General features: G+C 43.1%; 1 gene segment (V, D, J or C); it reads right to left on the bottom strand.

Annotated features, from left to right (window-relative positions):
- The window catches only part of LOC148135233 (Ig heavy chain C region, membrane-bound form-like), a 22968-nt gene extending 16861 nt beyond the window's left edge, over positions 1 to 6107 (bottom strand). Inside the window, 3 exon segments of the C gene segment in view lie at positions 4310 to 4400; positions 5496 to 5879; positions 6007 to 6107. Of these exon segments, the coding sequence occupies positions 4310 to 4328 (19 nt within the window).
- Positions 6108 to 144179: the final 138072 nt, after the last annotated feature.

Genomic DNA, 144179 nt, shown 5'->3' with positions numbered 1-144179 from the left:
AAATCTAGGAATTACATTGCCATCAATTCACTGTCACTGGATTCCAACCTAGAACTCCCTTCCTCTTTCCCCTGTGGATGTTGCTGCACCAGACGGTCTACTTAGTTTGGAAAAGATTAAAATGTTTTGAAGTGTAATATGACCGTTTCCAGTGACATTAAAAGCTGATAATAGGTTTTCAAATAATAAGATGCAAAAAAATTCTGATTCTACATTGTGCCTCGAAACATGTCCTGCATAACTGAGGCACAAAGAAAATATACAGCATATTTCCCTCTGCCTCTCTCAATCAAATATCTCTTGTTGCCAACAACCAATTTCAAAACTCTTGCTATCTGCCTGTTGTTCCTGAAACGTTCATTCTGATTGGAACAACTTAGTCAGGGCTCTCAATTCTGAGGCACCTAATCGAATATTGTATTTCTGGCAGATAAAAGTGGTTTTGAAGCTCAAGATAAAATTGAACTGTCTGAGATTCAGGTATCCGAACTGGACAATTTACAAATGGTCAGGACCATTGACAAGTTAGTCAGACATAGCACTGAAATAAACTGCACAACAGACTTAATCCTAGAGGATAGATTGCTCAACTCCTCACGTCAAATATATTCACTGTAATTGAACATTCATCAGAGGAACTAACCAGAGGATTAATGTGAACAAGAATGTGTTCACAATGAACATAAATAACCACTGAGTTAATAAACTTAATAAGTCATTGTATTTAACAAAATTATTGAGGTGGGAAATATCGCCAATTAAAGCACAGATCCGGAGGAAATGGATTATTCTCTAAATTGTTTTTACATATTCTTAAAACGTTCCTTGAACTGTGGAGATTTTGCATGCACTGCATAAAGTCAATACTGCATTCCAGTGTGGAAAGCATTTCTGTTGAAGGAATTAGGGCAAGGTCATTTTTTTGTTAACTCCTTTAATGAACGAAAATGTTTCAAAAGGTATGAATTGAAAACATGCTTCTGTCTGGAGTTGCCCGCTTTATCGGATGTCTAAGTAAATGTGGGCACTGCTGCCTCACAGATCCAGGTACCCAGGCTCGGTTCCAGCCTCGGGTGACTGCGTATGTGGAGTTTACACAATCTCCCCTGTGTCTGTGTGGATTTCCTCCCACAATCCAAAGATGTGCATGTCAGGTGAACTGGTCATGCTGTATCGTCCATAGTGTTAGGTGCATTAGTCAGGGGTAAATATAGGGAAGGGGAATGGGTCTGGGTGGGTTACTTTTCAGAGGGTCGGTGTGGACTTGTTGGGCCAAATGGCCCGATACATACTGCAGGAAATCTAATCTAAATGATTGTCACACTTAACTAATGTGAGCAGATTCCTTCCGATCGCGACATTGCAATAAATCGGTCAAGTATATTAATTAAAATAAATATTACTCTATTTTCAGTGTCTGAATAAACCATGTGCTCTGTTATCCACTAGTTCATGTCTTCTGCAAATTTGTGAACACTGCATCCGTCTGAACACATCGATGTAAAATGAATTCTCTGCGTTTGCAGCAAGCACTCCCATGGTTTTAAGAGTAGGGTTCCTACAGTATAGAAACAGGCCATTTGGCCCAACAATTCCACACTGACCCTCTGAACAATAAGTAGTCCAGCCAGACTCATTCCCCCTAATTTATATTTACCCCTGACTAATGCACCCTAACCTACACATCCCTGAACACTATGTGCAATTTAGCACAGCCAATCACCTGACCTGCACATCTTTTGGACTGTGGTAGGAAACCAGAGTGCCCGAAGGAAACCCACGCAGACACGGGGAGAATGTGCAAACTCCACACAGACAGTCACCCGAGGGTGGGATCGAATTTGGGTCCCTGACACTGTGAGGCAGCAGTGCCAACCACTGAGCCCCATGCTGCCCTGCGAGGTCATGAATGGATTATTTTAATTAATTTGAAATTTGGCCTTGGTCACATAATTCATTATAGCAGTTGCTCCGAAAGAATGACTCTTCAGTTGATATTTTGTTGTAAAATGTAACTATTTATTTAAAATGCACAGATTGGGAACACCTAAAGCACTGTGCAGATTAAATAATTCAATTAATGTTTTATTTTATCCAGTAAATCCAGTTTAATCAGGGACATAATTAATTAACTCAAGTTACATGTGAAACTGATCAAAGCAGTGAAACTGTCCTGTTCTTCATAGAATTGAGCAGAATTTCCAAATGGTCTTTGCCAATGATCTTTTCCAGCCAGAAAAATATGTATGTAGTGTACAGCGGAATTGAAAGGTGTGTGTTGATCAATTATAACACAGTCATGGCATTTTTGCTCAAGAGCAAGAACTATTAGAACATTAGACTTTTGGAATTCTATTTATATTTCTCTATGACTTGTAAACTGTTAAAAAACACACCTTGTGATTGAACTAGATAGTGGAGTTCTGAATTTGGATTGTAAAGCATGGATTAGATTAATCCTTAATTATTACTTTTAAGTAAAAATGGCGCCCGAAGGTATCTGTTTTCCTTTCATTTCTAAAACCTTTGCGATTTGACTTTCACTTAATAATAGGCTTTATGAAATTTCACCTCGCATGCTGATTGCATTGAATGAGGAACCTGGAGCGGTTCACTGTCACCAAACATGTTAACATTGCAAAAACAATGTAGAAACCAGAAACGGTTTCCCAATTATAACATATTTAATGTTACCCAAGCACAGTCCCTCCTCAACTGATCATCGATCACCAGATCACAACACGGTGTGTTTGCAGCAGAACTAGCTCTGCAAACATTTTCAACAGAACCAAGAACATGATGTAACCTCACAAAAAAAAATATAAATTGAAGTCTAACAAAGCTGCTCAGAATCCAGCAAACTAATGATTAAATTGAATAGAAATAGCAAGTCATAACAGCAGCCTTGTTTGTGAGGGGACTTAACACTTAAAGCTGTAACGTTTCTGGCAACAGTTCAATTTATTTCCAACCTGTACACACTTCTTGATCGTGACAATCTTGTGCAGCGCACAGTAGAGCGGTTGAAGGCATATATTGATTAATCACTTAATGATCAAAACAAAATTACTGAATGGACAAATATTACCACATTATAATTTTAAGTTAGTTTCAATTACATAATCTGATCAATTCTGCAGTTTCAGATTTTAGTCCCAAATTTTATTTTGAATGAGGCTACTCAAAACAAAATTCAGTTAGTTTACAATTAGAACTGAGTTTTTTTTAAAGTCAATGCATTAAAAACTCGTTTTTTTTTCATTTCTCACACTTCCGGGTTTCTGCCTTAAGTTGTTTTTCAGACCGTTACAAATGGATGTAATGTTTTCAATCAAGCAGAGAAAAATGTGTCATATAATTTTAACAAATGCAGAAATGATTCATGAAAAACCAAAGAACTTCACAAATATTGGTAATGAAAAGTAATCCAAAGAGTCAATCTCCTCACCAGAAAGAAAACACCGATTACAGAAAGCATGAAAACGCTGATCAATTTCACAAACTGAATAAGATCCAATCAACTCAATTCAACAGAATCAAGGAAAATAAAATCAGAATCCAATCAACTCAGAACAACAGATTTGAATGAAACATAATCAGAATCCAAACAATTCAATTCAACAGAATCAAATAAACAATTTCAAAAGCCAATCAACACAATTCAACAAAACCAAGTAATACCAAAGTCAGAATCCAATCAACACAGTTCAAACCGAATCAACTAAAACAAAGCCAAAATCCAATCAACTCAATTCAACAGAATCAAGTAAAACAAACTCAGAATCTAATCAACAGAATGCAATATAGCACCGCAAGAAAATTTTATGACAGTTTCTAACCTGCTTGTCATCAACAAAATTAACAAAATAAATGCGAAAATAAAAATAGGGTAAGAACATATATTCACGAAGTGAATAATGATATTCTAGCATATTTTAATCATGTTTAGTAATATCTCGAACATCTTTGAATTCTTAGCGTTTGTTGTTGATAATAAAACTCACAGTCAGGGTGTCACTGACATTAAACATTATTTATAGCTGACTGATTAAGAGACATTAGGTGTTTCAAGTAACCCAGCCACACAGAATGCCCATCTGATCAAAAAAAGCGATACAACGAGCAACTGACTCCATTATCCCCACTGTAACTATTTGCTGAGCCTTAACTGAAGTCCGTAATCAGTCTGAACAAAAATCAATCCGAACCAAACCAAACTCAGCACAGAATCTGAGTTTCATTTAATTCAGAAATTAGTAACATGAATAGAAAGTTTTTAAAAAGTCACTAAAAAGTTCAAGGGTCTTACCTGAAGTCACTGTCACCATGGTCCCTTGGCCCCAGTAATCAAGATAGTCACAGTGTTACATTCTCTGGACTGGGTCACACAATAACTAGCTCTGCATAAAACAAATCAAAAATCTGCCATCATTTTAAATTTTCAGAACCACAGGCAAAATAAAGTCACGATAAATCTTCATCACATAATTGCGCTAGTGAATTCTGATCATTCTTGATAAATTTTAATACTGTTTTATACTTCACAGAGTAACACATGAGCTGATTCTCAAAATCCCCAACTGGTGTATCAATAATTACCCAAACACTTTCACAAATTAAATAGTGATACTGGCATTAAACCGCACAGAACTAATACTGACTGCAAGTTAAGACGGTTTGTAGAAGTAATCACTGACTAGTTTCAAACAATGGAGGCTGAATAGGTTTTTGTATTGGTCATAATTGCAGTGTCACTCCAGCTATATCACTGTGAGACACGTTGTCTCAAATACTATGACAGACTGTAAACTGTAAAATGCAGAGAATTTCTTCACTTCCTAGAAAGCAGTGATTCAGACTCCTCTAAAAATGATTCAGTGTGTTATTCCAGCTTTTACGATCCATTGTATTTTGAAAGCTTGGAATACTTTTCCAGGTTTGGTCTGCATTGAACTTGACAATCAACACGAAGAAGGTAGAAAAATTATACATTTGTACAAACTAGCACTACTGGATTGCGATTAAATTGCATCTCACATTATTTCTCGCTCCTGCCATGGTAGAAATCACCAATTTGAGATAAACACTTGTCAGTGGTTTTTGTATGAGGATGTCGCTGTGCACAACACTGTGACCCACTGTAGTATCACAATGATGTAGACCAGTACACTCATTCTCTGTTCTTTACTCCAGGTCTCAATTTTCATTTGAAAGAGCCATTTAGTACTGATCATGTTTAGAATTGATGCCATAGTTGACATAACAATGAGCAGTGATTTCCTGAGCTGTCAGATATATTAAAAGGAACATTTTGTCCGAGCATTTAATTGATGGAAGTGTTAGCAGTACATATGACATGCCCAAAACATTGTCCCATTGTGTCACCAGTTTGCTAGTTTGAATGGTACATTTCCTCTTTGATAGTTTTGTAAGAGGCAGCCTGAGGTCTGCTTCAGATCGCAGTTGGTATAATTGCATTTAAAACTCGTACTGACCGTCAGTTTATGATGGAATTGACAAAATGTTCCCTCGAGCTGTTTTTGAACGGGTCCAGCCCTGGTTCCTCTCGCTGTGGTATCTTGCACAGTAATAGATGGCGGTGTCTTCGATCTTCAGGTTCCCCATGTCCAACGCGAAAATGTTGTTTGAAGTGTCTTTGGACGCAGTAAATCGACCCTTAATCGCTGGCGCATAGCTATTGTCCGATGAACGAGAGTACTACAGCAGCCACTCCAGACCCTGTCCGGGAACCTGTCGGACCCAGTGCATGTAGTAGCTGCCAAGATCGAACCCGCTGGTTTTACAGGTCAGTTTCAGGCTGCCTGCGGGACGGCTAGTCTCTGCCTCTGGCTGGGTCAAAACAACCTCCGACTGGACACCTTTAAAAAGAAAACAAACAAACCATGAGCATTAATGTTGGTGAAATGATGTCTGAGTCTTTTACATTCCTGCCGTAGACTAACATTGAGACAGTCACAAAGAGAGACTTGAACAACAAACACTCACATGATTAGAAAGTCAGTAACAAACTGAGAAAAAGTGTCGACACAATCATTCTGATAACTTGTGGGAAGCGGTTCTGCTAAGATCTTTCTAAACAGAGCCGACCCAGGAGTGTTGAATTACGGTCCAGTGCCCAGGATTTATATGGCCATCGGAAGGGGCAGGCTTACAGCTTCCGCAGGTTGGTTTCCTGCTGGAGGCTCAGACTGGATCCTGGTATCAGCTTGTACAGCCCGAACACATGGGGTCATGTCTTTACATGAGATTCTGCTTAAACATGGACACATACACATCTTGGGATATTGGTTTTGCTGAATAGCTTCTTTGGAAGTAAATTTGAGTAGCTTCAGGTCTGTTTCACATGATAGTTGCATGTATTTTGTTTAAAAAAAAAACAAATTCAACTGGAAGTTAGCTCAATTTATTTCTACATTCATTCACAAGCAGATAAAACTAAAATCAAAGTTCAAACATATAACTAGCTAATAAAACAGTTGAGCTTTTCTTCTCTGGATACTGCAAGTCTCTGTCGCACTCAAAATAACATGTAATTCATACTAAACATTTCAAAATTCAATTTAGGCAACGGAATACAGAGCGTGTCCAAAGTGATTATATTAAGAATATTCAATTAGAAGTTAACTCCCTTTAATCCTACATTCCACCACAAGCAGATAAAGCTAAAAAGAACTTCAATAATATTATTAGCCAACAAAATGAATGACTTTATTTTTGCTGTCACTCAAAGTCTCTCTCACATTACAAAATAACATACCATTTCTAATCTGCGTTTCTAAATTCAGTTTAGGCAACCTAATATGGAGCATGTCGATAGTGATTATGTTCAGAATGTGAGTGTATGTCACTAAACAGTTTGGACCCGGAGATTAGAAGCACCTCCTTACATTGCAGAATGTCTCTCCCTGCATCTATTTTTTCAAATTGCTCCGACACTAAAATGCACAGTAAAGGAAAGCTGTGTGCCTGAGAAACAAAATGTGAGTCCGCAGTGATACATAACACCGAGGTAAACTTTTGAAAGAGCATCTAATGAACTAGAACAAGACAGTCCATAAGTTTTTTTTTTAAAAATCCTCAACGTCTAAATCATTGCATGTAACAGTCTGGGTACATCAGGAATGTTTGGTTAAATTAGAGAGTATTACAGTAATAATTACCACGAATGTAGGTTATAAACAGTACATTTCTCTGCTCACTGATATCTCTGACAGGGCAGTTAACTCATAAAAATAAGCAAAAATTCACTGTTACACTATGGCAGTGTTAACCATGTATAAAGGGCCCACTCAGTTTTAATGAGATGCATGAATCAGGGAATGTAACAAGTGATGTGAGTTTGAACCAATTCAATTTTGTTAATTTACTTTGAGATGATAACAAATGTTACTGCAATGTGGGATTTTGGATCCATTAACTTCATTTTCAGGAGCTTTAAAGATACTCAATAAACAGACTGAACTAACCAGAACGTCACTGCATTCAATGTCCTGTTTTCTGATAGTCATACAGTGAATGCTGTATTCAGTGACTTTCCTTTTAAAGGGAGAAATACCAAGTGAAATGCATCCATTGTGAGTTAATGGGAAAATATAGTTTGTTTGGTAGGATTTTACTTTAGTTGATTCATTTTCCCTTTAATCGGCCGGATACAGTAGTTGGCAGCAATTAAGCTGACTACAGAAAAGGTCCTTGAGTTCCCAGTTTCATTTACTGGAAGCAGGTGGAGTTTCTGCAGTGGATCAAAGATATTTTGTCGCACGGTTGACCAGTTGGTGGAAAGCCAACTGCAAACTATGACCACCGCCTCTGCAGAAACAAAACAACTCAGCAACAATGCTGGAGAAAAGTTTATTTTCAGTTGTGTAACTTGGAGAACTAGTCACTCCTCTCATTGAAGGAAATATTCGCAGAGTCTCAGACACAACCGAAACATCAACAGTTCATTCAAGGATCACTACAGCACTGTTTAGTATTGAGAAAAACTGATCAATAGTCAGAGAGTCATGTAGTGATACAGCATGGAAACAGACCCCTCGGTCCACCCAGTCCATGCCAGCCCTCATCCCAAACTAAACTAATCCCACCTGTGTGTACTTGGCCCATATCCATCCAAACATTTGATATTCATTTACTTATCCAAATATCTTCTAAAGGTTGTAAGTATCCACCACCAAATCATCCCACACACAAACCATTCTCTGTGTCTCTGATATCCTTTTTAAAATTTTTCTCCTCTCATTTGAAAAACGTGTTCCCTATTGTTGAAATCCCCCACCATAGGGAAAATACACCAATGTCTGGGTCAAAAATTGAAAACAATCCCAGCTCCAAACATTTACAAAATATCACTGTTTATATTCCTCGAATCCAAAAAAGATTGTCCCCTTTGATCAATGATTTATAAAATTTACTCGTGTATCTACTGTGATAGACGTTTTCAAATAACGTCTTAGGTGCAATTTTTTTTTCACATCAATCGGATTAAAGTAACATTTCATGCGCTACGCCCACACACAAAAAAACAAGTTTGTTGACATAAATTGCTCTGAGGAAGTCTACGATGGATTCTTTTATCAAACAAAATCATTTCCAATGTTGTGAGAGCTCGTCTATCTTCTGTGCAATGGTCTGAATTTTAAGTTGTGTCTGACTGCAGATGAAATTGGCTGAAGTGGGTAAAAGTACAGTTTGTGCCTTTCACATTGTGAATGTATATTGCTGACTTTAGTTGAGTAAAGTGATGCTGTTCTGGCATCGTCTGGCACCATTAATTATACCATTAATTTCCACATCACTAACCGTAGGGTCAGGTGTAGTTTATTGATATGTGATATTTTTGAAACGAAAGCTTCGTACATTCCCAGTATGAATCATGTCAATTAGAGCCATTCACCTTTCCACTCATGGTTTTATAAACTTATATGAGGTCACCCCCCCCCGCCACCCCGCCGAACTCTCACCCTCCAGTGAAACAAGTTTCAGTCTATCTGGATTTCCAACATGATTCTGTTCCCTCACATTCTGCTGTGAAAGATCCTCCTGCCACCCCAGATCCACAGACAGTGTCCCTTGTTACTAGTTCAAAGAAATGAAAGGAACTTCTCCCACCATATTCTTCAATTTTAGTTGGCTTCAAACACTATCACAAATAAATGTTCATGTCATTGCTGATTTTTGGGAGAATTCCGTGTACACAGTATCTGCTGAAATACCTGTAGTACCATCCTGAATCTGGTTCGCAGATTCATCTGTTGCTCACAAACGCAACCAGACATCAGGGAATAGCGAACATCGCCCACCCCCACCCCTCCACCCTTCCCCTCTGTACTTTGCACTTTGTGAAATTCGTGTTGTCAATAATCAGTTAAAAGAAAGTTTTTTCAAAACTTTCTTAATTCATGTTGCTGATCCTGGCTGAATAAAGGTATGTTGCTGTCAGCATTTCTGGGGAACATGTCTGCATTTTTTTCATGTCAGTTTACAATGATATTAAGTCAAGAATAGTCAAAACATCCTGAGAAACAACGTTTAGAAATGGGCCTATTAGCTCCTCAGGGCTGTACCAACTGTTTGAATATTGATACAGTTCTGCCCCTACTTTTTCCCCATAAGCCAGGATTTACAGCATTGGAGATCATATCGATGTTGATAATGGGTTAGACCCTACACAATGTTCCCGAATGTTTACAGTGCTATCACCTGCAGGGTTATGGACAACATACTATAAAGTGGGTGTTGGCTGGAAGGCTCTATCTTCACGTGATACAGGTGCGATGGGCGAAGTGATCTCTCTCTGTCGTGAAAACATCCTACTACTCGAAATTCACATTTCCTACTTTGTCTCCAGGACGTTGCCTGGAATGGAGAATAGGTCGCACGAGGATAGGTTGAGAGTGCTAGGCCACTTCTCATTGGAAAGGTGAAGGAAGAGGGGTGACTTGATAGAGGTTTATAAGATGATCAGGGGAATAGATAGAGTAGACAGTCAGAGAGTTTTTCCCCGAGTACAACTGAGTGTTACAAGGGGACATAAATTATAAGGTGAAGGGTGGAAGGTATAGGGGGGATGTCAGGGGTATGTTCTTTACCCAGAGAGTGGTGGGGGCATGGAATGTGCTGCCTGTGGGAGTAGCAGAGTCAGAATCATTGGTGACCTTTAAGTGGCAATTGGATAGGTACATGGATAGGTGCTTAAGCTAGGACAAATGTTCAGCACAACATCGTGGGCCAAAGGGCCTGTTCTGTGCTGTATTGTTCTATGTTCTATGTCTCGTTCAGAGGCTCCACTTCACATGATTCATACCGGAAATATTCCAAGCATTCGTTTCAATGAGATCAATACACCCCACCTGATAGTCTGGCTAGTGATGTGGAAATTAATGGTCTAATTAATGGTGCCAGACGATCCCTGGGACAACATCACGTTATTCAACTAAAGTCAGCAATATACATTAACAACGTGAAAGGCACAAACTGTACTTTTACCCAGATCAGCCAGTTTCATCTGCAGTCAGACACAAAATTCAGACCATTGCACAGAAGGTAGACGAGCCCTCACAACATTGGAAATGATTTTGTTTGATAAAACAGTCCATCATAGACTTGCTGAGAGCAACTCGTGAATATTGCTTGATTTCTTTTTGTGTGGGGTAACACATGAAATGTTACTGTAATCCGACTGATGTGAACCATTTGCACTTCAAGTTATTTGAAAACCTCCTTCACAACAGATATGTTAGTAAATTTTAGAAATCATTGATCAAAGGGACAATTTTTTTTGGATTCCAGGAAGATCCATAGTGATATTTTGTAAATGTGTGGAGCTGTGATTGCTTTAAATATTTAACTAAGACATTGGCATACAGTGCACAACTTCACAATTTGCTGTAACATGGAACTCGCAACCACTGTGAACCTGGAAGGCGATGGTTCAGAATTTAACAAGGACCTCGCAAGGTTCGTGGAATGGACCAACAAATGATTCATGAAATGATTTCTGAAATGATTAATTTAGCTAGGAAGAATGTCGAGACACAAATTCACATCTCTGTTTGCATTTCAATATACTATAAATTACCTTTCTATTATATCCTAAAATACTTGTGTCTTTGTTCATATTTAATACACTCTATCTTGTTCCGGAGCTAACACAATTTCTTTATTTATTTCACTCAAGACTGTATGCTGTATTTTTGCCTCAGTATTGACCAAACTCGGTTTGGTGCCAGCTTATACCACTTGAGCTGCTTTTTCAGGAAGTGAATCTCTCCACCTGTTTTGTCAAAATAATCTGTTCATGCTTAGATCAAAATAAATCCTGTTAATATCATCCCAAATTCAGGCTCGGTTATTTTGTATTTATTCATTGGAAATGAACAGAATATGACCGACCTGTTCTTGGTGGAGTGGGAGAGGGAGTTAAAGTGGTCAGCCACGGGGCCGTGGGGTTGGTTGGCACGGGTGTCCCAGAGATGTTCTCTGAAATGATCCGCAAGTTAGTGTCCTGTCTCCCTGATGTAGAGGAGACCACAGCAGGTGGAACAGACACAGTGGATGACATTTGTGGAAGTATAGACAAATTGCTCCGGGATATGGTAGGATCATTTGGGGCCTTGTCGGAGGTGAGGGGGGAGGTGTGGGCTGGTGGAGGGGCATGGACCTGATGAGGGAGTCACGGAGGGAATGGTGTCTCCGGAATGCATATAGGGGTAGGGAGGGAAATATACCCCGAGTGATGGGGTCTGTTTACAGGTGGTGGAAGCAGTGGAGGATGATATGATGCATGCAAGGTTGGTGCGATGGAAGATGAGGGCCAGGAGGGCTCCCTGTTGCGATTGGAGGGTTGGGGTTCAAGGGCATCGTCGACCACATCGGAGGGGAAATTGCAGTCTTTGAAAAAGGAGGTTATCCGGGATGTTTTATGGTGGAACTGGTCCTCCTGGGAGCAGGTGCAGTGGAGGCAGAGGTATTGACAATAAGGGATGGCATTTTTACAGGAGGTTGGGTGGGAGGAGTGTAGCCCAGGTAGCTGTGGGAGTCAGTGGGCTTGCAGTAAATGTTTAGTCGGTCACTGGAGATAGAGGTGGAGAGGTCTAGGAAAGGGAGGGAGGTGTCCAAGATGGTCCCTGTGAAGTTTAGGTCAGGGTGGAAGGCTTTAGTAAAGTTGATGAACTGTTCAATCTCCTTGTGCTAGCATGAGGTGGCGTTGATACAGTCATCAATGTAGCGGTGGTAAAGATGGGCAATGATACCGGTGCAGCTGTGGAAGATTGACTGTTCCACATATCTGACGAAGAGGCAGGCATAGCTGGGGTCCATACAGGTGTCCATGGCTACCCCTTTGGTTTGGAGGAAGTGGGAGGATTGAAAGGAAATGTAGTTGAGGTTGAGCATGTACTGCTTGGTTTGGCGTGACAGGAAGAAAAGGAGGGCTTCGAGGCCGACATCATGGCGTTTGGATGTGTACGGGGCCTGGACATTCTGTTCTCTCTGGGGCTTATCAATAGCTTGCAGTTATTATGGAACTGAAAGTGCAATGGCTGGGAACTCGGAGAAACCAATGCTTAAGACTTCTGCTTGAAGCACATTTTGACCAGAACATTTAAACACCACAAAGTTCACTGTAGGAAATGCCAGGGCTGCAACTTTTAATAATGTTTGAAACTTTGTTAAAAATAGGGATTTTTAGTCATAGTTTCTGAAATAATCAAGAAAAGAATTAACCGTTAGAACAAGCTCTTTCAAAGAGAGAGGATTTGCAAAGATTGAAACCATACAGTGCTGTGCTTTATTTGAATTCAATGTCAGTCAGAGTTCGATACAGCCAAGGTGATCTCTCCGTATATTGGTTCTGTTAATCTGACACACCAACATACCTGTCTGTACAAAACTGTATTATTTGTTTAGTTGATCAAAATTTAGGAAACAGATCAAACAGAATGTATTCGGCTGGGAAGGTGATGGATACAGAAGACAGAATCAAAAACTGGGAACATTAAATCTGAAAAGAGAGTAACAAGTAGTACAAGATCAAATTCATGACAAGGTGCATGTCGATATGTCCCAGACCTTAGTGAATCGAATGAGCTTGTTAGATGGTCGAGAGACTCGTCCAATGATGTCCTGGAATCAGACCGTGAAACAGAGATCAAAAGGTCAATTTGCAAATGTCACTTCAATGTAATCACTTCATACTCTGTGTCCTGATATAGGCCACATTGGCAGATGTTTCCGCTAGATTGCATCCCCCGGGTTTATTTTCTGATCAGAAGTGAGATGTGTAGCTTACTGCTGGCACATAGAAACAGGAAGTTGTGTGCCAGCTGAGAATGATACATCAGGCGCTACTTTCCGTATTATCAGCACAAAGTCTTCCTGCCTCTGAGGGGAAACACACACTGACAGTGTCAAGAACAAACGGATAGATTGCTGTTGGTTTCAACACTGTATTCAATTCCATTCCCATTTCCCAGAATGAAACAGAAGAGACACAAGATTATTTCAGCGAGAGTAAATTATCTGTCAGAGAGATAAGAAGAGTTGTCATCGGGTGAAAGGAGCTAAGTGACAATGTGTAGTTTCACTCATAAACCTATGTTTAAAAGTAGAAATCTTGAGGGAAGTTAATAAGTAAATCTAAGAGACAGCATTCATTAAAAGTTGGAATTGTAAGGTTTAAGCAATGAAATTCAGCATGGCTTTGGTGGAAGTGATATCAAATCGGAAGTGGTTGATTCTGTTTTCCGGAGAGGCAATGAGATGTAACATCGGGTGTAAAAAGTGGATGTAATGCTTCTAGACTTCAATCAGGTTTTTGACCAGATCTTGCATCTTTAATATGGTAAGGGTTCATGGGAGCTGGTGCAGTTTGGCAAATGATTCGAAGGTTTATTTGTTGGCAGAAGGTAATGGTCGAAGGTAGTCATTGTGAAGACATCTTGTGTCCAGTGGCTTACGACATGACTGGTTGCTGGATCCTTTGATGTTTGCAGCGTATATGAATGGTCTAGTCAAGAATGTAGCAATTTTCATCAGTAAGTTCAAAGATGAGGTGAAAAACGTTTGGTTTTGCAATTAGTGAGGAAGAAAGCCAGTGTGACATCGATGACCTTGTCTGTCGGAGAGAAGAATTGAAAACAGAACATTATATCCTAAAGTCTGTGAAGTAAAGCATTTTCGAGACTAACAATTTAAGCGAATATACGATGCATTGTTGGAATCTACACAATACAAAGGATAAGCAATCTTCTGTTGTGAATATCCACATTATGGAGTGGGGGTTGGAATTATAGTCTGGAGATATTGTGCCTAGACCATTCTTTCAGGAAACAGGGGTCTGAGCCCACAGTGCTGCCACATCAAGACATGAATTAAAGTTGATAATTAAACAACTCATTGAAGGAATAAGCTCCACAGATATTTCCTTGCTCTGCTTTGGAGAGCACAACACATCAGCACAAAAGTTAAGGCTGAAGCATTCACAGCAATCTTCAGCTAGAAGTGCCAATTGTGTGATCCATCTCGGCATTTTTCATAGATCACCAATATCACAGCTACCTGTCAGCAGGGAATTCGCCTCTCTCCATGTGAAATCAAGACACTGTTGGCCGGTGAGGGGGGGAGGGGGGGGGGGGGGGGCAGGGATTACTGCAAATGCTATGGAGCCTGACAAAATTCTGGCAATAATACTGATGACTTGTGCTAGCCAAGCAATCCCGGTACAGCTTAAACACTGGCATGGACAATGTGGAAAATAGGCCAGGCACGTCCTGTGCACAGAAAAGAGGTCAAACCACCCTGGCGAATTACTGCCCCATCAGTCCTTGCTCAATCATGAGTTAGATGTAGGGAGGTGCTATCAAGCAGCACTAGCTCAGCAATAACCTGTGTAAATGTGGGTTACGCAAGGCCTACTCAGCTCATGTCTGAATTACAGATTTGATTTAAACATGGACAAAGAACTGAATTCCAGAAATGAGGGGAGAGTGACAGCCCTTCACATTAAGGTCACATTCGACAGAGGGTGATATTATGGAGCCTCGCAAAACTGGATTCAATGGGTATCAGGTGACAACCTCCCTGCTGCCTGCAGTCATACCTCACACATTGAAAGATGGCTTTTCTTGTTAGAGGGCAGTCGTCTCAGCCAAAGCAAATCCCTGTTGGAGTTCCTGAAGAAAGTGTCCTTGGCACAATCATGTTCAGCTGCTTCAGCAATGACCTTCCCTCCATCAGAAGGTCAGAAGTGAAATCTGCATTAATCTCGCACTTTTTAGTGACTCCTCAGTCCACATTCAAACACAACAAAATTTGGACAATTTCCAGACTTGAGCTGACAAGTGGCACATAGCATTCACACCACAAAGCTGCGAGACAATGACCATTGACAATAAGAGACAACCTAACCAAAACCCCTTGACATTCAATAGTGTTACCATCACTGAATCCCTCACCATCGACACCCTGGGTTTTATTGTTCATTAGAAATTGAGCTGGACACTCCATATAAATACAATGGTTGTACGAGCAGGCTGGAGGCTAGGAATACTGCAGCGAGTAACTCACCCTCCTGACTCGCAAAGCCAATTGACTGTCTAAGAGACAGAGGTCAGGAGGCTAATAGCACTGCTCGCCCCTTGACTGGATAGGAGCAGCTTCAACTGCACTCAAGAAGCTTGGCATTGTCCAGGACAAAGCATCCCACGTGATCAGTAGCACATCCACAAGCGTCCATTGCCTCCAAATCTGATTCTTAGTACCTGCCATATGCACTATCTAAAATCCTACACTGCAGTAACTTAGCCACTTCCTTAGACAGTACCTTCCCACTACCACTTGCATCTCGAAGGACAGGAGCAGCAGATACATGGGAACAGCACCACTGTAAGCTCCTCTCTAAAACACTCGGCATCCTGACATGGAAATATGTCACCGATCCTTTACTGTAATTGGGTCAAAATCTGGAATTCCCTTCCTCAGGCCATTTTGGAACATGTTATTTCAGAAAGGCAGCTTACTGCCATCTGCTGAACGACAACTACGGACAACTAAAAGCAACCACCATGTTTCAGGAGTCAATAAAAAAATCATTGAAGCTAACATGACAGTTTGATAAAGTGGTTGAGGAGGCATTATGAGTATGTAATAAGCAATCAAAAGGTTTGAAGTAAAGTTCCAGAATCAGTCCCTACCATGGTAACTTCAATTAATAAAAGTGTATGAAATGAAAATGCTGGAATAATGAACGATAATCACAGACCTACCAAAGGTTTGAAGCATGTTACATGGTTCAGTATTGTCCTTCAGAGGAGGTCGTCTGACTTTCCTACCTGGCCTGCACTACCCGTTCAACAATAAGGTGATGGTCCTTTCCTGTGCCGAACCTGACTAAGAAACCCATCAGGAGAAAGTGATGACTGCAGGTGCTGGAGATCAGAGTTGAGAGTGTAGTGCTGGAAAAGCACAGCAGATCAGGCAGCATCCGAGGAGCAGGAAAATCAACGTTCCAGGCATAACCCCTTCATCAGGTTTCCTAATGAAGGCCTCATGCCCGAAACGTTGATTCTCCTGCTCCTCGAACGCTGCCTGACCTGCTGTACTTTTCCAGCACTACAGTCTCGACTGAGAAGCCATTTGGCTGTAATAAAGCTTCTTAAGAAAGATCAACCATAATTAGCCGAGCAAGATGGCAGGCCTACAAAAAGGTAGCTGATGACCACCTTCTTGGGATATGTGACTAACCTTTTCATAAGTCAGTGAAGAATTCAAAAAATGCAAATTATGGTGAGTCAGGCTCTTCAGACAGAGTCCGGTACACAGTTTAGATTGATGACTGGATGCAAAGTCTCCTGTGATGTTGCTGTGAACAGCAGAAGAGTTCTTGCCAGTATTGCACTCCAATATTTGTTCATGAGGTAAAGTGTCAGATTTATTGCATTTCTGTTTGTGACCGCTTTCTGTGCATTCCCAATATTAGGATCACAGCGGTGACACCACGACACCAGTATTCCCAAACTCCAGTTTGATGCTGAATGGACGGGGTTTGGAATACCATCGTTTGCCCAGGGTGAAATTTGAATTCAAAGAAAGCCTGGAATCGGAAAGAAAGCCAAATGGTGACCATGTAACCCGAGTCAATGGAAAAAATACAAAAACAGCTGGTTCACGAATGACAAGGTATCTGTCACCTTCCATGGTCTGGCCGACATGGGATTCCAGACCCATTGGGAAGTAATTGACTGTGTTCTGAGTGGCTTTACCAAGCTATTCAAAGGGCAATTGGGGATAGGGACTCATTGCTGACCCTAACCAGAAAGTAATACATGTAAAAAAACCTCACAACAACTACATCAACTAAATGTAATTGTTGCGGCAGTTCCTGATGTCATTTCAAGTATTTCACGTAAATATTCTAAAATGCACTTTGATGATGTTGCACCGTCTAAACAGAATACAATGTAACTCAGTGGGACATTCAGAGTAGATCCAGTTCAACATTGAAGTTTAATTGCAGAATTTTCAGCACTGAATATTTAACCTAAATAAAAGTTTCAAATTGTGTTTATCGTCCAGAAATAAATAAACTCTGATGCAATTCGTCTTCATAAATTTGTATTCACTTATGAAAAAAGTCAACATTCTTAAAATAAACTTGTTTCGATTTGAATCTTACCAACAAATCATTTCTTTCATCTGGCTTTGCTGTCACCATCACTTCTTTGAAACCAATTAAGCATTTATGTAAATAAACACAGAAATAGAATTCTCAGAATAAATTACAGAACAACAAAACCCCAATTTATATTTCCCCACAAACACAGCAGACGAATTGTAGAAAAAATGCAAATAACTCAATGGATTCCAATAGTAATTGATGTTAGGACTTTTTAATACATAGGTTGTATGATTGTTGAATGACAGAGGTATCAATTGTCATGTTTAATAAAAAAAAACTATAATTAAGAGGTACATTGGCACAGCTAATATTTCTGTTTCTCTTTTTCTCTCTTCCCCTCCTGCCTTCCCGCCATTTTTCTTTATATCTGATGCCTTGTTTTACCTCTCCACAATCAGACAATGTTTTCCTTAATAACATGAAGCCAACACCTCACCAACATGTGGTCTCAGCCAAATTCATCCATTTCTTTCGAGAGATTTAAGTCAGTACAGCCAGATTTTCTCAAAAATCTGTCTGAGTATTGAGTGATCTGGAAATGCTTGATCGGAATGAGGCTGCAAGACTTTACTGTGATAGTGTTTTCATTGTAACTCAGCAGTATTATTCTTGGCTGAGGAATGTTTAATGGTTCAGTGCAATGCATATTTAGTCTATAATTAACTTTTGCTGCACATCTCATGGAATGTTTAATATTGTAGAGGATGATTTATTCTGTGTCGACTCTGTGTTGTACCTGCTCCGGGAGGGTTTTTTTTAGGGAACCCTGGATGCAGCTCTACACTGTGTCTGAACCAAAATGTATTTGACATGTTTGCATTGGACAGCACAATATAGAGGGATATTTACCTAGCACATTTCATGAGCTGTACAATCACATTTGATATAGCCGTGTAAAGGGGCTTGAACTCCTACCCACTGTCTTTCTGATTTTGAAATGCTTGATACCAGAATAAAAAGGGAACAACACTATGCATCGAAACTTTGTTATACAAGTAGATTATCATTTAAAGGCACAGACATACATACACACATAAGGACTTCATTTATGAACAACCCTTGCAGTGTTTAATGGATGAGTGCTGAGAGAGCTTTAATATGCAATGTGTGTATTCCATGCAATGCATACTGACAATGTGTTTGATATGGTAGTTGAAATGTAGTTTTGATCTGTCTTTAATCTTTTCTGTGACAGCCGTCATTGTGTTTGACAAATATTCAACAGAACTGGAGGACTATAAATTGCAGTCACTGCATTAGAGGCAGAATGCAATGCCATCAAACAGGGAGAAAGGCGATCCCTGTCTTTTTTCATGATGAGGAGGGATTGAAGCAGCTGGGCTTCAAACATGAAGTGGAGGTTAATTTAAATGAGGCCTATATAATTCTGAAAAGACTAACTTAGTGCAAAGGTCAATGATAGGGAACCAGAAGCAGCCTGTTCAGCCAATGGGTTTTGGTCTTCCAAACAATGACATCATGGCTGAACTGATAATCCTCACCTACACTTTCCAGCGTTTTAACTGTAAGCACTGATTCAATTACAAATCAAATTCTGTCCATTTCAGCCTTCAAAGTACTGAATGTCCCATCCTCGACAGTGTTCACAACATTCTGGGAGACAAAATTCTGTTCTGCCTGAAATTTGTGACCTCTAATTCAGAGATTCTACTCCCTGGTCCGAAACTCTCCCACAAGGGGAAACAACATTTCTGCATTTACACCATCACGTTTCCTGAAAATAATAGATGTTTCAGAATGTCACCACTGAATCGTCTATGTTCCATTGAGTATAGGCCCAAACGACTCAATCTCTACTTTCAACACAGTCCCTCCATCCTCAGGATCAGTCGATTAAACCTCATGTGGATTGTTTCACATTCCAGTGTACCTTTTCTTTGATATGAGTCCAAAGAATAATTCACAATATTCCAGCTGTGGTAAGAACAGAGTTTTTTTTTCAGTTTTAACAAACATTATAGTCATACAAATATCCAGCATAGAAACAGACCCTTCGGTCCAACTGCACTGACTACATATCCCAATCTGACTGAGTACCATTTGCCAAACATTTGGCCAATCTTCCTCTAAATGTGACCTGTTCATACACCCATCCAGGTGCCTTTTAAACGCAGTAATTGAACCCGCCTCCACCACTACCGCTGGCAGCTTTCTCCATACATACACGTGAAAAGGTTACCCCTCAGGTTCTTTTCAAACGTTTCTCCTCTCACCTTAATCCGCTATCCTCTAGTTTTGGACTCTCCCACTTGAGGCAAAAGGCCTTGGCTATTCACCATATCAATGCCCCACATGATTTTATAAGTCTTGTTCAGGCCACTCCTCAGCCTCCTTTCCTCTCACTGCAGGGAAAAGAAAAGCCTCAGCCTATTCAGCCTCACCTTATACCTTTTACACTCCAGGTCCAGCATCATTCTTGGAAATCTTTTCTACACCGTCTCAAGTTTCACAAAATCCCTCATAGAAATGGTCAGCCAGATTTGTCTATAATAATTCTAAATGTGGCCTCACAAATGTTCTGTACAGCTGAGACATGACATCTCGACTCCTACACTTAATGTTATGACCGATGAAGGAAAGCATGCCAAAAACCTTCTTCCCCACCCTGTCTCCCTGGAACTCCACTTTCAAGGAATGATGCATCTGCACCCTTTGGTTTCTTTGCTCAGCAACACTCCCCAAAGCCCAGCCATTAATTGTATAAGTCCTGCCCTGGTTTGCCTTACAAAAATGTAACACCTACATTTATTTAATGAAGCATGGGTTCATGAAAGGCAGGTCATGTTTAACTGATTTATTGGAATTCTTTGAGGTTATAACGAGCGTGGTAGACAATGGCGAACTGGTGAACGTGGTGCACCTAGATTTCCAAAAGGCATTCAGCAAGGTGCTGCACTGCTGCATAAGATAAAGATGCACAGTGTTAAGGGCAATACATTAGCATGGACAGAAGAATGGTTAACTAACAGAATGCAAAAAATGGGGATAAATGGGTGTTTTTCTGGTTGACAATCAGTGGCTAGTGATGTGTCCCAGGGATCAGCGTTGAGACAGCATTTATTTACAATTGTTGGGACTGCAATAGTTTACAATTCAGACAGATTGTTTCGAGTTAGACACCAAGTGTAGTGTGTTGTAGTTCACAGAAGCCACTTAAATGAGTGATAGAGCAAAGTGTGCAGAAGGATATAGACAGGCTAAGTGAGTGTGCAAGGCTCTGGCAGATGGAGTACAATGTTAGTAAACGTGAGGTCATCCATTTTGGTAGGAATAATAACGAAGTGGTCTACATTAAAATGGTGAAAAGTTACAGAATGCTGCTGTGCAGGGGGACCTGGGTGTTCTTGTGCATGAAACACAAAAGTGTGGTTTGCGAGTCCAGTAGCTAATTAGGAAGGCAAATGGAATAATGTTCTTCATTGCCAGTGGGTGGAGTTTAAAATTAGGACTTTCTGCTGCAGCTATATGGGGCGCTGGTGTGGCCACGCCTGGAGTACTCTGTACACTTTTCATCGCCTTACATGAGATGGCACTGGGGTGGGGTTTGCTGAGGAGGTTGACTACGTTGATTCTGGAAATGAGGGGGTGGGTTTATGAGGAGAGATTGAGCAGTCTGGGATTATACTCATTGGAATTCAGAAGAATGGGGGAGGAGGTTTGTAAAATTATAAATGGGATAGATAAGACAGAAGCAGGGAGGCTCAAAGTATGTGAGAAGATTTATAGCTCGGGTGCTCGTTGTTGTGGTTCTGTTCGCCGACCTGGGAATTTGTGTTGCAAACGTTCCGTCCCCTGTGTTGGTGACATCCTAAGTGATTGGGAGCCTCCTGTGAAGCGCTTCTGTGATGTTTCGTCCGGCATTTATAGTGATTTGTATTTGCCGCTTCCAGTTGTCAGTTCCAGCTGTCTGCTGCAGTGGCCGGTATATCGGGTCCAGGTCGATGTGCTTATTGATTGAATCTGTGGATGAGTGCCATGCCTCTAGGAATTCCCTGGCTGTTCTCTGTTTGGCTTGTCTTATACGAGTGTTGTCCCAGTCGAACTCATGTTGATTGTCATCTGTGTGTGTAGTTACTAAGGATAGCTGGTCAAGCCAACGTCTTTACCCAAAGGGTTGTGAATCTGTGGAATCCCCTGCCCAGTGAAGCAGCTAAGTCTAACCTGTTGAATGTTTTAAAGGTGAAGATAGATTTGTGAACAGTAAAGGAATGAAGGGTTATAGTGAGGGGTGGGTAAGTGGAGTCTCAGTCCATTGACAGATGATCCACGATATTATTGAAAGCCAGAGCTAACTCATGGAGTCAGATGGCCTACTCCTGATTGTATTTCTTAAGTTCGGATGTTGTTATGTTCCAACAGGCCTCCAATTCAAAAAGTAATACTCGTTAACTACTAAATAAAAACTGAAAGAACTGTGGATGCTGTGTATCAGAAACAAAAGCAGAAACTGCTGGAAATGCTGAGAAGGTCTGGCAGCATCTCTGGCGTGGAAGGCTCAACAGTTTATGGTTCCGTAGCTTTTCCATACAACTTTCGTCAATAATGCTGCCACATTAGTACTCTCCAGTCTTCTGGCATCTCATCTATGATTATCAACAATACAAATATCTCAGCAAGGGGTCCAGGAATCTCTTCCCTAGCTTCCCACAAGGTTCTGGGAAATACCTAATCAGGTCTCCAGGATTTATTTCCATTTTTCTACTTTAACTCCTCCAACACCTCCTTTTCTGTAAAATGAACTCATTTTAAGATCACATTATTTATTTCCCAAGTTTCTTAGCTTCCATGCTCCTGTTTACTGTAAATATTGATACAAAGTATTTGCTTAGTGTCTCTGCCATCTCCTGTGGTTCCATGCATGGAAAGCTATGCTGATCTTTAAGGGCTGTATTCTCTACTTAGTTACTTATTTAACCTTACAATAATTTTAGAATCTTTTCGGATTCTCCTTAATTCTATTTGCCAAAGCAATTTGATGTCCCTTTTTTTCCCTCATGATTTCCTGTTTAAGTATACTCCTACTGCCCTTATACCCTTCTCAGGATTCACTCAATCCCAGCTGTCTATATCTGATGAATGCTCCCTTCTTCTTCTGGACAGGATTTGCAATTTTCCTCATCATTGAGCTTTTCCCATGCCTTGCCCTTCACACAAACAGAAACATACCATCACTGAGCTCTCATTATCTCATTCTTAAAGGCCTCCCACTTATCAGCCGTCCCTTTACCTGTGAATAACCTCCCCCAACCAACTTCTCAAGGTCTAATACCACCGAAACTGGCCACACTCTAATTTGAAACTTTCATTTTTAAATCAATTCTATCCTTTCTCATCATTATTATTAAACCAATAGAATTATGATCACTTTCCCTGAAGCGTGCCCCTATGAACACCTCAGTCACTTGCCCTGCCTTGGTTCCAAACAGAAGGTCAAGTATTGCGAACTGTCTCGTAGGTGCATCCACATATTGAATAGCAACGTTTTCTTGTACACACTTAACCAATTTCTCCACATTCCAAGATCTTAACACTACCCCAAACTCTGTTTGGAAAGTTAAAATTCGCTACCAATATCCGGTTTTCTTACAGATAGCATAATCGCTTGTAAATTTCCTACTGACTATTAGGAGGCCAATTTTACAAGAGGTAAAATCACCTCTTTCTTATTTTTAAGTTTCATCCATATAACTTCACTGGGACTGGGCAATCTCCAAGAAATATCCTCTCTACATCCAGCTGTAATGTTCTTTCTAACCAAAAACACCACTCCATCTCCTCTCTTGCTCCTCTGTCTTTACATTCTATAGCATCTATATCCTGGAACATTAAACTGCCAGTCCTGTTCATCCCTGAGCCACATTTCTGTAATGGTAATGATATCCTTGCCCCACATTCCCATCTCTGCCCCATGTTCATCTGTCTCACATGTCATGCCTCTTACATGAAAGAAAATGCAGTTTAGCAGTCTTACCTCGGTCTTGCCAAACTGTTGTCTGCCTTGACCCCTAGAATTGCTCACTGCATCTCACCTCAAACATTTTTCTTTTCTCAGTATCTTGTTGGTTCCCACCATCCCCCTTACTAGTTTAAAACCTTCAGCATACTGCTAGCAAATTTCCCCACAAGAATATCGGTCCCCTTCCAATTCAGGTCCCTCTTATACAGGTCATTTCTATCCCTGAAGAGATCCCAATGATTGAAAAATGGGAATCCTAACCCCTGCAGCAGCTCCTCAGCCACACATTAGCTGCTCTATCTGACTGTTCCTAATCTCAATATTCCATTAGTTTGTAAACAAACCCCAACATGACATTTGCCATCTTTATTGACAGCTGAAATTAAAAACTAACTTTTTGTGGTTCGGAGATGCGGACTCCCTGTAAATTTCTGAATTCAATCTCTATCTTGCCTGTTAAAATGCATAACTTCACTGTTTCTGTCTGATTTCATTTATTTAATCCACATTAAATTATTATGCAAAGCTCCTTGTTCACTCTCTTGTCCTATCTGTATTCCTCCGCAAACTTCTTTTTGTGTCATACTCACCACTTGTCTCCGCTCCAATTTTTGAGTCATTCGCAAACTTGCCTACAGTATATTCACTTTCCTCATCTTCAGTCATCAAAATACTTTGTAATATTTTTTTGTCCCCAGAACAGATTTATGTGTTACTCCACAGATTGACATCCTGTAAAATAAAACACTTAATCAAACATTTCTGATTGGGATTTCAAAAATCCTCTCTCCATTTTAATACAGTACCTCCAGAGCCAAAGCTCCTTTCTTATTCAGTAATCTTATGCATGGGTGCTATCAAACATCTTCAGAAAATCAAAACATGTTACAATCACGGTTTCCTCCATTTCTCAAAGAATTCCGATATTTTTTCAGGCAAGATTTCCATTTTGAAAAGCCATTCTCAGTTTTCTGCTGTAACATCCTTTTTTAAAGACTCCACCATTTTTTCTATAATTGATGTTCAACTAAATGGCCTCAGTCAATCTTTTCTGTGCCTTGACTTTTTTTGAGTGAAGGTGTTGGTTGAAGGATCTATTATCAGCCGTCACTTCCACCTGCTGGAGAAGCACTGTCTTTGCATCTACTGTGAAAATCTCAACAAAATGTATCTGATGTTCATCTACTGAGAAAGCAACTCCACAAATGTTCTCGCTCATCATCTTCTGCTGGTGGTCCCAGATTTTACGAAGCAAGTCGACAAGGCTAATTAGCATCAAGTAAAGATCAATATTTGAGCAAAAATATCTCAATTTCTGGTCACGTATTTTTGTTAATCTCTTTTTAGGATATTAGCGTTGACAATATGGATTCTGTGTGGGTGGAGCTGTGAAATACCAATAGAGAAAAAACATCAGTGGGTGTCATACAGAGACCCCCAGACTGTAGTGGTCATGTTGGAATAGTATTAAATAGGAAATTAGCCAAGCTAATGATATGGAGACATCTGTGATCATGGGTAATTTTAATCTGCATCCAGATTGGACAAATCAAATTAGCCGCAATGTCTCCGGGGGGGAATTCCTGGCCTACATATGGGATGGTTTTCTTAACCAACATGTGGATGAGCCAACTAGAGAGCTTAGATTGGATACTGAGTAATGAGAAGGGAATCATTGCCAATCTAGCTGCATGAGACTCCTTGGAGATGAGTGACCATGACATAATACAACTTTTTTATCAGGATGGAAAGTGAGCCAGCTATTTTGGAGACTAGAGAGCTGAATGTTATTCAGGAAACTATGAAGATATATAAGGCATGATTTGGCGTTGATAGATTAGTGAAAGTTACTTAAAGGTGTGACAGTACATAGGCATTGGCAAATACCCAAGGAAATCATGGGGGAACTGCAACAACTACTTATTCCTGTCTGGTACAAAAGCAAAATGGGTCACAGGGCCAATCCATGGCTTATAAAGGAAATTAGATAGTATCCAATTGAAGGAAAAATCATAGAGAATGGCCAAGAAAATAATAGGTCTGATGTTTGAGAGCAGTTTCGATTCAGCAAAGAAGGACCAAGGGTTTGATTAAGATGGGAAAAATACAGTACAAAAGGAAGTAAGCTTGCAGGGAACATGAAGACTGACACTACAAGGTTATACAGTATGTGAAGAGAAAGATATTGATGAAGACAAATGTAGGTCTCTACAGATGGAAATGGGGAAATGTATAACAAAGGACAAAGAAACAGCTGAGCAACTGAATACATACTTTAGTTCTGTCTTCACAAAAAAGGACTGTTGTACAGGAGGTTGGTGAGGCTGCAGTTGGAGCATGTGTTCTGTTTTGGACACCTTGCTCGAGGAAGGATGTTATTAAACTGGAAAGTATGCGGGAAAAAATTATCAGGATGTTACTAGGACTCAATGATCTGAGTTATAAGGAGAAGCTGAACAAGCTCGAACTTCTTTTCTCGGCAGTCTAGGCAATCATGAGAGACATGCACACTTTTTTTTAGCCAGGGTCAAGGAATCGAGGATTAAATGTCATTAGTTTAAGGTTTGAGGTGAAAAGCATAAAAGGGAACCTGAGGGGCATTTTTTTTACACAGAGGCTGGTACGTGTATGGAACGAGCTGCCAGCGGAATTGGTTCAGGTGCGTACGTTAACAACATTTAAAGGCATTTTGACAAATACATGGATCGGATGTCGACCAAATGCAGGGAAATGGGGTTAGCATGGTTGGACATTTTGGTCAGTATGGACCAGTTTGGACCAAATGACCTGTCTCTGTGCTGTAGGACTCTCTGACTCGAAGAAACAAATCAAGTACCAGAAATCCTGGGGTGTGCAAAATTTAGTGAGAGGGAAGAACTGAGGGAGGTCAATATTAGTAGAGAAATGGCGCTGGGAAATTGAGGCGATTAAACCCAATAAATCCTCAGGACCTGATAAATCTAGATCCCAGAGTACTTAAAGAAGCGGTTCTAGAAATCATGGATGCTTTAGTTGTCAGGATTCTTTAGATTTTGGTACAGTCCTTGCAGATTGGAGGTCAGCTACTGCCACTCCAAAATTCAGAAAGAGAGGTACAGAGAAACCAGGGAATTATAGACCAGTAAGATTCAGATCGGTTAGTGGGGAACATTCTCAATTTATCAAGTAGTTTATGGCAGAGCATTGAGAAAGCCGCGGTAGGATCAAACAGAGATAGCATGGATTTATGGAGAGGAAATCATGCTTGTCAAATCTATTGGAATTCTGTGAAAATGTAACTATCAGAGTTGACAAAGCGGAACTAGTAAATATGGTATATTTGTACTTGGAGAAAGTGTTTGACAATGCCCCATTTAAGAGATCACTGTACAAGATTAAAGTGCATGGGATTGGCGTAAGTGCACTGAGATAAATAGAAAACTGATTGGCAGAGATAAAACAGAGTAGGTCCTAAGGGGTCCGTTTCAAATTGGTAGACAGTAACTAGTGGGTTGCCACAGGGTCCCCAACTATTAACAATACATATTAATGATTTGGATGAAGGAATAAAATGTAATATCTCAAGGTTTGCAGATGATACCAAGTTGGGTGGGATGGTAAACTGTGACGAGGATGCAGAGATCCTATGGCATGATCTGGACAGATTGGGTGAGCGGGCCAATCAATGACAGATGCAGTTTATTTTGGATAAATGTCAAATTATTCACTTTGGAGACAAAAGCAAGGTGGTGAATTACTACCTGACTGGCTGTAAATTGGGAGTGGGGAGAGTGCTGCAGGGCCTACTTGTCCTTGTGCACCAGTCGCTGAAGGTAAGCACGCAGGTGCAGCAAGCAGTAAAGAAGGCAAATGCTATATTGGATTTCATTGTGAGATGATTCGAGTACAGGAGCAGTGATGTGTTGTTGCAGTTAGACAGGGCTTTGGCGAGGCCACACCTCAAACAATGTGTGCAGTTCTGGTCTCCTTTTCTGAGGAAGGATGCTTTTGCTCTGGAGGGAATACAGCGACGGTTTACCTGAATGATTCCGAGGATAGTGGAAGTAACGTATGAGGACAGGTTGTCTAGGTTAGGATTGTTTTTGCTGGAGTTTAAACGAATGGGAGGGGACCTCAATCTAACAGGACGAGACAGGGTAGATGCAGGGAGGATGCTCCTGATGGTGGAGGTGTCCAGAATCAAGGGACACAGACTGAAGATTCGGGGTGTATCATGTAGGATGGAGATGAAGAGACATTTCTTCACCCAAAGAGTGATGACCCTGCGGAATTCATTACCACAGGAATTAGTTGATGCCAAAGCATTGAGTGTATTGAAGACGCAGCTAGATGTAGCATGTAGGGCAAATGGGAGCAAAAGTAATGGGGAGTAAACAGGACGAGGCTATTGAGCTGGATGATGAGCCATGATCATGATGAATGGCACAGCAGGCTCCAAGGGCGGAATGGCCTCCCCCTGTTCCTACCTTCAATGTTTAAGAGGATATTGCCCTGAGAAAACCATGGACATTCTTCGTGCTTTCCCATTTACCTCAAAATATCACTCATCACCCCACCCGAAAAATAATGTGGAGACATAACATCTCAAATTTCAATGACACAGCTCCTCCCAAAGTCAAGATGTGATGGTTGAAGTGCAGCTTTGTTAATTCTTAACACAAGATGTCATTTTCTTCTGTGATTGCTTGTGTATGTTTGTATTTCTATGTGTGTGCGCGCATGTGTATTTGTGCATGTGTGCATGTGTCTGTGTGTGTGTGCATGTGTCTCTGTGTGCGTGTCTGTGTCTGAGTGTCTGTGTGTGTCTGTGTCTGTGTCTGTGTGTGTCTGTGTCTGTGCATATCCATGGCTATGCGTCTGTCTCTGTGAAGATGTAAGTGTGTGTGAGTGTCTGTGTGTGTGTCTGCATCTGTGTGTGTGTGTGTGTATGTGTGTGTGTGTGTGTGTCTGTGCCTGTGCATAGCCATGGCTATGTGTCTGTCTCTGTGTAGGTGTAAGTGTATGTGAGTGTCTGTGTCTGCGTCTGTATCTGTGTGTGTGCACGCGCGGGTGTACGTTTCTGTGTCTGTGGCATTTTGAAGCACATCATATTTCGTTGAAACCACTTTCTTTGTCAGAGGCCACCAGCATGCTCCAGTTGCTGGAAGGTGCTCGAATGTATTTCAGATTGCGTGCCTCCATGCAATGTAACTTTCCTGCTTGACGAAGAGACTAATTCATAACAGTTAGTGTTTACCACCAATTTCTCACTAACAATTACAGAGTGCAATTATGAGTTATTGCCTTTAATTTTAGCGTCTAAGGTGATGTCTGGTCACCCTAACAGCTCACATCAAACCAATGGAAATCTCCCATTCATTTCTCTCAGCCAATAGGGACTCTCTCCATGGAGAGTCGATGTTCAGGGCTGTCATACCATTCTTCAGCATTTCTGAAGCGGATCCTTTGGTCCATCACTAGCTGCCTGCCTGTAGGAATCTTACCATGCAGGAAGTAAGTTCACAAGTCACATGCTTCCATTCTGTCGACATGCCCAAGACACACTTGTTAGATGATTTAGGGACTCTCCATTTGAAAGTACACAGAATTCAAGAATTTGTCATGTCACTTCCAAATCTCAGCGTTCCAAAGGGGATACCCTCGCCCACCTCTCAATCAACCCAACAACTCCTCCAAGTCTCCATACAACAGCCTTTTCACTCCTCCCTCTTCATGTTTCAGGGCCACAAACTCCTTGCAAGGGCATCTGTACCTCTCAGATTATTCCAGACAAGACCATCGAGGGAAAAGGAGAAAGAGAGGACTGCAGATCAGAGTCAAAAAGTGTGGTGCTGGAAAAGCACAGCGGGTCAGACAGCATATTGAAGTAGAAGAGTCAGCGTTTAAGGCTTTCATGGAGATTCCTGCCCAAAACACAGACTTGTCGGTCAGAAGTGAAGACTATTGTTGTGACAAGGTCTGCTGTTGGAATTTTTGAAGAGAAAATGAGGTCTGCAGATGCTGGAGATCAGAGAAAGAAATGTGTTGCTGGAGAAGCGCAGCAGGTCAGGTAGCATCTAGGGAACAGGAGAATCGACGTTTCGGGCATTAGCCCTGCTGTTGGAATTGCGCAGTGAAAATCAATAACTTCATCATCATTCTAATAGAGGGCAATAATTCAACATACTTGTGGATGGATTATCTCATGTTCGAAATAAATACAATGATAATCATTGTTATATGAATCGTGAAGGGATTGGACAACATTAACAGATTATTAACAGGGTCTCAAAGCACCCCCCCCCCCCCCCCAGTTAACACAGGCGAAGAAAATAAAGAGGACAGGTAAGCAAATTAAAACAAAATTATCAGAGACCACATTTGATTGAACGGCTCAGACAAAACAAGAACAGATTGAGAACTAATGGATATTTTTAGTTCAGAGAAATTAACTCAGTTACAACAGAAAGATGAAAAACTGAAGGAATAGCATTTAGGAGCAAACACAGAAGAAGCATCTGAGTGCATTCCCAACTGTTATTAACTTGAAAAGGATGTCTTGATGAGACATTCAGGAAGATGGGAAAGTGGGAGAAATTCATTACCGGGGGCTTATAGAAAGGAGGTTTGGCAGGTAGCACATGAGTCACCGGTGGATCATTGTGGGAGTGAGAAGAACTCCCACCAAAATACAGAAACATTTTTCCTGGCCTGGGCTGCATAAATTTGGAGTTGAAAATTGCCAGAAATGTCATACTTGTTATGTAACTGGAAAACCTTAGGCAGTAATAAAACCAGCACCTTTTAAACCCATCCCTGCATTTGAGGAATCTTCTACAAGGGTCTTACTTGATTGAGTAGGACTCCTACAAAAACAAAACGTGGGAATTAGTATTTGTTAACTATAATTGATTAGTCCTTTCGATATCCAGAAGCCATTCTATGTGTGCAATACCACTGCTAGAAGGTTTGTGGAAGAATTATACCAATGTTTAACTCGATAAAGAACACGCACAGAGATACAATACAATGGTCAAATTTTACATTAGATTTATGCATGGCAGTTATGGGTAGCTTACCCACTGCTTAACAACAAGGATGGCAAGGGAGTGTAAGAAAGATGGGGTCAAACTTCAAACATCATTAGTGAGCATAGAGAAGACCATGTTGAGAGCTTATCGTCAAGAGAATCCAAACGACTGGATAAAGGTATTCCATTTGTACATCTTACCAGACAGGATGCACCAAATGAACCTACCACATTCAGTCCATTTGAATGAGTGTTGGAGCATGAGCTGAAAGGATCACTGAAATTAAATAAGGAGCAATTAGTGAGTCAGAGATCAGCGACCACATACTTAAACTGTGTGTCAAATTTTAGGGAATGATAAATTGAGTAGGGGAGTTGACTCCAATTAAGCAATATCCTTACAGACTTACGCCAAAGAAAGTTGACGTATGTTCGAAGACAGACTGAACACATGTTCCAAAAACAACAGCATCAAAGTGAGTTGCAGCAACTGGAGCTCAGCCATAGTAATGGTGCCAAAGCCAGATGGTACCCATGGTTGTGTGCAGACAGTTGCAAAGTTAATGCGGTTGCAGAGTCTGATTCATATCCGAGTCCAAATTGGGAAGACTGTATTGAAAAGGTAGGACAAGCAACTTAGATTTATAATTTGGACTTGCTCAGAGGTTACAGGCAGGTACCTTTATCCGAAGGAGTGAAGACTATTTTGGCTTTTGTAACACTGAACGGACTTTACCAATTTGAAGTCATGCCAGTTGGTATGGAAAATATGCCAGCCACATTTCACAGGATAACCAATAAAGTCATTTCTGGGTTATCCAATTGCAAGGTGTACATCATCAACCTTGTGATCTTTTAGTCACACACGGGTAGAACATTTGCAGCATTTGTTGAAACTATTCAATTGACTTTGGGAGGCAGGCTGGTGAGAAACCTGGCTAAGTGTGAATTCGCTAAAGTTTGAGTCATGTCCCTCGGCCAAGTTGTCAGGCATGGAACAGATGGCCCGGACCATAACTTTGATAAAGACAGCAGGACTATGACTCCTGGCAGGGAACAGGTTTCACAAAAGTTTGTACCAAATTGTCGTTGTGTGGTTGCTCCACTGACTGACTAATTGAAGAAGTGCGGATATTTTAGTGGACAGTAGAATGTCAGAAGGCATTTGCCAGCCTGAAAGCTATGTTACCCACTGCCCCAGTCTCCCCTTTAATTGTACGATATTCCCCAAGGGTAATGAACCTGGAGAGCGCATCCATTAGAAATTTGAGGCGGTGTGCTGGGGGCAATATTATACAAGGTCCCATATTCCTCTCCATGTATTAAAGACTTAAGGATCTGAAACCACTCACATTCGCCCTTAATTTGGTCAAACAACTGAAGTGGAAGGTTTGTATGAAAAAGTGAAGCTACTCCTCTACTTTTCCAAATAAAGGATGAAATAAAAAGCGGGCCTAATCTTACCTGCTGTAACTTGAAGTGCTCCTTATCAGTTAGATGTGTTTCTTGCAGCAAGGCTACATCGACCCCTTCCTTTCTGAGGCTTGAAAGTATCTTTTTCTCTTAATTGGTGAGTGACTCTCCTTAACGTTCCACGTGCACCATTTAAACGAGCGGTTAGCCATAGCAATCTGAAGCAGCCCATGACCCACTGGGAGAAGAACCCCACTTTTAGTGCGTCAAGTGAAAGCAGTAAACAGTTCATACAAACTTGAACATATAACTACAATAACAACCAAGTCAAAACTTCTAACAACTATTTCTACAACGAACCAACATCTAACATAAATAAGTGGAGACTTTCCGCCTTCCTGCAGAGGGTGTTCATATTACCCACTAATCCCCATGGCTCCTCCTAGCTGAAGCCGCTCCCCAAACCCAGGCAAAACAAAGTTTTAAAAAGTTGCACGCGTCTTACAATAAGAAAATTAAAAGTGGGCATTCAATCCGTCCCATCCATACTTTGATCCGAGGCAGTCCTGGTGAAACAAAATGTAACCAACCCCACCATCTCCAAACCCCCTTTCGCATTCCGAGCTAAGTGAGAGAAACGAAAAGCAAATGATAGAAAAACAAAGGATAATGGGAGTTTAGGAAGAAAGGAGAAGAAAGAGAAAAGAGAAAAAAAGGACTTTCACATACTAAAAAAAAGCGTGGTAAACCAGGCAAACGCCAGAGAACATAATTGTCCATATTCTTTCAACCAGCCAGTCTATTTTTAGATATACAGGAAGTCCTTTGAGTTTTCTGGTGAGTAAAAATTAAACACAGACCCTCCATGGCTGAAACAGAATATTGCCGGATATCCTACCAGAATATTCACATCCCTCAGCCTCCTTTTTATCTTACCAAAGGAATGCCTCTTGCGGATTACAGCCAGAGAAAGATCTTCGAAAAACATAATTCCTAATCCTTTATAGATCAGAACCTACGGATCCTTCCCAGAAGCTCGAGAAGCTTTCAGCACTTTTTTTCTCTATCGTGCTGGAGTTGCACGAGGACCGAGTGGGGGCGCTGCTCTGATCCCAATGGGCACACTCGACCCGCACCCATTCGGCCCTGACTTCCAGCTTCAAAAATTGTATGAGCCATTTCTCCAAGAAGCTGACGAGCTGGCCTTCTTCTTCCTGTTCCGGAAGCCCGACCAGACTGATGTTCTTCTGATGGTTCCGATTTTTGAGGTCGTCGACCTACTCTACTAAGGCCCTTACCTAACATTCCAGGACTTGGACACGACCCGCCGAGGATTCTGCCATGGTTTCCGAAGCTGCGGTCCGCTGTTCCACCTCGATGATGCGCGGCCCTAGACGCTGGGTCTCCTGCTCCTGCTTCTGCAGCTTTGTTGAAATCAGTTCCAGCCTGGTTCGGGTCTCCTCCAATGCTGAATCAATCTTCTCTTGCACGCTCTGAACTCCGAGACCAGGCACTACTCCACATATAAGTCCACTGGGGCGTTCGCAGAGTCCGTCTTCACAGCCGCGGGCGTATCCATCGCTGCAGTGCCCTGCTGGTTGTGATCCTCATGGTTCTTTTCCCTTAGTCATTTTCCTTTCTCACTTAAAATGGCATAGAGCAACACTGGGGATCAAAAACGACCGATTTTACCTCAAGAGGGAAGAAAGAGAGGGTGAATACATCACTTTGTCTGGGTACTAGTGCAGAGCTCAGTACAGCAGACCAACTTGATCGCCGCCATCGTGGATCTCACCCGTATAATCACTGTTAACAAACTTTTTTTGAAATGGTTTGAAGATGTTTCTTGTAGGGGGAGACAATGGAGAACTATTGGATATGATGTAGTTAGATATTCAGGTGGATGTTTAAGAGTTCAGAAAGTGAATAGTAAATAAAATTGAACCAATGTGGTTCAGGGGCGACTTTTGGAAATTGAAAGGTAAAAGTGAAGTTGGCCTTCAGTTAAGGGAAATTGGAAAATCGAAGTAAAAGCGTTGGCACAGACTGCATGCAGTGTGGACGAGATTACACCTGTGTTTTGTACTGTTTCAAAGAATGAGAGGTGATCTCAGGGAAACTTAAAAACAATCACCCACAGCTGACTGACTAATACAGGGGCATGGAGAAGTGCAGCAGGCAAAGTTAGGGGGAACCCAAGATTTTCTACAAAAACATCAAGCTGAACAGAATAACCAGATAAAAATTAGGACCGATTTCGAAACAAAGGGGGTAATCAGTATGTGAAACTGGGGAACATTGATAGACTGTAACATGAGAGCTTCACATCTGTTTTAGTTGGGAGTTGGAAGATGCATGTACAGAATTCAAGAAGATGGACTGGGAAGATCTCGAACAGATTCATATAAGATGCAAGTTGGGATTGTTGGTTTTGGATGATGTAAAGTCCAGATGAGTTGTATCGCAGGATGCTGTTGGAGACAAGAGAGGAAATATCCTGTCCTAAATGTTTAAGTCGAATTTGACCACATAAGGGAGGTGTTAGAGGACTGGAGAACAGCTATGTGGTCCCAAGTTACTGGAAAGGTGGTAGAGATAGACCAGTGTCTGGTGGTGTACCACAGCGAGCAGTGCAGTTGTATTATTTGTGGTATTCATACATGATGTAAATATGAATGTGGAGGGGGTGGTGGGGGGTGGGGGCTAAGCGTAATAAGTAATTTTGTGTTTGACACAAAGATTGGCCAGGTGGTTGGCAGTGAGGAGGAAGGCCTTATGTTACAGGAAGATACAGGTGGAATGGTCAGATGGTCATATCACTGGCAGATGGAATGGAACCCTGGTAAATATGAGGTGATGCACTTTGGAAGAAGGAGCCAGACAGGGGAGAATTCAATGAATAGCAGAACACTAGTGACGTCAGAAGGTGTTTCTCCACACATCCCTGAATGTGATTGGACAGTGTAATAGCCAGTTCAGAAATCACACGGGACTGTAGGCATCGTGTTCATTCATCGAGGCGATATAATATAAGTTAAACATGCCATTGGTTAGGCCATAGATAGAATACTGTGTGCAGTTCTGGCAGACACATTACAGGAAGTGTTTGGTTTTCTCAATAACATCAGAAGCTATTGGGGTCTCCACAGAGTTGGAAGCTTCAGGGGAAGTCTCCTGGCTGCAACTCACTCTAAGTTTTCACTTGATTTGTTTTTCCTCCTAGATTAGAGAACTGTACCTGAGAATCTGTGTCTGATCTTTCCTTTTTGCCAAGTACATGTATCAGAACACTTAATTATTAATAGATTCTCGGCCAATGCCTTCAAATATTTTTGAGGAGCTCTGCTGTCGTCCATAACACGTGACTCCTTCTCTTCCTGTGTAATTGGTAGGAGGCACTAAATGAGCTATCTCTACACTTCTCCAATAATTTCATTGAGCTGAATGCCTTCCTCATATTCCTGTGAAGCTACCGTGAGGAGCTGAATAATCTCCTCCTTTTAACTGTGGAAATGTGCAGTGTCCAGCAGCACTGTTACATGAATGTTACCAATACTTACAACAGCACAAGCCTGAATGTTGTCCAGGTCTTGATGCACATGGACGCAGACTAGTTCAGGAGCTGAAGGGGGACGTTTTTCCTGAATATTGTATGATCTTCAGTGAATACCCCCACTTCTAATCTTATGGTGTGGGCAAGACATTTATGAAGCAGCTGAAGATGTTTGTGCTGAGGAAGCTACGTTGAGGATGTTTTGCGGACATGTCCAGGACTGAATGGAGTTTTGTACACAAACCACAGTCATTGTGCGTTATGCTTTCTATCACGCTAACCAGGGAAGTTTACAACTCATTCGCATTATGTGCAATCCTGCTCAGGTTCTTTGAGACCGTCCTTAGTTAAAATATGCCTTGATGTCAGGGCCACTCACTCTTCCCTGAGCCCTTGTATTCACGTCTTTTGCTCATATCAATAGGTCAAGTGGTGGGGGGGGGGGGGGGCAGGGAGTGCTTTTTGACCAGTCAGAGTTGAGGGCTGTGAAGAATTGGACATGAAAGAGGATATTAGACCTTATGATCTTGTTGTGGGTGAAGACATGCTTGCGGGGATGGGGGCGGAGCATGTGGATGACTGACATACTCCTGTTTGTGGGATCCTCACATTCTATTATTGGAAAGAAGAGGGTGTTATTTTCCTGGAAGCTATGTTATTGAATGTTGCCAGATTGTCTGGACATCTCTGGTTGAGGTATAGGGGCTGTATTCACAGTGCATTTGGGTCTACAAAATGACCAACAAATGAAGCACAAGTTGCAGACAGGGGAAGCTCTGTAAAGAGAGATGAGTGGCCTCTTTCATACCTAGCCTGGGCTTTCCAATTACAATTTCCAAACAAGCCCAAACTGAGTTTGACAGTTTTGAGGGGCTGAATGGTCTCCTCTATTTCTGTGCACCAGTTTACAGCAGTAGCCTCCAACTGCTCCTATCTAGCAGGTTTGAGGGACTGAATGGAACATAGAAACATGGGACTGAGGAGCAGGAGTGGGCCATTAGACACTTTGAGCCTTCTCCACCAGGCACTAAGATTGTCGCTGTTCAGGTTATGGTCACAGTCGCACTTTCCTGTCTGTATCCCATTATCCATGACTCACTTCTCTGTCAAATATTTAACTAACTCAGCTTTGAATCAATGTAAACAAAGAAGCATCTCAAACTTGTGGGGAAGAGAATTCCCACTTGAAATGTCTGTTTTATAGAGTCATATCGCATGCAGATTTGTACGTGCTGACAAGACATCCCAATCTGATCGAGTCTGATTTGCCAGCATTTGGCTCATATTCCTCTAAACCTCCTTATTCAGACACCCATGAAGATGCCAGACTCTACCACTTCCTCTGGCATATAATCCCATATGCACACCTCCCTCTGTATGAAAACATTGCCTCTAAGTTCCGTCTAAAATATTTCCCCTCGCACCTTAAACCTATACCTTCTATTTTTGAATCCCCTATTCTGGGAAACAGCCCTTGTCTATTTAAACATCCATGCCCCTTATGATTTTATAAACCTCTATAAGGTCAGCCCTAAGCCCGTGATTCTACAGGGAAAACTGCTTTAGCCTATTCAGCCTCTGCTTATAGCTCAAACTCTCCAAACCTGGCAACATCCATATAAACCTTTTCTGAACCCTTTCAAGTTTCACAGCAATCTTCGTACAGCACGGTGCCTGAACTGTACACAGTATTCCAAAATGTGGCCTCACTGACATTCTGTACAGTTGTAAAATGACATCCCAACTCCGAAACTCAATGCTCTGACCAATGAAGGAAAACATGCCAAACACCTTGTTCACTATCCTATTCACTTTGAAAGAGCGTTGCACCTACATTTCTCTCTCTTGTTACTCAGCAACATCCTGCAAGAAATTTCCATTAAGTACCCCGATTTGCTTCCCAAAATGCAGCACTTCACAATTATCTGAATTAAACGCCATCTGCCACTCGTCAGCCCATTGGCTCATCTGATCGGGATCTCATTGCACTCTGAGATAGTTTTCTTTATTACCCACAACACCAACAATTTTGGTGTAATCGACTAACTTGCTACCCTTACCACCTATGGTCACATCCACATCATTTATATAAATGACGAAAAGCAGTGGGCTCAGCACTGATCCTTGTGGCACACGACTGTTCACATGCCTCCAGTCTGAAAATCAATCCTCTACCAACCTCTGTCGCCCCCCTTCAATCTAAGTTTGTATTCAATTGGCTTGGGTGAGCTGGTTCCCATTTGACATAACCTTACTAACTTGCCTAATATGCAGACTCTTGTCAAAGAACTTGCTCCTGTCTATGTGGAAAGCATCGACAACACTGCCTTCATCAATCTGCTTTGTCACCTCTTTGACATACTCAGTCAAATTAGTGTGACACGATTTCTCATGCAAAAAGCCATGGTGACTATCCACAATCAAGCCTTGCCTTTGAACATGCATGCAATGGGCTATCCCTCAGAAACCCGTCCAACAACTCACCCACCACTGATGTCAGGCTCACCGGTCCAGATTTCCTTGGGTTGTTGAGTAACTGTTTTCTTTTCTACCGCCACTCCTCTATTGGTCACAGCAAATTATCGGTGTGACCAGTTTGACGACATGGCTTATAATATAGGTCTCACATTGGGTCAGGGCCGTCCTAGGAAGAAGTCATATAGATTTCCTTCTCTGTTAAAATAGCAAATTCATGACTAAAACAAGGTTCCTCATGATGTAACGATGAACGACAAACAGTGTAGAAATTACAAAAGTGTACATTGATATTTCCATTACTAAAAGTAATGAGGAGCACAAACATATGCAGACACACACAGATACATACACAGGCACACATAGACAAACACAAACACACACACAGACATACACACGCAGACACACTCAACCTCACAAAAACACAGAAACACAAAAACACGGACACACAGACACACATGCACCTGCAAATACACACACTAACACAGATGAATGCACGTACCATAGTGCGTACAAAATTAGAGCAGTAAAAAGGCCATTTGGCCCATCCAGTCTACTGAACGATTGATCATGGCTGACATGTTTTTCAAGTCAGTTCTACTATCCTCTCACAACAAGCCTTGAGCCCATCTTTAATCATAACTTATCGACTTATATCCTAAAGACACTAAGATGTGTGTGTGTGCGCACGCGCATGCACGTGTTTATCTGCGTGTGTGTTTGTGTGTGTGTGTATGTCCCTTTGTGCGTCCGTGTGTGTCTGTGTGCATGTGTTGTCTTTGTGTGTGTGTCTGTGCGTATGCATGTGTCTGTGTGTCTCTGTGTGCGTGTCTTTGTGTGTGTGTATTTGTGTATGTGCGCCTGTGCGTGTGTGTGTCTCTCTGTGTGTGTCTGGGTGCGTGTGTATGTGTGTGTGTGTCGTGTACGTGTCTGTGTATGTGTGTGTGTTTACCTAATAGCAGGAGACAGCATTATCGAGGACGGTTGTTTTTCATACTGGACGCCTGTTGTTATGGACTACTCAAAATATTCTTGAGCAGGCAGCGCAGACTATAACTTTGTAATTTGTTTCAGTAAGTGCACAGTGAAAATTATCAGGTTTTAAAATAGACAAAATATATTCACAAAACTACACAATGAAACACAAAGAACAGAACAAAGAACCCCTACAGAACTCAATCTATTCAAACTAAACTTAATTAGCTGTTCTTGAAGTACACAACCATCCCAATATCAAAACCCCCTTAAAACAGTACAAATGGAACAAATGATTGCACGTTAAAGTTAGAAGGGCAGAAGGAGAGACAGAGAGAGAGACAGAGAGAGAGCCTGTCCACACAGCTAAACTACAAACTGGTTTGGACTGAACTGCTCACCTCGAGAGCTGACCACTCCCCTTTCATTATACCTTTAATCACAAAACCGTTTAATCTCTGTACCAAACCATTCACCTTGGAGCCGGGAACTATGTACGACGCCTCTGAAAAAAAATCAAGGACACAGTATCTTTGAGAAAAGGAAGCTTTTAGAGAAAAGGTTTGTGACACTGTGCACAGTGGTGTTCCACAGGGACTTCTGCTCAATCCATTTTTGTTTTGACATTTAGACAAATGATTCAAATGAGAATTATAGAACGTGTGGTTAGACAGATTGTGGATAAAACCAAGTTTGGCTATATAGTGGACAATGAAGATTACACAGGGACCTAGATCAAATTACTTGAAGAATCTAAAGAGTTGTACAGCACCGAAGCAAACACTTTTGACCAACTCGTCCATGCCAACCTGATTTCTGAAATTATTCGTGCCCTACTTGGGGTGGTGCAGTGGCTCAGTGGTTAGCACTACTCCCTCCCATACCAGGGACCTACGTTTGATTGCTGGCACAGCTGACTGACTGTGTGGAGTTTGCACATTCTCGCTGTGTCTGCGTGGGTTTCTCCCACAGTCCAAAATTGTGCAGGTTATGTGAATTGGCCATGTTAAGTTGCACATAATGTCAGGTGCATTAGTCGGGGTACATTTGGTGAGATGGTTCTGGGTGGGTAACTCTTCAGAGAGTTGGTGTGGACTTGTGCTACACAGTAGGGAATCTAATCTATTTGCCAGCAATTCTAACATATCATTCTAAATCCTTCCTATCAATATATCCATCTGGGTGCCTTTTAACTGTTGTAATTATACCTACCTCCACCACTTCTTCTGGCAGTTCATTATGTACACGCTCCACTTTCGGAGTGAAAACGTTTCCCCGACGTCACTTTAAAATCTTTCCCCTCTCACATTAAATCTATGCTTTCTAATTTTGGACTTCCAAGCATGGGGAAAAGATCTTGACTACTCACCCCCTGTCCATGCACTTCATGAATTTATAAACCTCTAGAAGGTGAAAATGAGCCTCCAACCCAGGGTCTGTACTTTCAGTCATCCGGGACTTCAATTCTGAAATTCAATACTGACACCTCTTCCATCTCGATCAAACCACAATTTTAAAATCATTTTAGTCAACGCGTTCAGATGTGTTATAAAACACCTCGACTTGGATTAGAAACTAAACCTTTGGGGCCAGAGGTAGGGACACTACCACCACTCCACAATCGCCCCAAAAGTTGCAACATTATTCTCCTGTGTGTTTGTTCATCAGCCTTTCCTGTCATGCTGCACCTGAATCCAGACAATCTGGTCTCGAGCTAGGGACACTACCAGATAAGTTCAGGAATTCGAATAGAATCCAGACGTCTGGCTCAGAGGCAGGGATAATACCGACTACACAAGATCTAAACCATGCCCGAATTATTAACTTTAAATGCCAGCTTTCAGATCGGTATGGATTCATTGAAATCTGGGTAACTTTACTGAATTACCCACTTAAAATAGTAACGTTGTTAAAAAATGCAAGGTACTTACCTCAACTGTAGGATGTCGAGTTTATGTGCTCTGCCTTCGAGATAAACTATGAACATCTTTAAACACTTGGCTATTATTTCCGGTTTAAATGGCTATTATCTGTAGTCCTCAATATAAGGGAATGAAATCCTGCAGACACACTTTGCACTGTGAAGGAACTCGAATGGATATCAATACTGAACATCAGAGACAAAGACAGAGCGTAAATTTCTGGCCTGAAACAGCGATCACTGTTTCCCACCTCTCACGTGTGACTGCCCTCTTCCGAAAACAATTAAATGATACAAGGCAACTGATTATTTTCCAGCCTTTCTTCCCCAGTATTATCATTTACTGGGCAAAAGAATTGCAGATGGAGTTTAATGTTGATAAATGCAAGGTATTGTACTTTGGTAAAACAAACTAAAAAACACATATACAATTAAATGTTGAACCATTGGTAGTGTTGTAGAACAGAGCAACCTAGAGTTTCAGGCATAATTCGTTGAAGTTTGCTTCATATGTAGACAGGGTGGTTATGAAGGTGTTTCACTTGCTGACCTTCATTATAGAGACATAGAGTCATAGAGATGTAATGCAGGGAAATAGACCCTCTGGTCCAAATTGTCCATGTCGACCAGATACCCTAACCTAATCTTGTCAATTTTGCCAACACTTGCCCATATCCCTCAGAACCTTTCCTATTTATATACTCATCCAGATGTCTTTTAAATACTTTAATTTGACCAGCCTCTGGCAACTCATTCCATACACATACCACCCTCTATGAATAAAAATTGCCCCTGAGGTCACTTTTAAATCTTTTCCCTCTCATCCTAAACCTATGCCCTCTAATTGTGGACTCGCTCACCCCAGGGAAAAGACATTGTCTATTTACCCGATGCATGCATCTCATGATTTTATAAACCTCTATAAGTCACCTTTCAGTCTCTATGATTCAGCGAAAACAGCCCCAGCCTATTCCGGCTCTCCCTCCAGCTCAAATCCTCCAGCCCTGGCAATACCCTTGTTAATCTTTTCTGAACCCTTCCAAGTTTCGCAACATCTTTCCGATAGGAATGAGACCAGAATTGTACACAATATTCCAAAAGTGGCCTAACCAATGTCCTGTACAGCTGCAACATGACCTTCCAACACTTGTATTCAGTGGTTTGAACAATAAAGGAAAGCATATTAAACACTTACTTCACTATCCTATCTACCTGCAACTCTATTTTCAAGGAAATAGGAACCTGTACTCCAAGGTCTCTTTGTTCAGCAACACTCTCCAGGATTGTATCATTAAGTGTATCAGTCCTGCTCTGATTTGCTTTTCCTAAATGTAGCACTTCGCATTTATCTAAATTTATCTCCATCTGCCACTTCTCAGTCCATTGGCCCATCTGATCTAGATTCCATTTTACTCTGTGGTAACGTTCGTAAGTGTTCACTACAACTCCAATTTTGGTCTCATCTGCAAACCTACTAGCTATATATCCTATGTTCACATGCAAATCATTTATATAGATTACGAATAGCAGTTGACAGTCCTTTGAATACAGGAGTTGGGACGGTATGTTCAGGTTGCACAGGACATTCGTGAGGCATGTCCTGGAGGACTGTGTGCAGTTCTGGTCGCCCTGTTATATAGAAAATATTTTCAAGTTTGAAAGAGTTCAAAGAGATTTGTCAGGATGTTGCTGGGAATGGAGTGTTTGAATTATAAGGACAGGCTCAACAGCCTCGAACATTTCCTACTGTAGCATAAGAGGTTGAGACGTAACCTTGTGGAGGTTTATAATATCATGAGAGGTTTCGATAATGTTAAATGGTAGGTGTCTTTTCCCTCGACTGGGGGATTGTTTTACGATAAGAGGAGGAAGTTTCTTAAAAGAAATAGCGTCATAGAGCTGCATAGCATAGAAACAGACCCATTGGTCCAACGTGTCCATGCCAGCCAGATAGCCAAAATTATTCTCCTTCTATTTGCCGGCATATGGTCAATTTCCATTTAAACCCTTCCCATTCATCTGTCCATCCAGATGCCTGGTGAATGTTGTAATTGTGCCAGCCTCAATACCTTCCTCTGGCAGCTCATTACACACGGACCATCCTCTACATGAAGATGTTGCCCATGAGAGCCCATTTTTGTCTTTCCCATCCAACCTTAAACCTTTGCCATCTAGTTTTTGACTGCACTACCCTAGGGAAAAGACCTTGACTATTCACTTTATCCGTTGCACCCATGATTTTACTAACCTCTAACGTTTACTAACCTCATCCTCTGATTCTCCAGGGAAAATAGGCTCAGCCTATTCAGCCTCTCCCTGTACCTCAAACCCTCCAACCATGGCAAATTCAGTGTAAACCCTTCGTGAACCCTTTCAAATTTGACAACATCCTTCCTGCAGAGCAGGGAGATCAGATTTGCAAACAATATTCCAAAAGTGGTCGAACCAATGTCTTGTACAGTCGCAATTATGTCTCCTAACGCATATACACAATGCACTGACCAATAACATATCAAATACTTTCTTCACTGTCCTATCTACCTGCAAATCCACATTCAAAGAACTATAAACCTGTACTCTGAGGTCACTTTGTTCAGCAACAGTCCCCAGGACTTTATCTGTAAGTGTATAAGTCCTGCCTTGATATGCCTTTCCAATATGCATCATCTCACATTTATCTAAATTAAACTCTGTCTGCCACTCCTCGGTCCATTGGCCCATCTGATTAAGTTCCCGCCGTAATCTGAGGTAACCTTCTTTGCTGGCCACTATACTCCAATTTTGGTGTCATCTGCAAACGTACTAACTGTCCTATGTTCATATCGAAATCATTTATATAAATGACGAAAAGTAGCGGGCCCAGCACCGATCCTTGTAGCACTCCACTAGTCACAGGCGTCCAGTCTGCAAAACAGCCCTCCACCACCACCCTCTGTCCTCTACCTTTGAGCCAGTTCTCTATCCAACTGGGTAATTCTCCCTGTATTCCATGTGATCTAACCTTGCTAACCAGTCTCCATGGGGAACTGTGTCGAATGCCTAACTGAAGTCCATATAGATCACATCCAGCATTCTGCCATCATCAATCCTGTCCGTTACTTCTCAACAAAAACAATCAAATTAGTGAAACATTATTATCCACGCACATTCCCATTTCACTATCCAGATAAAGGGCTATTGCCCAGAACGTCGATTTTCATGCTCATCAGATGCTGCCTGACCTGCTGTGCTTTTCCAGTACCACTCTGATCTAGACTCTGATCTGTTGCATCTGCAGTCCTCACTTTTGCCGATCCCTAATCAGTCCTTGCCTATCCAAATGCATGTAAATCCTGTAGCTCATAATTCCCTCCAACACCGTGCCCACCACCTATATCAGGCTCCCCAGTGTATAGTTCTTGGCTTTTTCTTTCCATTTTGTTTAATAGCAAAACTTTAAACAATCTCATGACTTCCAGCATCTCACCTGTGGCTATTGATGATGACAACATCTCAGCAAGGGACCCAGCAATTACTTCCTTAGCTTCCTACAAATTTCTTGGGTCCACCTCATCAGGACCTGTGAGGTGATTCATGTTTTACACAGCATGTGGTTCTTGTAGGGAGTGAACTTCCTGAGGAAGTGATGGATTGTGGGTAAAGTTATAGCATTTAAAACGCATTCCGTTAAGTACAAGAATAAGAGGACATTTGGACAAATCTGGGCCAAGCGCAGGCAGGTGGGACTAGTTTAGCTTGGGATTATGGTCAACATGGACTGTATAGGCCGATAGGCCTGTTTGCAAATACCCTATACAACTCGATGAGTCTATGCGTGTTCGTGTGTCCAAGTATGTATCTGCATATTTCTGTTCGTGTTTGTCTTTTCCTATTTGTCTATATTTGTCTCTGTTAACCTCTGTTTGCATGTCTATCTCTCTGTGCTTGTTACAGGTGTTCCTGCACTAGTGTGTGGATCTCTGTCTCTGCATCTCTGTGCAATGGGAACTCTTCTCGTTTTTGGTGTGAATCACTGAAACGGGGTCAAAACCATTTTCCCTTCCTCTCCCTTTCCCTCTTTTCTTTAAAGTGATACAAGCCCACACTGGTCTGGTTTAGGTCTTTTCAATGCATTCTCACATATAAGGTTACTTGTAAGAGTAAAACATTAAAAATTCCAAATTACAGGAAGTGCATTAAAATTAATCTCATCGCCATGGAAAGTGGCTCACTCGGAATTGCTTGTATATAATTGCAATGGAAATATGCTTTAACGTGTACACTGTATTGGAAATACTACCCAGTGACAAACCATTTCCACATTGCAGACGGAGCACAGACATTTCTCCACATGAACATGTTCCATTCTGAGGGCCTCAGTACAATGACAATCCTCTCCAAACCAACCTAATGTGTGAGTGTGTGTGTGTGTGTGTGTCTGTGTGTGTGTGTCTGTGTGTGTGTGTCTGTGTGTGTGTGTTTGGTGCAATCAAAATTCAGGTTGTATTGTGCTGCGAGCTGCTGCCCTCCCTCTCTCCCTCCCAGACTGAATCCCTGATCGTTTACACACTTCAGCACCACGATTACAGTGGCGTGGGGATGGGGTATCTGGTTGGGGGTGCAACAGAGATTGAAACAAGAGACATCTCAGCAGCTCTGGAAGCATCTTTGGTCAAAAATAAAAGTTGACGTTTTGGATTGAGTAATCCTTACTCAGAACTCATATCGGGAGATATTATATCACTTTAAACATCACAGAGACTGCCAGACCTGCCCCACACAGATACACACACGAATACAGACACATAGAAGCACTCACTATACATTGACAGTAATACAGACCTGGAGAGTGTGTCAATATTTCACTCGCTCTGTTTGGTGTGTGTCAGTATTTTTGAGTGAAGTGTGACTGTAGGACAATTTCAATATTTGCAGATACCAAACCTGAAAGAATTGTAGAATTTTTGAGGACGGTGTGGAATTCCAACAGGTAAGTTATATGTTGGTGCAGTGTTCAGGTGTATGGCAGATGAGGATCAATGCAGCGCAGTGTGAGGTGATGCTCTTGAGTAGGAAGGACATTGAAAGACAATATAAAACAGTTTGTACCGTTATAAAGGAGGTGCAGGAACAAAGGTCCAGGGTGTATATGAGAACAGGTAATTGAAGATGTCAGGACAAGTGGGGAAAGCAGGAAATCTCACAGATTAGTTTCAGTATCTGAGCTGTTTACAGGGGAGGTATAGCAGGGAGTCTCCGTGCTCCCTTCCTGGGATGTGATGGAAACGATGTGATGTGAGTCCACCCTCCGGCCCACCGAGACCTTGGGGATTCCATTTGTACCAGCTCAACACAAAAGGGAGATGGCATCAGGGTCACGGCTTCTCAATTGTGCCGGGGGGAAACGGAGGTGCCATTAGGTTTAAAGTGAGAATTGCCCTTCACTGAACATTGCTCCTTACTCGGTTTTAAGGACGTGGATGTTTCAGAATCTCCACACGAGGCATCCAAATCCTCTCCGGCTCGTACCAGTCTCTTCCCAACATGGCAGGGGGAGGGGGGATGTGAGTGAAGGGATATCGGGCACCATCACTCGGCTTGACCATTACTGTCCTATTACAAGCTTTATCTCCTGGAATGGGAGAAAGGGAGGGACGGAGGGAGGGAGGGTGAGAGTGGGTACCTCTGCTGTTAGTGCTGGTGTAGATGGGGGGAGATATGGTGAGGTGTCTGGAGGGAGTCAGTCCACAGTGTCGTATCCATGCAATGTTATTAGTATGTGTGTGTGTGTGTGTGTGTGGGGAGGGGGTGGGGGGATAATGGGAAGAGAGAGAGAGAGGGAAGGTGCTGTAAGCAGCAATGAGAGTGGTGGAGCATGAACGTTGTTCTGGGTCGCTGCTGCAACAGATATACAGTGAGTGTGAGGGAGTAAAGAGAATACGGTGACCCTTATCCTGACAGAGCCGGAAGGTTATTGATGCTTCTCCTGTATTGCTAGACATTTCTTCAGATCGCAGATACTGCACTGAGCTGGGTGGGAACCTCAGACAATGCTCGGTGAGTCGGATAGTGTGACCCTTACTGGGAAGAGAATGGTCTCCCTCTGTGCTGCCCCATTCACCAGGACCTCCGTGCCCCTGTCGACAAACTGTGGTGTAATTGCCCCTTATCTGCCATGCTCGGGGTAAACTACACAAACCAGCTCCGACATCAACAAAGCTCAACTGTGCGCCCACCGACCTTTTAAAGATGGCCCCAGTGCCAGGGATCACGGAATACCCAGAGGCATCAGTGCGATGGTGAGTACCTCCAGCCGTGATGGGTGGGGGAATAGGGCTGGCATTGAATGAGAGGGAGACCATGGGGTGGGGTAGGTAGTTTATGAGGTGAGTTCGATAAGGTAGCACTAGGAAAGTAGCACGACCTTGTGCAGATAATCCCTCTGTCACACTCACTGAAAATGGCACTGAGATAAATTATGGTTCGATCCAGCCCAATGAGACGAAGACACCGTTGGGCCCAATCCCAGTTATAACGCTGCATCTGCTTGACCAATGCTCTCCATCACAGAGAAGGAGCTCAACATCACCTTCCCCTTGGGTAATATGGCAGGGCAGGAGACTGAGCTATCAGTGGGGAAGCACTTTGAGACACATAATCATAATTCTATTAGTTTTAAAATAGAGATGGAAAAGGATGAACTGGGTCTAAAAGGTAACGCTCTAAATCGGAGGAAGGCCAATTTTGATGATATTAGCAAGAACTTCCAAACTGGATTGGAACAGATATTCGCAGTTACGGGGCCAGCTGAGAAGAGGGAAGCCTTCAAAAAGGAAATGTCAAAATCACAGAGACAGTCTGTCCCTGTTAGGGTGAAGGGTAAGGCTGATAGGTGTAAGGAATGCTGGAGGACGGGAGAAATTGAGTGTCTGGTCACGAATAAGAGGGAAGCATATGTCAGGTAGAGAGAGCAGGAGTCAAGGATTTTTTCAGTACTCATTCACGGGTTGAGGGTACCACTGGTTGTGCCTGCATTCATTACCCAACACTAATTGCCCAGAGGGCAGTTACGAGTCACATTTCAACTCTCCCTCCCACTCTGCCGAGGACATGGAGGTCCTAGGCCTCCTTCACCGCCGCTCCCTCACCATCAGACGCCTGGAGGAAGAACGCCTCATCTTCCGCCTCGGAACACTTCAACCCCAGGGCATCATTGAGGACTTCAACAGTTTCCTCATTTCGCATTCCCCCACCTCACCCCAGTTCCAAACTTCCAGCTCAGCACTGTCTCCGTGACTTGTCCTGACTTGTCCTACCTGCCTATCTTCTTTTCCACCTATCCACTCCACACTCCCCCCGCCCCTGACCTATCACCTTCATCCCCTCCCCCACTCACCTATTGTTCTCTATGCTACTTTCTTCCCACCTCCACTCTCCTCTCGCTTATCTCTCCACGCTTCAGGCTCTCTGCCTTTATTCCTGATGAAGGGCTTTTGCTGCTCCTCGGATGCTGCCTGAACTGCTGTGCTCTTCCAGCACCACTAATCCAGTTACGAGTCACACACATGGTTGTCGGTCTGGAGTTACATGTAACCCAGGCCTGGTAAGGAGACAGTTTGCTTCCTTCAAGACCATAAGAGAACCTGATGGGTTTTCCAAAAATCATCGTCATTTGGCTCTTACTTCCAGATTTAAAGTGACTGTCAAGAAGGGTCTAAAGCCAGTAGGAGTATACATAAGATGGAAATTCAGAGGCCACAAAGGGGACATGAGATAGTTCTGGCAAATAGGGTTAAGGAGAATCCAAAGGGACTCTACACATACATTAAGGACAAAAGAATAACTCAGGAGGGTTTTGGGCCACTTAAAGATCAGCAAGGTTGCCGATGTGCAAAACCGCAGGAGATGGAGGCGATACTAAACAAGCGTCGTGCGTCAGTATTGACTGTGCAGAAGGATATGCAAGCTAAAGAAGTTTGGAAATAAATCGTGACATGTTGAAAAGTGCCTATAATACAGAGAAGGAGATGCTGGAGTTCGTAAACCCGTAAAAGTGGGAAAATCTTCAGGACCTGATCAGATGTACCCGAGAACTCTGTGGAAGCGAGTGAAGTGATTGCTGGGCCCCTTGCTGAGATATTTGTATCGTCAATTGTCACAGATGAGGTACCGGAAGATAGGAGGCTTGCGAATTTGGTGCGATTATTGACAACATTTAAGAAGGATGGTAAGGAAAAGCTAGTGAGCCAGACTTCAGTGGAGGGCAAGCGTTGATAAGGATTATGAGGCACAAGGTTTGCATGGATTTTGAAAAGCAAGGACTGATAAGTGATAGGCCACATGGATCGAAGCATGGAAAGTTGAGTCTCACTAAATTGACTGGGTATGTTTGAAGAAGTGACTAAGAGGATTCATTGCGGCAGAGGTGTATATTGTTGGTATGGACTTCAGTAAGGCATTTGCCAACTTCCTGCATGGTAGATTGGTTAACAAGTTTAGTTCATCTGGAATACAGGGAGAACTAGCCATATGTATGCAGAATTAGCCCGAAGTCAGGAGACAGAAGGTGGTGGTGAAGGATTGTTTTTCGAAAAGGAGGGTTGTTACCATAGGTGTGTTACAAGGGTTAGTGCTGGCTCCACTGCTTTTCATTATTCACATAAATCATTTGGATGTGATCATTGCAGCAATAGTTGCTACGTTTGCAGATGAAACCCAAAATGATGGTGTAGTGGACAGCAAAGAAGGTTTACCTCAGAGTACAATGGAATCTTGGTCAGATGGGCAGATGGGCTGACAATTGGCAGGGGTTTTTTAATCGAGACAAATGGGAGGTGCTGCATTTTGGAAATGCAAATCAGGGCAGGACATGTACACTTCATGCTAACGTCCTGGGGAGTGTGGCTGAACAAAGAGACCTTGGAATGCAGGTTCATAGTTTCTTTAAAGTAGAATCGCAGTTAGGTAGGATAGTGAAGAAGACATTTGGTATGCTTGCCTTTATTGGCCAGTGCTTTAACTATATGAATTGGGTGGTCATGCTGCTGCTGTACAGCACATTACTTTGGCCATTTTTGGTGTACTGCATTCAATTCTGGTCTCCTTCCTTTTGGAAATATATTGTGAAACTTGAAGGGAGTCAGTAAAGATTTACAAGGATGTTGCCAGGATTGGAGCTATAGGGAGAGTGCGAGTAGATTGGGTTCTCACAAACTTGGATGATTGGGTTACTTTATTCCTGTAGCGTGAGGAGCATATATAGTGTGCATAGCCAAGGTCTTTTTCCCCAAAACTAGAGGGCATGGATTTCCGATGAGAGGGAAAAGATTTAAAAATGAACTAAGGAGCAACTTTTTCCCACAGAGGGTGGTGCATGTGTGGAATGAGGAGGTGGTGGAGGCTTTTACAATTATAACGTCTAAATGATATTGGGATGGGTACATGAAGAGGAAGGGTTTACATCGACATTGGCCAAATGTGACTAGTTTAATTTGGGATATCCCATCAGCATGGACGACTTAGACTGAAGCGTCTTATTCCATGCTGTACATCTCCGAGACTCTGACTCTATCTGACCTTGCACCAATATCGTATTAATTCATCATTCCCGGACAGACTAACCTATGTTGCTAGATATGATCGAAATGTCTTCATTTCAGCATTCTGAAACCTGCAAATGCATCCTTCCATAACACTGACTCAGAGTCTCTCTCCCTCTGTCTATTTCCCAAATCCCTCCCATTTGTTAATGTTTAAACTGCTTCCCCGCCATCTAGTTTTAATTGTCCAGTTTCAATGTGAATAACTGTCCTATATCTTTTCGTGCCTTTGAATGTTGCTCAGTCAAGAGCATCAGCTTCCAACACTAAGAAGCTTAGAAACAGTGTTCAAAAAAGCATTGCTTGCGTTTTCTTTGACTTCCCAGTATCCTGCCCTGTGCTCCATGTTGGATAACGGGGTTTTAACAGTTTCGATGCACACCTTTGTAACTTGCTCTGTGCCTATCCATTAAACGCCTCTGTTAATCTCTCTCTGCTGCTCATGTGCTCAGTACCATGAGGAATCCTCACAACTGTTAGTGATTCAGACCAGGCTTCTCATTTGCCTTTGACTGACATTTGTCTTAACTCTAGTTTTTGTACATTCGTGGAAATGCTGGGGATGGTTTCCTAGAGGCTGTGTTTTAAGCTGCTGTGGAAATTCAGGAAGACCAGAGGCTTTGGTGATCCAACTCTGGATGAAACATGGTGACTGTAGTTACAGTATCTGGACCTGCAACATGACTAACAAATGGAGCAGAGGCTGCAGAGAGGGGAATCTTTGCAAAATGGAATGAGGGAATTACATTCAGATCAGCCATGGTTTTGAAGAATGTTGGAGCAGAATTGAATGGCTCGTTCATGCAACTTATTCAGATGTTTCTGTTGGTATCAAGCCAATTCCTCTCCTCTCCCAGTGTCTCACAGTGGTGGGTAGTGAGTCACCTCCTCCTGTTCCTGGGGAACAGAAATATGGGCCTCACTAGCCTCCAGAGTTCCCTGTATCCCAGTATCGAGCAGTTGAGATACTGCCTCCAGTTCCTGTGTCCCAGTATCGAGCAGTTGAGTGACTCCTCCTGTGCCTGTGTCCCAGTCTCGAACAGTTGAAAGACTGCCTCCTGTTCCTCTGTCCCAGTCTCGACCAGTTGAGTGACTACCTCCTATTTCTCCCTGTTCCTGAGCAGCAGTTTCAATGCTCTGAATGATGTCACAAGGTGAAGAAAGGACTTGATAACAAGGAATTTCAAATTTGGAGCAGCATTACACAAAGGTATCTAGAAACGTCTCCACCAAATATTATATGCAGCTCGTCTTTTATTGTATTCCTGTCTCCTTTTATAAACAGGGTGAATCATATACAACAGTACAGTGTTCCGACAATACTCCCATATATAGGGAAGACAGATTGAAAAGATTGAATGATTTATGATCTATCCCTCAGCAACTCCCATTCAGTCCATCCAAACCGAGTAAATGTGCCCTTTTATTGTGTTCTGTAAAATGATGTAAGGAACTGGTTAACTGAACCTGTTTGTTTGGTGACTGTGATTAATGTCAGTCTCCATGGATTCTAATTATCCCAGTGGGAGTTTCCATCTTTTAATGATGAAAGGGATCGATTCAATATGTTATCCTATGGTGTGGGCGGGAGCATCACCGATAGCACTAACAGGGATCGGCTGCTCCAGAGAGAGAGAGAGATCAGAAACTGAGAATATTAGATTGGATAGTTCCAACAGTGGATCAGAATCTGAGAATAATAGACTGGAAAGTTCCAACAGTGGATCAGAATCTGAGAACAATAGACTGGAATGTTATAACAATGGATCAGAATCTGAGAACAATAGATTGGAATGTTCCAACAATGGACAGGGGATTATCCTATTATGTTTGGATTTTTTCTACATATTCTTGGTGGCCGTTATCATTACGGATCAGATATATACTTTACATTATTTAATGCTTTTATTATCCTATCCTGGCTATTGTTGGTGTCCCTGGTAAGTTTCATTGTCGATATATTATTTGCATTAACTATGTGCGACTTGATTACTGTTCTTTTCATTTACACTACTCTGTAAGTATTCACGCTCCATACCACAACAACAACAGTGAACTTGTTCATTCTTTCTCGCCTTCTTTATTTCTGGCACTGGGCCTTTTTGGTTGGCTTACTCACTTTCAGGTATGAACCAGGATGCATTGTATCACTGCCCTTGCTATTTAAATATTGAGAGCTTGGAGGTCACTGTCTTCTGTTCTGGATGCAAACTCCATTTCCTTCCTCTGACTCCATCTCATCCCTGGCCAATAACTGAGGCTGAAACAGACGAGTCACAACTACGGTGATCCCTTTGGCCACAAACTGATTACTGACACCATATCCTGACCATTCCTAATTTTAACTTTTGACGACTGCAGAATATACTTCACTGGTTCATCCCAACTGCTGTTTGAACCTTCAGCTATGAAAGACAGTCTTAATAAAGCCAATAATCTGCTGCTGCTTAACCAAATCTGAGTCGGTATTCCATGGCTTGTATCTAAATGCAACCAAAATCCCATCATTCCTGTACGGATTGCTTTATATTGTTGTTGCGTCTGGCAATGTCTTTACTTTAATATTCACAAGCACATCGTCACCTCTGTCTATGACACGGTCCTCAGTCTCCCTCTGTTAATGCCACAAAGCCCTCTCAGTTGTTCACATTTAAACTGATTTCCTCTATGTCTATTCTCTCTCAAATAATAATTTTCATATCTACTGCCACTAACACACACAGACACACACACACACACACACACACAATCTCTTATCTCATATTTCGGCAATGGAGGTGCAGAGCCATACATTTGTGGGAGTCTAATTACTGTCACTTACCGCATGGGTTACACATCTTCCCGTGCAAGACATTTCTGTAGTGCAAGTATAGTAGCAATATACTGGCAAATTTTTGCAATGGTCCCCATGTCCAGGTAGTCCAGTTTATAGAGTAATCCACTAGCATGGTCTGCACAGCTCTCCATTCTGGCTGGTCCCTTGTCCCAGTTTATGGTGCCTGGGATGGTTCTGTGAGGCAGATTCACAATTTGATGTAACTAACCATTTCAACTGATCTGGCAATAATTTTATTGAATGCTCCCATTCTTGTGATTGGACCCACCATTGCCTCACTTATCCAGTTACTCCCACTCCCCTGTCTCCTTATCCATATTTTCACAACATGTTATCAGTTAATTACTTGTTTGTTTTTCTGTACCTTTCCCTGGTGTTGTTTTTTCACTCCCGAGTATATCGAGTGCTGGCATTGTGAAGCTCAGAAACAATGCAATGGTATGTGGCGGGCTGTTGCTCCAAGTTGGAAAGGGGTTCCAGCAGCTTTGAGACACGTCTTTGAAACTTGGTCTGTGCCTGACTTCTGAAGGCCTGTGTTTGTCCCTCTCAGTTGATTGTGCAGTCCATAAAATGAGGAAACCCCTCGAGTATTATTGTCAAGGAACAGGAGCTGAGGGGCATCTGACTGCCTCCTGTCATGGAAAGGTTAGTGGAGGTGATGGAGATAGTTTACTGGAGGTTGTGCTGTGAGCTGCCTTAGACATTCAGGGAGACCTGAGGATTTAGTGAAACAACTCTGGATGGAGCATGGAGACTGTAGTTACAGCATCTGGGTACGCAACATGAACAACAAATGGAGCAGAGGCTGCAGAGAGAGGGAGCTCTGAAAACAGAGTGTTTGTGGGGAAAGGGATCTGCCAAACCTGCCTGTGTTTTAACGAGGAGACACATATCCTTTCCCTCCACCCTTTAAATGCACCCATGCAAATTCACCCTCTACTTCTCGCACACAAACACATTCCCCCTCTCTCACATGCACACACACTCTCCCCTCTCTCTCACACACGCATACCATCTCTCCCTCCCAAAGACACACATAATCCCCCTCACTCTCTCACAAACACACACACACTCTCTCCCTCCCACAGACATTCCACCTTGTTTTCAATCACACACATGCAGGTGTGCGCAAACACACACACACAAACACATCTAATCTGTAAGATGAATTTTCATTTGCCGGTTTGTATTTCCAGATGCATTATATTTTCTCAAAAAAAAAAACAAATTGTAGACAGTCAGTCAATACGATATTTTATTAACTCCTACTTTGGAAATAAACCTAGTCTGATTCCAGGTGAAGACATAAACAAGACCACATGCCTAAAATACGATGTCTGACTGGAGGGGTCACCTCCTTTACATCGATAATACCTGAAGGTATCTCCAGGCAGGACTTGAAAGGAACTCTGGATTTGCATATTCATCAATCAAAATCTGCATCTCCATTCTAACCGATTAAAGATTTCGCAGCCATTATAGATGTGATCAATTCATGCGCATGTGTTGTACAAGCCTTTCATCTTTTCCTTATAAATTTCGTGCCTAAGTTCTTTTCTCTCTAACACCTGACGAAGGAGCAGGACAATGAAAGTTTGTGTTTTCAAATTAACCCGTCAGACTATAACCTGGTGCCATATGATTATTGACCTTACTCAACCCAGTCCAAAGCTAACACCTCCATATCATGGTTTTTTATTGGTTAGCCAATTTTCTCTCCAAGCAAATAAATTGTCCTAACCCCGTGTGCTCATGTCTTGCAGATAAATCTTTCGACAAACATTGACTTCTTGAAGTCCAGATATAATACATCTTTCAGATCCCCGTTATTCAACTTGTTTGTCACACGTTTTAATTAAAAAAAGTTAGGAAAATCATTCAAGCATGATTTATCCTTAATACAATCATGTCGACTTTGATGGGTTGTGGTTTGACTTTCAAAGTCTCATGTTGTTAATTCCTTAATAACAGATTCGAACAATTTATCTTCAATCGTTTGCTCATAACTTTTCATTCCCGATTGAAGTTGGTTATTCTAAGTTCTTCCTTTTCCATAACCACGACAGTCCGAATCAATACCTGTGCAATAGGCACGAGGCTGTGAAAGATCAGCTCCAATTGCTGTGTGAGGGGCATGGGTGGCTGATTGGACTCATTCTGTTCCTGTTTTACACACACGATGGGCTGAATGTCCTCCTGGTGTTCCTACACTATAGCTTCGATGTCTTGCATGTCCTGCGCCTGTTCCCGACCAAGCTGCTCAAGATATCATTGTCCTCATCCTGTTGCACAGTGACAAGTTTGGGGACTAATGGAATCTCCCTGCTGTTATGCCACATTTCGAGTGTTGAATTGTGCAGGCAGGTTGCGTTGCCCACAGTGGGTAGCTCAGTGGTTAGCACTGCTGCCTCTTAGCACCAGAGATCTGGGTTCAATTTCAGTCTCGCGTCACTGTTTGTGTGGAGTTTGCACATTCTCCCTGTACATGCAAGGGTGTCTGTCGTGCACTGCAGTTTCCTCCCACAGTCCCCAGATGTGCCAGTTAGGTGCATTCGTCATGGAAAATGCTAGGTTGCAGAGATTGGGTTGGGAAGGGGGTTGGAGAGTGGGGTTTGTATGGGATGGCCTTCGGAGGATCAGCGTGGAGTCGATGGGTCAAATGGTCTGCTTCCACACTGTAGGGATTCTATGATTAACACCTTCATTGCAGAAATCAGTTGAGGGAATAATATCTGAGTTAATACCAACACCCTTTCTTAGTGAGGAGATTAAATCTGTGCACATTTTTCCAGAAGTGATCTCATTAAGACCCTGTACAGCAGCAGCCACACTTTACCAGCCTGCTGTAAGTTTCCTACTCAGGTTAGAGCAGGCTCAGCTGTCACGGGAATACACAATTTTGTTGAAAATGAATGGTGTGCTGACCTTCATTCCAGGATGTTTTGAGTACAGGAGTAAGGGGTGTCTTACTGCAGCTGTACAGGCCCTTGGTGAGACCCCATCTTGAAAATTGTGCAGTATTGTGTGCAGTTTTGGTCTCCATACCTAATAAAGGACAAACGTGACATTGAGGGAGAGCAGACTGATCTCTGGGATGACAGGCTTGTTGTGGGAACAGAGTTTGGGCAACTGTGCCTGTATTCCATGAGGTTTAGGAAAATGGGTGAACTATATAAAACTCTGACATGGCGAGACAGATTGGAAGCAGGGATGATAATTCCCCTGGGTGGGATGTCCAAAACACGGGCTCAGTGTTGGGTACAGACAGGCCAAAGTGCGTCGAGATGAGACTAAATGTCTGCACTCAGAGACTGGTGAACTTGGGGAATTATTTCCCTGATCAGGCTGTGAAAGCTAAGGTACTGAAAATAAATAAGGATTTCAAGACACAGAAGGGATGGGAAGAGTGCAGGAGTTTGGTTGTGGAGGTAAAGAATCAGCAATAATTACAGGGAGTTATCCAATAATGTGGCAGCTGTGTTCCTGTGGAACACCGTAATATAGAAAACGGTGCAATATAAATAATGGGGCCAATGGGAAAAAGAGACTTCGGTGCGAACCCCCAAAATTACCAGTAAAAATCAAAACAAAAATAATAGTCAGTATAACACAAACAATAGCACAGGCTACATAAATCTTTAAACTGTATATTGCAATGAGTTAGTGCAGTAAATGCCACACTTCAACACTACAGTCACTGACTACAGCATTGTAACTTTCACCAAGATCTTCACCAGAAATCGCGCGAGCTGGCTAACCACGTTATGCCGATGCGGCATTCCAGTTCTCTCCAAGATATTCCCCTCCCGGTTTGAAATAAAGTTCCTTCTAAATGTAGACCACAAATCCCACATTCAGGCTCAGTTTCAAGGCTTGCAGAGCAGATTACATTCCTGATTTGTCTGAACACACTGAGGGTGCATTTGGCAAACAGAGGAATCCTGAGGCTGGGATTTGCTGTTCAGCTGGTGCCAGAGACGGACTTCCATAACAGTGAACGGGAGCTCGCTTTATAAAGAAAGGGGCACAATTCACGAATTGTGTTGCAGCGAAATTGCGTTTAATAAACACACCTTATTGGATAACTGCCTGTAAATTAAATGGAGGATCAAAATTGATGGATCAAAGCGAATACAGTAGTTCCTATTTTATGTGTTCCGATGTTTAAAAAATACTAAAGGATATGAACACTGTGTGGGGAAAACTGAATTGAGGAGATTTTCACCATGAACTGGAATGGAGGATGCTCAGTGTTTTGAATGACCTACTCCATTCCCGATGTTTCTGTGCAGTCCGCGGGAAAGCTCTGCAAATGTTGCCACCAGCTCTCAGATGTTAGGAAGGAGGTCTCTGCAGGGTCAATAGGATAGTGTTTCCCATTCCAATACTGAGGCTGGTGCCGGGTGATCTGTGCGGTTTTATTCTTTAAGACCTCGGAGCAGTTTGGTACAATAGAGTGTCTTGCTTGGCTGTTTCCGAGACCATTGAAGAGTTTTTGAATATCTGTGTGTCTGGAGTCACTTTTAGGCCAGACCAGGAAAACACTCGAGATTCAATTCCTGAAAGTACATTGAGGAAGGAAATTGGTATTTACAATCGACATTGGCTTCAAAGTCACTGTTAATGACTCCAGGTTTTACATCTCGATATTTTATTAATTATAACTTCCACCGGCTGCCAGAGCATTCGCCTGCTCTGGATTAGTAATCCAGTGATATTTCTACAACAGCACCATCTCCATATGGGGACCTATCTGAAACCACACTGAGCAGGTTATTTCTGTGCTACTTTACAGATCTGTCAAAAAAAACTCCCACCAATGTGACTATTGCGATGGGACAAAGGGCGTGGTAAATGGTCAGACTGTAGTTATTCCCTTGTTATGGGACTGGACATAGCTGAGTAATTTTCCACATTGTCAGGGAGATGTCAGAGTTGGATCTGGAATGAAACAGCTTCCCCAGGGACACGGCTTGTTGTGCAGCACAAGTCTTCAGTCCTATCGCAGGAATGGGGTCAGGGCTCATTGCCTTTTTCATATCTACTGTGTTCAGCTGTTTCTTCATGTCACGTGCAGTGAATCAGATCGATTAAAGACTGGCATCTCTGATTCTGCAGGCAGCATGGCGAGGGTCAGGTGGATCATCAACTCAACACTTCGAGCTGAGGACGGTGCAGATAATACAACCATGTCTTTTATACTGATGTACAGGGCTGTCCCGTTATTTAGGATGGTGATATTTATGGAGTCCTCTCCTCCAGTGAGTTGTTTAATAGTCCATCGACATTTATGTCTGGATGTGGCAGCACTGCAGAACTTCGATCTGATCTGTTAGTCTTGGGATCATTTCGCTCTCTGTATCAGATGTAAGTTCTGCTGTTTCTAATGTAACCAGTCAATTACGGTAGCTTTAATAGATTATCATCAGGTTTATTTACACATGTTTCCGACCCTATTATGTTCACTCACACTCGTCACTGAACCAAAAATCGGTTTGATGGTAATGGCAGGCTGAGGGATTATCCTGGGGAAAATGTTACAGAGTGTAATTGAATACAATTCTGCTGCTTCTGTGATTGTACCGCACCACATGAATCCCCAGTTTGAGCTCCAATATGTTCAATTCAATTCTACTGACTGTCCCCCAGTTCACACCAAGACCCATTCACCCATCAGCTCTGTACTCATGTGGTAACACTTCAAATTTCCTATTCTCATTGTGCTGTGGGTCTATCCCTGGTGTCACGCGTCCAATTTGTTACTTTATTCAAATCCCTGAACATATGCATCTGAATCTTTTCCATTCCCCCAATGCCATCTTCTGTGTTTGATGTGAATGTGTTTCCTTCTGTTTCTCTCCCTGACCATAATAAAGAGCTCTGCAGTGTCTGTGATGCCAGCATTATGCAATTTTAGATCAATGAATTTGGGCACCTTGCATTATAGGTCAATTCCCAGTGCATGGCGTTCCGTATTAGACAGGGCGTTAGAGCAGCTTTAACACACGTCTATAGAACTTGTTTAAAAACAGAAATTGCTGACGAAACTCGGCAATTCTGGCAGTATTTGTGGAGTGAAAGCAGAGTTAATTTTTCAGGGCCAGTTACCCTTCGACATCGCTCCCATTTTCTCCAGCAATTTTTGCATTTTCATTTCCAGTATCCATAGTTATTTGTATAATTGATAACTTGTTCTGAGCCTATTCATTTCTAGAGAAAGTCAACAGGTCTGGCATCATCTGCAGAGACAGAGAAACAGAGTTAGCGTTTCAAGTCCAGTATGACATTTCTTCAGAACTGAAAAGGATTGGAAAATGAGCTTTATAATCCTTGACAGATGTGGGGAGTGGGTTGAAGGGTAAAAGAGGGTGCGGCAAATGATAAACATGCTTTTAGTAGTGGTGAACGAGAAGATCATGTGAAATAGCTTTTAATTAAGCTGTGAATGGGGAAAAGGGATTCTCTCTATTGAGTGAAAGATAAAGAAGATACAACCACACAAGGTCATCGGGAGACAGGAGGGAGAATGTACGGAAACTAGAGAACAGTTATAATGGGGTGAGTCTGTGAAGTTGTGAAATTGTACATAAACACCTACAGGATGTAACTACGAAAGTGTAAAGTGAGTTGTTACTCGAGCTTGGGTTGTGCTTCCTTGGAACATTGCAGCAGCCCAGGGCCGAAATGTTAGTATGAGAGCAAGGGAGATTATCGAAATGGGAAGCAATGAGAGGGTCAAGATTATTTCCACAGACAGAGTGGGAGTGTTCCTTAAAGCAATCTCTGTTTGGTCTCGCCAATATTGAGAGACTGCATTGTGAGCAGCAATGATAGGAGACCAGATTGAAAGTTTACAAGTGAAATGCGGCTTCACCAGGAAGGTATGTTTGGTTCCTTGGACAGTGAGGAGGGAAGAGGCGAATGAGCAAGTGTTGCAGCTTCTGCAATTGCATGGGAAAGTGCCATGGGGGAGTGGGCAAGTGTTCGGGGTGATGGAGGGGACAGAGAGGGAACGGTCCCTGTGAAATACTGGAAGTGGGTGGGAGGGGAAGATGTGTTTGATAGTGCTGTCCTGTTGGAGATGGTGGAAATTGTGAAAGATGATTGTGTGAATGTGGATTCTAGTGCAGGAGGGAGTGTGGACAGGAGGAATCTATCATTGTTCTGGCATGGAGGGGACGGATTGAGGGCAACACCGTGGGGGTGGAACAGTGACAGCTGAAGGCCCTGTCCACCAGAGTTAGGGGATTTCTGGTTTGAAGAAAAAGGTGGCCACATTAGACGCAGCTTACAGGAATGTGGCATCATCAAAAAAAATAGCAGAGATGGAGAAACTGGGAGAATGGAGTCAGCCTCCGCTAATCATGTGCTCATCCACATGCAGAAATCTCCCCTGAATGATTGAAAAGAACCAGGCATCTCAACTGAGGATTTCTGCCTCACATCCCGTCTGAAGCGGAATGTGAAAATAGACCCAGAGGAAGGTCAGTGAGTATACGTGAGCAGACATTCAAGCAGATATCCCAAACCGCTCAGTAATTGTTAAAGATGAAGAACTCAATAAGAAGGTGAACCACCCATGGTTGACAAAAGGTCTCAAGGATGCTATTGATGAGCAATAGTGGAGGGCCAGATTTATAATGTTTATTTCAGGGACCATAAGCAGATGTTAGGCTTGAATTTCAGCTGTGCTTCCTGATTTACCCCCAAGAAAACCCTACCATTGCTGCTCCATCCTCTTCCCTGCTCGTCTCCCCTTCCTTATTCCAGGTTCTTCCTCTCAAATTACAGAGTACATTCTCTAACATTATGGGCCCTAACCACTTCATCTGAAACTCTTTGATCAAGCCTACCTACTCTGCAGTAGCATCAAGCTGCGTTTTATGCTGCCACTTTGCCTCTGGTCTCAGTGTGGCTCGGCCTCTCCATTCATGCTGTTTTACCCCTCCCATTCACATCTCACGCCGGAAAGTTTCCTTCTTGGAGTAAACCTTATTGAAAACACCTCTCCCCCTTTGCACTGAATTCACAATGTGATCCAAATTTCAAAAAGTATACTCAGCCTTCATCTCACTCTGCTAAAGGCAACTGCACGCTGACCGTGTGGTACAAGAATTCCCCTTCTTGCATGGTTGAGGCCAGTGATGCGCTTTTACTGTAGAGATCATCACCCCAGTTGGACAAAGCTTTTCAGGTGTTTGACCTCTTATTGGTACTCGTAAGAGTTCATGCTGCCTTACTATTGTAACATGGAGAAAAACAAATCACAGTACGAAGCTTGGGCTGAGCATTATTTACCTGTCATTTGAATACTGTTTCAAATTTGCAGTGCTTATCTTTAAATGCTTGTTCGTAAAGTTGGTGTCAGATAGCGTATCGGTGGTTGTGGGATGATATTGTATAAGTTTATAAAATCATGAGAGGTATGAATAGAGTGACCAGCCAAGGACTTTTCCACGGGATGGGGGAGTTCACCCATAGAAGGCGTAGGTTAAGGTGTAAGAGGGAAGATTTGTAATGGACGAAGGGTCAATGTTTTCACACAGAGGGTGATGGGTGTATATGGAATGAGCTGTCAGAGGAAGAGTGGGAGATGCCAGTACAACGACAACATTTAAAACTCATTAGGGCAAATATATGAATGGGAAAAGTTTAGAGGCATTTGGACAGAATGCAATCAGATGGGACTAGTTTAGTTTGGAAAATCTGGTCAGCTTGGACAAGCTGGACCAAAGGGTCTGTTTATGCGCTATATGACTGTATGAGTCTAGAAAGCGAGGAAAAGGGGAGAAAAGACATGATGTAGTAAATTGGCGAGAAATACAAAAAACATGCAGCACAAGCTTTTTCGAGCATATAAAAAAAGTTCAAGATGAGTGTGTGGCTTTAGGTGAAATTAAGTCAATAAAGTATTCTGAGGATAATTGGAGGGTGTGACTGAAGAATTGGCTACAGGGAGCAGACAGATAATTTACACCATAGTTTACATCTTTCAGCACAGGGGAAGGCACAGTAAGTATTTCAATGATGTTAACAAAATGGTAATAGGAGGGAAGTTCTTGAACCGTCTCTAACAAAAGGAACAAGGATTTTTCTATCAGATAAGACTAAGAGTAGACAGGCCAGCAGTAATTCATAGCTGGTTTTAAAAGAAATGGTCACAGCCTTGGGGTCATGGCGCCCTCTCTATCAGATGTTAGTTCTGCTGTTTGTTAATGTAAGCAGTAAGTGCGGTAGCTTGAATGGGTTGTCATCAGGTTTAGGTACACACGGTCCTGACCGTGGCATGTTCACCCACACTCATCACTGAAACAGAGATCGGCTTCATGGTAATGGTAGACTGAGAGATTATATTGTGATTGAATATAATTCTACTGCTGCTACTGCTGATACTACAGCTGTTATGATTTACAGCATCACATTAATGCCCAGTTTGAGCTGCAATATCTGCAATACCCTTCTCCCCTGTCCACAGTGCCGTATCCCGCTTTCTGATGTGGGAACGCTTCCATTTTTAAAAAAATTCTCATCCTGTTAGGATATCTTCATGATGCCATGCCTCCAATTTGCCGCATTCCTCAATAACATTTAACGTTTTCACCTGAATATTTTCCCTTCCAGTAATGCCATCTTCTGTTTAAAGCGAATGTGTTTCCCTCTGTTTATCTCCATGACCATGATTAAGAGCTCTGTAGTGTCGGTGATAACAGCCTTATGTAGTTTCAGAACAAATGAATTTGTATACCTTGCATTACCATTCACTTCCCGGTGTATGGCGCTCCATGTTGTACAGGGCGTGTGAGCAGCTTTGACACACATGTTTGAAACTTGTTCAAAAACAGAAATTGCTGACGACACTGACAGGTCTGACAGCATCTGTGGAGTGAAAGCAGAGTTAATCTTTCGGGTTCTGTGACTGTTCCTCAAAGCACCCAGTTAGTCCAACAATTTTTGTTTTTGTTTCAGATTTCCTGTATCCAATTATCTTTGCTATAATGAAAATGTATTCTGTAACTTTTCATTTTTGAAGGAACTCAGTGGGTCTGACAACATCTGCAGAGACAGAGAAACAATGTTAATGTTTCAAGTACAGTTTAAATCTTCTTTGGACGTGTAAAGGATTGGAAAGTGAGCGCTTTAGTATCTTGGAAGAGGTGGGAAAGTGTGTTTGGAAGCCCAGTGTGAAAGACAAATGGGCTTTAAATTGTGGTGCAAGAGACACAGATATATAATGGGTGTAAATTAATGTGTAAATATTAGAAATTGATTTTCTCTGTTGAATGCAACATAAACAAGACACGAACTTAGGGAACCCAGGCGGGAGCGTGTACGGAAAATGGAGAACAGCCATAATGGGGTCAGGCTGTGAAGTTATGGAATTGAACATTAACTCCTAAAGACTGTAACGTACCAATGTGTAAAGTGAGGTGTTACTCGAGCTTGGGTTGTGCTTCATTGGAACATTGCAGCAGCCTGCATTTTCTTAGAATCCCTACAGTGTGGAAACAGGCCCTTCAGCCCAATAGGTCTATCCTGACCCTCCAAAGAGTATGTGAACTAATCCCATTCTCTACCCTAATACTATACATAAACCCTTGACTGTAGCGCCTAACCTCAACATCCCTGAACATAATCGGCTATTCAGCACGGCCAGTTCAACTAACCTGCACAACTTTGAACTGTGGCAGGAAACTGGAGCACCCAGAGGAAATCGAACCCTTTTCCCTGATGCTGTGAGGCAGCAGTTCAAACCATTGAGCCACCATGCGATCCAGGACCGAAATACCATCAGACCACACGGATGTACGAGCAGAAATGAAGCCATTCGGACCATCAAGTCTGCTCCACCATTCGATCACGACTGATACATTTTCAACCCCATTTCCCTGCTTCCTCTCAGTAACCTTTGATTCCCTTGTCAATCAAGAACTTATTTGCCTCTGTTATAAATATACTAAATAGAACATTGAACATAGAAAAGTACAGCACAGAACAGGCCCTTTGGTCCACGATGTTGTCCCGAGATTTAATCCTAATGTAAAATATAATAACTTAATCTACGCAACCCTCAACTCACTGCTCTCCATGTGCATGTCCAGCAGTCGTATAAATGTCCCCAATGACTCTGCTTCCACCACCAGAGCTGGCAGCGCATTCCATGCATTCACAACTCTCTGCGTAAAGAACCTACCTCTGACGTCTCCCTTATACCTTCCTCCTATACCTTCAAACTATGACTTCTCGTACTAGTCAATCCTGCCCTGGGGAAAAGTCTCTGGGTATTGACTCTATCTATTTCTCTCATTATTTTGTACACCTCGATCAGGTCTCCTCTCTCCTCCTTGTCTCCAGAGAGAAAGGTCCAAGCTTGTTCAACCTTTCCTCATAAAGCAAGCCCTCCATTCCTGGCAGCATCCTGGTAAAACTTCTTTGCAACCTCTCCAAAGCCTCTGTATCTTTCCTATAGTAGGGCGACCACAGCTGCACGCAATATTCCTAGTGTGGTCTCACCAGGGACTTGCAGAACTGCAGCAAAACTTTGCCGCTCTTAAACATGATCACACTGTTAATGAAAGCCAAAACACCATATGCTTTCTTGACACACTATCCACTTGGGTGGCAACTTTGAGAGATCTATGCACTTGCACACCTAGATCCCGCTGTTCCTCCACACTGCCAAGAATCCTGTATTTAATGCTATATTCAGCATTCGGATTTGACCTTAAAAAATGCATCACTTCGCATTTATCCAGGTTGAACTCCATCTGCCATTTCTCAGCCCAGCTGTGCATCCTGTCTATGTCGCACTGCAGGCTACAGTAGCCCTTTATAATATCGACAACACGTCCAACCTTTGTGTCATCAGCAAATTTGCTAATGCACCCCAATACCTCCTCATCCAAGTCATTTTTTAAAAAAAAACTACAAAGAGCAGAGGCCCAAGAAAACAGGCCTGTGGGATCCCACTCAACACTGTCCTCCAAGCAGAATACTTCCCATCTATAATCACTGTTTGCCTTCTGCCAGCCAGTCAATTCTGAATCCAGAGAGCCAAATCTCCCTGTATCCCATAATTCCTGACTTTATGAATGAGCCTTCCATGGGGAACCCTATCAAATGCCTCGCTGAAGTCCACATGCACCACATCCACTGCTCGACCGTCGTAAACCTGTCTTGACACCTTCTCAAAGAAATCAATAAGATTTGTGGGGCATGACCTGCCCCTCACAAAGCCATACTGACTGTCTTTAACCACACAATGTTTTGTCAAATAGCCATAAATTCTATCCCTCAGTAATTTTTCCAAACTTTGCTCACCACAGACGTAAGACTGACTGGTCTCTAATTGCCAAATATTTCCCTATTACCATTCTTGAAATAAGGAACAACATTTGCCTCCTTCCAATCCTCCGGTACGACTCTTGTGGAGAGTGAGGAGGAAAATATCCTCACCAGCGGCTTAGCAACCTCCTTTCTTGATTCCCGGAGCAGTCTAGGGTAAATCTGGTCCGGCCCTGGGGATGTATCCATATTAATGTTTCCCAAAATTGCTAGCACATCAACTTCATTAATCCTGACCTGGTCAAGAGTGATCTGGCCCAGTTCCTCTAAGTTTTCATTTACAACAAGTTCCCTTTGCTTGGTGAAAATCGAAGCAAAAAGCTCATTTAGGGCTTCCCCTATCTGCTCAGACACCACGCATAAGTTCCTACGCTATCCCTGATCGGCCCTTCATTCTCCCTGATTATTCCCTTATTCCTCACGTGTGAGAAAAGTGCCTTTGGTTTCTCTCTAATCCTTCTTGCCAAGCCTTTTTAGTGCCCCATCATGGCTCGCCTCAGTCCATTTCTGAGCTCCTTTCTAGCAATCCCTGTAATCCTCTAAAGTTGTGCTAGATTCTTGCTTCCTCCATCTTACGTAAGCTGCCTGCGTCCTTTTGACGAGACATTCCTCTGTGCTCATCATCCAAGGTTCCTTAATCTTGCCCCTTCTTATCTGTCTCAGAAGAACAAACATGTGTATTAATCGCAACAACTGCTCCTTAAACAGTCTCCACATGTCTGCTGTGCCCTTTCTGTGGAACAATTGCTCCCAGTCTGTACTTCCCAACTCCTGTCTGATAACATCATAATTTCCTTTTCCACAATTAAATATCTTCCCTTGGAAACTGTTCCTTTCACTCTCCCAGACTATGCTACATGTGAGGCAGTTGTGATTACTTTCGCCAAAGTGCTCTCTCACCGTGAGTTCTGACACCTGTCTTAGCTCGTTGCCAGGCACCAAATCCAAAATGGCCTCTCCCCTCTTCGGTCTGTCTACACATTGAGCAAGGAAACCCTCTTCAGCACAGCTGACAAAACCAGCTTCATCCACACCATCTGCACTTAGGAGGTTCCAGTCGATATTGGGAAAGTTGAAATCACCCATAATAATAACCCTGCTAATTTTGCATTTTTCCAGAATCTGCACGCCTATGAGAACTTCAATCTCTCTCCTGTTATTAGGTGGTCTGCAGGAAATCCGCAAATGCGGTGACTGTTCCCTTGCTGTTCCTACCTTCCACCCATACTGACTCAGTAGTCAAACCTTTCTCAATAACCTTCATTTCTGTAGCTGTGACGAACTCACTGATTAGCAATGCTACACCCCTCCTCATTTTCCACCCACACTGTTCTTTTTTAGATTAAATTAGATTATTTACAGTGTGGAAACAGGCCCTTTGGCCCAATATTTCACACCAACCTTCCATAGAGCAACTCACCCAGAACCATTCCCCTACATTTTCGCCCTTCATCTAACACGACGGGCAATTTAGCATGGCCAATTCACCTCATCTGCACATTTTTGGATAATGGGAGAAGGCCAGAGCACCCGGAGGAAACCCACGTGGAAAATTTGCAAATTCCACACAGACAATTCCCTGAGATCGGAATTGAACCCGGATCGCTGGCGCTGTGAGGCAGCAGTGCTAATCACTGTGCCAACGTGCTCCAAACGTGGAAAGCTCAACATTGTGCCCATTGGCTTTTTAAAGATGGCAGCACTGCCAGGGTTCATGGAATATCCAGGGACAGGAATGAAGAAGGGCTTATGCCCGAAACGTCGATTCTCCTGTTCCCTGGATGCTGCCTGACCTGCTGCGCTTTTCCAGCAACACATTTTCAGCTCTGATCTCCAGCATCTGCAGACCTCACTTTCTCCTCATTCAGTAATTACCCAAGTAAAACGAAAATATGTGTCTGTTTGTTGTGGACCAGAGCAAATCCCCTCCAAATACATGGAGAAATTAACCTCGGGTCGAAAGTTTTCTTATCTTAATGGCAAATGTGAGGTGCTGTGTTTTAGATACAATTCGCTTGTTCAAAATATTCGACATTAAGCAAAATACAGTTTATTCAAACATTGCCGACAAAATACAACAAAAGGAAGTGGAACTTCGAATAACTTAATTCTGTTGGAAAACTTAACAGAATAATAGGTTACTTAACTACGATACAGTGACTTCTCAAACATGGCAACATTCAATAAACACAGACGTGTCAAAAAACAAATTCAGTAAACATAAAGTTCTCCAATCCAGAAGGAAAGAACATCAAAAGACAATTCTGAGAGAAATCTCAGACAGAGAGTGTCGCATAGGGGAGAGATTTCCTGCCTTCCAACCCTGCTAAGACCCCAGCAATAACTGGCGAAAGATAAAACTAAGAATTCTGGTTATGGGAGAGTTTGAAATTACTCCACAGGACCAGGCCGCTGCTGCAAGGACCACACGGAATGCACCGTAGAGCCTCTCAAAAATGCCTAAACCCACCGAAGCCATTAAATGATGGTAAGATAAATGTCAAAGTTGAACATAAATAAATAAAACAAAAGGATGTGGCAGGCCTGGTGATCAGACACGGACGGCCTCGTGATTCCAACAATTCCTACCCTGCTAAAACATAATAGGATCATCGAGCTTGTGAATAGAAAGCATCATCTCTGCCCCTCACCTCTAACTTCACAATTGAGATGTGCCATTCACCGAATAGTCAGCGATGTCAACATCCCCCCCACACCAAGTATTATTGCGTTATATCAGGGTTATCGTGGAAGGGCTGAACTGGATCTGTTTGTTCAGCGAGTGTAATTCATATCAGTCTTCCTGGATCACTGGAGGGGTTTCCTCTTCCATAATTAGGTGATTCTTTCAACTTGTTATGCGATGTATCTGGACAGCGTCATCCTCAACACGATTGAGATCAGCAGCTTCAGAGCGAGGGTTGGATCAGAATCTGAAAGCATTAGAATGTTCCAACAATGGATCTGAATCTGAGAACATTAGACTCGAATGTTCCAACAATGCATCAGAATCTGAGAACATTAGACTGGAACGTTCCAACAATGGATCAAAGAACTTTTTTTACTGGAATATTCCAACAATGGATAGGAGTTTATCCTGGGGTCTTTACTATCTTTATTGGGAGTGGGCATGGTTAGAGTTGCCGATACAAGCCATACTGATGATTATTCAAGCTGTGTACTATCCCATCCTCGCTATTGTTGGTGTTTCTGGTAGGCCTATCACTGTCAATTCTATAACCTAGGATGAAGATTATTGCTATTCAAATTAATTATATTTTACAAATATATGAACTTTCAGTCACAAACTCCACTTCCTCTTCATGCATTTCCAAACTGCTTACTCACAAACATCTAAGAAGTAACATGCCCGTTCGGAACTTTGAATGTCCTTTTTACTCTGAACTGTTTTATGTCTCCATATTCTCTCTGTCATCAAATTTGCCGACACCAACATCCATAATATTCCCAGTCTCCAGCTCTGCCTCCGTGCTGGTGCTGAATTAGCCATCATCTACCCCTTTGTCAATGACAGATTTTACGGCTCCAGTTCTCTTCTGACGTATCTTCCAGTTTCAAATATTTTGCTCACAAGCAATTTCTTATCTCTACAGTTACTTCACAACAGGGACTCTGTATCAGAGTAATAATGTCAGTGAGCATGTAATTCAGAGGCATAGGTAATGATTCTAAAAGCATTGTTTGAAATTCTACCATCGCCAATGACTAAACTTAAATTCAAATGACAAAAATTGGAATGAAATCTAATTTCACTCATGGCAACCATAAACCATCAGGATTCTTTTCCTTATTTTACTGGTAACCTTTTGTAAAGAAACTTAGCATTTTTGCCCCATCTGGACTAAGTGCAACTTCAGACACACAACAATGTGGTTGGTTCATATTACCTTGACTAGTAGCCGCGTGGTCAAGAGCCATTAGAGGTGGACAACAAATGCTGATGGTGTTTGCATCCTGTGACACAACAACATTCAAGGTGAAATGACGAAGGAAATATGGATGCTGGAGATCTGAAATAAAATTCTCTGGCGTCTGAAAGAATGTTGGAGAATATCAGCAGGTATGGCAGTCTGTCGGACTGGAGAAACACAAATAACGTTTCGAGTTCAGTGACCCTATCAAAACTGAATGCAACTAGGAAATAATATTATTTGTATCAGGGATGTTTGCCAGGGTGAGTGGGAGGTTTGAATGGATGGAGAAATGTCCAGCAAGAGGGAGAGTCAGAGAGAGAGAGAGAGTTAGAGATAAAAAGAGAAAAAGAGAGAGGAAAAACAAGCAAAAGGATGGTTAATGATAGACCGGAAGTAAAATAGGATGGGAAGTTATTTTAACATTTCCCCTTTTCCCATATTCCTGAATACCACCTCCATTTCGGCATATCCTGTTTAAAGTGAGTCATGTTCCCACTGTCCCTCTTCTCTGAATGTGGTGATCAAAGCCATTGGCAATACTGGTGCTGCCGTTATAGTTGCTGAGATAAAAAGAAACGCAATTTTACACTGTCAACTGCTCCTTTGGAGAGATAAACTGTTACTTTGGGACTGCGTGGAGATGGAAAGGCTTTCTCAGCTATGAAAGGAAACTGAGGAGACGGAGGTATTTTCTACACTGAATGGGTGAACCATGTGTGTGGCGAATTGACTCACTGCTGTCATTAGAAAGTCAGTGGAGATTCTGTGCATAGTGTTTTCAGGTTTGTATTGTCAGCGGCTGCGTTCATTCAGGGAGACCGAGGGCCTGTTGGCCCCACTCTAGACACTGCATTTACAGCTTATCTGGGTTCATGGAAAACAAATGGAGCTGAGACTACACAGAAGGGAAGCTGTGTAAACAGGGTGGGGCTGGGCACTGCTCATTTCTCCCTGGGATTTCCAAAAATATTTGTCTAATCTGGACCCCTTCCAAGTGTAAAGTGTGAAAACAGTTTGTTTCAAAAATGATGTAGTCACTTAGCTGTATCCCTTCCTTCAGTATAACCTGAAGCCTCACATCAGTGACAGGACAGTGCTAACTCTCACCGAGAAGTGAACTGGATTGATTCTGGAACTTTCCAGGCTGGAGTGGGTAATATATCCACCATCTCTGAAGTGCAGTCCTCCGGTGTGTTCACGAGCTAACAGAAGCCATGTGCCTGCTAAGAGAAATACATTGGTTCCATCTCCACAGGAGAAGGTACAGAAACTAACTTCCAGAAATACGAGAAAATAGAGTGACTGGTAAAAATGAGAAACCGCAGGAAATTGGAATTAAGGATGAGTATGAATTTGAATTTCTAATTGATTTGAAGTTTCATAAGTTGCTGCATCTGATGAGCTACATCCCAGAGTATTGAGGAAGTGGCAACAGAGCCAGTGAAAGAATGATTGATTATCCTTCAAAGCTAATTAGATTCAGGAAAGGATCCTGCAGACTGGAAAGCAGCTATTATAAGCCGAAAGATTTAAAACAGGACGGAGAGGGAAAACAGAAAACTAAATAGCTTAATGTCAGCTATGAGAAAAACATTGTAATCTTTTATTAGAATATGACAACTAGTCACTTGGAAAACAGTGATATGATTTGGTAGATTCGGTCGAGATTCAGGAAAGGGAAATGATCATTGATAAACCTGCTGTAATTTGTGGAGATTGTCCATTATAACATCAACAATTGAGAACCAATGGGAGTGGAATATTTGAATTTTCAGCAGACGTTTGACACGGTTGAATATAGGTGAGTGGGTATGTTAAATTCCATGGGTAGGTACGTGTGGAATATATACGACTTGGATTAAAAATTGGATAATGGAGACAATGAAGGGAGTAGTGCTTTTCTCTGGACTGAAGGCTTGTTGTGTATCAGAAGGATCAGTGTTTGGTCAATAGCTGTGCATAAGGTATAAAAACGGAATCAGATGGGAACAACAAATATCAACTTTCACATTTATATTTATTAAATGGTGAGAGGTCGGCGAGTGCTTTTGTCGAAAAGGACCTGGATGTCCTTGGTCATAAGTCACTAACAAAATTCTTACGGGACAGGAAGTAAATGATACGTGGCTCTTTTTACAAAATGATTGGAGTACCAAGGTTAGTATATCTTCCCAATGGTAGTGATTTGTTGAGACAGTATTTGGTGCATTGTGTACAGATTTGGTCTGTTTTATAAATAATGATCTCTTTGTCACCGAGACAGTGCAAAGGAGTTTCACCAGACTAAACCCTGGCATGATGTACCATGACGAGAGAGTTCAGGATCTATGTGTTTAATCTGTAGCGCTGTCAGAGCATAAGAAGTTGAAAGTAGATGGTTATGGACGGACACTCATTATGTCCCAAACAGCTGAATAGTGCGACAATTCCATACTTTTCATGGCATGTTTGATTCCTGATGTGTGCCTCTGCAGAGCCCCCATGTCGTTTGACAGAGAGGTACACGCTCTGAATGAACTCTGAACACTTTAATGCACAGTTACTATGTGACACTGAATTGAATGTTACTTTGTAGACAATCCTGTCAGCAGTCAAAATATCTTCAGTCTGAAAGAGTTAAAAATTATGCACCAGCACCTGACCTCCGTAGGGACCGTGAGTCTGTTTTCTTGAAGATTGAAGACATCTTGGAGAACGGTTAAAAAAGGTTGGCTTCATTCATACTACCGGAAAACCATGTTAAAGTAACACATAGGTAGTATGAGTAATTACGCCATGTGGACCAGATTGGAGCAGTCTATCCATTCAGTCACTGCTCCATTTGTTGTGATGTTGGAGGATCTGTGACAACTTCCTGTTCCTGTATTAATGACATGATAAGCTGAATGACCTCTTCCTGTTTCTTTTTAATCATTCCGAGTGTGAAATGATCTCTTTCTGATCCTGTGTAAGTGAAGTGTGGGAGTGAGCAGATTTCTTCTCTTCCAATATAATCGGCAGGAGGGACTGAGTGAGCTACCACACGTTCTGTCCAATAGTTTGATAGACTGAATGTTTTCCCCATATTTTTGTGAACTCAGCTTGAGGTGCTGAATGAGCTCCTCCATTTATTGTGGAAATTTGCGGTGTCCAGCAGTACTGTTACATGTATGTTACCCAGACTTTAAAAGCATGGTCTTGAATGGTGTCCAGTTCTAGTTGCATACTGACTACTTCAAGAGCTGAGGAGTGGCAACTTGTTTTGAACATTAACTAACCTTCCATGAATATCCCCACTTCTGCTCAGTTTGGAATCAATGGGCTGAATGACCTCCTCCCACATTTTCTATAATAACCAATTGTACATGCCTGGGCTGAGGGAGCTACCCTGAGGATCTCCTACAGATGTGTCCCATGGCTGAAATGATTGATGTCGACTGACGATAAACATCTTCCCTTGTGCTATGAATGACTCCAAACAGTGGAGCGATCACTACCGATTCTCATTAAGTGCGATTTTCCTCAGGATCCTTAATGTCATCTCAGTCTAACACTGCCTTGAGTTCAGGGCCAGTCTTTCTTACCTGAGACCATGTGTTCCCTATTTTGTTCATATAAATAGGTCATGGTGTAGAAGCGGAGAATGTTTTCTTCAAACAGACGGTAGTGACTGTCAGGAGGTATCTTACACAGAGACTTAGGGGAGCTAGCTCACTGAAAGGGACCAGTGGTGTCCCGCAGGGATCAGTTCTGGCACCTCTGCCCATTGCGACTTTTATACATGACTTGGATAAGGAAGTGGAAGGTTGGGGTTAATAAGTTTGCCAATGACACGAAAGTTTGTAGAGTAGTACATCGTGTGGAGGGATGTTGTAGGTTGCAACGGGACATTGACTCTAATGCAGAGCAGGGCTGAGAAGTGTCAGATGGAGTTCAAATTGGAAAAGTGTGAAGTGATTCTCTTTGTAAGCTTGAATTTGAATGCAGAATACAGTGTTATATACAGGATTCTTGGCAGTATGTAGGAACAGAGGGATCTTGGGGCCCACGTCCATAGATCCCTCAAAGTTGCTGCTCAAATTGATCGGATTGTTAAGAAGGCGAATGGTGTGTTAGCTTTCATTAACAGGGGGATTGACTTTAAGAGCCGTAAGGTTATGCTGCAGCACTATAGAGCCTTGGTTAGACCACGCTTGAAATATTGTGTTCAGTTCTGGTCACCCAATTATAGGAATGGAGATGGAAACTTTAGAAAGATTGCAGAGGAAATTTGTCAGAATGCTGTCTGGACGGGAGGGCAGGCTTTAGGAAGAAAGATTGATGGAGCTTGGGCTTTCCTGGTTGGCGTGAAGAAGAATGAGAGGTGACTTGATAGAGATAAACAAGGTGGTGAGAGGGCTACATATACATTGCATAGCCAGAGACATTTTCTCAGGACAGAAATGGCTATCAGGATGAGGCATCATTTGGAGCAAGGTTTCGAGGAGATGTCAGAGGTCGGTTCTTTACACTGAGAGTGGTAGATGTGTGAAATGCACTGCCAGCAGTGGTACATTAGGGACATGTAAGCGACTCTTAGATAGGCACATGAGAAGATAGTACAAAGTAGCGCATGCTCGGTTAGTCTGATCTGAGAGTCGGACAAAAAGTCGGTGCAACGTTGAGGGCCAAAGGAACTATAATGTGGTATAATGTTCTATGTTCTATCTTCTATGTGACTATTTAAAGAGGATTTAGATGGATTTTGACCGATCAGAGAGGTGAGGGCTATTAGCAATCGGGCATGAAAGAGGCTTTGAGACCTAGAGCAGATCAGTCATGATCTTAGTAAGAGCAAGGCAGGATTGGGGTTTGAACAATTTCCTCCTGTTTCCGATGTTCTCCCATTCTGTTACTGGAATGTTAGTGGGTGTTATTTTCCTAGAAGATCTGTTATTGAATGTTGCAGTCAGAGAGACCAGAGGATTCTGTGAGCCATCTCTGGGTGAGGTGTTACAGAGAGGGGAAGCTCCGTATAGAGAGATGAGGGGCCTGTTTCATACCCAGCCTGGATTTTCCAATTCTATTTTCCAAATCTCCTAAACCGTGTGGGACAGACTTGAGAGGCTGTTTCTGTCCACCAGTAAATAACATCCAACTGCTCCTGTCTAGCAGTTTTGAGGGGCTGAAAGGAACACAGAAACATGGGACTGAGGAGCAGGAGTGGTAACTAGACACTTTGACCCTTCTCGACCAGGCACTAAGACTGTGGTTGATCAGGTTGTTGTCTCAGCTCCACTTTACTGTCTGTATCCCATTCTCTGTGACTCACTGCTCTGTCAAATACTTAACTAACGCAGCTTTGAATAAACGTAAACAAAGAGGAATGTCAAACTTCTGGGGAAGAAAATTCTCACTTGAAAGGCCCTTTTCGAATTTTCCCATCTCTCTTATAGAATTAGAGAGTCATACAGCATGGAAACAGATCCTTTATTTCAGCTTGCCCACATCGGCCAGATATCCCTATCTGATCTAGTCCCATTTGCCATCATTTGCCCCATATCCCTCTGAACCATTCCTATTTACGTACCTATCCCAATATATTTTGAATGTGTAATTGTACCCACTTTAAACATTTTCTCGAACAGCACCTTCCGTACACGTATCACCTTTGGCATGAAAATGTAACTCCTAAGGTCCACTCTAAATCATTCCCCAATACCGTCTAGTTCTGGACTCCCCTAACTCTGGGAAAAACACCTTGGTCATTCAGACTATCCATGCCCCTCAGGATTTTATAATCCACTTTCATGTCACCATTGACCCTCCTGCAGTCCAGGTGAAAAGCCTGAATCTGTTCATCCTGTACCTAAATCTCAACCCCCCTGTCGCGAAAAATCCTTGTAAATCATTTCTGCGCCCTCTCAACATCCTCCCATCAGCAGAGCCAACGGAATTGTGCACAGTATTCTTAAAGTGGCTTCACCAGCGTCCTGTATAGGGGTAACATGCCACATCAACTCCTATACTCAAAGTTTTGACCAATTAAGGCAAGCATGTCAAACGTGTTCTTCACCGTCCTGTCTACCTGCGACTCCACTTTCAAGGAACTGTGAACCTGCACCTATAGGTCTCTTTGTTCTGTAACATTCCCGAAGGCACGACCCTGCTTTAATTTACCAAATTGCAAAACTTCAAAAATATCTAAATTAAACTCATCTGATGGTCAACGGTGCCACTGTAGTCTAAGATAATCTTCTTCCTGTCCGCTGCAACACCTTGTTGATGTTATCTGTAAACTTATTAACCATGCCTCTGATATTCACATCCAAGTTATTTATATCCATGATGAAAAGCAGTGAACTCAGCAGTGAATCTTTCAGCACACCCCTGGCCACTGGCCTCCAGTCTGGAAAACAATCCGTTACCTTCAAGACAATTTTGTATCTAAATGGTTAACGTTCCCTGGATTCCATGTGATCTAACCTTAGTAATCTGTTAGGATGAGGAACCTTATTAAACGCCTTGCTGTAGCTTGTGTAAACAATGTACATCAGAGAACCTTCGTCAATCTTCTTTGTCATGTCCTCAAAATACACAATCACATTAATGATACTTGATTTCCATCGCACAAAGCCACGTTGACTACCCCAAACCAGTCCTTGTCTTTCTAAATGCATGTAAATAATATCCCTCAAAACACCCTCAAACAACCTACACTACTGACGTTGGGCTCACTGAGCTGATAGTTAACTGTGTTTTTAGATCACTGTTCCCTTTTCCAGTCCCATTCTTCCACTGGTCACAAAAAAATTAATTATTACTAGGTTAGTGAAATGGCCAATGAAATAGTTCTCAGAGTGTGTCGGGTCAGTCATAGAGTTATAGATATGTACAGTATGGAAACAGATTCTTCGGTCCAACCCGTCCATGCTGACCAGATATCCCAACCCAATCTAGTCCCACCTGCCAGCACCCGGCCCATATCCCTACAAACCCTTTCTATTCATCTACCCATCCATTTGCCTCTTAAATGTTGCAATTGTACCAGCCTCCACCACATCTTCTCTGCGTGAAAAAGTTGCCCCTTAGGTCCCTTTAAAGTATTTCCCCTCTCACTCTAAACCTATGGCCTCTAGTTCTGGGCTCCCCAACTCCAGGGAAATGACTTTGCCTATTTTTCCTATCCATGCCCCTCTTAATTTATTAAACTTCTATAAGGTCACCCTTCAGCCTCCGACGCTCCAGTAAAAACAGCCTCAGACTGTTCAGCCTCTCCCTTTAGCTCAGATCCTCCAACCCTGGCAACATCCTTGTAAATCTTTTCTGAACCCTTTCAAGTTTCACAACAGCTTCTTCTGAATAAGTCAGGCAGATTTCTTTAATCTGCTAAAACAAAACGTTTATGACTAAAACAAAGTTACTCAAACAATGATGTAAAGTAGGATGATTAGTGGGTATTGCAAACATGTACATTAATACTTCCCTTTGAAAAATACTGAGGAACACACACACACACACACACACACACACACACACACACACACACACACACACACACACACACACACACACACACACACACACACACACACACACACACACACACGTTTGATAAAAAAATGGAAATCAAAATCTCTGCGGTTTTAACTTGAAAGAACATTGTCCAAATATTATTGAAACTCATGACAAAAGGAAAAAAAATAGAGTTAGACCCAAATGTTATTCTACTTGTAGAGTCAGAGAGTCCTACTGCGTGAAGACAGGCCCTTTGGTCCAAACTAATCTATGCTGACCTTAATGTCCATCCACTTCTCTATACTCCTGCTGTGTTCTTTGATACTTATGGTCAGAACCAGGAGATTTTTCGACCTTTCTACATTCTAATATCTGTACATCCAACACCTCCTCTACTATGATATAGATTGTCCCCAAAAATATCACCACTAACTTCCATAAGCTCCCACACCAAGTCTTCACGTATTTCTCTACAGTAAATACAGAGGAGAAATATCAATTGAGAACCTTCAGAATTTCCTGTGGTTCCGCATATACATATCCACTTTGGTCCTTGAAGGGTCATATTCTCACTTTAGTTATTCTCTTTTCCTTAATATATGTAAATAAACTCTTTGGATTCATCCTGATCTTCTCAGCCAAGGTTATCTCGTGCCCCCTTCTCACCCTCTTGATTTCCTTCTTCAGTAAACTCCTGTATCCCCAGTATATGTCCAGGGATTCTTTTGATCCTATCAACCTGGACCTTACTCGCACCTCCTCCTCTTTTTTTTGGTTAAAGCCTCAATATCTCTTGTTATCCAGGGTTCCCTCTTCATGACAACCTTGCCCGTCACCCTCACAGAAATATATAGGCATTGAGCTCTTGCTATCTCACTTTTAAATGCCTCCCAGTTGCTGGAGGTCCCTTTGCCTGCAAACAAACTACCCCAAACAGCCCATGCAAATTTCAGACTAATTCCATCAAAATTCACCTTGCCTCAAGTTAGAATTTGCACCTGTGGACCAGTATGTCCCTCTCCATAACTATAATAAAATTAATAGAACAATGGTAACTGGTCACAAAGTGCTCTCCCACGGTCACCTCAGTCATCTGTCCTGCTGTATTTCCCAAAAGTATGTCTAGTTTTGCCCTTTCCCGAGTAGGCCCCTCTACACACTGCTTGAGGAAACTTCCCTAAACACACTTAATACGTTCACCCAATCTACGCCCTTAATTCTGTGTCAGTCCCAGTCTATGTTCGGAAAGTTAAAATCTCGTGCAACGACAATCCTATTGGCCTTGCAAGAATCCCCAATCTCTCCACATATGTTTGTTCCTCGAATTCCCGTTGACTATTTGGGGGCCTATAGTAAAACCCCAATAATGTCACCATTCCCTCCATATTTCTTAGCTCCGCCCACAAAGCTTCACTGGATGATTCTTCAATTGTTTTATATCTGATCACAGCTGTGAGACTCACCTTAATCAAAAATGCAACGACCCCTCCGCTCCTTCCACCACCACTATCCCGCCAAAAGCAGCTATAACCTGGTACCTTAAGCTGCCAATCCTGTCTCTCCCTTCGTCCTGTTTATGTAATGGCTATAATATCTCAGTCCCACGTACTTATCCACGCCCTGAGTTCATCAGCCTTAGCTGTCAGCCATCTTGCATTGAAACAGATGCAATTTAATCCAACAGGCTTTCCTTGCCCTCTGTCGTGTTCCAGCCTGACCTTTCTCTTCACTTTACTGTTTCTGATTACTGTATCTCCTTCCATCCTCGCACTTTTCTCCCTGCTGTTGAGGATCCCACGCTCAATAGCCTCCCCAGCCCCAGCCAATCCAGTTTGAACCCTCCCTTGGAGCACGAGCAAACTTGCCTGGCAACATATTGGACTCCCTCCAGTTCAGGTATAGCCCGTCCCTCTTGAACAGTTTGCTTGCGCCCCACAAAAGATCCCAATGATTTAAAAATCTGAATCTCTACCCCCTGCACCAATTCTTTAGCCACACATTCATCTGCCATAACGTTCTGTTCTTACCGTCACTAGTATGTAGTACTGGAAGTAAACCCGATATTACCACTGTCATGATCCTGGCTTTTATCTTTTTTCCTAGCTCTCTACAATCACTCTGCTGGACTTCATCCCTATTTCTACCTCCGTCATTTGTACCAACGTGCACAATGACTTCTGGCTGCTGCCCCTCTCCCTTGAGAACGATTTGCAGCCGCTCTGAGACACCCAGGACGCTGGCATGTGTGAGGCTACACACCATCCTGAATTCCCATTTGCAGCCACAGAATCCCACAGAATCTCCTGTCTGCACCCCCCGCCCCACCACTATCGAGTCTTAGTAATTACTTCTGAAGTTATTCTGCTCACACAAGCTTCTGAAAATGTGATTCCTTCCCGGAACAGATGAATTTGGCTGAATATCCTTTCCTTCAAGCAGTGGGGAGATTCCAATGAATCCTCATCCGGAATCCTCCATGAGTGATAAAACCGACTGCGCTTTCTTTTTGCTTGCACACATGGCTGTGATGAGGGATAGGGAAAGAGAAAGGGAGGAACAGACTGTTCCTTCTCAGACAGATTACACTTTTCCATCTCTCAGTTGATTCAATGACGTTATTACTCCCCAAACTGGACCATGTGAAATCTCCTTGAACATTGTCTGAACGATATGACTCCATCACATTTCCTGCCTCATGTAGGTGCAATAACCAATAACCAATTTCAATAAACAATAATTTACCCTACTTGATTTGAGGATGTGTTTATATGTGCCTGCGTAATATAAAAACAAAACGTTTAATGTCTTCACCATATCTACGTTAAAATGCATGTGTTTTATTCTGAAAGAAATACAGAAATTGCTGGAAATGCTCAGCAGGTCTGGCAGCATGTCTGAAGAGAAACGTTTCTGGTCTAGTGACCCTGCATCAGAACTTGTCTTATTCTTAAATTACATCCCCAGTTTTATTCTCCCACACAAGAGGAAATATCCGTCAGATATTCAGTAACTGCACTCTCCTCGTGATCTTGTATGGTCAAGAAGAACATCTCTCATTCTCAGGCCTAAACTGGTAATCCGTCATGTGCCTTCATCCGAAGGCCAAGTAAAGATAAGCATCTTTGTAATATTTGAAAGCAATTTAGCTTTTTTTTCAATTGTGGGGATCATAACTTCAAACAATGCATCAGACGTGGTCTCTGCAATGCCTTGTACTGATGCAGGAAAATATCGCTAATTTCAAACCCGATACCCATTGCACAAAACAGCATCATTCCGCTTCCCTTCCAAATCAAGTGCTGCATCTTCAGAATAACTTGATGTGATTCATCTACTAAGACACACAAATCCCTCCATACCACCAAGTTCTGCATTCTCTCTCCATTTAAATTATTTACTGCTCGTTTATTGTTTCCCCAAAACACAAAGTTCCAGTCACGCTCATTGTACTGCTTCTTTTGTCACAGGTTTACTCACTGCCCTCCCCTGTCTGTATGCCATTGCAGATGCTCTGCCTCCACTTGACACCTTATTGAATGTTTGTCCTGGTGTATGAGCAAACTGTGCTCCAGTCCTTTCAACCCCTTCATCCAAGGCATTAGTCTGGATTGTAATCTGTTGATAAAGTCAAACTGATCCCTGAGGAATTCAACTAGTTACAGCTTTCCAAGCTGAAAATTATCTCTACTCTATATTTCCAGCTGGTTATCCAGACCTTCTCTGTTCCTGTGTAGCTGCCCAGAAAGGTTGCATGGCCTCCTCCAGTGAGATGTAATTTAGTCATTGTGTTGAATGATGTATTCTATTCCTGTGTAACTCCACAAAGGGGCAGAATGATCCCCTCCTGTCTCATTATTACGCACCTGACTGGCTGAAAGGCGCTTTCCTCTCTTTCTGTAACAGCCTCGAGGGGCGAATTGGGAGTACCACATGTGGGATAAGAGCATCACTTGGCCATTCGTCCCCTCCAACCTGTTGCTCAGTTTAGAAACATCAGGGCTGGTCTGAATGTAGCTGACCACCCCATTCCTGTCTCTTGTCAATAAACATTGACTCTTCTGCCCATCAAAGATCAGTCAAGATCAGCCTTGAGTATCTTCAATGACCCAGTCTTCACTGTTCCCTGGGGAAGACAGCGCCACAGATTGCACAATCCGAAGGAGAACAGAACAAAGTTATCGCAAATGTCAATGGGAGATCTTTTAATTTTAAAGTGTGTTAACCTCACAGAAGGTCGCCTCCTCTTCTGAGAAATAACAGCACAACAAATGGGAACAGACGTAGACTAATCAGCTCCTCAAACCTATCCCACAATCGCATTGACTGTTCAGTAAAGTATTTATCAAACTCAGCCTCCATTGCACTTTCCAAAAAAATATTCCTGTCATCTGACGGCCACACAGTATAGGAAATTGAAATAAGATCATTAGGCCCATCAACTCTACTTTGCTGTTCGGACCTGCCTGACATGTTTCTCAACACAATGCCCCTACATTCTCAATGTAACTCTGGACCCATGTTTTAATCAAAAATTATCTATCTCTGTATTAAAGATATGACTACCTGGATCTCGATATTGGTGTGTGTGTGTTTATCTGTTTCATCGCAGGACACAGGGTGGTGGTGGAATGTTATGTGTGCGTGTTTTGTATATATCTGTTTAATGGCAGGGCACAGGGTGGTGGTAGATGGTTGTGTGTGTGTGTTTCTGTGGAGATCAGTTTAATTGCAGGAGGCAGTGTAATGGTGATGGGTTTTGTGTGTGTGTGTGTTTCTGTGTATGTCTGTTTAATGGCAGGAGACAGGGTGAAGGTGGTGGGTTGTTTTTCAACTGGAAACCTGGGATCAGATGTGATTCACAAGAAAAAGTGTTGGATCCCCTTTTGTTTGTCATTTATATCAAAAACTTAGATTAGAATTGTAGAAGCCATGATTAGCAAATTTGCAGATGACATCAAGATTGGTTGTATCGTGGACAAAGTTATTTAATGTTTTACAGTCCGTGATTATAACGATATCTTGATCAATTGAATATGTGATTCGTAGAACTGTACAGTAGAGAAACAGACCCTTCGACTTATCCAAGCCGACAAGATATTCTGAATTAATCTTATCCTATTTTCCAGCATTCGTCCCATCTCCCTCTGAAACCTTCCAATTCATATACTCATGCCTTTTAAATGTTGTAATTGCACCATTCTCCACCACTTCCTCTGGCAGCTCATTTCATACACGCACTATGCTTTGCGTGAAAACGTTGCCCTCTAGGTCCCTCTTCAATCTATCTCTTCTCACCTTAAACCTATGCCCTTCAGTTTTGGTCTTCCCTAGCCTGGGAGATAGACCTTGACTATCTACCCTTCCCAAGATTATATAAACCTCTAGAAGTTGCAAATGCGATTCCAATCAACACGAATGGCTATGCTTTCAGTCATCATGGGCCTAAATTCTGAAATTTAATCATGACACTTCTTCTATCTCCATCAAGTCACAATTCTAAAATGATTTTAATCCACGTGTTCAGGCATATAATGAAACATCTCTGTCGGATTAGAAACTTGAACCTTTAGGGTCAGAGGAAGGGGCACTACCACTTAACAGCAATAGCCCCGAAAGCTGCAACATGATTCTCCTGTGTGCTTTCTCATCAGCCTGTTCTGACATGCTGTAACACACCTCCACAACAGGCAGGACATGAATCCAGATCATCTGCTCCAGAGATTGTGACACTCACACAGGCTCATGGAATGAAATCAAATCCAGAACTCTGGCACAGAGGCAGGGGCACTTTCCATTACACAAGACTTACACCATGCCCAGAATTTGGGTCATATTTTAAGTGTCAGCTTTCAGCTCTGCATGCATTTATTACATTCTGATTAACATTACTGATAGACACAGGCAACAGTTCTCATTGTTAAACAAATAAAAGGTATTAGACTCAACTACAGGATGATAATCGCATGTGCTCTGCTATTGAGATACACTATGAACATCTTTAATTGCTTGGCTATGATTTCCAGCTGAAATGGTTATTATCTGTTGTCTGCAATATTAGCAAAAGAAATCCTGCAGGCACACTCTGAAGGATCTCGAAAAGATATCAATGCCGAACAACAGAGATGTGGAAAGAGCCCAGTTTCTGCCCAAAACACACTGGTCACTATTTCCAATCTCAGACATGTGGTTTCCGTCTTCCTAAAACCATTACGTGATGCAAGGCAACTGCTTACTTTCCAGCCTCTCCATAACCACTGCACAATCTGCCTACACAAGGCAAACCAACCTCTGGGGTCTTTCGAAAACTCAAGGTTGGTATCTGTAGACCTTTGGTGAGGGGAGAGTCTTTTAAAGCTGAAGGGAGAGGATGAGGGGGCATTAATAACACTCACTGGGCTGAGGTGTGGCAGATGGTGGTTAACTTGGATAAATGCGAGGTATTGCATTTTGGTAAAACAAACAAGGGAATGACTTATACAATTAATGGTATTGCGTTGGTAGAGTTATAGAATACAGGGATCCAAGGGTGCTCAGATCATTGACTTTAGAAGTTAGGGGTCATGCTGAGATTGTGCCAGACATTGAAAAAGCCTCTTCCGTTGTACTATGTGCAGTGCTGTTATAGGAAGGAGATTACTAAGCTGGAGAGTGTTCAGAAGAGAATTCCCAGAATGTTGCCAGGAACATCTCATCTTCTGCCTCGGGAGCCTACAAACACATGGCATGAGCATTCGATTCATTGATTTACAAATCTCCCCTCACCCATCCTGATCCCAGATCCAACCCTCCGAATCAGATCCACCCTCTCGAGGGGATCTACCTGTCCATCTTCCTTCCCATCTATACACTCCACACTCCAATCCGACCTATTACTATCACTGTCTTCCACGTAGTGCCTACCTTTCCCCCTTCCTCACCCCCACCAGACCCTTTCCCCCTTGCCAGTTCTGAAGAAGGGTCCTATCTGAAATGTTGACTCTCTTGCTTCTCGGATGCTGTCTGACCTGCAATGCCTTTTCCACCACCACATTTTATCAACACTGAATTCTCCAACATCTGCAGTCACCATCGTCTCTTAGGTTAACATACAATGCCGTCTGTCTGCTTTAACGTTGTCTTAGGAACATTTTCTCTCCTGATTATGGAATATAAAAGTTCTCTCAATGTCTTACTGATATTGTAATGTCTGAGCAGTAGTTGCAAGATGTATGTTTCCATTTATAAATAGAGAAGCATGTTAATGTTCCGATAAAACACCAGGATTACTCCCATATCCAAGTCAGATTGAATGATTATACTCAATTGATCTACCAACGCCAACATGTGTTCCCTCAGTCACCCTCACATATCCTATCCAGAATATGTAAAGTTTAATTGTTTTTTTAGTTTTAGTAAAACAGTATTGAACTGTATTCCATGTATTACCCCGTAGTATGAATAGGAGCATCACCGACAGCACTAACAGGGATGAGCAGTTCCAGAGAGAGGGGGAGGAGAGATCAGAATCTGAGACTGGAATGTTCCAACAATGGACAGGAATATATCCTCAGGCCTTTACTGGCTTTCCCAGCCTTGGATATCAAGAGCATCACGGATCCAGGATACCCTTTGAATTATTCAAGGTGGTGTTCAAAGTTTGTGCAAAGATTTGTAGCTCGGGTGCTCGTTGTTGTGGTTCTGTTCGCCGAGCTGGAAGTTTTTGTTGCTTGGGAGCCTCCTGCGAAGCGCTTCTTTGATGTTTCCTCCGGTGTTTATAGTGGTCTGTCCCTGCCGCTTCCGGTTGTCAGTTTCAGCTGTCCGCTGAAGTGGTTGGTATATTCGGTCCAGGTCGATGTGTTTGTTGATGGAGTTTGTGGATGAATGCCATGCCTCTAGGAATTCCCTGGCTGTTCTCTGTCTGGCTTGCCCTATGATAATAGTGTTGTCCGAGTCGAATTCATGTTGCTTGTTGTCTGTGTGTGTGGCTACTAAGGATAGCTGGTCGTGTCGTTTCGTGTCTAGTTGATGTTCATGTAAGCGGATTGTGAGCTGACTTCCTGTTTGTCCTATATAGTGTTTAGTGCAGTCCTTGCATGGTATTCTGTACACTACATTCGTCTTGCTCATGTTGGGTATCGGGTCCTTCGTTCTGGTGAGGACCTTCCAGTATACTACCGTAACAGATCGAGGCGTGGATTGAGGGAACAACACATGGGGTAGGGGCAGCAGTATATCACTGTAACAGCCTCGTGGGGTGGATTGAGGGAACAACACGTGGGGTAGGGGCAGCAGTATATCTCTGTAACAGCCTCGTGGGGTGGATTGAGGGAACAACACATGGGGTAGGGACAGCAGTTGGTCATTCGGCTGCACCATTCAGATTGCTCATGGCTGATCCGATTGTGTCTGACCATCCGTCTCCTGTCCAGCAAAGATCAGTCGAGCTCAGCATTGAATATCTTCAATAACCAAGTCTTTACTGCTCCCTGAGGCTGAGGACACCACAGAGAGCACAATACTATTTCATTGCGGGACCCGTTATTTTAAACTGTTAACCCAACATCAAATCGCCACCACTTTTCAGGTAAAAAGATACAGTAATTAGGAATAGACAGACACCATTCCGCACTCCAAACCTGGCCCACATTCCCACTGTCTCTTTCTGATCAAATACTTATAAAACTCAGCTTCTGCCGCTGTCTCAGGAAGAGAATATCTGACAGCATCACACCACACGAGAATTAGAAAAGAAGCATAATTCGGCCATTCGACCCATCGAGTCCGATATGCCGTTCAATAATTTCTTATATGCTCCTCAAACTCATTCTTCTGCCTTTTGCCTTGAATCCGAGATCCCCTTATAAATTAAAAACTGATCTGTTTGTGTCTTAATGAGACGAGTGTCTGTGTGTGCCCATCTGCTTGTTATATGAGGATTTGTTTGCCTACGTCTGTCTGTGTATCAACCTGTGTATTTCTATCTGTGTTTGTTCCTATTGTGTGTGACTGTACATGTCTTTGTGTGCTTCTATGTGTGTGTATGCTTGTCTCCTTGTACATATTGTACATGTTATTATATTGGGGTATTTACCAATATTTCTTGGTAATTCTATGACTGCATCATTGTGCAGAGAGGTATCTGTTTTTTATTTGAGAGTGAGAGAGCTGACGCTGGAACTGCCAGAGAGCTGACGCTGGAACTGCCAATGGGTTTAAAGTGAGAATTGCGCTTCGCTGTTCATTGCTCCTTACTCGGTTGGTTGGACGTGGATGTTTCAGAATCTCCACACAAGTCGCGCCAGTCCTCTTCAGCTTGTACCAAGGTCCTCCCCACACGGCATGGGGAGGGGAGAGGGAACAGATATCAGGCACCCCACCACCTGGGTTGGCCTTCTTCTGTCCTATTCCAGACTGTTTCTCCTGGAATGGGAGAAAGGGAGGGAGGATGTGAGGGTGGGAGAGGGTGGCCCTGCTGTTAGTGCTTGCCCAGGTGGGGTGACATGGTGAGGTGTCCTGAGTGAGTCAGTCCACAGTGTTGTATCCATGTCGTGTTATTAGTGTGGAGGCTATTGCATAAGTGACAGAGAAAGTGGGTGAAGGAAGTTGCTGAAATCAATAGTGAGAGTGTTCGTGCCTGAGCCTTATTCGGAGATAGAGCTTGAATCTTGTTCGGGGGTAGTGCTATAACAGATATAGAGTGAGTATGAGGGGGCAGACAGAATACAGTGACACTTTTCCGGGCAGAGCGGGGAAGATTATTGATGCTTGTACTGTATTGTTGGACATTTATTCAGATCATCCCAGCGTCGAGGTGAGCCTCCCCGAATGTCTTGTCCATGTGTATCATTAATAATGACACAAACCATATCCCTCAGCTTTCACAGAATCAGTTTATGTAGAGCTTACAGATAGCAAGGAGAAGCAAACATTGCTGTTTTATATATTTAAACCAAAACGGTAGCAGAAAATCTTAACATCATGTGCTCTAGATATTACACATGCAAGTATTGTGAATACTGCAGTCTTATTGGATGGTCTCAAGTTGCATCTAAACTCCGTTAACTAAGTTTCTGCTCATGCTGTGAATAAGTGTATATGAGGTGGGTTGAAGTATGTGTTATGAAACAAAGTAGAGAGCAGGTTATTTCGGAGTTGGTGTTGTGTGGTAAGAAAGCCTTATTTCTAACCTTACTCTGAAACAACTTTTGAGGAATAGTGACGTTAATAAGGTGCATTTTGCATGGCGTCCGCATACAATATCAAATGTGTGAACATTCTGGTCAAACATCATGGAAGCCTGGATGGTAGACGGTCAAGTTCGCTCCAGTAAATTGGGAAAATACAATATAACATTCAGTGGGAGCCAAGCAATGTTTGTTCGAGTTATAGAGTCCTAGAGCACGGACACAGGTCCTTCAGCTCAAAGTGGTCCATTCTGAACAAAATGTCCATTCACACCAACCCGTTTCCCTGCCATTGCCCTGTATCCTTATAATCCTTTCCTATCCGTGTATTTGTCCAAATGCCTTTTAAATGTTGTTAATGTATCCACCTCAACCACTTCCCCTGGCAGCTCATTCCAAATGCATACCAAGATGTGTGTAAAGATCATTGCTCGTCAGTTTCCCTTTTATTCTTACCCCCTTGACCTTAAACTGATACCCTCTAGTCCGTGATTGCTGTCTAACCCTGGGAAGAAAATACTGGGTGCATTCACTCTATCCATGCCGCCTGTGATCATTTAAGCGTCTATAAGATCCCTCTCAGTCTCATATACTCGAAATTAAAAAGTCCTAGCTTGTCCAACCTCTCCCTAAAACTCAGACCATTAAGAGCTTGGCAACATCCTTGTCAATTTCTTCTGCACTCTTACCAGTTTAATAACATCCTTCCTATAGCAAAGTGAACAAAACTGATCATTACGCTTCAAATATTGCCTCACCAGCGTCCTGTATAACTGCGACGTAACTCTTCAACTTCGATACTCAGTGCTCTGACTGATGAAGGCCAGTGTACCAACAGCCTTCTTCACTGCCCTGTCTACCTGTGAATCAACTTTCAGAGTACCGTGCACCTGACCACCAAGGTCCCTCTGCTCCACTACACTCCTTAAGGCCCAACCATTCATCATGAAACTCCAACCTTGACTCGACTTTCTAAAATGCTTACACCGATTTTACACCGATCTGTACTAAACTGCATTTTCCATTTCTCAGTCCACTTCTCCAGCTGATCAAGGTACTGCTGAAATTTCTGAAATTCCTGATAACCTTCCTCATTCTCCATGATGCTACCCCTTTTAGTGTTGTCATCGAACTTACAAATCATGCCAGTGCATTCTCATCTAGATCATAGATGTATGTAATTGGTAAATTATATATATATATATATATATATATATATATATATATATATATATATATATATATATATATATATATATATATATATATATATAAATATGTGTGTGTATATAACATATTACATACATCTATGATGAGGATGAGAGAATATATATCTATCTATCTATCTATCTATCTATCTATCTATCTATCGATCTATCTATCGATCTATCTATCGATCTATCTATCGATCTATCTATCGATCTATCTATCGATCTATCTATCGATCTATCTATCTATCTATCTATCTATCTATCTATCTATCTATCTATCTATCTATCTATCTATCTATCTATCTATCTATCTATCTATCTATCTATCTATCTATCTATCTATCTATCTATCTATCTATCTATCTATCTATCTATCTATCTATCTATCTATCTATCTATCTATCTATCTATCTATCTATCCATCTATCTATCTATCTATCTATATATATATATACATACACACATCTATACATAGAAACAAACAATGTTCCCAACACCGACCCCTGAGGTATTCCACAATTCACAGGTCTCCAGTCTGACAAAAATCCTTCCTATATTACCTTCTGCTTCCAACCACCAAGCCAGTTGTGTATCTAATTTACCAGTTACCCCCCGATTCCAGGTGATCAAACATTCCAGAGTAGCTGATCTTCTGTAACCTTATCAAAGGCCTTACTGAAATCCATACAGACTATGTATACCATTCTCCCTCATCACTGTTCCTCGTCACTTCATCAAAGCACTGTAACAAGGTTGAGAGCCATGATCTCTCATGCACAAAGCCATGCTGACTGCTGCCAATCAAACCCTGTCTTTCAAGTGCATGTACAGAGGAACCACGATTGTCCAAATATCAATTATCCAAAATTTGGATGATCCGAAGGGGACCTCAAGATCCCGATAGAAACATTACGTCTTTCAACCCTGATTGCGTCTATTGTTTATAGGTACAATGATTAAAAAAAAATTGTCTCACTAAAAGGCTGCCAAGAACAGTCCAGGCACCGTCTCCAAAGGTCTGACCTCCCGCCTTCTCTGTCTCTCTCACCCCACACATTCCCTGGAAATTTACACAGGGGTTTACTCTGAACACCCCCTTCCCCAGATAACTGCGCCAACACTGTCCTGTACACAGCAAAGGTGAAATTTGTCAAAACGCATGTGTGTGTGTGTGTGTGTGTGTGTGTGTGTGTGTGTGTGTGTGTGTGTGTGTGTGTGTGTGTGTGTGTGTGTGTGTGTGTGTGTGTGTGTGTGTGTGTGTGTGTGTGTGTGTGTGTGTGCTATTTGATGAGTTTCCCGACAAAGACAGCAGCAGCAGCAGTTCTGTTGGTGTACAGTCCGGCTGCCCAGGGGAGATGGTTGAGGATGCCAGTTTGTGGGTACAGCGTTAGGGGGCGGATGGGGACGCAGACGGGAGTCCAAAGATGGGTGGGGATGATTGGTGATGTTGGGTTTGGGGGTACGGGTTTGGGGGCGCAGGGTTAGAGGCGTGCGGGGGTGTGGATGGGACTTGGACAATGGGTGGGGATGATTGGGCTTGCGGGGTTAGGGGACCGATGTTGGTATTGCAGTGTTAGGAACGGGCATGGAAAGACGGGAGTTGCGTTGGACGGGGTTGTGGGCTGGTGGGGGCAGGGTTGGGGTGGGAGCAGACAAGGTTGGGGAGGGCGGGGGCAGACGGTGACATGGGGTGGAACGGATGAGGATGTGGGCGTGCGGTTGGTATGGGAGCAGGCGTATTTGGTGTGCGTGGGGGCAGACAGGGACGTGGAGTGGGAGTGGACGGGGTTGTGGGCGGGCGGGGGCCGGGGTGGGTGTGGACAGGGTTCGAGGTGGGCAGGGCATAGATGGGGCAGGGTGGGGGTGGACAAGGCGGGGTGGGGTCTCGCACGCAGTGTGCTTTTGCCTTGTCTCCGGAACAGGGAGCGGACTTCACAGAAAACTCCGAGCCCCAGAGTAAATCAATTAACCGAATAATCAATTATCTGAATGAAGTAGTGCTCCGTCCATCTCAATCGGATAATCAAGTTTCCTCTGTATATCTTATCTCAGAATCTTCTCAAGCAACTATCTGATGTTAGTTCTACTGGTCTATAGCTCCCAGGTTTATCTTTGTTGCCCTCCTTGAATAAGGGCACAGCATTCACTATCATCCAGTCCTCCGGGACCTCACCCGTTGGCCAGCAAAGTTGGAAAAGTACCAACCAAGGCTCCCGTAATTTCTTCTCTATCCACCTGCAGAATTCCTGAATAGATCTGGTCAGGATCAGGAGATTTATAGAAGTATTGCAAAGTCTTTCTTGAACTTAAAAACACCACAGAGTGAGCAAGTGACTTATTGATGGTTAACGTAACAAATTAAAGATTACATTAATCATAGGAAGTGACTTCCGAAGAATTCCAGAAATTGTGGAAACCTGAGAATTCTCAGAAATTGATGATTGAGAAAAGGAGGGCCATGAAGCTGTTAAGGAATCAAAATGCGAACCTGCATGCTAACAAACAGGAACACAAAGGCTGCATCAATCTACTATCTATAATTCAAAGGAAACAAAATAAAAGCAATGTCAAATGTGGAAATTTGTAATCGGGAGAGGAGAGTTTATTGTGGAGAACAAGGAAATGGCCAAGAAAATAACCAGAAAATCACCCAGAAAACCAAGTGATCAGATAGAGCTTATGGGACTAAAGACATGAAGCCAATTTATATCAGTAACAGGGCTGTAAATGAAAATGTAACTAGATTGAGCATTGCTAAGTCTGACAAAACAGATTTACTTCGTATCAAAATGTCAGAAATAAGGCACCAATGGAAGTATTAATTGCGTAGTCGATGACTGTGTTTTATTTTCCTGTACATCCTGCAGAGATTGGAAACCATTGTAGACTAATGGAAGGTAGTAACTGTGTTCCAAGCATTTTAGATGAATGGAAGGGATCCAAGCAAATATTTGTGATTCGGAGGAGTTGGTGTTGGATTGGGGTCGACAACATTAAAAATCACGCAACACTAGGTTGTAGTACAACAGGTTTAATTGGAGGCACAAACTTTCAAAGTGCACAACCATCTGATGAAGAAGCAGCTCTTCGAAGGCTAGTACTAGCGAATAAACCTTTTGGACTGTAACCTGGTTTTGTGTGATTTTTAACCTTATCATTTATGGTTATCATAAATGATGGAGATGAGAATGTGGAGGGGAGAGTGGGGGATGGTGTGATAAATCAGTTTGAGTTGGACACAAAGATTGGCCGAGTGGTTGACAGCGAGGAGGAAGGCCTTATGTTGCAGGAAGATACAGACGGAATGGTCAGAACTGCAGATCGACGGCAGATGAAATGTAACGCTGATAAATATGAGTTGATGCACTTTGGGAGAAGGAACCAGGCAGGGGAGGACTCAATGAATGGCAGCATACTAGGAATCTCAGAGGGTGCTTTTCCACACATCCCTGAATGTGAATGAACAGGTTAATAGTCGAGCTAAAAAGGCCTAGGAGTCGTAGACATAAATTATAAGAGATATACAGGAGTTTGCTTAGGGTAAGATGGTATGCAGTGTGCAGTTCTGGATACCACATTATGAAATGATGTCATTACACTGAGCGGGGTGGGGTTTGGTGGGGATTCACCAGGATGTTCCCTGGGATGGAGAGAATCAGCTATGGAGAGAGGCTGGATAAACTCGGTTGTTTACTTTGGAGCAGAGGAGGCTGAGGGGACGTGATTCAGAAGGATAAGATTACGAGGGGCATGGACAGAGTGGATAGACATCACCTGTTCCTTTTAGTCAAGAACAAGGGAACAAGTGAAGTGCTTGAGGTTTAGAGAGAATATAAAGATATTTTGTCACCCAGAAGATGTTGGGGTCCGGAAGAGAGAGAATGGTTGTCACGGGTAACTCCACAACAATGCAAAGTCCTTGGACGAGTTTTTGCAGAGTCATAACATGCATGGTTCTGGGCCTCCTGTCAGAAGGTGGGACGAATGTCGATCGTGCTGTATTTAAAACGATATGGAGTCTGTGTTTCTGTGATTGTATGATTGTGGAATGCTGATCATTAAACTGTTCAAGACAGAAATTGATGCTTTTCCGAAGAGTATATCAATAAGAGTTATACGAGTGAACTATAATAGCTTCTAAAGATATGCCAGTGTGAAAGGTAAGATAAAGTGATTGCAGCTCAGTACAGCCTGAAACCAGAGAATAGAGAATGGAGAACAGGGAAATGGCAGAACTATGAAGCAACTATTTCATTCTGTCTTCACCGAAGATACCAAAGCAAAAAAAAAACCTTCCCAGCAATACCATGAAATTTTAGTCTGGTGAGAAAAAGAGAATAGAATGAAATTAGCAACTAAACAGTTCGAGAGAAAGTATTGTTACAGAACATAATGGGCATAGACAAAGTCAACACAGATTTATGAAATGGGAATCATATTTGAGAAAGTGAATTTTAGCAAAATTATAGAGAAGCTATCAATGCAATACGATTAGATTTTCAGAAAGATTTTTGATAAATTCCCAAGCCTGTTGTGCAAATTTGAATCCTATGGGACTGAGGCTAATATATGGTCATGCGTTTAGAATGGGAGAGCTGGCAGGGAACAGTGAGTAGGAATAAAACTTTTTTTTAGAATGGAAGGCTTGGAGGATATAGCAAAGATCGGGGTTTGGGACCTGCTATTCCCAATACACATCATATCTTTGGTTGAGGGGCTCAAATGCAATATTCCCAAGTCTGCTGATGGCATTAAACGATGTTGGATTGTGAGTGGGTGAGCAGGATGTCAAAAAGCTCCAAGCTGATTGAGACAACTGGAGTGACTGTGCAACTACGTGCCAGATGGAGAGCAATGGGGGGAGATGTGACGTTGTGCACTTTCTTGGGAACAATAGAATGCCAGCCGATCAATTGAAAATGGATTGATTGAAAAATGTTGATCTATAAAGGATAAAAAGCTGCATTTTTGTTTCTTTCTGCGCCGATCTATGAATTCCATGCTGGGCTGTGAGTTCTGAAACCAGAAGTCAATACTGGTAATGGCACTGACACGCTGACCACTGTGCATAGACCCACCAAGTGGGTAGCTCTAACATTGAAAAGGATTTGGATCTCTTTGTACACCAGTCACTGAAAGCAATATTGCAGGAACAGAAAGCAGTTTGGAAGATAAATATTCCATTGACCTTCATTTCAGGAGTATTTGAGTAGAGGAGTAAAGGTGTCTTACTGCAGCTGTACAGGCCCTTGGTGAGACCCCATCTCGAACATTGTGCAGTATTTTGTGCGGTTTTGCTCTCCTTACCAATAAAGGACAAATCTGCATTGAGGGGAAGCAGTGAAGGATGACTAGACTGATCTCTGGGAAAACAGGCTTGTTGTGCGAACAGAGTTTAAGGCGACTGTATTCCATGGGGTTTAGGAAAATGAGTGGTGATCTCAGTGAAATATCTAAAATTCTAAAATTCTGACAGGGTGAGACAGATCGGAAGCAGGGATGATAATTCCCCTTACTGGGACGTCAAAGAACAAGGGGCCACAACATTAGGTACAGACAGGCCACTCTGCATTGAGATGAGAATAAATATGTTCACTCAGAGACTGCTGAACTTGGTCAATTTTCTGACACATAAGGCTGTGGAAGCCAAGGCACTGAATATAAATGAGGATTTCTGGAAATTAAAGGGATAGACAGAGAGCAAGAGTATCGTGTGAAGATAGAGGATCAGATATCATTCCATGTTTTTCTCCAATAACACGGTAGTTGTATTCCTGTGGAACACCGTGTTGTAGAAAATCATGCAATATTAATAATGCGGTCTATGGGAAAAAGTGGGGAACGGGGAACCCCCCCCCCCCCCCCAAATATAAATCAGCAAAAATCAAAAAATTAAGTTAATCTAACACACACGAGCACAGCTTAAGAAAATCTTTAAATCATATATTGTAATGAAACAATGTTGTAAATGTTGCACTTTCACCCTAATGTCACTGACTACAGCACTGTACCTTTCACCAAACTCTTCGCCAGAAAGCGCGTGAGCAGACTGACCACATAATGCTGACATGGAATTCCGGTTTGAAATAAAGGTCCGTCTAATTGTAGACTACAATTCTTAGTTTCAGTCTCAGTTTCAAGGCTTGCAGAGCAGATTAAATTCCTGCTGTAGTGAACACACTGAGGGTGCATTTTGCAGACAGAGGATCCTGAGGCTGGGTTTTGCTGATCAACTGGTGCCGTGGATGGAATTGCGTTACAGTGAATGGGAGATCGCTTTATAAAGAGGATGCACAATTCACGAATTATGATGCAAACAAGTTGTGTTTAATAAACATGCGCTATTGGAGAACTGCCTGTATATTGAAGGGAGGATCAAAATTGATGGACCAAAGCAATTACTGCAGTTTCAATTTTATATAGCCCGACGTTTAAACATGTTAAATGATATGAACACTGTATGTGGCAAATCGTACTGAGGAGATTTTCTCCACTATCTAGAATGGGGGATGCTCAATGTGTTGAATGACCTCCTCCCTTCCCGATGTTTCTGTGCAGTCTGTGGGATAGCTCTGCAAGTCGTGTCACAAGCTCTCAGACGTTCGAAAGGAGGACTCTGCGGGGACATCAGGACTGTGTTTCCCATTCCCATTTCCAACAACAAGGCTGAGACCGGGTGTTCTGACTCGGTTTATCCTTTAAGAACGATGAGCAGTTTGATACAATTGAGTGCCTTGCTTGGACGTTTCAGAGACCATTGAAGAGTTTATCACATGTCTGTGTATCTGGAGTCACTTTTAGGCAGATCAGGAAAGCACGGGAGACTCACTTCCTGAAACTGGGAAGGAAAATGGTAATCACAATTGACATTGGCTTCAAAGTCACTATTCGTGACACCAGATTTTAGATCTCGATATTTTATTAATTGTTTTTAACTTCCATCAGCTGCCAGAGCATTAGCCTGGTCTGGATTAGTAATCCAGTGACATTTCCACAACAGCACCATCGCCACATGGGGTTCTATCAGAAACCACACTGAGCTGGTTATTCCTGTGCTGCTTGACAACTCTGTCAAAAAGTACTCCCACTAATGTGACTATCGTGATCGGACTGAAGGGGTGGTAATTGGACAGATTGTAGTTATTCCCTCTTAGCGGACTGGAGATAGTTGAGTAATTTTTCACATTGCCAGGGCGTTGTCAGACCTGGAGCTGGAATGAAACACCTTCCCCAGGGACACGGCTTGTTGTGCAGCCCAAGTCTTCAGTCCTATTGTAGGAATGGTGTCAGGGCCCATTGCCATTGGATCATCACTCAACACTCCTGGCTGAGGACGGTGTAGACAATATATCCTTATCTTTTACACTGATGTATAGAGCAGTCCATTATTTAGGATTGAGATACTTGTGGAGTACTCTCCTCCAGTGAGTTGTTTAGTAGTCCATTGACATTTATAATTGGATGTGATGGACTGCAAAACTTAGATCTGATCTGTTGGTCTTTAGATAATATTGTCCTCTCTAACAGATGTTAATCCTGCTATTTGGAATGTAACTGATCAAGTACCATAGCTTTAATGGTTTATCATCAGGGTTAGGTGCACATGGTTCTGACTCTGGTATGTTCACCCACGCTCCTTACTGAACCATGGATCAGTTTGATGTTAATGGTAGATTGAGAGATTATCCCAGGGAAAAAAGTTACAGATTGTGATTGAACACAATTCTGTTGCTGCTGCTGTGATCTACATCATCACATGAATGGCCAGTTTGACCTGCAATATCTGTAATTCAATTCTACTGACTGTCCCCCAATTCATACCGAGACCCATTCACCCATCAGCACTGTACTCAGTGATCTAACCTGGTTTCTCATGTAGTGGCATTTCCATTTTCGTATTCTCATTCTGTTAGGATCTCTCCATGGTGTCACGCTTCCAATTTGTCACATTATTTAAATTCTTTAACATATTCATGTGAATCTTTTCCATTCCCGTAATGACATCTTCTATATTTAAAGTGAATGTGTTTCCCTCTGTTTCTTTCCCTGACCATGATTAAGAGATCTGCAGTGCTCATGATGCAGCCGTATGCACGTTCAGAGCCAATGAATCTGTGCACCTGGTGTTACTGTTCACTTCCCTGGTACCCAGTGCTCAGTATTAGACAGAGCTTTTGAGCAACTTTGACAGACATCTGTGGACCCAGTTCAAAAATAGACATAGCTGAAGAAACTAAGCAGGTCTGGTAGCATCTTGTGGCATGAAAGCAGAGTTGATCTTTCAGGTCCAGTTTCTCCAGAAATATTTGTGTTTTTATTTCCAGTATCCATAATTATTTGTTTATTTGAAAATTTGTGCTGTGCCTATTCAACCCTGGAGAAACTCAGCAGGTCTGGCAGAATCTGCAGAGACAGAGAAACCGAGTTAGCGTTTCAAGTCCAGTGTGACACTTCTTCAGAACTGAAACGTATTGGAAAATGGGATTTCTAATCCCTTGACAGAGGTGGGGGAGTGGGTGATGCGTAAAAGAGAGTGTGGTAAAAGATAAATAGGCTTTTAACAGTGGTGAACGAGAGGGTGATGTGAAAGATGCGAATTGGGGGAAAGGGGTTCTCTCTATTGAGTGCAAGATAAAGAAGATACAACCACACAACTTCACAGCCAGACTAGGAGAGAGAATGTATGAAAATGGAGAACAGTCATAATGGGGTCAGGCTGTGAAGTTATCGAATTGAATATTAACTCCTACAGGCTGTAACGTACCAAAGTGTAAAGTGAGGTGTTATTCGAGCTTGGGTTGTGCTTCACTGGAACATTGCAGCAGCTCAGGACGGAAATGTTAGCATGAGAGCAAGGTAGGTTATTGAAATGAAAGCAATGAGAGGGTCAGGGTTATTCCTACAAACAGAGTGGGAGTATTCCTCAAAGCAGTTTCTGTTTTGTCTCCCCGGTGTGAAGGATATTGCATTGTGAGCGGCAATTACAGGATTTTTTCGATTAGATTAGATTCAGCCCAACAAGTCCATACCAATCCTCTGAAGAGTGACCTACCCAGACCCATTTCGCTCTAATGGATCTAACACTATGGGCAATTTAGCGTGGACAATTCACCTGCCATGCACATCTTTGGACTGTGTGAGGAAAACGGAGCACCCGGAGGAAACCCACGCAGACACAGGGAGAACGTGCAAACTCCACACAGTCGCCCGAGGCTCTAAATGAACCCGGGTACCTGGTGCTCTGAGGCAGCAGTGCTAACCACTGAGCCACCGTGCCGGCCTCCAACTGTGTGGAGACTGATTTGAAACAGTACAAGTGAATGAGAGTGCTTTACAGTGTGGGAACAGGCCCTTCGGCCCAACAAGTCCACACCGACCCGCCGAAGCGCAACCCACCCATACCCCTACACATCTACCCCTTACCTAACACTACGGGCAATTTAGCATGGCCAATTCACCTGACCTGCACATCTTTGAACTGTGGGAGGAAACCGGAGCACCCGGAGGAAACCCACGCAGACACGGGGAGAATGTGCAAACTCCACACAGTCAGTCGCCTGAGGCGGGAATTGAACCCGGGTCAGTGGCGCTGCGAGGCAGCAGTGCTAACCACTGTGCCACCGTGCCGCCCACTAATGTGGCTGTCCATAAGGCCCTGTCCACTGTCGTTAGGGGATTCCTTGTTTGAAGGAAAAGCGCTCACGTCGGAGGCAGCTCACTGGAATGTGGCATCATCAATCAGAATCGTCAGAGATGGAGAAACTGGGAGAAAAGAGTCACCCTCCGCTGATCATGTGTTCAGCCACATGCTGAAGTTCCCGCTGATGATTGAAAAGAACCAGACATTAAATGGAGGAGTTCTGACTCACATCTGGTCAGAAGCGTGATGTGGATAGAAACCCAGAGGAAGGTCAGTGGGTATACATGGGCAGACGTTCAAGTAGATATCCCATAATGCTCAGCAATTATTTATTTCTGCTCAAAAATAAGGACTTGATGAGAAGATGAACCACCCATGGTTGACTAAATCTCTCAAGGATACTATTGAATCACAAATTGATGAGCATTGATATCGGGCCAGGTTTAGGATGTTTATTTCAGGGACTACTGGCAGATGCTGGGCATGAATTTCAGCTGTGCTTCCTGAATTATCCCAGAAACCCCTGTCATTGCTGTTCCATCCTCTTCTCTGCTCGTCTCCCCTTCCTGATTCCAGGTTCTCCCTCTCCAATTAAAAAGCATATTCTCTCACATTATTGTCCCTACCCACATCACCTTAAGCTCTTTGATCCAGTCTACCTTCCCTGCACTAGCATCAGGCTGCATTTTGTGATGCCACTTTTCCTCTGGTCTCAGTGTGGCTCGGCCTCTCCATTTACGCTGTTTTACAACTTCCACTCACATCTCATTCTGGAAAGTTTCCTTCTTGGAGTAAACCTTATTGAAAACACCTCTCCCCCTTTGCCCTGAATTCACATAGTGATGGAAATTTCAAAAAGTATACTCAGTCTACATTTCACTCTGCTAAAGGTAACTGCATTCTTACCGTGTGGTATAAGAATTCCCTTCTTTACAGAGATCTGGCCAGAGATATGTTTTCATTGTAGAGATATTCACCCACTTTAGACAAAGGAATTCAGGTGTTTGATGCCTTTTTGGCACTGGAAAGAGTTTCCTGCTGCCTTGGTATTGTAACATGGAGAAAAACAAATCATAGTATGAGGTTTGGGCTGAGTGTTGTTTACCTGTAATTTTTAATCTGTATAGGTCACATGGAGTTTTGAAGTTGGCTCCGTGGGTCGGCACATCATCGAAGGCCGAAGGGCCTATACTGTACTGTCATGTTCGAGGTAATATTGATGAAAAGGAGGTCATCTGGAAAGTAATTGTACAGGAATATGCATAGAATCTAGAAGCTGATGTGGGCTATTTGGCCCCTCGCGTTCTGACATTCAACAAGATCATGACTGACTCCTTTCCGATTTGTATCCAACATTCTCTTCTACCCTCGAAAATGCTTAATCCCCTTCTTAACGGGAATATGAATACATGCACCCCCACCCTTAAATTTATGCAAATAATCCATCTCCATTACATTTTTATGGTTTGACAAACGTAATGAGGAGGTCAGATGAACAAGGTGAAGCAAATGTCTGAGATAAGGAATTGCGAAATCGTCCAATAGAAGAAATAAAATAAGATGAGCGATGACAGAGTTATATAAAGCAATGCAATCTGGGTGCACTTCTGCTTTATTTGCAAAACGTTTTATGCAGGTACAATAAGTAACGAGGCAACGTCACAAAATTGTATCAGTTATTGTGAACAACATTGAATATAAATGTAGATGTTAATGTTTCAGTTGTATCAGGCACTGCGTGTTGGCAAGTTCAGTTGCCGAGATAGCTAGTCTATCAAACAGAACGATACTAATAGCATGGGTTTAATTCCTGTTCTCACTTGATAGTTTAATTGAGTATAACATGTCTGCAGAGCGGATCCGCTGAAAGAGAAGCAGCTAGGAACTATTTTTGGGATAATGAGCTTTAACCAGGGCAGTGCCACAGGGATCAGTGCTGGATTCGGAATTATTAACCGCACAATGAGTTGGCTGATAGAACTGAAAGTACTACCTCCATATTTGTGAGTAACACAAACAGAAGTGGGAAGGCAAATGGTGAGGATGATGCAAGGAGTTTATCATGAGATAGAAAAAAATATGGTGAGTGCACAAAAAGTTGGCATCTGATATATAGCGTTGGAAAGCTTGTACTGATTAACATTTTCAGTTAAAATAAAGAGTGAATCTAATTTAAAAGAGAAAAGACTCAGAAAGTTCAGGCCCTCGGCTTGACAGTTAAAAAGTTGGCATGCAATTCAGCAATTACAGGAAATTCGAAACCACTATTAGCAATTATTTCAAACGTGGTGGTGCATAAATATCATTCTAAACATGTACACGTTTCTATGCAGACTGAACGTGCAAAAATGTGAACGGTTCTGGTCTAATTTTCTAAGGAAATATGTAGTGGAGATAACAGACATATTGGTAGCAGATGGGAGAAGCTCCACAGAATTAATCCTGAGAATTGAGGTATTTTCTTATGGAGTGAGCTTGAGTAGCTTAGAGAAAAACTCATTGGAGTTTGAAAGAATGAGAGGAGATTTCAATGAAAACAAAAACAGATTGTCAGTAGGCTTGACAGGCTCATTGCCAACAAGGTTGTCTCAATTTGTTGGAGAGTCCAGGACCAGAGGGTATAGCCTCAGTCAAAGAGAGCATATCTTTATGAGGGAGGTGAGGAGTGCCTTCTCTCTCAGAGGGTTACTGAATGATAGGCCTGTTGAAACCCTACCGCTAAGTCTAATCAAAGCAGGTGGTGGACAGATTTCTAAGCAGTGAGGGAATCAAGAGCTATGGGGATAAGGCAAGAAGGCGGATTTGATGATCATCAATTAGCCATGATGGTAATGAATTGTGGAGCAGACTTGATTTGTTGAATAGACTATGTTAGCCTAAGGTCTGATAAACATTCTATTGGATCCTGACAGATTAGCTGTGGATAGAATGCTTCGACTTACGTATAGCATCCAAACTTATAGTTCATTTATTTAACATGAGGGATCACCCATTTCAAACAGCAATTAACTTTCCTTTCTGCAGGTGGTTTTATTTTGGATTTCTCGAGTTGAAAATTGAGTGGAAGCAGAGACCATAAACACCTTTTTAAGACAGAAGTAGATCGGTTCTAGGTCAGGAAAGGGTTGAACTGATTTGCAGATTAGTTGGGAATGCAGGTTCAATGCTATAATCAGCTCAGCGTGACCTTATTCAATCAGGGTAAGCACAAGGAGCTGAATGGCATGCTCCCAGTTCGGCTGTCTCCGTTTGTACATTCTTTGACACAGTGTTTAAAAAAATCGTACACAACTCATCTATGATATCAAAAGATAAATAGCAATGTTAAAACTGTAGGTGGAGACACCAATAATTTACATCCTCATTTACATATGCACATTGTGAATATTATACAGTACTTTATAAATTCTTTCCTCTCTCCTGAGCACACTCATGTAAACAAATCCAGCTTATCATCTTTTCACAAAAGATAGCCTGAATATCTGAAGTTTCAATTGAGTAAACTTCCTGTGGCAGCATACAAGGTATTTGCATACTTTCAAAAACGACTGACCAAATCTGCAGATAGGATTCAAGATGTAAACTCACGAATTCCTGCCTAACTGTAATCCAGCATCCTTACTGAAATGTTGAATACCACTCACCCCCACCCCCCATCTCTGCACACAGACAATGAGGGAGCTGTGCTCTGTATCTTACACAGGCCATGCTTTTGTTTTGGTGATCAATCTTTTGGAGGCTGTAACAGTGTTTAATTTGTCAAGTACTTATTCTAAGTATCATATCAATGATAAAATTAGTGACATGCTCTTTTTTGTATAAATTCATTTCTATATCTGCCTTCTGCTCCATAGATCATTCCTGCATTAATCAATACTGACTGTTCTGTTATAACACAGGAGCCCGTATCATCAAACTCTGCTGTGATCCCCCACATGTACTGACTTTATTCCTCTCCCAGATTTTACCTGAGCCTGAACAAGTTTGTGTACAATCTCAGCATTCTATTTTAAACTGAATTGAGTTTTTTCCTAATTTTCCCATCTGTCAACAAAACTTTCCCCATTTCCCAGCTCTATTGCAGCCTCGATATGCATCCCTGCCTTAGACACTTTGAATCTGAAAACTTCATCCATGTCTCGGTCTGCTCCAGTCTCAACTATTCTAATAATCGTCTCATTGGCGTCTCACTTCATACTCTCCATGAACCTCAGTTTATCCTGAATTCTGCTGCTTGTCCATCAACTCACACGAAGTCTAATTCACTTATCACCCCTATAACCGTTGACCTACAGTGGCTTCTGGTATGGTAATATCTCATTTTAAAGTTCTCTTTCTTATCAGTGTCTCTCTCTGGCATCACATCTCCAATTAGTACCATTCCTCAAGTCATTTCTCATAGATCCCTCAAATTTGTTTTCCCTTCCAGAATTGTGCTTAAAATGAATGTTTTTCTCTCTGTTTCCCTCCTTGACCATGATTTGAGCCCCTGTACAGTTGATGGTACTGTGTCATTGCTTGTATTTTCATTCACTTCCCAATGCGTCACACGTGAAGCTCCCTGTTAGACAGGGATATCAGCAACTTTGACTCATTACTTTCCCAATTATTATCTGTCAATCCATTGAAACTCCGTGTTAGTCATCGTCAGCTGATCATACTTGAATGCACATGGGAAAACCCCTTGGAGGTTTGAGAAGAATCAGGCATGAATTACAGACTTTTTGTCTGCAGGTACAAGAAGTGGTTAGGAAGGCAAATGTAATTTTCTCCTTCATTGCTAAAGAGGTTGAGTTTAAAAGCAGAGAGGTAATGTTGCAGCTGTACAAGGTGCTGGTGAGATCACATCTGCAGTACATTTTGCAGATTTTGTCTCCGTACTTGAGAAAGGATGTACAGGCACTGGAGGAGATGCAGAGGAGGTTGTTTCCGACGTTGAGGAGGGTTGATTTATGAGGAGAGACTGAGTAGATTGGGATTATATTAGTTCGAATTCAGAACAATGAGGGGGGAATCTTATAGAAACATATAAAATAATGAAGGGAATGGATCAGATAGAAATAGACTGTATGTTTTCACAGACATGTGAAGCTAGGATAAGAGGGCACAGCTGCAAGACAAGAGGAAGCAGATTTAGGCCTGAATTGAGAAAGAATGTCTTCATCCAGAGGGTTGTTAATCTGTGGAATTCATTGCCCAGTGAAGTAATTGACGCTATTCAGGAAACTGTTTTAAAGTAAGGTATATTTTTTTCTAAAAATGGAAGAAAATAACGGATACAGTGAGAGGTTGAGTAAGTGGAGCTGAGTCCACAAAAAGATCAGCCATAATCTTATTGAATGATGGAGCAGGGTTGAAGGGCTGGACGGCCTACTCCTGCTTCTAGTTCTTATGTTATAATCAACAGCTTAAGCACTTGTTGCTAACAATGAGCTGGAAAATAGATTGAAAAGAATTCCAGTTGATAACGTTGACTGATATTTAAATTAACATTTCACAATGATCAAACATAACGGGGAGACGATGGTCTTGTAGTGTTATCTCTAGATTGTTAATCCATAGACCCCGATAACGTTCTGGGACCCGAGTTCAAATCCTGCCACGGCAGATGCCGAAAGTTTATTTCAGTAAAAACAATCTCGAATTAAGAATCTCACGATGACCATAAATCCATTGTCAATTGTTGGGCAAACCTCTCTGGATCACTGAAGTCCTTTAGGGAAGGAATCTGCCATCCTTACCTAATCTGACCTACTTGTGATTCCAGTCACATAGCAATGTAGTTGTCTCATAACTGCCCTCTGTGCAATTAGGGATCGGCAACTAATGCTGACCTAGCCAATGATTCCCTAATTCCCTGAACAAATTTAAAAAACATCAAAAAGGAATTGATGAGATTGTATACTTTGCATGATTAGCAAAAATAGTCAGGGTGTGTACCCAATGAAAACAAAGGAGCACAATGATGAAAACTGCTGGTAGACCAGAGGTTTGGGACTATATTTTTAGAGCCCACAAGCTGAAAGACGTAAAGCGAATAAAGTTGGAGACAATTGATTTAGGAAGGTCAATTGTTGCAAAGTATGAACAAAAACAGCACGAGGCTGCATATGGAAATAAAAATAATAATAATAAAAAAGCTAAAAACTTTTTTGGAACAATTGGAAGATGACATCAGGAAATTCCACACAGGAAAAACGGAAACTCTCAAATAACTCAAACAACTATTTTATATTAGTTGTGACACGTTTTCGACAGAGAATATCCCAAAGGATCGCAGGCCTTATCTTCAGGACAACCCCTTTGATAAAGGAAATGATTACGGATAAACTATCCACCAAAACCTAAAGGTCTGTTTCCTGGATTTCGAAACAATGTACTCCAGACATATTCCAGGCATTTGTTGAAATATCACTACAGTCCAAGGGGATTTCAGTGGATTCAAAGGTGTTACTGTGATGCCTGTCTTCAAGGAGGTAGGAATGCAGAAAGCAGGAAAATAAAGGCCAGGTTGCCTTATGTCTATTATTAGGAAACTGCTGGTGTCCATTATAGTGTGATTTACAATAATTTAATAGAATCAAGGAGACTCAATAGAGTTACCTGAAAAGGAGAAGCAGTGATAATAAAAGTGAGCCCTTAGATTGTGTAATTAGATTTGTAAGCATTTTGTAAAGTAACATCTAAAGCGTATATTGCACACGGTAGGAACTTGTGGGTTATTGTTCAGAGATTGAACACAAAGGAATGAGTTTTGATGAACATGTCTGTGTGAGTTCAGAGAGACATAATAAGTGGACTGCCACAAATGTCAGCCCTTGGACTCCCAGTTGCTTACTCTCTGTATTAAAGTTGTTTTTGTTGGGGGGGGCGGGAGGTGTAGAATGCAAACAATGCATATTTGATGATGGTAAAGATAGTTTGGAGTGCATGGTGTGATTAGGATGTAAGAAATCTGCACTGTGTAATTGGAAGATAGAGTTCATTTTAATAAAGTGTGTGGTCAAGCACTTCAGAAGGAATAATAAAAAAGCTAATGATTATTTATATGGAGAAAGATTGTGAAAACAAAAGACCAGCGCAGAGAGATTTGGGTGTTGTTGTGTGTGCAAGGTCTGAGAAACCATAAGGATTGATCAATTTCCGGGACCGGATAATGGGTATGCCAGGGCGTTGTGGAAGGAAAGATATGTAGGTTCGAGAGTTGGGCTGAGAAGTTGCAAATGGAGTTCAATCCTGTCAAATGCGAGGTCATGCTTTCTGGAAGATCCAATTCAAGAGCGAATTATACAGTAGGTTGAAATGTCTGGAGGAAAATTAATCTGGGTGTTCAAGTCCTTTTGATCCCGGAAAGTGGCAATGCAGGTTAAAAGATTTGTCAAGAAAACATATGAAATGATTTCCTTCATCGAACGAGGTATTGAGTACAGGATTTGGCAGGTCCTGTTACAGTTCAATAAGACTATGGTTCAGCATTATATCTGGTACATTTCTGGTCGCCCACATTACCAAAACGATGTGGATGAGTTGGAAAGAGTACAGAAGAGGTTCACTAGGATATTATCTGATATGGAGGGTGCAAGCTATGAAGAGAAGTAGATTAGGATTATTTTCATTAGAAAGACAGAGGCCGGGGAGGGGGAATCTGAATGATGTCTACAAAATCATGAGAAGCATAGATAGGGTGGATAGCAAGAAGATTTTGTTCCCCCCGAGTGGCGTACTGAATTTCTAGGGGCCACGAGTTCAACGTGAGATTGGATATGTTGATGGGAGATATATGTGGTAAATTCATTATGCAGAGGGTGGGGGTGACTGGAACGCGTTGCCAGTAGTGGTGTTAGTGGTGGACACAATAACATCATTTAAGATCTATCTAGACAAATATATGAACGGGCAGGGAGCAAAGGAATACAGATCCTTAGAAAATATGCTTTGATAGAAGAACTGGATCGGCACAGGCTTGGAGGGATGAAGGGCCTGTTCCTGTGCTGAAATATTCGTCGTTATTTTTCTTTGCTCTTTGTTCTTTTAAACTTTGGGAACCCAGCAGACATAGTTGAATCATTTATACACACGTGAAGTACTGGAGGACTGGAGGATGGCTCATGCTGCGCCTTCAGAAAGGCCGGAAGGAAAAGCATGGAAACGATAGACTGTGTATCTGACATTGGTGATGAGTAAGTTGTTGGAAGAGATTCTGAAAGATAAGATTTACATGTGCAAGCGGGCATCAGAGCCGCCCTGCTTTTGCCATGGGACTATGCCTACATCAGGCAACTATAAGAATTCATTTTGTGTTTTAAACAGCAGTCGCAGCTTTAAACCCACAGAATTCAGCAGCTGCCGGTCCGCCCACGTGACCGGGAGATAGGAGACAGAGGACAGATAAAATCCACACTCTACCAACACTGCCCATGACTCATAGACTAAAACTCCGGAATTAATTAATATGGAAACCCATCTCCTAATCACATCAAGAGACTGATATCAGACCAATACACACCAACACCCCAAGGGAACAAAGGGGGGTGCTAGCCCCTGCCCTCACAGAGAAAGACAAGCAGATAATACCCGGACCGGTTTTACATAAACCAATTAGCACCCTATTGTGCGTCCCCTGCAACTCTCCTGGGACGGCAGGAAACATTCTATTTGCACCTACGCCAGTGATGATGGGGAACTGTCATCCCATTCATCCTCAAATTCCACACATCCTGACAACTAAAAGTATATAATATGTAGCTGTGCGCGGGAACAGCAGAGCAGCCGAGATTCGGACCTCGGTTGGTCTCCGCCGGCGTTACTGTAGCAATAAACGTTACCGATTGTTGAACCGCACTCTCGGCTCGGACTGATATCATTTCATCCGCGCTAACACATGCATGGAGAGAGAAGGGCTGATTTGTGTTGGTCAGAAAGATTTTGCATGAGAGGAATCATGTCTTATAAACATGATTTTAATTTGTTTTAAATGAAGTAAACAGAAAGATTGATTGTAGCAGAATGGTAGATGTTGTTTAAATGAACATTAGCATGTTAGACCAATTAATAAAGTTAGAGCACATGGGATTGCGGGTAAGCTTGACAACTGGATGTAAATTCGGCTTTACAGAAGGAGACAGAATAGAGGATTTTACTTTCGCCTGGAAGCTTATAACAAGCAGTGTTCCACCGGGATCAGTACTGGATGGACTTTTGTTTGTCATTGATGTAAAAGTTAGGATGATAAGATCGAAAGCATGGTTGGTACATTTACAGATGACACTAAGATTGCTGTTATATTGGGCAGTGAGACAATTGTCTGCGATTGCAAAGATATATTGTGCAATTCGGTCAATGAATTGAGGAGTGACAGATGGAGATTAGATAAACTAAATGTGAGGTACTGCATTTTGGTAAAATAAACAAGTTCATGACGTAAAACAAATAATTATACGGTCCAAGGTAGTACTTCAGGCCATAGAGATCGAGGGATCTTGGTACATAATTCTTTGAACTTTGTATCACACGTGGAAAAAGTATTTTAGAAGGCATTTAACACGTTTGCCTTCGTCACTCAGACGTTTCGCTATAGGTGTCGTTATTTCATATTGAGGTTGTACAAATCATTGATAAGGCCTCTTTTGGAGGACTGGGTCCAGTTCTGATCACTCAGTCAGGGGAAGGGCATTATTAAGCTTGTTAGAGTTAAAATATATTTACCGGAATGTTACTAAGAACGGAGGGATTGGGGTATAAGGAGAGATTGGATTGGATCTTATTTCCTTGGAGGGCTGAAAATCCAAGGGTTACATTATAAAATCATGAGGGATATTGCTAAGGTAAATGGCATGTTTCTGTTCCTTCGGATGGAGGAATTCAAAACCAGCGAGAATATTTTAAAGTGAGAAGAGAAAGATTTCGAAAGTACATGCGGGGCAATTTGTTCTTAAATAGAGATATTAGTGTGTGTAATGCACTTTCAAAGGAAGTGGCAGGTGCAGGTACAGTTACAACATTTAAAAGATGTTTGGGTAGGTACAAAAATAGGAAAGGTTTGGTGGGATATGGGCCAAACTCAGGCTGGTAGTATTAATTGAACAAAAGGTGTGGTTCCATGATGTTCGATTCTGTGACTATGATTCTTTTACCTTTTATAAAAAAAGGTTAATGACTTTTCAATATCTGTGTCAAAGTGAATACTTATTCTTAAAATGAATTCCCTAGTTTTAGTCTCCCAAACAAGAGGAAATGTCCATCAAGTATTCACCTGATGCACGGTTTTCAAGATCTTGTTTAGTACAATAGCAAGAACACTTTCACTGAAACCTAAAATGCATATCTTTCATAATACAAAGCCTTCAACTCAGAAATAATAAAGTGAAGTATCTTTGGAAGTTTCTAAATGTAATGAATCTTTTTTTTCCAGAAACCAAAAGCACGTTGGATAACAGATATAAACCGATTCCTGGAGCATTCTACTGGTTTCAGTTTTTCAACCTGAAAATCAATATAAAATTCGACACACAACTTCCTGTTGTAAATCAGGAACGAAATCAGAATTTCCTGGAAAATCTCAGCAGATATGGCAACTTCTGTGAAGAGAAATCAAAGTTAACATTTTGGGTCTGAATGGTGTCCTTCCTCAGTTTGAATCTTTCTTTTTGTCAGTTTAGGATTCAAAACATTTTACATTGCATCAGGCGTGATCTCAGCGATGCCCTATACTAATGCAGTAAAACATTCCTACGATTAAACCCGATACCCTTAGCAGCATCATTCCATTTACTTTCCTAATCATTTGCTACACATGGTGACTAACTTCACATGATTCATACAACAGTACTCACAAATCCCTTGTGTGTCACTAAGTTCTGAAATCTCTCACCATTTAAACAGTTACTGATTTTATATCCTTCTTCTAAAACACCCACTCTCATAATCCACATTAAACAGTTTCTGCTGAAGATTTTCGCACTAAACCACCCCTGTCTGTATCCCATTGCTGACTCCCTGCGTCCACTTGACAAAGCATTGAATGACTATCTTGATAAATTAGCTCATATAGCTTCAATCCATCGGGTCATCCAAATAACTGTAACTAGTGGTGTACCTCAGAGATTAATATATATCAGTTCTACAACCTGCAAACCAATACTAATCTCGAAGCACTACTTCCTGCTATATTCAAGAGGCTGCTGTGAATGCTCAGCACCGAAGGCAGTTTGAATGGTCTCGTCCTGTGGTGTGAAGTGTGGACTGGAGGGCTGAATACCATCACCTCGTTTCTGTCTAACTCCTTAGACGGTCAGAATGGTCTCCCGCTGTCGTATTGCCTTACTGGCTGAATGTGGTCTTTCTCTCCCTCTGTAACAGCATTGAGGAGTGGATTGAGAGAACAACACAGAAGCTAGGATCATCAGTTGGCCAATCGCCCCCTCAGGCCTGCTGCAACATTGAGAATGCTCTTGGCTGATATGATTGTGTCTGAGCATCCTTTTCCTGTTTGTTCCCAATAAACACTGACTCTGTTGTCTAGCAATGGTCAGTACAGCTCAGCCTTGAATACCTTCAGTAACCCAGTCTTCACTGTTCCCTGGGAATGTGAAAATCGACAAGGAGAAAAAATTATCCTCAACTCAGTCTTAATTAGAAGGCACTTATTTTATAATATATTTGATCAGATTAGATTCAATTAGAGTAAGTTAGATTCCCTACAGTGTGGAAACAGGCCCTTTGGCCCAGCCAGTCCATACTGACCTTCTGAAGAGTAACCCACCCAGACCCATTTCCCGCTGACTAATGCACCTAACACTATGGGCAATTTAACATGGCCAATTCACCTGACCTCCACATCTTTGGACTGTGGGAGAAACCGGAGCACCCCGAGGAAACCCACGCAGAAACGGGGAGAATGTGCAAAATGTGCCAAACATGCCCCACATTACCACTGACTATATTTTGGTTAAATTTCTATCAAAGCCAGCCTGCACAGCACCCTCACAAAGCCATTTCCAGATATCAAAGGATCATAAGAAACACGAACAGAATTAGCTTAATCGAATCTGCTCTGCTGCTTGATCATGGCCGGTTTGTTTCTCAACCTCATACTCCTCACTCCTCCCAATTACCCTTGATTCACTTATTAATCAAAAGTTTACCAAACTCTATTTCAAAGACTGTGTAATGGGATCTCTCTTGTTTTGGGGACAGGCGATTAATTGAAATGGGGAATAACACCTTGTTTCTTCGTATGTTTAAAATGATGTAATATAATCTGATTAGATTAGATTAGATTAGATTATTTACAGTGTGGAAACAAGCCCTTCGGCCCAACACGTCCACACCGCCCCGCCGAAGCGCAACCCACCCATACCCCTACATTTACCCCTTACCTAACACTACGGGCAATTCAGCATGGCCAATTCACCTGACCTGCACATCTTTGTGTTGGGGGAGGAAACCGGAGCACCCGGAGGAAACCCACGCAGACACGGGGAGAAAGTGCAAACTCCACACAGACAGTCACCTGAGGCGGGAGTTGAACCCGGGTCTCTGGCGCTGTGAGGCAGCAGTGCTAACCACTGTGCACAGTGGTTAGCACTGCTGCCTCACAGCGCCAGAGACCCGGGTTCAACTCCCGCCTCAGGTGACTGTCTGTGTGGAGTTTGCACCTTCTCCCCGTGTCTGCGTGGGTTTCCTCCGGGTGCTCCGGTTTCCTCCCACAGTCCAAAAATGTGCAGGTTAGGTGAATTGACCATGCTAAATTGCCCGTAGTGTTAGGTGAAGGGGTAAATGTAGGAGTATGGGTCTGGGTGGTATACGCTTTGGCGGGGCGGTGTGGACTTGTTGGGCCGAAGGGCCTGTTTCCACACTGTAAGTAATCTAATCTAATAATCCTCTGCTGGTTCACCAACTCCACTGTGCAAACAGGAGGCTTCATAGAATCCATTCAGTTTGGAATTCATTCCATCTAGTTCACACTGACCAGCCATAGAGAGTCCCACAATCATTCCCATCCCTTTAACCCTGCGTTTCACATGGCTAATCCATCTAAACTGCACATCCGTAAGCATTATGGACCACTTAGCGTGGCCAATCTATTTAATCTGCACATCTTTGAACTACGGGGGAAGTAGAGAACTCATCGTTTGCTTGAGAATGCATCAATAACTGTGAATCACCCACATTCATGCTTCAAAGAATAGCCTTGGCAACAGAGAGGAGTTTGTCTGATCCCTTGCAATGCTGTCTCTGAGATATTAGAGAAGGAGGTGGACATGTCTAGCATTGACCTGCTGGCACCATTGGGTCATTAAAAATGCTTTCGCACTTATCATTTGTCAGAGTGTAGAGCAAATAAAATGCAAGTAGCAGAACGTGCAGAGCATGCTATCAAATGATCTCATCTTCTTCCACAATGGTTCACTTATAGACGTCTGAAGACAAATGCTGTGGAGCACGACATTTCTCCATATGATCCTCAGTACAATTGAAATCCTCTCCACACCAGTCTAGAGAGAGGGAGAGAGAGAGAGAGAGTCTGTGTGTCTGTGTGTGTGTGTGACTGAGTCTGTCTGTCTGTCTGTGTACTGTTGATGTTGGTGTCAGTTTGTATGATGCTGTGACCTGCTGCCCTCCCTCCTTCCAGATGGTTTTCACCCTCCGCCATTGTCTGTACAATGGAGTGGAAAGGCCAGCAGAGTGTGGAATTCCATCACTTTAACCAACACAGGGACCACCAGACCATTCCCACACAGAGGTACACGCACACACACTAATACACACAGTTACATGCACTATTACATGCACGAAGATGCAGACATATGAATAAATATACACACAGAGATACACTGACATGTGACAAACATGGGAGTCAATCGGTATTTCTCTTTCTCTGTGGCAAATTCTCACTATTTCACCCACTCTGTATAGTGTACAATATTATTTCCATTTCTCTGTTTGCAGCATGTCAGTTTTCTTAAATGGCTCTTTGGGATGTGTGTTGTTATTTCTGACGCTCCTTTAGTATCAGTGTACACCTTGATCACATCAGTGAATCTGTCAGTATTTCAATTGTTCTGTAGGGGAAAGTAAGGACTGCAGATTCTGGAGATCAAAACCGAGATTGTGGTGCTGGAAAAGCACAGCAGGTCAGGCATCATCCGAAGACAAGGAGAATTAGCATTGTAGGCATAGGCCCTTCATCAGCCCTGTCAAAAATCCGGATTCTGGCCTGACTTACTGTGCTTTTCCAGCACCAACTCTCCGCTTTGATCTCCAGCATCTGCTGTCCTTACTTTCTGACTTGCTGTGCTTTTGCAGCACCACATTCTCTTTCAGTTATTTTGACTGGCGTGTGACACCATGACAACTTCGATGCCTTTGGATGTCAGCAAACCTGGAAGAATTGTGAAGTGTGTGGAGGATGGAGTGCAACAGCAACAGGATAACGCCAACTTGGTGTAGAGTTCAGGTATATTTCATACGGCGATCAATGCAAGACAGTGTGAGGTGATGCAGTTTGGAAGGAAAACATGCTGTGCTTTTATAAAGTGAGTGCAGGAGCAGAGGGACCTCGGTGTGTATGAGCACAGATTATTGAAGACGTCAGGACAAGTGGGGAGAGCAGTAACTATCACAGATTAGTTTCAGAACCTGAGCTGTTTACAGGGGGAGGTGTAGGACGGAGTCTCCGTGCTCCCTTCCTGGGAGGTGGTGGTGACGATGTATTGTGAGCCCGCCCTCTTGCCCACCGCGGGGATTCTATTTGTAGCAGCTCGATACAAAAGGGAGATGGCATCAGGGTCACGGCTTCTAAGTTGTGCCGGGGGGAAACGGAACTACCAATGGATTTAACTTGAGAATTTCCCTTCACTGAACATTGCTCCTTACTCGGTCGGTGGGACGTGGATGTTTCAGAATCTCCACACGAGGCGTCCCGGTCTTCTCCGGCTCGTACCAGGGTCCTCCCCACATGGCCAGTGAGGGAACGGCTATCGGGCACTCCACCACCAGGCTTGGCCCTTTCTGTCCTATTCCAGGCTGTTTCTCCTGGAATGGGTGGGAGGGAGGGAGGGAGGGAGGGCGGTTGGGTGTGGGAGGTCCTGCTGTTAGTGTTGGTGTAGGTGTGAGGGGGGAATGAAGAGGTTTTTGGAGGGGCGTCTGTCCACAGTGTTGTATCACTGCAGTGTTGTTAGTGTGGGGGGTATAGTGGAGGTGAGAGAAACAGAGAGAGAGCGGGAAGATGCTACATGCAGCAGTGAGAATGTTGGAGGATGAGCCTTGTTATGGGGTAGGTGCTATAACAGATATACAGTGAAAGTGAGGGAGCAAAGAGAATACGGTGACCCTTATCCTTGTAGCATTGTAGGCATAGGCCCTTCATCTGAACGGGGAAGGTGATTGATGCTTGTCCTGTATTGCTGGACATTTCTTCAGACCGCAGATACTGCAATGAGCTGGGCGGTGAGCTCAGGTCATGCTCGTTGGGTCTGGTGATGTGGCCCCCCCTCTGGGAAGAGAATGTTCCCTCTCTGTACTAGCCCATCCGCCAGGACCTCCGTGCCCCTGCCGACAAACTGTGGTGTAATTGCCCCTTATCTGCCATGCTCGGGGTAAACATTGCAGGGCAGTTCCTAAGAGAGAAAGCTCAAAAATGTGCCCGTTTGGCCTTTTAAAGCTGGCCACAGTGCCAGGGATCACGGAATATCCAAGGGTATCCGAGCGATGGTGAGTACCTCCAGCCATGATGGGTGTTAGAATCAGTCTGGGATTGAATGAGAGGGACACCATGGGGAGGGGATGGTTGTTAATGAGGTGAGTTCGATACCATAGCACCAGGAAACTCGCTCAGCCTCGTGTTGATGATCCCTCTATCACATTCAACGAACATGGCACTGAGACAAATTATTGTTAGATTCAGCCCAATGGGTCGGAGTCTGTGCTGATCCTACTCCCAGTTACAATGCTGCAGAACAAATTTTAATCTAAAATTCTCCAGAACTCACACCAATATCCCATTCACCAATCATTCCTGGAAGCACTGGCTAATGTTACAGGATACTGTACGCTGGTGAGTGATCTCATGCAGTGTTACTGAGAAACGTACTGGGGTGGTGGACACAGTTCCACACCCTGGTCGCATGTCTCATCTAGGCTTATAGATCAATACACTGCTGTGATCTGCATAACTTTCCACTCTGTGTAGATTAGGGATTTTATTGTACAGTACACCAGTCCGGTCTGCACAGTATATCATACTGAACACATATCTCATCTGGGTTTATAGATCAATCACTTCAGAGGTCTGCACAGTGTTCTACTCTGGACCGATTGCCTTGTTGTGTTCAGCAATACACGAGCATGGCCTGCATAGTGCTCCATGCTGAACAGATATTTTCTCTGGGTTTATGGTGTCTGGGCTGGTTCTCTGAGGTGGATTGAGAATGTGATAGAACTGATGACTTCAACTGATATGGCAATGCTTTTAGTTTTGTTCTCATTCTTGTGGTTGGACCCTCCAAATTCTGACTCCACCAGCCAGTCCCATTCTTCAATCTATCTCCATCGTTCAGTAACGTGTTGCCCCATGTGGTATTGTCCATTTCAAATGTGAGTAAAACTTCTATTTCACTGGCCTTTGACGTTGCTTTCCCTGGAGAATTGGGATTCACTGCGATAAACCTCAGTAAGGTCACTCCTCAGACTCAACACTCCAGGGAATATAGCTCAAGCCTATTCGTACTCTCCGTGTAGCTCAACATCACCCACTCCTAACACCAGCAACATACTTGTAAAAGTTTTCTGCACTCTTTCAAATTTAGCAACATATTTTCTAAAGCAGGGAGAACTGAATTCAAGGCAGTATTATGGAAGTCGCTGAACCTAGTGTGTTGGCGAAAGTGAGTATTGCAGGTACTGAAGGTTAGTGTCGATAATGTGGTGCTGGAAAAGCACAGCAGGTCAGGCAGTATCCGAGGAGCAGGAAAATCGATGTTTCAGGCAAAAGTGATCTCGGATGCTGCCAGCCTTGCTGGCCTTTTCCAGTACCACACTCTGAACCCAGTGTATATCCCAAATGGTATCCTACTTCAAAGATCGCAATTTTCCCTCCCACGTGGTCGACGATGCCGTCCAGCGCATCTTATCCACTTCCTGCACCTCCGCCCTTGAATCCCACCCTTACAAACGCAACAGGGAAAGAACACCCTGGTCCTCATCTTCCTCCCTACCAAACCACTAGATGCAATGCACCATCTGGGCCACCTACAAACAGACCCCACCACCAGTGTTATATTTCCCTCCCCACCCTCCCTGTGCTCCATAAAGAACATTCCCGGTTCGACTCCCTTATCAGGTCCACGCCACCCACCAACCCACCCTCCCATCTTGGCACCTTACCCTGCCACTGCAGGAGTTGTAAAAGCTGCATCTTCACCTCCCCCTCACCCCCGTCCAATACCCCAAAGGAAACTTCCACGTCAATTGGGTTTTTACCTGCACTTCCACACGTGACATCCACTGTATCCGTTGCTCCCGATGTTAACTCGTCTACACTGGGGAGACAGGACACCAACTTACGGAACACTCCAGAGAACATCTGTGGGACACCCGCACCAACCAATCAAACTGCACCCTAGCTGAACACTTTAACTCCCCCTCCCACTCCGCCATGGACAAGCACGTCCTGGGCTTTCTCCACCTCCACTCCTTCACCACCCGATGCCTGGAGGAAGAAAGATTCATCTTCCGCCCTGGGACCCTGAAACCACATGGGATCAATGATGATTTCACCAGTTTTCTCATTTCCCGACCCCCACCTTATCTCAAATCTAACTTTCCAACTCAGCACGGCCCTGTTGATGTGTCCTACCCGTCCATTATCCTTCCCACCTATCCCTTCCACCCTCCTCTCCGACATACCACATTCATCTACCTCTCACATTCTCAGCTTCCTTCCCACCAACCCCACCCCATCCCATTTATCTCTTTACACCCTTGGGCCTCAAGCCGCTTTCCTAATGAAGGGTTTACACACAAAATGTTGATTCTCCTGCTCCTCGGATGCTGCCTGACTGGCTGTGCTTTTCCAGCACCACATTCCCGACTCTGATCTTCAGCATCTGCAATCCTCACTTTCTCCCTTGAGTTAGTGTATCCAGAAATTTCCTCACCAGACATCTTCTGCAGCTCGTCTGACATTTAAACCCTGTCTCCTTTTCTCGACAGAGTGGGACATGAACAAACCTGCAGTGCTCTTACAGTACCCGTACAATCAAGGAAAAATATTTTTTAAATGTACGATTCATAGTCCATCCAGTAACCCTCATCCATCCCATCCAGAATGAGTAAATATTATTCCCTTTTATTGTGATATGAGATGTGATGTAAGGAAGAGGTTAACTGAGCCTGTTTGTTCAGTGATTGTGATTAATGTCAGTCTCCATGGGTTCTAAATACCCCAGTGGAGAGTTCCCATCTTTTAATCATAAATGGGTGCCGTTCAATGTGTTATGCCATAGCATGAGCGGGAGAATCACCAACAGCACTAACAGGGATCAGCAGCTCCTGACAGAAGCGAGGAGAGATCAGAATCTGAGAATATTAGATTGGAATGTTCCAACAATGGACAGTAATCTGTTGTGTGTATCATTCCCATATGATAATAAAGTTTTGCAATACTCCCCATGCTGGGCAGATAGTGCAGTTTACTGAGCAATACACTAGCATAGCGTGCACAGCTCTCCATGCTGGGCTGTCATCTTGTCCCAGCGTACGTTATTTGAATTGTTCTGAGAAGCAGTTTCAGAATTTGATTGAACAAACCATTTCAATTCACCTGAAAATACCATTATTCAATGTTCTCATTCTTGTAATTTTGCTTTCGAAGGATTCACTCCTCCAGTTAGTCCCACTGCTCTGTCTTTTTTCCCCATATTTCCACAACAGGTTCTCAGGTAATTAACTATCTGTTTCTGTCTTTAATGTGCATCTCTCTGTCCTTCTGTACCTGTCCGTGACCTTGGTTTCTGGCTCCCTAGTGTATCGACTGCTGGCATTGTGAAGCTCAGAGACGATGAAATGGTGTGTGTCAGGCTGTTGTTCACTTCCCAGCGTGTCCCATATGGTGCTCCATGGACAATTGGGTGTATGTCAGGCTGTTTGTATCCCTATTGGAGGAGGTATCTGGGGAGTATAAGGTGAAGAAAGCATATGAGCTTGTGGCAGAAGCCGACAGACAATGTTTCAGGAATCTAAAAAAGGGTCCCTGATTTAAACGCAAATTGAGTTTGAAAGAATCAAAGTAATTTTGAAAGGTGGGTAAGGGTATAAAAAGCTGAGCAAACCTATAACACTCTTAGAAAGGTTCTTTTTTCGAACGAGTTCAAAAATTCACTTCCTGCAATAGTGAGAAGTCGTGCAGAAGAGTAGAGAGTTACAATGGCAAGATTAGAAGCAGAAATGGCTGATAATTATGAGTTCGTCCATAAATCAAAGTTTGGATACCATGATGGATTGAGAACAATGTATGAGAACTTCTTAAAATATACACCTGTGAGAGTAAGATTGACTGGCATAGGCCAGGAGTAGCAGGAAACGACGTTACAACATTACGAGGTGCAAGAGGCATGTAATTTCTTGATGCTGAGAAATGAGGAGACATGTCATTCAGAAGAACTATTGGAGGGATGCAAATTGTTCCATTATGTAACGTGTGGTTGGTGTGTCCGGTGAAACCATCAACAGAAGTATTTCACAACTGGGAAGGAGACTTTGAGCTTGGTGTTGGTGTCACAACATTTCAGCATTTAACTTGCAAATAATGTGCCCAAGACAAATCTATATAGATTAGATTACTTACAGTGTGGAAACAGGCCCTTCGGCCCAACAAGTCCACACCGACCCGCCGAAGCGTAACCCACCCATACCCCTACATTTACCCCTTTACCTAACACTACGGGCAATTTAGCATGGCCAATTCACCTGACTTGCACATCTTTGGACTGTGGGAGGAAACCGGAGCCCCCGGAGGGGAGGCTCGGGGAGACACGGGGAGAACGTGCAAACTCCACACAGTCAGTCGCCTGAGTCGGGAATTGAACCCGGGTCTCTGGCGCTACGAGGCAGCAGTGCTAACCACTGTGCCACCGTGCCGCCCACCGTATGATATACAATCATAACACCTAAACGTCTTTGGAGAAGTTTAGGGAGAAAACATCTGGTCTGTTCAGATATAGGTTTTTATTGCTGCCATTCGATTTGGAAGTTATACAGGTGACAGGACAAGAAACTGTACTTGCTGACAAGTTGTCGAGACTTGAATGAAGAAAGACAGGCGTTCTGCGGCAGGAGTATACAGACTGAAATAGAATGGAGTTGTGAATGTTTGCATACTTACTGTCAATGTCGTATATATGTATTGTGGTCCACTAATAGAGTAAGAATAATGGGTTTAAAAAGAAGCTGCTGTTGTGTATTAACGGTTCGTTTTGTCAAAGGATCAGATGTGACAATGCTGTCATTTTGAAAATGTTATTTTCTCTTTTTTTTTGAAGAGAAGTCTGAAGGCAGAGATGCCTAACTGCCTACTGAAAACGGCCGAAGTAACTAACTGACGAGGCCTTTAGGTTTTATTAAAACAGTGGTAACAAATGTAGGGCAGTGTCCAGCTCTCCCAGACCAGATCTTCTCATTTTGATTTCAGCTGCAGCTTTCAGAAGCTTCTCGGTGTCCCAGGCGGGTTGGAAGCTTCAATACATGATCTCGAGCTGCCCCTCTCTGTGAAACCTCTCTTGAAGATGCTTCTTCCTGGATTGGAGAACTGCAGTTAAGAATCTGTGTTTGAATGTACCTTTGTGTCAAGGAACATGTTTATGGGACAGTATTAGCACAGTTAATTAGTAGAAGGCACTGTATCTATTGTTTGTGTAAGTGTTCCAATTGAGAAGCTATCTCAAATTGTTCATCTGTTTGATTGTGTTTTAACTGGATTGTTTGAATGGATTACATATTACTTAACGTTGAGTAGGTTGACCAGTTGCAACATTTGTGGAACGCACAGTTCACATCTACAATTAAAATAACGAAAAGTTAGGGTCTCGGCTACCTTTTTAAAATATTTTGAGGGGTCTGGTCAGTCCATAAGTCTTGTAGCTGAGGGGCGTCTGACTGACCCCTGTTATTGAAAAGTTAGTGGAGGTGCTGGGGATGGTTTTCTGGAGGTTGTGCTGTGAGCTGCCTCAGACATTCAGGGAGACCTGAGGATTTGGTGACCCAACTCGGGATGGAGCATGGGGACTGTAGTTACAGTATCTGGGTGTGTAACATGCACAACAAATGAACAGAGGCTGCAGAGAGGGGAAGCTCTGAAACCATGGAGTGAGTGCATGTGGGGAAAGGGATCTGCGGTATCTGTTTGTGTTTTCGCCTGGACAAACACACACTCTCACTGTCCCCGTTACATAGACTCATGCACACTCTCCCTATCCTCTCCACACACACACATATACACACACACACTCACACTCCCCCTGTCTCACATGCGCACATGCACACTCTGCTCTGTCACACGCAGGCACACCCAAACCCACTATATATTCATCCCGCACTCACACACACACTCCCCCTCAGTCTCTCTCACTTACACACATTCTCTCTCTCCCCCTCACACAAGCACACTCCCTCACACACATGTAGACGTACACACACGTATGCACGTACAAATCTGCGGCGTGAATTTGCATTTGTATTTGCAGATACGCTTTATTTTGTTCCAAAAACATACAATTTGGAGACAGTCAGTCAATGTGGCATTTTACAAACTCCTGAACTCGGAACAAACCCAGTCTGACTCCAGATGAAGACACAGACAAACTCCAAACAAGACCTCACTACTGAAATACATTGCCTGATCGGAGGCGTCACCTCCTTTACATCGACAATGTCTGCGATTTGCATATCCATCAATCAAAACCTACACCTCGATTCTAAGTGATTAAGGATTTAAGAGCCATTTTATGTGTGTACCATTCATGCACATGAGTTGTACAATCCTTTGATCTTTTCCTTATAACTTCTGAGTCTAAGGTCTTCATCTCTCTCTAAGACTTAACGAAGAAGCAACGCTATGGAAGCTTGTGTTTTCAAATAAACCCGTTGGACTCTAACCGACTGTCGTGCGAATTTTGACATTGTCCGGCCCAGTCCAAAACTTATTATTGCTTATCCCATTATCTCTCTTAGTAAATAAATCTTTCCTTTCCCCATGTGGCCTTGTCTTGCATATTAATCTATTGTGAGGCACATTACACACTGCTGTCTGGGAATCGAGATATATTACATCCAGATGAGCCCCATTACCCATCTCTTAAACGAGGAATCAGCGGGCTAAAAGTTGACATGACATGGATTTAACGAGCACAATTAAGGAGAATCCCAAAGCATCTTATTCTTATATAAGAAGCAAGCGGGTAACTAGAGAAAGGATTGGTCCACTAAAAGATAATGAAGGAAGGCTGTGTGTCGATCCTGAAAGAATTGGTGAGATTCTGAATGATTACTTTGCATCAGTGCTCACTGAGGAGAGGAACATGACGAATGTTGAGATTAGAGATAGAAATTTGATTAGTCTGCACCATGTTGACATAAGTAAGGAAGGTGTGTTGGGTACGCTAGAGGTTTTAAGGTGGACAAATCCCCAGATTGCTGAAGGAGGTGAGAGAGGCCCTGACAGATATCTTTGTGGCATCCTTAAATACATGTGAGGTATTGGAGGACTGGAGGATTGCACATGTTGTCCCCTGTACAAGAAGTGTACTAGGGATATTCCGGGTAACTACAGACCATTGAACTTGATATCAGTGGTGGGAAAGTTGCTGGAGAAGGTACTGAGGAATAGGATCCATTCATATTTAGAAAAGAATGGGCTTGTCAGTGATAGTCAACATGAATTTGTGCAGGAGAGATCGTGCCTTACCAACTTAATAGAGTTCTTCGAGGAAGTGACCAAGTTGATAGAGGAAGGAAGGGTTGTTGATGTCATACACATGGACTTTATAAGGCGTTTGATAAGGTTCACCGTGGTAGACTAATGGAGAAATTGTAGTCATATGGTGTGCAGGGTGTTCTAGCCAGGTGGATAAAGAACTGGTTGAGAAACAGGAGACAGAGTAGTAGTTGAAGTTAGTTTCTCGAATTGGAGAAAGGTGACCAGTGGTGTACTACAGGGGTCAGTATTGGGGCCACTGTTGTTTGTAATATATGTAAATATTCTGGAAGAGGGCACTGTTGGTATGATCAGCAACTTTGCAGATGATATGAAGGTTGGTGGAGTAGCAGAATGCATAAAGGTGGACAAATCCCCAGATTGCTGAAGGAGGTGAGAGAGGCCCTGACAGATATCTTTGTGGCATCCTTAAATACATGTGAGGTATTGGAGGACTGGAGGATTGCAGTCCTCCAGTCAGAAAATATAGGAGGATATAGATAGACTGGAGAGTTGGGCGGAAAATTGGCAGATGGCGTTCAATCCAGACAAATGTGAGGTGATGCATACAGGCAATACTAATTCGAGAGCAAACTATACAATAAAGAAGAGCCTTGAGAAAAGTTGATGGGCAGAGAGATCTGGGAGTGCAGGTCATTGTACCCTGAAGGTTGCTGCACAGGTGGATAGAGTGGTCAAGAAGGCATATAGTACACTGGCCTTCATTGGACGGGTATTGAGTATAAGAGCTGACAAGTCATGTTAACATTGTACAAGACATTGGTTCGGCCGCATTTTGAATACTGTGTACAGTTCTGGTCGACACATTACCAAAAGAATATGGACGCTTTGGAGAGGGTGTAGAGAAGGTTTTCGAGGATGTTGCCTGGTATGGAAGGTGCTCGCTATGAAGAAAGGTTGAGTAGTTTAGGTTTATTTTCATTAGAAAAAGGGAGATTGAGTGGGGACCTGATTGAGGTTTACAAAATCATGAAGGGTATAGACTGGGTGGATAGAGACAAGCTCTTTTTCCCAGGGCGAAGGATTCAATAACGACAGGTCAAGCTTTCATGGTGAGAGGTGGAACGTTTAAGGGGGAGACACGCAGCAGGTACTTCATACAGCGGGTGGTGGGCGTTGCCAGCAGAGGTGGTAGAGGCAGGCACGGTAGATTCATTTAAGATGCGTCTGGACAGATGCATGAGTAGGTGTGGAGCAGAGGGATACAGAATCTTAGGAATTGACCAATAGGTTTAGACAGTACATTTGGACCGGCTCAGGCTTGGAAGGCCGAAGGGCCTGTTCCTGGGTTGTAAATTTTGTTTGTTATTTGTTTGTCACATTTTTAAGAAAGCTAGTCAAATCATTCAAACATGATTTATTCTTCATAAAACTATGTTGACTGTGCTGGATTCTGGGAGAAAGTGAGGACTGCAGATGCTGGAGATCAGAGCTGAAAATGTGTTGCTGGAAAAGCGCAGCAGGTCAGGCAGCATCCAGGGAACAGGAAAAATCGACGTTTCGGGCATAAGCTGAAGAAGGGCTTATCCCCTAAACGTCGATTCTCCTGTTCCCTGGATGCTGCCTGACCTGCTGCGGTTTTCCAGCAACACATTTTCAGCTGTCCTGGATTCTGGCTTGACTTTGAAAATTTATTGTTATTAATTCCTTCATAATGGACTCTAACAATTTGTCTTCAATACCAATAGATTTCTTACAACTTTTCATTCCCTAATGAATTTGGTTATTATAATTTCTTTGCTTTCTATAACCTTAAAATTTCCATTCACAATACCTGTGTAACAGGCGCAAGGCTGTAAAAGATCTGTGCTAATTGCTGTGAAAGAGACATGAGGAGCTGATTGGGCACATTCTGTTCCTGATTTATACACTCGCTGGGCTGAATGTCCTCTTGGTGTTCCTACACTATAGTCTCGATGGCGTGCATGTCCTGCTCCTGTTCCTGACCAAGCCTTTCAAGATCTCAATGCCCTTCTCTTGTCGCTCATTGACAGGTCTGGGTCTTATGGAACCTCCCTGCTCAAATGTCACTTTTCAAGCGCTGAAATATGCAGGCAAGTTGTGTTGCCCACACTGGGTAGGTCAGTGGTTGACAATGCTGCCTCACAGTGCCAGAGATTCGTGTTCAATTACAGTCTCCAATTTCCTCCCACAGTCCCAAGATGCACAGGTTAGGTGGATTGGCCACGCTAAATTACCCATAATGTCCAGGGATGTGCAGGCTCGGCGCATCAGTCATGGAAATGCCATATTATAAAGATTGGGTGGGGTCATATTGGGGGGAGCGGAACTGAGGAAGCTGGACTTGATCCCAGCGATCATCGAACTCGATCCCCCCAGTCATCATACTAGATCCCCAGTGCTAGATCCACTTGATCACTGCACCGGTCCAACTGGATCCCTTCCCTCGCTGGACTTGATCCCAGTGATCATTGAACTCGATACCTCCAGTCATCCTACTGAATCCCAGCGCTAAATCCACTGGATCACTGCGCTGGTCCGACTGGATCCATTCACTCGCTCTACTTGATCTCAGTGATAATTGAGCTAGATCTCCCCAGTCATTGTACTGGATCCCTGCACGAAATACACTTGATCGCTGCACCGATCCAACTGGATCCCTTCCCTCGCTGGACTTGGTCCCAGCGATCATTTGTATGTATATGCTTAACTTTGAAAAATCGTTTGATGTCTTTATAATAACTGTGCTAAAATAATACACTTTATTCTTAATATGTATTCGATAGTTTTTGTCTCCCTGAGAAGAGAAAATATGCATCCAGCTGATTTTTCTCAAAGTTGTATATGCTTCAAAAGGATTTCTCATCTAAGTCCCAAACTGATAATGTTTCAGAACAAAAGGCCTTCATTCCAGGAAAGTGTGAAAAAAACATCGTCGATAAGCTTCTAAAACTTTGTTTTTAGGTTAAGGGATCAAAACTGCACATAATGTGCCAGATGTGCTCTTCGCAATGCCCTCTACAGACGTAGACTCGTAAAATGTGAAGCTGGAAAACCACAACAGGTCAGGCACACCCAACGAACAGGAGTCTCGATGTTACAGGCATATTCCTGATGAAGGACTTATACCCGTGACGCCAATTTTCCTGCTCCTCGGACGCTGCCTGATTGGCTGTGCTTTTCAAGCCTCACACTGTTCGACTCTGAACTCCAGCATCTGCACTCCTCACTTTTACCGGTACAGATGCAGTAAAACATTCCTGATTAATCCTGGTACCCTTTGCAGAAACACAATCATTCCACTTAGCTTTCAAATCACTTACAGCAAGTGCAGACTAACTACATATGATTCGTGTACCAGGATCATGAATACCGTCTGTATCACAGAGTTCTGCAATCTCTCTCCACTTAAATTGTTAACCATTGTTTTATACTTCCATCCAAAATAGACAACTCACATTTTGCTATATATGGATAAGGTTTGCTCACTAACCTCCCTTTGCCTAAATCACAGTGATGACACACGACCTCCATTTGATGACATACTGGATAACCAGCTTGATGTTAAAACTAATTAGGCTCTAATATATCCAGTCCCTTCCTCCAGATCTTTGATACAGATATTGATCGTTGATGATCCCAAAGTGATTTCTGAGGCAGTCCACCTGTTATAGCTTTGTAATGTGAAAATAAGCATTTATCCCTACTCTATTTCCTGTTAGCAACAACCTCCTGTGTCGCAGCTCACGCAGTTTAAATGGCCTCCTGAGCAGTAAAATGTCCTCAACGAGCTAAAATGATTAGTTCTATTTTCCTCTGTAACTCGTTAAATAGGCAGAATGGTCTCCTCCAGTCTCATGGTAGCGATAATGACTGGCTGAATGAGAAGGCCCCCTATCTCTGTCACAGCGTCGAGGGGTGGATGGAGGGCACAATACATAGGGTAGTGGCAGCAGTATATCCCTGTAACAGCATCGAGGGTGGATTGAGGGAACAACACATTGGGTAGGGCCAGCAGTATATTTCTGTAACTGCATCGAAGGGTGGCTTGAGGGAACGACACATGGCGTAGGGACAACAGCATGTCTCCGTAACAGCCTCGAGGGTGGATTGAGGGAGCAACACATGGGGTAGGGGCAGCCGTTGGTCATTCGGCGCCACTAGTCAGAATGCTCATGACTGATCCGATTGTGTTTGACCATCCGTCTCCTGTCTGTTCTCAATAAATATTGACTGTCCTGTCCAGCAAAGATCAGTGGATCTCAGCCTTGAATATCTTCAAAAACCGAGTCTTCACTGCTCCCTGAGGATGAGGACCCTACAAATAGTACAACACTAAAGTGAAAGGGGCGACCGTATTTCAATGTGGGACCTGTTATTTTAAACTGTGTTAACCTAACATGAAATCGCGACCTCTTTTGAAATAAAAGGACATAATAATTAGGCATAGACATAAACTATTCAGCCCTCTAAACCTGTCCAATATTACCACTGATTCTTTTCAATCAAATATGTATTAAACTCATTCTCTGCTCCTGTCCCAGGAATTGAATAACTGATAGCATGACACCACACGAGCATTAAAAACGCAGAATTAGGCCATTCGGCCCATCGACTCTGAATGCCATTTAATACTGACTTAGAGATTTCTCAACATCATTCTCCTGATTACTCTCTGTTACTCTTGACATGCTTACTCATCAAAAACCTATCTATCTCTGTCTTATAAGCACTAGTGTCTGTGTCTCTATGGGTCCGTGTGTACACTTGTGTGTGTTTGTTCATGTGTCTATGTGTTTGTGCATTTATGTGCTGACATCGGTTCATCTGTGTATTAGACTGTGCGTTTTACTTGTGCTTGTATCTATTTGTGGGCGACTGTCTATGTCTCTGTATGCCACTACTTTTGTGCGGTTCTATCTCCGTGTATGCACTGTTAGTGTCAGTATATTAGCGTGTTTACATATGTCTCTGAATATTGTTGTGTCTGTAACTCTCTGCAATGAGATATTTGTTGTTTTGGGAGGGAGAAAATTGTGAGAACCGACAGAGTGGTAAAAGTGAGAATTGCCCTTCACTGAACATTGTTTTTTACTCAGTTGGAGGGACATGGATGTCACGGAATCTCCAGACGACACGTCCCGGTCCACTCCGGCTCATACCAGGGTCCTCCCCACTTGGCGGGGGAGAGGGGGTGTGATGGAGGAGGGATCAGATATCGGGCACTCCACCATCTGGCTTGGCCCTTTCTTTAAGGTAGAATCACCGAAGAAAGGGCAAGTGACTTAATGAAGGTTAACATAATAAATTAAAGATTATATTAATCAAAGGAAGTGAGTTCAGAAGAATTCTAGACATTGTGGAAACCGGAGAATTCTCAGAAATTTGTTTGTGTGGAGGTTGCATATTCTCCCCGTGTCTGCGTGAGTTTCCTCCGGGTGCTCTGGTTTTCTCCCACAGTCCAAAGATTTACAGGTTAGCTGAATTGGAAATTTTTATTTTCTAAAAGTGTTCAGGGATGTGTAGATTAGGTGCATACGTCGCAAAATGTAGAATCGAACGGGAGTGGGTCTGGGTGGTTCCTCTTCGCAGGGGCAGGGTGGATTTATTGGTCCCAAGGGCCTTTTCCACACTTGTGGGATTTTAATGATTCTGTGAAAGAAGAACATAAAGACTGCATAAATCTACAATCTGTATTGCAAAGAAAACAAAATAAAAGCGAGGTCAAATGTGGAATTTTGTAATCGGGAGAGGAGAGGTTATTGTGGAGAACAGGGAAATGGCCAAGAAAGTAACCAGGTACTTTGCATCTGTCAACACGGAGGAAGATCCAGAAAATCGCTGAGAAATACCAAATGATCACATGGAACTTGTGGAACTGAAGACATAAAGTCAATTCATATCAGTAACAAGGTAACAGTTGAAGGCTAGCATAGTTGTATTGTAGCTGGATTGAGCATTGCTAAGTCTGATGAGCCAGTTGTACTTCGTATCAAAATATTAGAAATAAATCAGCAATAGACGCATTAATTGTGCTGTCGCTGACTGTTTTATTTTCCCGTACATTCTGCAGAGGCTGGAAGTTAGTAAATGTGTTCCAAGCATTGTAGATGAATGGAAGCGATTCAAGCATCTGCAAAGGGAAGAAGAGATAGTGTGGAGAACTGCAGACCAATTAACTTGACATCTATAGGGAAACTGATGGAATCTATTATACAGGATCAGCTATTGGATATTTCTAATTTAACAGCAACATTGTAGAGAATCAGTATACACTGATAGAGTCTGACATACTTGAAAAACTTCAGAATGATTTGAACTTGTTTATTACAACATAGAAATGGCATATTTCGATTTTCAGAAGGCTTTTTATAAGAACTCATGCAGTGAATTCATAAATAAAGTAATGTGAATGGCAATTGGAGGAATATATAGAAGTGGAAAGTTAAAGTCAGGTTCGCCTTCATTTAAGAGAATTAGAACATAGTTGGAAGGTCATGTTGAAGCAGTTTCACAGCTTGCTAATGAGACTGTACATAGAGTATTGACCCAATCTGAGAAAGAATATACTGACCACCGAGGATGTGCAATGGACATTCTCCAGATTAATCCCTCAAATGGCGAGATTGCCTGATCTGGAAACTCGGCCTGTGTTCTTTAGAGTTTCGAAGAATGAGAGGTGATCATAGTGAAATTTAGAAAAGTCACTGAACAAATGACAAGGTGGAAATAAACAGGATTTTTCTCTGGTTGTCTACTCTACATTTACGGCAAATAATGGCAGGTAAATGATAGAACATTTCAGACTGCAATAAGAAGGCAATTCTTCATTTGAAGGGGACTGACGAAGACAGCAACATGGAAACGTGCTGGCAGGACAAGATTAGGGAGAATCCCCAGATATTCTACAGGTACGTCAAGTGTAACAGAATAACCAGGGAACAGGTAGGACTCATTAGTGACTTCCAAGTTGCATCCAAATCCACTTAGTGGTAGGAGAGAGAAGGCCTGCTGGTAGAAGTCTGTTTGTTTGACTGGAGACTGGTATCCAATCGTGTACCACAGGGATCAGTGCTGTGTCCCATATTATTTGTGATTCGGAGATGCCAGTGTTGGACTGGCTTTGGCAAATTGCAGAACACTATATGAAAGTCCAACAGTTTATTTGGAGGCACGAACTTTCAAAGTCATAATCACGTGATGAAGAAGCAGCGCTGCGAAAGCTAGTGCGTCGGAAAAAAAAAACTTTTGGATTATAACCTGGTGTTGTGTTATTTTTAACCTTATTATTTGTAGTATTCATAAATGATGCAGCTGTGAATATGGATGTGTTGGGGTGAGTGATAAATCATTTTGCGTTTGACACAAAGTTTGGCTGGTTGGTTGACAGTGAGGAGGAAGGCCTAATATGATAGGAAGATACAGATGGAATGATCAAATGGGTGGATCATGGCCGATGGAATGTAACCCTGATAAATATGAGGTGATGTACTTTGGAAGAAGGAACCAGACAGGGGAGGACTCAATGAATAGCAGCACACTAGGAGGGTGCTTCTCCACATATCCCTGAATGTGATTAAACAGGTTAATGCACAAGTTGACAAAGCATAGCGACCATAACATAGCCTTTATTCATGGAGACACAAATTATAAGAGCTATGTGGAACTTTGGTTAGGCCAAATGGAATCCTATGTACAGTTCTGGGAGCCACATTACAAGAAGTATGTGATTGCTTTGGAGAGGGTGCAGTGGAGATTCACCAGGATGTTCCCTTGGATAGAGTAGATCAGCTCGGGTTGTTTACTTTCTCTCAGCCCTCTCAGAAGGCTGAGAGGGACGTGCTTCAGAAGGAGAAGATTACCAGGGGCATGGACAGGATGGATAGACAGCAGCTGTTCCTTTCAGTCAAAGGGCGAAGAACAAGGGAGTGCCATTTTAAAGCGAAGGGTTTGATGGTTAGTGAGGATTTGAGGATTGGTTTTCATCCAGAGGCTGTTGGGGTCAGGAATGCACTTCCTGGGAGGGCAGTTGGCAGAGGTAACCTCACAACTGTTAATAAACACATGGTCATGCCCTTGAAGTGTCATGGCATACATGGATATGTGCCGCGTATTGGAAAGTGGGACTAATGTAGGTCGTGCTGTATTTATGACAGTGCAGAATCAATGCTTATGTGATTGCATGGGTTGGACGGTCAATCATTGAGCAGTATAAGACAGGAATTGATGAGTTTCTGAAGAATGCATTAACTAGGATTATAAAAGTGAACATGTCTCCATGAGCTAGAACAGGAAAAGCCAAAAGTGTCTAATGCCCTGCTCCCTTCCTGATGTTTCTGTGCAGTGTGCGGGAAAGCTCTATCATTGTTGTCACAAGCTCTTAAACATTAGGAAGGCAGCATCTGTCTGGTTGAAAGGACTGTGTTTCCCGTTCCCTTTTCCAAAACTCGTTGCCGGTGTTCTGTCTGGTTTTATCCTTTAAAAACGCACAGTAATTTGATTCAATTGAGTGTCTTGCTTGGCTGTTTCAGAGACCATTGTAGAGTTTATCACATGTCTGTGTGTCTGGAGACAATTGTAGGCCAGACTAGGAAGTACGGGAGATTCACTTCCTGAAAGTACATTGGGGAAGGGACAGATGTTTACAATGGACATTAGATTAAGGTCAATATTACTGGCACCAGGTTTTATGTCTCGATATTTTATTAATTGTTTTCAACTTCCACCAGCTGCCAGAGCATTATCCTGGTATGGATCAGTAATCCAGTGACATTTGCACAACAGCACCATCTCCACATGGGGACCTATCGGAAACCGCACTGCGCACATTATTTCTGTGTTGCTTGACAGCTCTGTCAAAAAGAACCCCCACCAATGTGATGATCGCGACGTGACCGAGGGCGTGGTAAGTGGTCAGACTGTAGTCATTCCCTTGTTATGAGACTGGGTATAGTTGAGGAACTTTTCACGTGGCCAGGCAGATATCAGAGTCAGCTTCCCCAGCGACACGGCTTGTCGTACAGTACAATCTTGATGCCTATTGCAGGAATGGTGTCCGGGTCCATTGCCTTTGTAATATCTACTGTGTTCAGCTATTTCTTCATGTCACGTGCAGTGAATCGAATTGGTTGAAAACTGGCATCTGGGATTCTGTGGGCATCACGAGGAGGGTAAATTGGATTATCGACTCAATACTTCTGGCTGAGGATGGTGCAGATACTGCATCCTTGTCTTTTACACTGATGGACAGGGCTGGGAATATTTGTGGAGCCCTCTCCTTCTGTAAGTTGTTTATTGTTAGAAACGAAAATCGCTTCTCAATAATCGCTCTAGACAAATTCAGGAAAACAAAGTTTTATTAGCAAGTCTGCAGAGTTGGGCACTCTTCTGAGAAAAAGCGCGCTGAGGCTTACAAAGTCTCCCATTATATACAGCACAAGTCCCTCCTCTCCTTGGCTCCAACAAGCCATGAGGTTCACATTCTTAAAAACATCATTATTCTTCAATTTGCATCCTTATCACAAAGTCTGCAACAAATGTTTTCAGAGTCTCTAAAGTTGTTGTTTTTCTCACCCTGTAGTCTTATCAGTCAAAGACTTATTCTTCTCTGTCTGTGCTAGCAGTCTTATCAGTCAAGGACTCATCCTTCCCTGCCTGTGTTAGTGGCTTCATCAATCAAGAGCCTGCTTGTTTTTACTCTGTTCACAAATTGTCAGCATTCTGCACAATTTAAACTATTCTACTTTTGAGTATATAAAATGGTTGTTAGAAAAGAAACAAAAGTTTTGTCTTTTATTATAGATCAGTCTGTGGTCCAGGCACATCTTAAAGTTTAAACCGAAATTACCTCTCACAATTCCACCCTTTTCTTTCTTTAAGATGTGCCTGACCAAGATAAGCCCCCCCTTCCCTCAAGGGCCCGGGAAATCCTTGGTCTTTCGCAGCAACATCACTTTAAGTTCCCGCGTCCCATGTTGTGGAACCACCACTGCCTGGAGTCGGGAAATATTTTTCTGAATTAAAAACTGAATACAGGGAGTTAGTCAGGGTAATACGAGAAGAAGAATCATGCCTCCCCCAACCACCAGCAACGCCGTGCGCCACCAGCTACCACCTAGGAGACCATCCCACCATCCGATGCCACTAAGAGGACGCCAAGATTGTACTGGCACATGGGCCAATCTCCGAATTTCATCGGAAATTTTCAAAACTGCTTTACCATTATCGTCAATTTCTAGACAGCAGTTTGTCAGGTTAAATTTCCCGCACACACCCCCCTCCGAGGCCAACAGATAATCCAAGGCAAGTCGGTTTTGATATATAGCAGCCCTCATCTGATCCTGCTGCTGAGCCAACAGCTCTAGGGCCAGGGCAGTCCGGTTAGTAATGACCTCTACGACTGCTTGGAGCCTGATAATTCGATTAAGCATATAGATAGGAGTACGATATCCCCATGATCCGTCCTGTGCCCACGTAGCCGGCCCGTAGTATTCAATAATCCGGGCCGGTGGCCACTCATCCCCCCAATCATACTCCAGCCCATCCCATGGGCAGTTTGGAATATGCCTGATTACCGCATATCCAAAATAGGCCATCTGGAGCAGGCCCTCCCTGCCTCACAACGTCGTCCCACAACTCCTTTACTCCAGGGACGCCCTCATAAGGACCAGGACCACTGCAATTCCAGTATTCGGATTGTTGACCCCGTGGCAGAGTCTGGACAGGATTATTCCAGCATTGATTCCCCTGACAACCACCGCTCCACACTCTTTTCATTCCATCGGAAGGGTCAGCACTTAGCTCGTAAGAGGAGGAATCAGAACGTAACCGAATGCAATTTTGATGACCTCGGTGTGCAATGTACCAAGCAATATTCTCAGGCCACCATATTCGCGTGGTTGCATCCAATATATTCTGACAGGGGCTAATCCCTACCTTCACGGTCCCCTTGCCTTCAATACAGAACTGACCCTCAGGGCTGTTTGTCAGTCTCCACCCCTGGCTTTTTCTGTCGTTGTCATGAGTCCAAGTGGTTTGCAGCAATTCCCCTATGTCTAAGCTTTGACCAGTCCACGGCCATTGTTCCGACATATGCGGCCCCCCACAGACCCAGCAATTGCTAACATTTAAAACAGTGGCTATTCTAGAGGTGAGATCAATAAACAGGTTTTGTGTAACATCAGGGAGTTCAATCTGTCCTTCTACCTCTTCGTATACAGATGGCACTTTAGGGAGCACGACCGTTCCCTGACGGTCTTGCTCTTTCCCCAACCCCCGATCAGGGATCTGTATCTTGGTCTCCATGACTCTGTCAACCTGCTCCCTGAGCAACACGGAGGATAGGTCCCACCTCCCAGTTTTGCTAATACACACCCAGCGGTCATTTATAGGGCATCCATGGATTTTGCCACCGTATCCTTTATTATATATCTGATAATAGGGTCTCCCATCCTCCCAACATTCATGGCGTGCACTCACATCGTAACACCTATCGTCCACATAGGAATGGGACACAAATGATCCCGAATAGATTCGAATCCCAAGTCTTACTGTAGTTCGACATTTGTCACATCTCCCCTCACCCTCCCCCACATACAGGAGTAAACTGATCAATATCCCCACCAATACAGTCCAAGTAGAGTTCATTATTGCTGTCTTTTCAGTTTTACCGACAACGGCTTGTCCCCTTGCTCGCATGTCCAGGTGCTTTCTTCTTCAGGCGGAACGGGCCCCTTTATCCTTGATGCGTGGACCCACCCTTTTTCTTTCGTCCGAACAGCTGCTTCAGTTGTTAACAGAACCAGGAACGGTCCTTCCCATCGCGGCTGGAGCTTTTCGGCCTTCCAGGTCTTAACAAGTATCCAATCTCCGGGCTCCACCTTATGCAGGAGGAAGTCGAGCGGCGGAGTCTGAGCCAGGAGACCTTTCCTCCGGAGTTCTGCAAAAGAACGGGATAAGGCCAGTAAATAGGTTCGGATAAATACATCCCCCCCTTGTAGAGTGGGACATCCATCAACCTTACTCCAATATGGTAATCCGAAGAGCATTTCATAGTGGGAAACCCCGACATCTCGGCGAGGTGCCGTACGTATCCGCAATAGGGCAATGGGCAGGCACTTTGGCCAGGGTAACTTAGTTTCTAACATCAGCTTACTCAATTGGGTCTTGAGCGTGCCATTCATTCTCTCAACTCGACCCGAACTCTGAGGATGCCAGGGTGCATGGAATTTCCATTGGATACCCAGGGCAGTACAGATCAAATGGTGTAGCTTAGAAATATAATGCGTCCCGCAGTCGGAGTCAATAGATCCATTATGCCATATCTCGGGATTATGTTCTCTAACAACAATCGGGCCACGGTTGGTGCATCGTCTTTGGCAGTTGGGAAAGCCTCTACCCAGTGAGTGAAATGGTCTACTATTACTAGCAGATATTTCCATCTCTGTACTGGGGGTAATTCTGTAAAGTCGACTTGGATCCTCTGAAATGGCCTAATCGCTAGGGGCTGACCACCAGCTGGCATAGAACGCATGGCTTTCTGATTAATACGCCGGCAAGTGGGGCATCCGACTACCTCTTGTTGGGCTAATGTGTACATCCCCCTGCATACATAGTCTCTCAGGATTGTATCACACATGGCTTGCACCCCCCAGTGGGTCTGATGGTGTAATCGGTGCAGAATACCCCGGGTGATCTGTTTGTTCAGTACTTGTCTCCCATCAGGAACCGTCCACTTCCCGTTAGTATCTAGCCGGGCACCCAATTGATCCATTTTATCAATCTCCCCCTGGGTGAAGACGGGTTGTTTAGCGAGCCCTTCCCTCAACGGTATTAACGTTAACAATTGGACGGATTTTTCGACCGCTCCCCGCTTGGCTTCCTCGTCTGCCAGCCGGTTTCCCACCGCTTCCGGTGTCGACCCCTTCTGGTGACCGGGTACATGGACTACTGCAAGTTCCGTAGGTAACGCCAGAGCTTCCAACGTTAGGCTGATCATTTGTTCGTGAGCTAATTCTTTTCCCCGGGAAGTTATCAATCCTCGCTCTTTCCAGATTTTCCCGAAAGTATGAACGACTCCGCATGCATACTTTGAGTCAGTATATATGGTCCCCACTTACCCTTCCAACAACTTCAGGGCCGTCTGGAGGGCGTACAACTCACAGGATTGGGCTGACCACTTCCCGGGCAGTCGTCCGGACTCAATCGTCCGTTTCGTTGCACCATCTATAACAGCATAGCCACTGTATCGTACTCCACTGATGCACCGGGAGGACCCGTCGATATACAGTTCCTGTCCCTCACCCAGCGGGGCTTCCTGCAGGTCCTCTCGGCTTTTGGTCTGCAAGTCCACAAATTCCACACAATCATGCTCCTGTTCCCCGTCTGCAGGACGTCCGTATAGAAACTGGGCAGGGTTGCAACTGAGATCTTTTGCAAAATTGAGATCGTCTCCGGTCATCAAAATCGTCTCATACTTCAGGATGCGAGAGTCTGTTAACCAGCGGTGAGCCTTTTGAGCCAGTATGGTACTAACCGAATGTGGGGAGTATACTGTGATCCTTCCTCCAAAGGTAAGTTTTCGGGCCTCTTCTACTAACATTGCCGTAGCTGCCACTGCCTGGATACAGGTCGGCCATCCACATGACACAGGGTCTAACATTTTTGACAAAAATGCAACCGGCTGACGTTTTCCTGCCCGCAGCTGAGTAAGCACACCCTGGGCAATTCCGCCGGCGCTATTGACATATAACTGGAACGGTTCCTTCAGGGTGGGTAAAGCCAATACCGGAGCTCGAATCAGTTTATTTTTAATAATATTAAATCGCTGCTCCTCCTCATCTGACCAGTCCACCTTTTGTCCTTCTTGTCCCAGTTTGTCGTACAAAAATTTTACTAAAGTGGTGTAACTTTCAATCCATATCCGGCAATACCCTACTAGTCCCAGGAATTGTCTGACTTCCTTCTTCGTCCTGGGTATTGGCATACCCGTAATCCCCGATATTCGTTCTGGCGTGATACTGCGGTGCCCCTTACTGACTTGATGGCCCAGATATCTTACTTCTCGCTCCACAAACTGGAGTTTTGTCCTGGAGACGCGTAGACCCTGTTTCCCCAGGAAGTTCAACAGGGCAACGGTGTCTGCTCGTACCTCCTCTTCTCTTGGTCCTGAGAGTAAGAGATCATCGACATACTGGAGCAATTGATTCTCCGCGTTGCACTGAAATCCTCCTAAGATCTGCTCCAGTATTTGTCCAAACAAATTGGGTGACTCCGTGAATCCCTGCGGCAAGAACGTCCATCTTAACTGTCGCTTTCGTCCTGAGAAGGGATTCTCCCATTCAAAGGCAAAAAGGTTCCGACTTTCTTCGTCAAGGGGGCAACTCCAGAAAGCATCCTTCAGATCTATTACGCTGAACCATTCATGTTCGGGGGGAATTTTACTCATCAACGTGTAGGGATTAGGTACCACCGGGTATCTAGCCTGGACTACTTCATTCAACCCCCGCAAGTCTTGCACCAGCCTATATGTCCCGTCCGGATTCCTCACAGGGAGTATTGGAGTATTGAAAGGGGACATGCATTCCTCCAGTAGTCCATCTGTGATTAATCTTTCTATCACAGGTTGTAACCCCTCCCGTCCTTCCATAGCAATTGGGTATTGTTTCCTTCTTACCGGGCCTCTTCCTGGTAACATGGTGATTTGGAGAGGTTTGATGTTCAGACCCCCTCTGTTCCCCTCTCGGTACCATACTTCCGGGTCTATTTGTTGATCATCTTCTTCGGTGAGGGCGAACAACCTTACCACCATTTTCCCGTTATTTGGTACCATTCCGATCCCTAGTTTGACCTGCAAGTCTCTTCCTAACAAATTAAACCCCGCCGATGGCAGTAGAAGGAGGTCTCGTTTAGTAGTTCTGTTTTCATATCCAATTTCCACGTCATCCACCACTGGGACTTGTAATTTCTGTCCTCCAATTCCAGATACCCCCATAACTTTTCCTCCTGCTCGGGTGCCGGGGGGTATTTGGATTATACTCGATCTTTCGGCTCCCGAGTCCACCATAAATGTGATCTCCGATCCTTGGGGGCCTACTTTCAAGTTTACCAGGGGTTCCTGTCGATAGTCCTTTTGCCCCAAGGGTAGGAACCCCCGATCTTCCTAATCTTCCTCCATCAGGGCGTATGACCTCACCTCCCGTTTGTAGCTGGAGCACTCCCGTTTAAAATGTCCCTCTTCATTACAATAGTAACATCTGAGTGTCCTCTTCGTTTCCCTGTCGCGGTCTCGCGTTCCTCCACTCTTCCTTTGTTCCGGCCATGGTTCTCTTTTCCTCTGCTCTTGCCACGACTCTCCCCTTTCCTGTTTCTGCCACGGCTCTCCCTTTTCCTTTCTTCCAGCTGTCATTTGTTGCACCGTTTGCATCATTATCTTTGTCGCCTTCCTTTGCTTCTCATCGTCCCTTCTCACAAACACCTTTTGCGCCTCCCGTAGTAGTTCACTTAAAGATTTACTATCCCAATCATCCATTTTCTCTAACTTCTTTCGTATGTCCGGCCAGGCTTTTGATACAAACTCTACCCGTATGAGTTGTTGCCCCACGTCCGTCTCAGGGTCCACCCCAGCAAACTGCTGCAAATTCTTCCTAATCCTGTCTAGGAAGTCCGTAGCGGTTTCCTCCGGGTTTTGATGATTACCAAAGGCCTTGGTAAAATTGTGCCCCTTCGGGGCTGCGTGTCTTATTCCTTTTATCCAATATTCCCGCATGTCTCTCATGTTGCGCCGTCCTCCCTCCGTGTTCTTATCCCACTGGGGGTCGGTGAGGGGAAACTTCTGCTCCCCTCCTTCTCCCCCCTCTCTCTCCCAGACCAAGAGCGCAGCTTGTCGTATCATCTGACGCTCCTGGCTAGAGAACAATGTTTTCATGATGGAACACATCTCTTCCCACGTGTAAGTATTCGGACCCAGGAACTGATCCAATTGTTCAGCAAGTCCCATGGGGTCCTCTAGTAGACCCTTCCTCTCCCTCCTGAAATTCCGTACTTCAGTACTCGTGAAGGGAACGTTCACATATCCCGTCCTTCCCTCCTCGCCCCCCATGGGCTCTTCCCGGAGTGGATTCATTCTTGCAATCGAGACAGGGTTTTGTCTGTGACCCTTTTCAGCTTGAGATCTGGTCTGTACCCCTGAGGTAGTTTGTGATTCCTCCCCATTTTCTTCCCCTTCCCCTGAATCGTCGTCACCCGAAGGAACATTCTGTGGGGCAGACGGGGTCACGTAGGGCGGCGGTAAGTGATCTAAAGGGTCCCATTCTTTCTGCCCTTTCGAGTCTTTATTAGTCACCTGCATTTGGCAAGATATCGTAACCGGCAGCCAACAAAGGGCATAATCACTTTCTTCCAGATTAACATCAGGTTTTGAATTGACATATAAAATGAGGGCTTGCCGGACCCAGTCTTCGTCAGTACCGAATCTAGGCCACCACACTGAGTCGCCCTGAATAGGTTTCTGGGACCACTTTTGACAGTATTTTACCATCTTCCTTTTAGATTTTCCCTTTCTTCCACCCTGATCCCAATTATTAACATTCTCCCTAACGGACTATCGTCAGGTACCCCGGGGTATGTGTCATTGTCCCTGTTTAAGCCTACCTTTCCCTTAATCACCTTAGATCCCTTATTTCCCATTTCCGAGGACTTCGTATTTTTCCCGTGATAATCTATCACAATGTAGCCAATTCCCGGACCTTCAGTCCCGTGATCGCCCAGGTTCCTTTGCAGGCACCCCCGGTCTTTGGATTCCTGTGTCCTACGTCTCTGTGACACAAATCACAGGCACCCCGTAGGTACACGTTCCTCCTCAAACACGGTCTCTGCAAAATCCCTCACAGACGAGCCCCGGTCTCTAGATTCCTGAGTCCCACGTCTCTGTAGAAAAAAAATCCACAGGCACCCCGTAGGTACCCAGTCCTCCGGAAACACGGTCCCCGCAAGTTTTTTCTTACCTGGGTTCGGTGCACCGAAATTACTCGCTCGTTAACCGTCCCCACTGCCTCGGGTACACCCCTCCTTTGTTTTCCTGAGCCTCCCGGATATCACTCGCTCAAACCGCGCGGGGCGACAAGCAAGGAATCAGGGACTGCTGAACTCAGCAGGGTGCACCTTCTCCGATATCCTTCCTCAACTGCCCTCGCGGCCGGAGTGTTGATCCCGGATGACGAGCCCCCAAGTTGTTAGAAACGAAAATCGCTTCTCAATAATCGCTCTAGACAAATTCAGGAAAACAAAGTTTTATTAGCAAGTCTGCAGAGTTGGGCACTCTTCTGAGAAAAAGCGCGCTGAGGCTTACAAAGTCTCCCATTATATACAGCACAAGTCCCTCTTCTCCTTGGCTCCAACAAGCCATGAGGTTCACATTCTTAAAAACATCATTATTCTTCAATTTGCACACTTATCACAAAGTCTGCAACAAATGTTTTCAGAGTCTCTAAAGTTGTTGTTTTTCTCACCCTGTAGTCTTATCAGTCAAAGACTTATTCTTCTCTGTCTGTGCTAGCAGTCTTATCAGTCAAGGACTCATCCTTCCCTGCCTGTGTTAGTGGCTTCATCAATCAAGAGCCTGCTTGTTTTTACTCTGTTCACAAATTGTCAGCATTCTTCACAATTTAAACTATTCTACTTTTGAGTATATAAAATGGTTGTTAGAAAAGAAACAAAAGTTTTGTCTTTTATTATAGATCAGTCTGTGGTCCAGGCACATCTTAAAGTTTAAACCGAAATTACCTCTCACATTTATTAATCCATTGACATTGATGACAGGATGTGGATTGACTGCAGAGTTTCGATCTTATCTGTTTGTTTTGGGATCATTTCCCCCTCTCCACCAGATGGTAGGTCTGCTGTTTATAATGTAACCAGCCAAGTGCGGTAGCTTTAATCGGTTGTTATCAGGTTTAGATACACATGGTTCTGACATTGCAATGTTCACCCAAACTCGGCACTGAACCATTACTCGGCTTGATGTTAATGGTACTATCATGGATTATCCTGGAGGAAAAGTTATGGATTGTGATTGAACGCAATTCTGCGGTGTGAGCTGCATGTCTGCAAATCAATTCTTCTGACTTTCCCCCAGTTCACACTGAGACCCGTTCACCTATCAGCCCTGTACTCAGTGACCTAACCTGGTTTCTGATGTGCGAACACATCCAGTTTCATAATCGCATTCTGATGAGGGTCTCACACCGACGTCACGCCTCCAATTTGTTACATTACACAGATGCTTTAAAATATTAATCTGAAACGTTTCCTTTCCCGTAATACAATCTCCTGTGTTTCAAGTGAATGCTTTTTTTTCCCTCTGTTTTTCTCCCTGGTCATGATTAAGACCTCTGTCGTGTCAGTGATGCCAGCCTTATGTCGTTTTAGAGCCAATAAACTTGTGCACTTTGCGTTTTTGTTCCCTTCCCAATGTAAAGCGCTCTGTGCTGGACAGAGCTTTTGAGCAAATTCGACACATGTCTTTCGAAAATGTTCAAAAACAGAAATTGCTGAAGAAACTAAGCAAGTCTGGCTGCATCTTGTGAAGTGAAAGCTGAGTTCATCTTTCGGATCCAGTGACCCTTCGACAAAGCTCCCACTTTCTACAACAATTTGTGCATTTTAATTTCCAGTATTCATAGATATTTGTTTAATTGAAATTCTGTGCTGTGCTTATTCATTTCTGGAGAAACTCAGCAGGTCTGGAAGCATTTACAGAGACAGAGAAACAGGGTTAGCGTTTCAAGTCCAGTCTGACACTTCCTCAGAAAAATGATTGGAAACTGGGCATTTTAGTCCCTTGCCAGATGTGGGGGATAGATGACAGGGAAAAGAGGGTGCGACAACAGATAAACAGGCTTTTAGCGGTGGTGAACGAGAAGATGGTATAAAATGAGTTTAAATTAAGATGTGAAGGAGGGAAAGGAGTTCTCTCTATTGAGTGCAAGATAAAGAAGACACAACCACATATGTTCATAGGGAGGCCAGGAGGGAAAATGTTGAACATATGGTATTATATAGATCTGGCCAGAGATACATTTTCACTGTAGAAATCATCACCGCCGACAGACAAAGGAATTCATGTGCTTGATGACTTATTAGCAATAGTAAGATTTTCATGCTGCCTCAGTATTGTAACATAAATAAAAAAAAAACAAATAACAGTCTGCAGTTTGGGCTGAGTGTTGTTTACCTGTCACTTTTAACATGGCTTCAAACTTGCAGTGCTGATCTTTAAATGCTTGTTCTTGAAGTTAGTATCAGATGGAGTGTAGGAGATTGAGGGGTGACATTATAGAAATTTACAAAATCAGGGGAGGCATGGATAGGGCGAAAAGCCAAGGTCTTTTCCACAGGATAGGAAAATTAAATCAGAGAACCATAAGTTTATGGTGGAATAGGGAAGATTTAAAAGGGAGGAAGAGGCAATTGATTTTACACAGAGGGTGACGTGTTTATGGAATGCGCTGCCAGAGGAACACTGGCAGATGCAAGTACAGCTCCAACATTTGAAAGACATTAGGACAAACATATGAATGGAAACCGTTTATAGGCCTATGTGCCAAATGCAAGAAGATGGGAATAGTTTAGTTTGGAAAACCTGGCCGGCATGGAGAAGTTGGACCAAAGATTCTGTTTGTATGCGGTAAGACTGTATGAATATCGAAATCAAAGAAAAGGGAAGAAAAGATGTGATGTAAGCAAATTGGCAAGAAATATAAAAACAAGCAGCAGGAGCTTTTCCATGTATGTAAGAAGGGTTCAAGAGGTGTGTGTGATCTTTGGTAGAAAGGAAGTCAGGAAGTATATTCAAGACATTTGGAGTGTGTGACTGGGGAACTGGATACAGGGAACAGAAAGGTAATTTACACCAATATTTTACTTCGTTCCTCACAGGTGAAGGTACTGTAAGTATTTCAATGGTATAAACGAAATGGTAATAGGAGGGAAGATCCAGAACTAACAAAAGGAACAAGACATTTCTCAAACAGATGAGACCAAGGGTAAACAGGTCATCAGCAATTCATAGCTGGTTTTCAGAAAAGTGGACACAGAGTGGCAGGTGGCACTGTGTGAAATATTCCATAACTCTCTGGATTAAAGGAGTGTTCCAGTGAAACTGGAGACCCTCCAATGTGGCGCCTGTCTTCAAGAAACGAGCGAGACTAAAAGCGGGAACCACCTAGCCTAACCATGATTGCTGGGAATCTGTGAGAGTCTGTTATTAAGGAAGGGACTGCAGGCCATATAGAAAAGCTTCACAGAGAGTCAGCATAGTCATGTTAAAGCCGAACTATATTTTGTCTGTAAAATAATTCAAATGTTTTCTGGAGATCCATTAGAATGTAACAAGCGGCCTTGATAAATGGGGACTGGTACACATAGAGTCATAGAATCATCGAGATGTACAGCATGGAAACAGAACTTTCAGTCCAACCTGTGCATGCCGATCAGATATCCAATCTAATCCCACTTGCCAGTACCCGGCCCATATCCCTCCAAAACTTTCCTATTCATATACCCATCCAAATGCCTCTTAAATATGCAATTGTACCAGCTTCCACCACTTCCTCTGGCAACTCACTCCATACACGTCTGCATGAAAAAGTTGCCCATTAGGTCTCTTTTATATCTTTCCCGTCTCACCCTAAACCTATGACCTCTAGTTCTGGACCCCACGACCCCAGGGAAAAAACTTTGTCTATTTATCCTATCCATGCCCCTCATAATTTTGTAAGCCTCTATAAGGTCACCCCTCAGCCTCTGACGCTCCAGGTAAAACAGCCCCACCCTGTTCAGCCTCTCCTTATAGTTCAAATCCTCCAACCCTGGCAAAATCCTTGCAAATCTTTTCTGAACCCTTTCAAGTTTCACAACATCTTTCCGATAGGAAGGAGACCAGAATTGAACGCAATATTCCAACAGTGGCCTAACCAATGTCCTGTACAGCCGCAACATGACAACATGACCTCCCAACTCCTGTACACAATACTCTGACCAATAAAGGAAAGCATCTCAAACGCCTCCTTCACTATCCTATCTGCCTGCGTCTCCACTTTCAAGGAGCTATGAACAAGGCCTCTTTGTTCAGCAACACTCCCTAGGACATTACCATGAAGTGTATAAGTCCTGCTAAGATTTGCTTTCCCAAAATGCAGCACCTCGCATTTATCTGAATTAAACTCCATCTGCCACTTCTCAGTCCATTGGCCCATCTATTCGAGATCCTGTTATAATCTGCAAACTTACTAACTGTACCTCTTATGCTCACATCCAAATCATTTATGTAAATGACGAAAAGTAAAGGACCCAGCACCGATCCTTGTGGCACTCCACTGGTCACAGGTCTCAAATCTGAAAAACAACCCTCCACCACCACACTCTGTCTTCTACCTTTGAGCCAGTTCTGTATCCAAATGACGAGTTTTCCCTGTATTCCGTGAGATCTAACCTTGATAATCAGTCTCCCATGAGGAACCTTGTCACCATCCCCGCCCCAGAATCCTGAGACGAACTCCACCCCTGGTCATGACTCCACCCACATTCCCCCCCACCACGCCAACTCCGTTACATTCTCCGCCTCCACTCCCATCTCAATACCCCACACCGATTCCCAGCTCCCAGCCCTGCCGAGTTTTCATTACCCCTCCAGACCTGCCCCTCACGGTGGATGAAAGATCAGTCCACGGCAAAGGATTCACCTGTATCACCCTCTTCCCACACATCAATGAATTTAATAAACGCCGTGATGTCAAACACTTCTTCTGCCACCTCCGTGCTCACATTTACAATCAGGACTCCAGTCCACCTTCCGAGGACCCCTTCACCCACCTCCAACACGCTCGATCTACCTCTACACCCCGTGCCAGCCTATTACCCGCCCTCGACCTCTTCATTTCCATTTGCCGCTGGGATGTTAACCGCCTCAACCTGTCTACGCCCCCTCCCCCATTCCAACCTCTCACCCTCACAACGTGCAGCCCTCCACTCCCACTGTTCCAATCCCGACCTCACTATTAAGACAGCATTCAAAGGGGGTGCAGTGGTAGTCTGGCGCACTGACCTCGACACTGCTGAAGCCAGACGCCATAAAGAAGTCACCTCTTCCCAGCACCCCCTCGACCATGACCCCACCCCATCACCAAACCGTCATCTCCCAGACCATACAGAACCTCATAACCTCAGGAGATCTCTCACCCACAGCTTCGAACCTCACAGTCCGGGAACCCCGCTCTGCCCGATTCTACCTCCTTCCCAAGATCCACAAGCCTGACCACCCTGGCCGACCCATTATCTCAGCATGTTTCTGCCCCACTGGACACATCTCTACCTACGAGGAGAAAGTGAGGTCTGCAGATGCTGGAGATCAAAGTTGAAACTTTATTGCTGGAACAGCACAGCAGGTCAGGCAGCATCCAGGGAACAGGAGATTCGACGTTTCGGGCACAGGCCCTTCTTCAGGAATTCCTGAAGAAGGGCCTGTGCCCGAAATGTCGAATCTCCTGTTCCCTGGATGCTGCCTGACCTGCTGTGCTGTTCCAGCAATAAAGTTTCAACATCTCTACCTACGTCCACACTGTCCTAACCCCCCCAGTCCAGGAACTCCCCACATACGTTCGGGACACAACCCACCCCTCCACCTCCTCCAAGACTTCACTTTCCCCGGCCCCCAACACCTCATCTTCACCAAGGATATCAAATCCCTCTACATCTCCATCCACCATGACTATGGCCTCCAAGCCCTCCATTTATTCCTCTCCCGACGTCCCCAACAACACCGTTCCACCGACACTCTCATTCGTTTGGCTGAACTGGTCGTCACCCTCAACAATTTGTCCTTTGAATCCTCCCTCTTCCTCCAGACAAAAGGGGTAGACATGGGCACCCATATGGACCACAGCTGTGCCTGTCTCTGTTGGCGACGTAGAAAAGTCCATCTTACGTAGTTACACCGGCATCACTCCCCATCTCTTTCTCCACTATATTG

The sequence above is a fragment of the Chiloscyllium plagiosum genome, unplaced genomic scaffold (assembly GCF_037043375.1).
Source record: "Chiloscyllium plagiosum isolate Xiang-an unplaced genomic scaffold, Cpla_swu_hap1 HiC_scaffold_51, whole genome shotgun sequence".
Taxonomy (NCBI): Eukaryota; Metazoa; Chordata; class Chondrichthyes; order Orectolobiformes; family Hemiscylliidae; genus Chiloscyllium; species Chiloscyllium plagiosum.
This window is presented reverse-complemented; position numbering and strand designations above follow the sequence as displayed.